This window comes from Zosterops lateralis (assembly GCF_965231275.1).
Source record: "Zosterops lateralis genome assembly, chromosome: Z".
Lineage (NCBI taxonomy): Eukaryota > Metazoa > Chordata > Aves > Passeriformes > Zosteropidae > Zosterops > Zosterops lateralis.
Window position 1 is genome coordinate 4071550 of NC_139800.1, and position 144179 is coordinate 4215728.

Consider the following 144179-nt stretch of genomic DNA (forward strand, 5'->3'; position numbering starts at 1 on the left):
TGTTTTGAATCTGATGATATTGCAGTAAACCCTTTTTTTTTACTAAAATCAAAGCTAAATCAAGGCTACAGGACACAGCTTTGAGAAACCCCAGACAATCCCAATGAAGCAATCATGGGTTTATAAGTGAAAATTAATTTTCTAAGTCTGTTGCTCATCTCACATTGCCAAAGTCTGTGATCCTATCAGAAGTGCAGTGCTTTAGTGACCTGCACAGGGATCACATTTTGTGAAGTTCAGAAATAGACAAAATGCTCTTGGGCCCTCCGCATGGAGTGTATCACACCAGTGAGATGCTGGCTTTGTAATGCACAGGCAAAATGCATTTTGCACCTCAGTGAGGCGTTCACATTAGTATTTCCAGGTATCAATATCTGTACAAAGGCAAAACGCCTTGAGCACAATGAAATGTTGTCTTACCATCACACCATGCCCAGTTTTCAAATACTGTGTTTTGTGAAGAAAAATTAAGCCCACTTCTCCCAAAACATGCTAAATTAGTAACCCTGCCTCGTGTACTGGCATTTAATTGGTGGCACATCTCTGGACTGATGGCTACTGACAGTAATGCCTGCGCTCCTCTGCCCTGTGCACCTGCCCAGCACTACAGGACAACTCACCATGCCACTCCCTGTAGGGACAAAGAAAGTTACATATTCATGGATGTATGGATAGAACTTGGAGCACCTGAAAAGGAAATATCTTCATCCTCTGCTCCTCTCTATATTCTGGTGACAAGAGCTGACACTGTCCACTTCTCAGTGACTGCACTTTCCAAGGCAGTCAGCAATCATCCCTATTGTCAGCTCCCTGACAGCAGATACAAGTCTGCTATGGATTTTCCAGCCCTCCTGCAATCATACTCTTCCTCTCTCTCTGCAGGTGTGTTTCCCTACAGCACCCTGCCCCCAGTTCCCACCCTGTACCTGGCAGGGCCACCCACTGCACCTGGCTGGACACACAGGCTGTGGCTGCACTACATTACTGGCACCTGCTGCAGTGCATTGGTAGGTCTGGGGACCTGCAAAGGCAACCTGAGAGCCCCTCTGGGCATAGATGCACACATTTGCTTCACTCAGAAACCCATGCTTGGCTGAGGGTGTCCGCTTGTACAGCCAGGATGTGGCTGCAGCACACAGCCACACAGGAACTGCAACCAGTCATAGCAACAGTGGGTTTCCTTATTCTGCCTGTTCTAAGCATTTCTCCTTCTGTATCAAAACACTTCTTTGCCACTGGAAAAGATAAAATCCATATACAAATGCTTTTCCTGGTAGAAGAATAATCTCCAGAAGAGCAAGAGCCCAGATACACCCAAGTAAAGAGCAGCATCCTGCAAAGAGGAATAGATACTGCTCTATGAGCAAGGGCTCAGGGCCAATCCAAAATGTGCTGGTGTGAGGCTCGCAAGTGGAAGGGCACAGAGGCTTCCTAATCAGAACCTTCTGTCCCCTTTCTGAACTGCTTTTACACAACAGAGCCAGAGAGAGTCAGTCTGGGTGTTTCCAGCTGCACACACAGAGCACACACCTCCTACCCATGTAAATGGCAAGGTCACAGAGTGATGACAAATGTCAGGAGATCTGTTTTTGCACACTTAGTGAGCTTCAAAATGTGAGGAAAACCAGCTGGTGTCTCCATGTCTTTGGAATATTCAGGAGCCCTTTACCTGCCCCATAAGCTAGTAGCAGTTCAACCCCACATCTGTAAGCCCCAGATTTACTCCACACTCAAAAGCCAAACAAGCTGTCCCCACTGCTTGTTTGCACTCTGATTAAAGCTGCAAGAGCAGCTCAAGAAAAGCAATTAGCCATCCTAGGTAATCACAACTGTCAAGAGACTAAATCCTTCCTCTTCCAAAGAAGTTCAGTTTTAGGTGTGTCTTACCTCTCATCCAACTCTGCAGAACATTGCAATGTATGTAATAAGGTGGGCAGGCAGTGACACTCCAAGTGTAAATAAAAACAGGATTCAGCTGCCACTTCAAACAGCAGTTGTCAAACCTGAGGCAATTCAGGAGTCAGTAGCAAAGAACCTTTACACAACCTTTACTTATCTGGGTTTCCTTCCTTAGAGATTTCATTCAGGCCATCCCTTTGGTGTTGCTCTTAACTTGATCTTTGCACAGAAAAGAGGAAAAAATATCTATAAAGCCCTGTCCTTCTGGCATATTTACATGCAGTCACTGGTCACCAAAACAATCCTGCAGTGGTAAGAAGCCATGCTGCTCACTGGGCACAGTATAAACATGGTATTGACAGTCATGTTTAGCTCCATAGCTTTATTTTTCCTGATGGAGGCATTCTATAGGGACTGAAGACCACTACTACTAATTAATTCTGATACACAGATAGAAGAACTAAGGCATGCAAATGGAAAGATATACAAGAACTTAAGAGTGTGGAATTAGTGATTTAGGAAAAGAAAATAAATTGCTTCTTCATTAATGCTTCTTCAAATTGCATGGATTTTGTCCTACTGAAGTCAGTGAATTTGCTTATAACCAACAAATACTGATAGCTGGGTCCAATACAAGACTTTAGGTTCATGTAGTTTTGTGCTGATTTTTACTAGGGTGGAGTTCATTTTCCTCACAATAGCTGATAAAAACCTATGCTTTAGATTTGTGCTGGTAACTGGATTGATAAAATATGGACATTTAGGTATTGCTGAGTCCATGCACAGTGACAAGGCCTTTTTTGCTCCTCATACCACACTGCCAGCAAGGAGGCTGGGGGTGCACAAGGAATTGAGAGGCAACAAAGACAGATAACCTCAGCTGACCAAAGGGTTATTCTAGACCATATGGCATCACACTCAGCACATGAAAAGGGAAGAAGGAAGAGGGAACATTTGCAGTGATGACATTTGTCTTCCCAAGTCATCATTACGCATTATGGGCCCTGGCTTTCCTGGGATGGCTGAACACCTGCCTGTTCATGGGAAGTGGTGAATTAATTCCTTGGTTTGCTTTGCTTCCCTGCAAGGCTTTTGCTTTCCATATTAAACTGGCTTTGTCTCAATGCACAGGTTTTTCCTTCCACTCCTTCCACTTCCACTCCTCTGATTCTCTCCCCCATCCCAGTGGTGAGTGAGCAAGTGGCTGTATGGGACTAAACCACAACAGGTTGATTAGAGACCAAGAGGTGGGGCATGGACAGCTTGTCTGTCTTCTTCCCTCTATCCTGGCAAAAGAAATAATATCTTACCTTAAAAGACTGTAACAGAAGTGCCAGTCTTTACTTTCTTTTAGGCCTTTTTAAGCATCGGACATAATGCAGAAGATTCAGCTAATTCACTGTGTCAGCATTTGACAGCACATTCAGGAACCTGAGAGTCATCCTACAAGAAGAGAAATTAAAAGCACCAATTAATCATTGCATATGTTGTGCAATATATCTTGTGCTTAAAACTGCTGATGCCTGGTAGAGCCTTGCTGCTGAACAATAAGGAAATTGCCACCAAAAATGAAAGGCTAAGTTATTTTTTGTTTCCAAGGCGAAATGCTCAAGCACATTTTGGCTACAGCACCTTGGGGAGAAAGCATGCATCTTGCAACAGCTGTGTCACCCTGCCCTGCCTTCCCAATTTAAATCTTTGTTCAAACAACAGTCCATGTGAATGCACAGAAACAAAGCTGCAGGCATGTCAGGATGCACCAGCCACACCAGTTACAGAGACACAGCAGTAAATGTGCATAACCTGGATTAGTTTAAACTGGGAAATGCATCAGAAGCCCATGTGAGCAAAGTATTAGCACTTTATAAACTAGGATCTTGATGTATGTGGAAGACACATGGAGGTACTTTATAAACTACAGGAAAAGGAAAAACATTCACAGATGTTTCTTAGCTAATTTTCCTGGACAGGCTTTTTTCAGAATTCCCATCTCACAAGCACTCAACCCATACTGAGTAATGACACTCCAACAGCAGCAGAGTTCATACCTGCACCACTACAGCACACAAGGCAGCTCTCTTCCCCCACAGCAATTCACCAAAGATGTCCCACCACTAAGGTTTAGATACTTGTTTTTCAGCTCCAACCCATTCAGTGTGTTGAATCCTCCAAAAGAGCAAAATTCCCAAAACTAGAGGCACATCAACACACAAACACACACACATGACAGGGTTCCTTGCACAGAGATATCCTGCATCACTCACAGGCAACAGTCCAGGTCAGCTGCATCCTGAGCCACTGCTGATGTGACATTTGACACCTGAGGAGTGACGGGCCAGCTGGAAAACTCATCCTTATCTAGCATGGTTACTCAATAGAATTTTAAAGACTAATTTCAGGTAAAAGATGCTTCTGACCATCTAAGTTGTGAAGTACTTCCCTAAAGTGTTGGTACAAACATGCAAAGTGATCTCTGTCCCAGTTTGTACAAACTACAGAGATGGGGGCTTAATGGAGTGCAAGCAAATCAGACCAGGTAAAAATTACAGAGTTTTTATTAAAAATTGATATATTGTTCTAGTCTTACACTGTTCACAAATCCTTAAAAAAGCCTCCTAAGGGTTCATTACATTCATAAACTAAAATAAAAATTAGCATTTGAAGGGAAATTACAAGAGTCCATGTCTTTGGGAGGAGTGGAGGGGGAAACTAAGTTGGACACCTACATTTGTTAAAAAAATCAGAAACACAAAAGCCTCAAGCTTAGATGAGCCTTAAATTAGTATTCAGTGTTCTTAAATTACTCCAAGGAAATGGCAATTTCCGCCCCCCCGACACTTTCTTAACACATTTACTTTTATTTTTAGCTATTTATGTAAAATATGTCTGTTTTATACAGCAAGATACCTATTCATGATAATGAATATGCCTTAAAAATGCCTTTCTTATAATGGGGGTATGTTCCAAGCTGATTACAAACATCTCCATTTACATAATAATAAAGACTGCAACTGCTTAAGGAAACTTGAGATTATAGGAAACAAATTATATCCTTGGAGCTCTATACTCACAGATTATAGGAAGTACCACAATCATTCCTTTTCTCTATAACCTCCTCCACTACACTTCTTCTGTATAAAGCAGTACAGCACTTTCCAGACGTTCCATCAATAGTTATACACCCTGGGCCACAGTTCAAGGTCACAAAAACCTGACTTTCAAACCCCTGCTGCCATGTGTCTCTCTATACCATGCAGTCAAGATCATTCCAGTGTTTCTCCTGGGTTAATTTTTTCCTAACAGATTTCACATTCTGCTCGTTGTCCCACAGCCAGCATTAACTCCCTACCAGGCAATCTGTATAAATTTATCTGAAGAGAGTTTGTGCCCACACCTGTTCAAAATCAGCCTGAAAACACAGTAACCATCCAACACCAAAGGACAGAACCAGGACAGGGCTTGAGCCCCAAGATGAACTAGTAACAATTTTGGGGAAATTGCTCCTTTTTGTCAAAGAGGACTGATTGAAAGTCAGAAATCCTTTGGGAGCTCAGACTTACCAGGTACCTGACTGTTTTCCACACCAGACAGAAAGAATGCTTCAGTTTCACTTTTTACCCCAAACAAATCGCAGCATGCATGTGTACACAATCATCTGACTCCTACACACCCAATCACGACCAAAACAAAAAACCAGTACACTGTAAACCCATTTTTTTTCCCTTAAGGGGAGAACAAACCACACCTAACAGGTATTAATAAAAACACCAAGCTTTAGAAAACATTCTGTTACAAGGGGTATTTTAAAAAAATGTATGTAACACTAAGCAAAATTTTAATCTGTACAAAATGGATGTAGGCATCTTACATAAAAAAGTAATTGTTCTTCTAAACTGCCTCACAAATGGCAATCTCATTTCATTTCCAGCCAGAAAATTTACTCAGTGATTAGCATAACTGAGTATTAAGCAAAAGGAAAGAAAAGCAGAAATGATAACAAACATAGTCAAACAGCTAAGCAGAGATATTGAATATACAACAGGAGTGCATTTACTGATAAAGCTGCAATTTTTATATGAAGCTTTAACCTTCACAACCTTTTAGATTTAAGCTAAACTTGCTATGCAACAGATATAAAGTCCCAAAGACGTGGTGTCAACCATTTTTAACAAAAGGTCCACATGTTTCACAGCATACTTCACCAGCCTGACAAGTTCCTTTCAGATGGGAATAACACATGTATTCCATCTTCTCCCCTTTTCCATTCTAACACTGTTCAACACCTCCGCCCACACACTCCTCCAACACACAGACTTCCCTCCAGCAGTCAGCAGCCTGATTCACTTATCTGAAGAGGAATTTATGCTGGCCTGAAAAAACACCAGCCCCCTCAAGTGCCCAGGACATGCCTGGATAGTTAATTGAGATATGCCTCAGATGCTGTGTCCAACAAGCAGTGCTAAGTCAGCTGGAGATGTCCTGTGCACCATCAGAGGGGTAGTTACATTCTCAGAGTGAAGGAAGCATTATTTTTAAATAAATCTGAATCTAACATTTTCAGTGGTGAAGGCATTATTTTCTATTCTACATTTTGGGACAGAAAGCCCTTAAGCAGTCAAAAGCACAGTTAAGCCTCGGTACATTTCACTGACATAAGTTCTCATAATGACTAAAGGAAATAGCTAAGGCTATGTCTGGGTGGCACAAAGCTAATTACCCCTTCAGAGACACTAATTAATCTGGGCAGGGCAGCACAGTAACATGACTGCTCTGGCTCAGGAATCTCCCAATGTTGGTGTATTGCCATTTGGATACCCCCCCTCCCATCTCTTTCACATTAAAGAGTCTTACACCAAACATGAGCCCTCCATAGAGGGGTGTTTCCTTTTCAGAAAATAATGTGTTTTATTGAAATCATAATTGAAATTGTGTCTTCAGCACACAATACTGAGCTGCACACTGCACTAACCCTTGACAAACAGTAAAATAATCAAGCAATTCCTGAGCATCCTCAGCTGTTAGGAGGAGGAATGTGAGAAGGTAATACCTACTGAGAGTCTCCTGGGCTCCAGAAGAAAAGGTTCAGGTCAGGATCTCAGAGGAGCAATGTCTAATGATAATGGTGATTGTCTGACAATCAGCTATGGAAATTCGTGCCACATTTTAACAGACACATTAAAACAGACCAAGGAGAAACCCTCTAGCACTAGAGTAAATGTTCTCCACTTAGTAAGCTCCAAACAGAAGGTAATGGTGTGGTTGTTAGCAGGGTAGAAGTTAAATTGTTGCCAAACCGACTTTGATTTCAATTTTCTGGAGATAAAACAGGTCCTGGGCTAAAGCCAGAACATTTTATCTACTGTACCTGATGCCACCTCTTGGTACCAAGACATGCTCTTCACGTACTGCAAATGGACTTTGATCTCCTTTTGACTTGTTAAAACACATTCAATAAGGAATAATGTGCTCAGCAGTAGCTTAAAGCTCCAGTCTCAGTAGGAACTGGTTCTGGAACAACCAGAGAGCAAAACAGGGAAGGGGAACACCAGATACACAATACAACTGGGAGCAGAACACAGCCTCACACCTATCCACAATAAAGAGTGAAAAGACACAGAAGGGTCATTCCCAAAGTCAGGGAAGTGTTTTACTGCCATGCAGAACAGAATTTCAGATTCTGAAGAGCCCCTGTCTAGTTCCCTCTTTCTCCTCCCTGCAAATAGGTATTTTAAAATGGGCCTCTCTCCACAGACACAGACCTTCTGCAAAACACAGTCCCATGAATTCAGGATTTGCTTAAGTGAGGTGGCTCACGTTGCAGGTAAATGGGATACACCAGCTGAGCCAGAAGCTGGTGGGCAAGGCTGGCTTCTCACGTGTCTGTCAGCTCTGCACAGAGGTCAGAGCACAGGGAAGGGCAGCTTCACCTTGGGTTTGCACCACAGTGTTCAGAGGCTGGTGGCTGGTTTCAACACGTAGGCTGTTTTCTTGTAGCAAAAGCACAGGGACAACTGTCTAACAGAGGGCATTGCCTTGAGACGGGGAGAAATCGCATCGATTAAACAGTATCAAGAGTCCTTGAGATTTTCACAGTCTCAGCAGAGAGGACAAGCACTCAAATAAGTCTGCCAGATGCAGTACAGATGAATAAAAAACTATAAACAACCATAATAATTCACTTATGAGGAATTAATTTGCATTTGATAAATAGGTGTTAAAGTAGCAGTCTTCACACAAATACTTCAGCTCATGAAAAACAGAAAGGTTTCATAAAAGACACATTTTCTACCCAACTCATTTCAAAATATTCACAAATGTTGTCAAAACATATGGGGTGTATCTGAGTTTAACACTGGCTAATAAAAGGTGCTTTCCTTCAATTTTTAAATTTTTTTTCTTTTTTTACCCACAAGCTAACTGTGAATTGTACACAGTTAAAATGACAATACAGGTGAACACTTCAGTCTCCAAGCAACAAAAACTGGTCAAGATGGTGACAAAACCCATCAAGCCATACAAACGTGGGCTGAATCTTAATAGCTTTAGTGTCACGTCAGGTGAAGTTAATTCAGCATTCAGTGGACACTCAGAAGTCACATGCATGTTCCACTCCTGCTCTAGAACCTTCCCTACAGAAACTGTGGAGCTCACACTGGGCTTTGTGAGAGAAAACCTTTGCCTTGTAGGACAAACAACACCATGAGACAACCAGCACAGCAATGGAGATCTTCAGCTGGCAGACAGACACCTGAGTCTTAACCAGAAATGGGCAAAGTTCTGAAAAGAAACAGAGTGCACATCCACTCCAACAACCAAGGCTGCTGCCAGAGATGAAGCCTCACTGACAGTGCTGGAATTCACCTTTTTTTCTCCCATCTGCAGGGAGACTGCTCTCTTGGACTTCACCTATATAGGGATTCACACCCAGAGACTGAGGAGATAAAGATTAATACACCCGAGTTTTGTTTTGTGAGGATTTTTTTTCCCCCACACATGCCCATGTGCAGGCAGACATAATTCTTTGTTCTCTGACTGCAAAATTAAGCTACCAAATCTTAGCCCAGATTTAAAAACATTGTGTGTTTTCTATAGCTTCAAAGCAAGATGTGTTTTACAGGGCCAGTCTAGGTGGGATACTTGATGTTAGGAAAGGAATGGAGGGAGAGGAGGGTGTCACAACAGAAGCACTGGTGTGAAGTTGCCTAAAAACATGGTTCAAAAAAGAAAGAAAACTGGAAAGACCCTCAGCTACCTTTCTTCTCCTTTTAACTTTGCTCCCTACACCAATTATATCCTGTACTACATCTCTTACCCAGTTATATCCTTTGCTTGTTTACATCACCATATCATAAAATACTGCTGGTGAGCAACAACAGACATGATGAATCTGTTCTTGCTTCCTTAAGGCAAGCAGAGATTAGGAAAGGGCATGAAGGTATTTCTTTTGTCCTGCAATGAAAAGGAACTGCAAAGGTGGGGGATGAAACTGAAAAGGATCATAAAGCACTATCTTGCTTGCCTTGTTCCCAGGTGAGACACATGAGGAGAGACGCTTACTTTTCTGGTCAAGCAGAGGAAGGGAGGGAAAGGGACCTGGAAGCTTTTAAAAGGCAGAAGATATTTCACTAAATATCTCAACCTTTAAAATTCACTTAAAGATACAGAATTGATAGGTATTATCTCCAGGAGCAGCAGATCTGAAACACTAATAACCTTTATGATTCCCAAAAATGTTTTTTTTTTTTTGCTAGATTTCAAGTGACAAAAGCAAGTATCTCGGCAAAACACCTCTTTGTGCTCTTTCCCCATCCTCAGAGAATATGAAAACATTCCCCAGATGTCAGTCACCACTACACCTCTCCATGGGTGTAACACAGCTGTAGCTAACAATAGGCAGCTGGTCTGCTCTAGAAGCATGCCAAGAACCTGCATCTTAGGGAATTCCTGTCCCTCACTCCTTCATCTCTAGGCCTGAAGGCTGAAGCTCCCTTTACTTAGGGACAGGCAACATCCTGAGTCCTTGAGTCAGAGTGAAAATCAACAACAGAGCTCACATCTTCCTCTGGCACAAAGTCAAACCTGGACCCAGGACCCTGGACCAGGTTACTTCTTTGCAGCTTGAGCTTTCCATGTGCACATTACCTAGCTGTCTTTAGTGATTTTCAAGTGGATCTTATGACCATCTTCCTCATGATATTCTAAAGTTTATATCCCTAAAGGATGGGAATTTTGGAAGGGCTGTGGTAGACCAGCATTCAAAATCCAACACTGTTTAGGAATGATCCTCAATACTGTCCACACACTCCTGGTCATAGCTCTGTGGAAGTTATGAACTAAGATGAGAAATATTTTCGGCCTAAAGCTCTGAAAACACAATGAATTTATGGACTCTAAGCTGCACAATGATTTTGGGTGGCACGCTCCTCACTGCAGCAGACTGCAACAAGAAGGGTCCTCAAAAGTTGCATATTGCTGAGGGCCATTGCCATCGCAATTCTGTCTCCCTTTTCCAAAAAAAAAAACAAACAAAAAAAACCCAACAAAAACAAACCCAAAAAAACCAAAAATAAACCAAACCAACCAACCAACCAACCAAAAACCAACAAAAAACCCAAAAAAAAAAAAAAAAAAAAAAAAAAAAAAAAAAAAAAAAAACACAAAAACAAAACCACAGATATGACAGCTGTCTCATCAGATGTTCTGAATCAATTACTTGAAGAAGAGCTAAAAATAAGGTCATTCTGAATTTACCTCCTGCAAAGCAAACTAATCCAGAATAACTACTGTATGTTCCTATGCCTTCAAGAACACCACGTTCTAGACAAAACAGTAAACCAGACATTTTAAATGAGAAATGGTAGACAAAAAAAAAAAAAAAAAAAAAAAAGCCAACAACAACCAAAAACCCCCAACAACTACCCAAACATTTCCAAGGATTCAATGACCAGGAAAATTAAATAACCAAGTATATGGCCTCCAAGGAAAGGACAGATTATTCCCCAGAGTTCCACCACCAGCCCTCAACAGAACAGCTTTCCCCAATTAAATTTCAAACCCAGTCAGTGTCCCTAAGAAACAAAGCAGTTTGTCCAAGCATGAGCAAGACAAGCAGAGAACAAGCAGGACACAGGCAGTGCTGGTCAGGATGTTCTTCTCTTCTGAAACTTACCTATGGCTTTCATACTCAGCCAATGGCATTGATCAGGAACTCTACTAAAAGCAGCATACACAAATGGCAATATTTTTGGAATCCTAAAATGGTTTGGCTTGGAAAGGACATTAAAGATATCTAGTTCCAACGCCCTCTGCCATGGCCAGGGACACCTTTCACTAGACCATCTTGCTCCAAGCTCCATCCAGGCTGGCCCTGAACATTTCCAGGGATAGGGCACCCAGAACTTTCCTGGGCAATCTGTTCCAGTGTCTCACCACCCTCGCAGTGCAGAATTTTTTCCTAATATCTAATCTAAACCTACCTTCTTTCAGTTTTAATCCACTCCCCCCTGTCCTGTCACTACATGCTCTTGTCACAAGTCCCCCTCCATCTTTCTTGTAGGCTCCCTTCAGGTACTGAAAGGCAGCAATTGGGTCACCCTGAAGCCTTCTCTTTTATTGACTGAACAATCCCAGTTCTTCCAGCTTTTCCTCACAGGACAGGTGCTCCTTCCCTCTAACCACCTTGGTGTCTCTCCCCTGGATTCACTCCAACAGCTCCATGTTCTTCCTGTGTTGGGCCCCCAGAGCTGGTGCAGCCCTGCAGGTGGGGTCTGAGCAGAGCAGAGCAGAGGGGCAGGATCCCCTCCCTGGCCCTGCTGCCCACACTGCTCTGGATGCAGCCCAGGACACGTTTGGCTCTCTGGGCTGTCAGTGCCCATGGCTGGGTCATGTCCAGCCTCTTATCCTGCAATATTCCTGTTCTTTCTGCCAAAAAAATCAGTAGCAAGACTCTCCTTACAATATTAATACACTCTCTCTCCACACACAGAACACCACCACCCCTCTCCAAGACCCTAAACACTAGATTTTCATGCTCCAGCTCACAGACATTAAGGTTGTAGTCTAACAACCATCTTTCAAAGCAGACTGGGGAAAACACTTGTGTGCACAGTGTGATTGTCACTGTGTATTTCTCTTGAACTGCTAAAAAATGTCACCAACATGCAAAAGTTCCACCTGCCCACACGGTGCATAAAACATGAAGGTCACCAAGCAATGTGAACCTCAGAACCCATTCTGCCTGAAAAGCTGCAGGCTCTCATTTGCGAGGGCAGCCGGCAAAAGGCAGGGGAGGGAGAGCACGGAATGGAAATGCAGATGATGAAAAAGTCAGCAACGAGCTTTTGCAACGCTGCTTCATCATCTCAGCCTCCAGGTCACCACGGATGAAAAATCACCAATTTAATTGTCGTCCCACCACTGACTCTGCCGAGCAGAATTTGAGTTGTGTGGGACTGTCCGGGTTGTTGCAGCAGTTTGCAAATAGTTTGTGCACCATAAAGACAAACCGACCAGGCAAACACACACACACACACACACACACAAAACACACTTTAATACTCCTTCGACATTTAAGTGCTGCTATACAAAAACAAATCACCACTTCAAGCCACAAGTACTCTCCCGTTTAGATATATTTTAAATAGATAAATTTTAAATATATTGTAAATCCAAAACCTACACAGTGACACAAACCTGATCTGATTTCGCTATTTCCTGAAAGAGCAATAAAAAAACCCCAAAAAACTCCCAGTATTAAAAACTTACAGGGTTGTTAGTCCACCGTTTCTCTCTGGCACACGGTACATTATTTAACTGCAATGCCTGAAACAGTAACTTGACCTCTCTGGGAAGGTGGGCGGTATTATTCAAGCTGAAACATTAGAAACATGCATAATTACCCCGGGTATTTGCCACACATTCTTTCATCCGTAAACCAATATGAATGGAAAAGTCACACTGACACTCCAGGCTTAGATCATATCCCAACCATCAATTGCAAAGATTTTTTTAAATTTTTTTTTTTTTTTCATGCGGTATCAGGAGAACAAAATTTCTTTGAGAGAAATTTTCTCTGGACTTAACTGTGTGAATGTCACCAAGATAAAATGTCAGTGCTGCCAGCTCAAAGCCAAGACTTCAGCCAGGTTAAACCATGAATTTGAAGCTTTCTGCCCCACCAGTGACAATATTGTAATTTTGTTTTCCTTCAACCCCACAAACCCATTGCACCCATTCAGGAGGCACTTGTGAGGATGCCTGATGTAGCACCAACCACATCCCACCATCCACCTGCAGGGTGATGTCTCACACACCTCTATGGTGCCTCCCCAAGGACCCTGGGCAGCATCAGACCATCCATAGGGCTGGATGGGATAAAAACCCCACTGGAAGGTAAACAGGCAGATGAAGCAGAAAGAAAAGAGACCATGTTTGGTCCTGACTCCAGAGGCACCTGCAGCTCACACCATTGGCTCCCTGTGCTTATGGCAGGTCCCTCTTCACACCAAGCGTATCAAGTGTCCCCTGCATAAAGCCTTGTCCTCCCTTCAAGGATAAAGCAGCATTCAAACCTTTCAAGTTTGGGGCGGCAGAACCACAAGAAAAACGAAAATACAACAAGCCAATATCCACAGCTGGAGCTGCAAAATATACATTTTCAGCACTTTTAAGGCTAACAATACGAAATTTTTTTCTGAAGAGGGAGAAAACACTGTTCACATGACAGAACTGCACACGCAAGTCAAATAACAGTTTTCTCTATCTAAGTTCTCATATTCCTCAAAATCAAGACCCAGCTGCACTCCTGACCAAGTGAGATGCAACAACATCTATAGCTGTCCTGAACCCAACTGCCTCTGAACTTACTTTGATACCAACATCTCTACATGTTGCTGTTCTGGACAACTGACCTGATCAGCCCCTTGCTACAGTGGAACTTCCAGAGTTCTTGATTCAGCCCATTTCATTCTTGGTGCTTGGCACAGATATATGTGGAGTACAAGGTATTAATTTTAGCTAATTCCCCAGGTATTAGGGACAATGCATGCATCTGGAACACTGTTCCAGCAAAGATACATGAATAATTCTAGAATCATTCTTCTGTTTCGTTTTTCAAGCAGTCCAGCTCTCTGCATCCATCTCTAGTTCATCATTACATACTTCTAAAACTTTGGAAATTGTAGCAATGCACACAACTGGAGCAATTCAGTCCAGATTTTGTAGTATCAACAATGTGTCTTCTCTTTATGCAATATAACCATGTGTATCAGGGAATGCAAGTTGCAACAGTAGCCTCATAGAATGTAAAATTTCAAGGCAGTATTTTCCACGAGTATGAAATATCAAGATATGAAAATTGGTCAGTCTTAAGTTATTTTGACCATATAACCAGAACTTGCTGGAGATTTTTTGCTAAGTTTTAAATACGTTTTTGTAAAAAATGGTTTATGCATAGTGTAAAATAATGTACAACCTTAATGTCTGTACTTACTTACACATTTGTGAAAAATGTGGACAGCTTTATTTTGAAGATTCTCTCCCTCCTCCACATAAACTAAAAAAGAATTGAAAGATGGCAGAGCAACCACCTTAAGCCTTACCTAAAATATCTATTCAAAAGGTCTGAGGTATGCAACGAAAATGCTTTAAGTCAAACAAAAGTGGCTTGTTGTAAAGAGAGGAAACAGAATAAAGATCTGAGTTTGCATCAGATGTTGGTTGCAGTCATTTAATTGCCACTGTTTAAGAGCAGGAATTTCTCCAGTCTGTTTTAGTATTTGCTATTCCAGCAAACACAAATAAAGGAAAAAGTCAGTATTATAGTTTAAGATTCCAGTTTTGAAGTAGTTTGGTACAACCTTCCCCAAGTCACTCCCCTGGGAAAGAGCTGCTAGAGAACAGAGCTAATTAGGGCTTGTCAGTTAAGCTCTCTCTCCTGCTTTGTTCAGAAAACCTGGACAAATAGCTTATCCATGGATAGACCTGGGGGCCTTTCACAAATATTTTGTATTCCACAGCAAGCTTAGGCACATTGCATAAACATCTGGAGCACACTAGAAACATGAACACCTCCCTGCTCTGCCCTGCAGCGAGTGTCTTCATGACACTTTCATCAGCAGGGACAGAAATAAACCTGTATTATTGTGGGCTTCCATCCAAAAAAATGTTGTCATGTATAGCCCTGTCTGTATCCACACCAGAATTTGGGGTAAAAGGGAGGAGGGGTAATTCAGGTGCATAAACAAGTGTTCCAGTCTTCCTTCTCAGTAGTTAAGTTCTGAGAGAAAGAAGGAAAGAAAGAGCCTTGTATCATTTTATAAAGGGTGACTATTTCCAGAATGATTGTAGACTAGACTGCTTTGGGGGGAAATGGCAGTGAAAACAGATATGTTCATATTTTCCCTGGAGGTGCAGTCCAGTTTGGAAGTGCTCTTAGCATAGAGAAGTTAAAAAAAAAAAAAGACAAATCATCCTGAAGTGCTCTGGCACCATCCCAGACCAAGAGCACAGAGAAAACCACAGACACTGCATGAAACAGGGGCACCTACAAAACATTCCTGCTCTGCTGACCACACCAGGGCCCAGGATGGATAAACCAGCTGCTCACAACTGAGCAGAAACTTTGATACCACATTTGACAGCATAGCTGTACTGGAGCCAAGAATCTACTTGTTCCAGGAGCCAAGCTATATATAAGGAGGGAAAGGCACACAGTTCTCCATAGCATGCTTTCCCCAGAGTCCTAGGAAAGCAACATCTGTGCCTGCAGTTTCACTGCAATTCTGCAGGCATCTCTGCAGTCTATCAAGCCTAACCACTGAGCAATTTTTTGTGTGTTTATTTTTCAAACCTGTAGAGCTGCATCTTACCGTACATTACAGCAACTGCATAAAGGGTGCAGTTTGGCTACCTCAAAATATTAGCAGGGAAACAAACTCTTTCTCCTCACTGCTACTCCACGTGAGAGTGGAGCACTGAAGGCTTCTGGTAAGAAAGACAAAAGCAGTAGCAAACAACAGTGTGATAAACTACTAGTCACATTTTACTCCAAGGAGCAGTAATTAGTCATTTAAAAATACACAAAATCCACGCATGTGTTAAACATGAAAGAAGCTGTCCTGAGAGCTGGATGCTCTGAGATCACATTTCAAAGCAGAGCAGTATCATCCTGTTAATCTTTTGGGAAAACCAGCATGGATATTCTGCTGCAATGTAATTAAGGCAGGAATTCCAGCCCCTCCATTGTGACCTCTGCAGAAACCCCAGGGGTCAAGAGTAGTAGCCTGTACCCTGCCACAGTGCTAATACAGCTGTACCATAAACAAAAAACCTCCTGCAACAATAGTGCCAACAAGTTTCAGCAAAGAAAAGGAGGGACATGTAGAAACACTCAAAATACACTGCCACAAAACAGCTTCTTACCACAACCATAAGTGAAAAGTTGTTTTTTCTAAAGGTAGCTGCAGAAATTGCATTTTTACCGTGGAAAAAAGGCTGACATGTTTACTTTCATGCTTTATTCTCAACAAATAGCCACGCTTATCAAAACAGCAATTAAAGACTTGTTTTCTTAGAGCAATGTTTAGTGAACAAAATGAAGCCAAGGGAAAGGCAACTTCTTAATAGTGAAGTTCTACACAGAGAGAGGGAGGGTGTCTCGGGTGGGCCAGCATCAAGTCATAGCAAAGAGATAATCAGGTAGGGTTTCTTTTGGTGTTTTTTTTTTTTTTCCTTGTTCTTACCCTTTGCAATCTGAGACCAGTGAAAGAGGACACCACCTAGCAAGAAGGTTGCTAATTAATTCCTCCTCACCCTGCAAAGTACCTGCTCAGCTAGGAATAAGCACTTGGTAGCATTTTAAGAAGGGGCTTCATTTGTTTTGAAAAAAATGCCATGAAAAGGACACTATCATCTCAAGATTTTCTCTTATCAGCAGCGATAAAAAGTGAAAGTAAAGCACCATGGCTCTTGCCTGATTAATTTTCAGGGCACCAGCTTACCCTGCACAGGGAGTTTGGTGGGAGGTCAGCATGCCAAAGGCACAGATGGTTTCAAACGTATAATGAGAAGAGATCTCATATCTCTTAGTTGAACGAGTTTCCCTGAAATAAACTATTTCTGAACAAGTTGCAACAGGGTAGAGATGCCTTGCTGAAAGGGCAGGACCAGAATGCAGTTGCAAGTGACAAGCCAGTTGAAGACATGGGTAGCTAATGCACTTTAAAACCAAGGAAGACTCTGTTGTTTCAAGTGTCAGTTATCTTGAACCAACGGCTAAAAAAAGATGCTTGGATATAGTACTAAAAGAGATGAGTCACACGGAAGAAACAATGGAAAAACACTCCACAAAAAGAGTCCAGCACACTTTTCACACTATGGATCTCAGACATTCTCCAGAGATTTCTCTGTTAGTACTATCACAATACAAATAACAGAAGTTCCAATAGCAAAAGCCAAAACTCTGGGCTGTCATTAGGCAGATACATCCAGAAGTCAAGTATTCTCTGAAACATCTGCATTCAGGTGTACCATTTTGGAGTGGCAGAGGGACACCACAGTCATTAAAAATGTAAATAAAAAAATCCACCTGCCTGAATAAAGACTCAACAATCTTCTGACCTCCACAGAAACCCCAGGGGTCAAGAGTAGTAGCCTGTACCCTGCTACAGTGCTAATATAGCTGTACTATAAACAAAAAACCTCCTGCAAAAATAGTGCCAACAAGTTTCAGCACTATTAACTAACTAAACATACGTTTATTAACTAACCAAACATACGTTTCTCCTTTTCATTCCATTTATGACTGAGATGTCCCTCATTTTAGCTAGGACAAAAGCCATGGAGTATTTAAACTACCATTTTGGGTGTTTGTTCTTTTTTTTAATGAGGAAGGACAAGCTATAAACTCGCACCACACCCAAAGTAGCTCTAATCTCATTGCCCTTTTCCAGTTACATTAGGAGCTCCCTGCACTTCTCCTCATCTTTGCTTTGCCCAGAGTGAAGCAGGAGCACCAAGACCATGTCTTCACAACTGCATGAGCACAACTGGGCAAAGGCCAAATGGACAAACACAGGCAATGGAAACAATCTGTTTTGTGTGTGTGTTATCACCCTCTACATACACAGAGCTCAATGCACTGGAGATGTGCAGCCTACCCAGCTGTGTTTTCTCACACATTTTTCATCCCCTCGTCCCCATCCTTTTCTTTCTATCCACCTACACAGCAATTTCAGCCACCTATTTTCCCCTGAAATATATATATATATATATAGTTTCTGGTCTTAGAGCACACAAATTTCATTGAAATCTGAGAAGCAAGAATGTTCTGCTTTGTTTGAACCTGAAGACACCTGCAGCTCAGTCTCAGGTGAGCAATTCAGAGCCAAGAGTAAGAAAATGAAAATGTCAAGGACCAGATACTACCTTGAAACAAACCAGGCTTTGTCCTGGGCAAACAATAGGAATACTATTTGTTTTGCTTTCTTTCATTTAAAAGCAGAGACCTTCACTGTAAGGTACATAATTCTAGGTTAATGAGTCCCTCTCTTCAAGCTCCCCTCTGACAAACTGACTGGCCTGAAGCCCTTCTTTGGACAAGAAATCAGGAAAAGGTCATTTAAAAGAGCCAGAAGATGCAGCAGGCTGGATCAAGAGCACTGATCCAGAACCCAGGCTGGGAAAGCAGCTGTCCTCTGGTTGATCACCAGGCATTTCACACCAAGGCTATTCCATCTGAAAAACATTACAGAGAATGTAATGTAAAAGGCATAGGGACACACACATTTTCCTACTACATTCTGTTACTTCTTCTCCAAAGCCATAAAATGCTTGTTTTCTGAGTGTGAGAATGAGGGCGAGTCCTTCTGCACTTGGAATAAACACACTTGTGCACATTCCTTCCTTTCATGCTGTGTACATCTCGACTTGGCATTTGCAAGCTGCTGCAAGATGACTCAGCTTGTTACTGATTAACATCTCACTTTATGTCTTTTCTGTGTGCCTCAATCCAACTCTTCTCACATCCATCAGGCATCCTGACACCACCTATTTCTTTCCATTTCGCCCTCAGGTGTACCAGACAAACACAAACTCAATAGCCCAGAGTTCACCATGTACCACCAATTTACTTCTCCCTTCTCCAGAGCACAAACCCTCCTTTCAAGCTACACAGTGCTGCAGCACAAGACTTTCACACCCCCAAGGGCACTGCAGGCAGCAGAACAGGGTTTGCCATCCAAGATTTCCATGCCTTCCTTTGCTTCCTTCCATGTGGAGTCAAGAAGAGGTGTCAGGTCAGGTATCTCCAGATACCTGAGAGATTCTGGTAGCTGAGCCACCATCCAATGCATCATCCATTTTTTTCTGGAGAGCCTGGCCCTTCCTGCCCAGAGAGGGTTTGTGTGCACACACAGGGTGGGTGATTACTTTAGGGTGACTGAGAAACATGGTACGTCAAGTCAGAGAGCAGGGAAAAAACACATACTTTGGTTTGGGGTATGTTTCACCCAAATGCAATTTTTACAGGGAAAACAAAAAAAAAAAACCCAACCCTATCTGTTCCTACATATTGTAGAGAATGTGTCCATCCTTCATAATGGGGCTGCTGTCCAGAATAGTCACCTAGAGCTGTGTGCTAGACAAAAGGAACCACCACCCCTTGCCTCCAAGCTTCTAAAAAATTATGTTACCCAGCCACCACCTCACTGCCTTGCACCCTGACCTCCGACCTCCCACCTTCTCCTCAGGCATCAATACAGCCTTACTCAGCTTTATTTCCCCACAGAACACATTCCCTAGCTGAAGACCACCTCCACCTGTGCCTGCAGCTTGTGCTTCTCCCACCAGCACAGACATGCACACACCTGTCCCAAGAACAGCACCCTACCTGTGTTCCAGGGGACAAAGGAATCCCAGGCACAGGATCTCACTCTACTCCCACAGCATTGGCCTTTCCAATAAAATGTTTGCAAACAGACACACAAGCTGTGAGCTCTGCCAAGTCCTGCCCAGGGGGTCTTACCTCATTGCATTTTTCTGCATGGCACGGTGAGCACCTGCAAACCCTGCAAATTCCCAAAAGCCCTGAGAGCAGAGCACAGGTGAAGTGACATCCCCATAGTGTCACAAAGTCTCCAAAGGCCAGTGCAGGGCCAAGTGATGTGCAACTGCCTTTCAGAAACAGAGGCAAAAGAGAAGGCAAAGAGAGAAGTCACTGTCAACACTGGAAGCTTGTTTGCTGCTGTCAGAATTGTACCAGGAGATGACCTGAGAGATCTTTTGTCACTTGCATGCAATTTACTGGCACATCTGATCTAATTTCCAAATGTGATCTCTTACCAGTCCATGCAGGCTGCTCTGTAAAATGAGCAGTGTCAACCCCAGTTTCATTCAGGTTATAGCCAAAAATCAGTCCTGTGCAAAGACCACTCCGTCCCAGTAAATATCAGACAATATTTACATATGGATCAAACCCACAGTTTGGCAAAGAAAAGTTAATTCACCCAAGAGCGCTTTGATCCTCTGACAAATCATTTCCTGATTAAAGCTGAAACAACAAAAAGGACTTTGGACACCAACCAGCTGTCACACTTGTGTTGTGAGCTGGCACTAAATCCCACAAAGCCTGGGAGGAAAGATTTAGGTGGTGGGAGGGGAGCAAACGGGTCTATTTGCATTCACAGCATGCAAGTTCCTTCTGGAAAGGCAATTCCTTCTCCTACCACCTATCTGAAGCAAGCAATCAGAACAGGGATCCATCAAAAGTCACCAAAAAGAAAGGAACTGCAGGACATTTTGGCAGTACCGAAGTGTTGCAAAACTTATTGGATGTACTACAGCTGGGGTGCTGTATGTTGGAGGAGTGTTTTGTTTTGGTTTTGGTTTTTTTTCCCCTTTGCTTTGCTCTCCAAAGGTTGTTTAGAAACTGAAAAATTTCCAAGTGCAATGACCCATTTGGAACCTTTAGGCCTGAGCTGAGTGAGGGGAAAACAAAAAATGAGCTTAACAAAGGTCTGAGCAGCTGGGAAAAGTGAAGGCAGAGCTGAGGTTTAGTAGTCATCCCCTTTTTTCCTACTAAAATGAAGTATTCACAGTTACTTGTAGCCATAAAAAAAAAAGTCCTGATGCTAGCAGACTTCTTTCAACATTCTTCATCAGATAGTCTCTCAGTTATTAATATTTTCCCGTGCTTCTACTGGCAAATAGAACACTTGGCAATTAAAAAGAAATGCAGCTTGGGGGGATGAAGATTAGAAGCATATTTTGCTACATAGTTCTGGTATGATGAACTCTTAATTGAGAAAAAAAAACCCAACAAAACCCAAACATTATTAATCCAAGGTGCTGAAAGAAACAGTCCACAAAACCAAATAATTTCTTTCAAACTTCAGCCTCATTTTAGCTGATGTGTTTTATTACCAGGCTTTGAGAAATTGGTTCTACAATCTCATTAAATCAACAGACCATGATACACAAAATAAAAAAAGAAGAGACTGACTAACCCTCGAGATGCTCTTGGTACCTTGGTGTTTATTAACTTACTTTTACTAGAAATGTCATAAAACTGAACTCTTGAAATCTCTCCTTGTGACAGACTTGTTACTTTTCTCTTCCTCATCATTAAAACAAGTTTTTTCCGCAGTCAACTCTCAGGTGTGTTGTTTGACCTGCCACCTGCCTACTTCCAGTGAGATCAGTATTTTCAAACTTCACAGCACAAAGGGACCAACCTGATAAAACCCATGCCTGGCACTTTGAACTGCCTAACTCCAGATCCAGAGCTGACATTACTGCAAGCCTTTCACAGGGCTCCGTTGTGATGCAAATAAAGTACAATCCCCAGACACAAAAAAGTCATTAAACCGGAATTAGGAGTTATAAGTAACTGGCAAGCTGAGAGGAAAAAAAAAAAATCTGGGTTAAAAGGAACACTGAGGAAGAAAGTGCAAAGAAAGTGGGAAAGGGCTGTACAATTACACTCCAGCAAACAACAAGGAAACAGGTATTGCCTTCCACATCACCCTTGTGTCCCCATGAGCTGGACAGACTGTGCCATCCTGCCCTGCCCCAGAGCACTGACAGCATTTTCACTTCCCAGCCTTCACTGGCCCAGCAGAGCAGGATAATGCCAGAGACAAGCCAGCTCTGTGTGAGACCTGCAGCCAAAGCCAGCCAAGCTCCATCAGCTGCTGACCAAACAGGGAATTGAGCAAACAGGGCACCAGCAAACACTCACATGCTGTATTAGGTCAGGAGTTAAAATATCTCAATGACCTGCGACTTCCATCATGGGCAAGGGCTGATGAACGCCAGAGCCTTAGTGAATATAAACTCATTTAAAAAAAAACAAAAAAAAAAACAAAAAAAAAAACACACCAACATCCAGGCTCTGATGCAATTTCTGTTGCTTCCAATAGATAGCAAGACAAAAGTAAAGAGGCTTTTCCTCCATTCTGAAAAAAACTCTAAACCCACCAAAAACAAATCCCAAAACCAACCAAACAAAAAACCACCAAGACACAAAAAAACAACCAACAAACAAACAAACAAAAAAACCCAGCAAACAAAAAAAAAAAAAACCCAGAAAACCAAAACCCACCAAAGCCAATCAAAAACCCCACAAAACAAAGCTAAACAAAACCACCATGATGTAAAATGAAATTTTCAAGAAGGGATCAAGGAAATGATCAATCTAATGGAGACTTCCTAGATCAGAGAGAAGCTCAGCAGGTCAGCATAGCAAGACAAATACTTCCCTTTTTTTGCTGGTAAGAAGCCACAAAGCTTTGTAACCTCTTTGAACCTCCAACTTCAGCACTAATCACCTCATCCATCAGCACCATCCAACCTGAGTTCTGACTGGGCCATCTAAGATGAATCTCAAATCTGTCATACAGCACAACAGCCTTCTTTCCACAGTAGCATAACATAATTCATCAGGAATAGCCCCAGCACAGACTGGGGCTATTCCTGACCCAGAAGTTATGCAGTCCTGTAACAGCCAACTGTGAATTAGCATGTTAACAGTGAAAGGAAATCAAGAGATCTTTTAAAAATAATAATAAAAAAAATCACACATAAATCAGCCTAGAAGAGTGTTCACAGCTAAGAAAACACCACATTCCTGCAGGAAGCACGTGCTTTGTGCCACAGGCACAGCTGGTCACAGGAGAGGGCAGTGAGGGGACTAATCCACAGCCCCCACTACCCAGCTGCAAATAGGAATACTCCCTAAAGCAATCAAGGCACTTCAGCATTTGTGCTCTGACCCCTGGCCACTCTGTGCTTCATCCCAGGTTGTGTTCTGCTGAGAAAGACGACCAAAATGCAAGTTCTCAGACACTCAGGGACAAGACAAGGTTATGCCAACATTCCTTGCCAGAAAAAGTTCTCCCTGCAGACTGCCAAGAACTGGTATGTATACCTTTTATTAGCTACACAAACTTTGGTTGCAATGCTGAGCCTTGCACTTGGCACTTGGAGAATTGTCCAGTACATCTCCCTTTTTCCATTTCCAAACTAGAACATTCTGTAAGAGTGCAACTGCCTAAAAAAGTCACCCACTGCTGCTGTGTTACAGTGAGAGGCAGCTGTGTCTTTTCCCCCCCTCTCCACTTCCAATGACAAGAAAAGGAATTGCACTACTGGCTCATTTACTCCTGCTCCTGCAACAGCCCCACGAGACAAAGTTCAAAACTACCAGAAATTTGATGACAGGCTGAAAATGTGAAGCAAAGGACAGTTTCTCAAGAAAAAGTTGTACTTATCAGACTGGACAGAGGAGCCCGAATTCTGTCAGAGACAGCTCTTTCACTTCTCCCTTTTATTTCTTCCATTTTCTTCTTGGTGACCCCCCCTTTTCTGTATTGTCTTGGAGACTTGGATTGAACAGAGCAAGCATTCAGGGGCAGGGTGAAAGAGGAGGAGCAGGCATGACTTGATGGGCACTGAACAAAGTGTGTGCTAGATAGAAAAGTTACAGGAAATAAAAGGAGTCCGGAGAGCTGAGACAGAGGAATAGCAACAGCATGAGAACAGCCAAAATGCTTCACAGACATGTCTGGGCAAACGTTCAAGGCCACGAGGTAAAACTAGCAGAAGCCAGGAGTTACATTATGCTTCTTTGTGCTCCAGTAAAACCTACCCTGAACCATCTCCAGGGAAGGACCCATGGGCAGCACCACAGCTTCCACTCAGTGGTTTACTCAGGGATGGGAGAAACCAGCTGTGTTAGACTTCCAGGGCTCCCCTAATCCCTCTTAATCAATAAGCAGCTGGTAATCAACCTGAGTTAAGATGAGGCAATGGGCACAGATGGGCAATGAACTCACAGGCTCAGTCAAGAGGGTGGCTGGCCAGCAGGGACTAGTCAGAGCTGTGCATTGAATGTATTTAACCTCCAGTATCAAAACCAGTATTTCTAGCAGGGGATATTTTCAGCCTCTTCATATCTTTGCAATGCAGTCAGAAGCTTTCTGGTAACTCTAAGAACTAACCACCTAATTCTCCAAAATCAGCAGGAAGTTGATTTTGATTTTTCTGAGAAGACTGTGCTGAAATCCATTATTGCCAGGAGCTGCACGGTTATCCTGCTCTGGACACTTGATGTTCTCTGTGTGGCAGGCTAAGCAGGTGGGCAGAAGTACCATTTCAGGTATCAGACTTGAATTTACCTCTGTATTCAAATCAAAACCACTTCAGCCACGGTCAGCCTCTTTCTAGCAAAAGCCAGGACAACATACTGCAGTTAAATCCCTACCTGAAAGCCACCACTGCTTTAATTAGATTCAGCCAAATCCAGGTCTTTGTAGTCTAGACATGGTTTAGCAAGTGCTTTTATGTCAGTAATTCATTGAGAGAGAACACATGTTAAGTTCTGGCTGGAGCTTACCTCAGTTTTGGCAAAGAAATAACTGGATTTTGACAGGCCAAATACAGCCCAACCTAACTATCCAAGCATTGGTCCAAAGGAAGATTTTACTTGACAAAGCAAAGAAAATGCTCCTCCTTGGGCCTAATGCCTTTCCAAAGTTTAGCCTGCCACAAAAGGCTTTTCCATTCAGAGCAAGAGCATTAAACAGGATGATTTTGCAACATAGCACAGACATGAATCTTGAGGCAATACAGAACACAGACTGCATCCCTTACTCTGGCCCCTCCTGCAATCTCTGTAATACTCTGGGGTTTAGACAAAAGTCCAGAGATTCATAGAAAGGAGAGAGAAAAAGCACATATGGAGTAACTACTGCTTCTGACCTATGGTAGATATACACTGCTCACACACCTATTTACAGCAGGAATTTTATGCAGGAATGTCAGGGCAGCCTTGTGGCTTGACAACTCCTGCACTGAAATCAAGCTGATGAGATGCTCCGTCTCTAACAAAGCAAATTTGACTGAGCTTTAATATAGATACAAAATTCCTGTTGTCTGACAGAAAATTGTAAGTGCTCCTAGCTGTGTATAAATACATCACTGCTATTTTTTATTTGCTCAAAGAATCTCTGGCTTAGCAGAAGTAAGACATGGGAAAGAGCCCACCCTTTCTGAAGACAGGATGTGCAGGAAAATATTTTCTTTTACTTCAATGTCCAGTTCAATTAACAATGTCCACAATGGCAGTTCAATTAACAGTTGCACTTGAATGCATAAAGCAACCAGTATGCACAAAGCAACCCATAAATCGTCTCATTTTCACTCAGAGCTGAAGACAATTGTTATTTTCTGTAACACAGTAAGGAGACGACCCTGGCTCACTTTTGTGATGCAAATTAGCAAGCTGCTTGGAGGAAGAGGTGGAGAGGAAAAGCCTTTTAACTGAAATGACAATAAAACTTCCTCCCTCCACAATAGTCACAGACACCAACTCCAGTGGTGTCTCCTCCAGGACCCCAACATTCTCCTTCATCCCAAACCTCTGGCTCCTGGCTGCACACTCTCCTCTGCCAAATCACTCCCTTGCAGTCACCAAAGAGACCTTGAACCATCCAAAACAGCCACCAAGTGGGACATAACTGGGGGACATAAACCTCTGCCCTTGCACCAAGATGCAGCTGGACACAAAAGGAAGATTTTTCCACCAAGCAGCAACAGCCTGCAAAAGCAAAACACCATCCCAAATGAAACGTGGCTCAGGAATGCGAGCTATGTGGGCAGGGGGGCTCTGATGGACATAAAGGGAGGACAGGAGCAGGCAGGCTGCTTTCACAACACTGGTTTTGCTCTTGCCAGAGCAGGGGACCAGCTCAGCCTCCTCCCTCATCCCACTGTGCTGCACACAGACCTCGGGAATGTCAGCAATGTGGACCAGGGGCCAGGGGGCTTTGCTGCCCGGGAGAGAGGGATGGGAGGGGGACCAGGGGAACAACACGAGAACACCAAGAGGCAGCTGGGGATGCTGAGGAGTTGCAGGGCTTCTTTTAGGGAGGGGGGTGCAGTTTGTGGAGGGGTCAAAAGGCTGAACTGCAGGTTGCGAACCAACAAAGGTCCCTTCCTGTCCCTGTCACCCTGTGCTTGTGGAAACAAAACTCCAAATGTAGCTTTGCAATAAAACTGTCATTAATCTCTAAAAGCTAAAACAAACTGCAGGCCCTCCTGTCCTGGTTGTTTTTTGGTTGTTTTTTTTTGTTGTTTGTTTGTTTGTTTGTTTTTATTGGCTAGCTGCTGGCATGGAAAATATACCAGCATTACGACCAATAAATCCATGCACTTAACACATCGTGAGCCAGAGGTTTAAAATTCAGCTGCACATGCACAAACTTTCTCTCCACCAGGCTAACAAAAAGAGATGTGCTCCAGGTAACAGCCCTGAAACCCTCTCAAGCCTGCTTCAGCCAAAACCAACGACCCCTTACAATGTGAATAAATATTCTGTCAGGGGCTTTTAACATCCTTGAGGAACTCAATTTTGTTTTCTTGATCCCCACATCCCAGTCCAACCACTCAGTGGCTGAGCAGTGCCTGTCTGGCTGGAGCAGCAGCCTCCCAGGAGGTGCATCTCACTCTCATCTCACTGCCAGGGTGAGCACTGACTGCCTCTCCTTAGCACCCCTCCCGCACAACTCGTGACAGTCATGATGCGTGCACAGACACAAAGAGGGGTTTGTTTTCCTTAAACTTCCTCAGGGAGAAGGCTCCCCTCCCGGCAGCCACTAGTATTTTTTTGTTGTTGTTGTTGATGTGATCCTGCTTAAAAACACGACTTTGGGCACAAGCAGCAGGAATGATGGGATGAAGAACTTGCAAGAAAAAAATAAAAGGAGACAAAGACCCAGTGCTAAATCACAGATGGGATCAGGAGCAACGTCCACTGCATACATCAGGTTTTTTTGTCTACCCAAAAAAACCCGTCTTGCATAAAGCAGCCCATAACACCACAAGAACAAAGTAAGAATCATACATCAAGTTTGCCAGCCTGGTTAAACGATGCTGACAAGATACATAAGCTGCAGGAATCATGACTACATCATTCCCAGCACCTCTTTGTCTCAGAGAGATTTCACCTTGGTCTTGCAGGTGATTATATCCCATCTTTGAATGTTACTGACTTGTTATGCACAGAAAGCTGCCTGAGCAGGCTGCTGGTAAAATGTAAGTTGAGAAAATGGACAGTGATGCCAAGGCAGGAGTAGCATTTATCTGAGGAAAGAAAACTCTTCAAGAGCTTATCACTAGGAAAAGAAAAGGAAAAAAAAGAGAAAAAAAAGGAAAAAAAAAAAAAAGAAAAAAGAAAAAAAAAAGAAAGAAAAAAAAAGAGAAAAGAAAAAAAGAGAAAAAAAGAGAAAAGAAAAGAAAAGAAAAGAAAAGAAAAGAAAAGAAAAGAAAAGAAAAGAAAAGAAAAGAAAAGAAAAGAAAAGAAAAGAAAAGAAAAGAAAAGAAAAGAAAAGAAAAGAAAAGAAAAGAGAAAAGGAGAAAAAGGCAGCAACTTAAAAGTTTAAGAATGAGTTCAGCCCCACATATCAGGAAGGAATGGAACTTAAGCTAAAAATCTCTTCTTGTATTGCATTTTCTAAGTCTTAAGATTAGTCTGGGAAAAAGGCTATTGTTTTAAAAGTGAAGTTATTAATTGAAAAATGTGAAGTGTGGTTTTAAGAAAAAAATACCATAAAGCAGCTTAATTCTAATCACGTTCCTGTAAATCCAGACTGAACACCTGAAAAGAGCCAGATGACTTTCAGTGCCTTAAAAATGGAAAAAAAGAAACAAAACCTGCCTCCCCTGCTCAGGAATTGCAGCATTTTACAGTTTGGTTTGGATTTTCCCCCCTCCCTCTCTATTTTGATTTGTTTGTGCAAAACTAGGTATTATGAACAGAGTTTAGAGCAACTTCAAAATCTGTGTTTCTATTAACTTCATTGTGAAACAGTTTCAAAACTCAGTAGTGACAACTGCTTTTCATTCAGCAAGCCCATTTTCTTTTGCTGGACTCCACAAGACAAAATGCTACTGCCAGACAGACAGCTGAAAAATACAGAGCAGCAAGAGAAGGGCTCTGAAAATCACAGGAGGCTACAGAAATCCTGCTTCAATAAAGCTGTAAAGTCCCACCTTGGCTATGCTGCATGATATTCTGCAACATCCAGTTTTGAGAACTGTCCTCTGCTTTGTTAGGATCTCTCTGGCCGCTCTGTACCCATCTTTTACTTCTGCTCTCTTGTGCACTTACACCACACAGAACAAAAAAAGCTAAGCCTGGCCTGCCAAATTACTTCTGCTTCCTGTCCCTGTTTGCCCCAGAAACCCAATTACAAAGTTAACTCGTGCTAATGGAGCCTGAAGGGACGTGCACTCACACTCAGCTACATGACAGGTCCCAGTGAATGAACAGCCTGATTCTCACCCTGGTTTGCCATCTGAAATGTAAACAATGCACACTGAAGTTATCTGCTGCAGAATGGTAGATACATCTGGGTATATCTGTGGCTAACTGGAGTGAAAAGTCAGATTCCAACATATGAGTCATCACCCACTAAAGCACTCTCCTTAAAAACAAAACAAACAAACAAATCCCCCCCACAGCAGGATTGACTCCGGATAGAAGCACCAGTTTCTGCTCTGAAAAAAGATTCGGCTAAACTAAACATCTTCTCTTAGAAGGTATTTCGTTGTGCCTAGAGGTAAATACATCCTGGGAAGAAAAAAAAAAAAAAAAAAAAAAAAAAAAAAAAAAAAAAAAAAGCAGCAGGGCTCTGCTCTAGTTCAGCCCTCCAAAAACTGAACTGCAGTGAGAAGTAGATTATATCTTAATGTATCAAGTCTACAAACACTGCAAAGGATCCTGAAGAACTGAAACAATACAACCTGTCTAGTAGCCAAATAATAACATTATTATGTGGGTTAATAACAAAGCACTGGTCAGAAAATACCCAGCCTTAAACTGCATTTGCCAAGCTGCAAAACCGAGAAGACTCTTTCAGTCTGACCTCTCTTGTTGAAAGTCTGGAACTTGGGAGAAAAAAATCTGCAATATTGTTTCATTTAATAACTATGCATGAGTCAAGTGTCTCTGCTTTTGCCTCACAATCAGTATCTTGACTGTCCTTTGTTACTTTTCATATTCTACTTTTAAAACACTCAAAAGTGTTTACATAAATAGAGATAGACTCCCTAGTCTGAATCTAAATATTACTTTCCCCAATTACTGCACTTCTTGGCAAATTCCCTCTGGAGAAATACTGAAGAACCACATAAAACACTCATTTATAAATGTCTCTTTCACTATCCAAAGCAGATTAGTTTGGTATAACTCTCTGAGATCCTCTGCATCGAGATATGCTGAGACAGAGATGGAAACAGCGTAATTGGCAGAGAGTTCACTATTGTCTGAGGTCCTTGGGGGCTTTTTGACACAGCTGCTCCAAAACAGCTCAGGAATTAGCACCATCCCTTTCTCATTTAACAGCTCGTGAAGTGAATGAAAACACTGTGATGGAAGCCCCACCATGCACTGCCGTGTTTATGCACCTAAACAAACACATCCAACCTCTGACTTTGTCTCATTTGAGGGAAGACTTCCAGCCGTTAAATGGAAAAACAGTTGTGGTTAACGAGTGAAGGAGAGAGAGAGAAAAGGAAGAAGAGAGAGAGAGAAAAGAGAGAGAGAAAAGAGAGAGAGAAAAGAGAGAAGAGAAAAGAGAAGAGAAAAGACAAGACAAGACAAGACAAGACAAGAGAGAGATAGAGAGAAAGAAAAAGAAAGGAAAAAAAATGTTTTAAACTAAACTCATCATCACTGAGACAAACAGGTTGCAGGATGGTGGCAGGATGGTGATGAGTAGAAAATGCAATGTAAGGAGCTCTCCCAAGTCTCACCCACAAAGCAGGGCTTTGCTTCTGACCACCATCTGCCAAAAAGGTTCTAGTGGAAGTTTAAAACACATCACACGGATTTCCAACTGCTCAGAGGCTCGGGGGGCAACCACAGCACCGTGATTTTGTGGCTATCAATTTCTGACCCATCCCTGTACCACCGCTGAGACTTCCCACCCTCTCATGCTATGCTGGCACAGCCCGTGGGACACTGCACACATCAAACAGCCCGGGGGTGAGGGGAGGGAGGGATTCTGGCACGTCTGTTTCCAGCCAGATCAGTGTTCCAATCTGTTTTGTCCCAGAGCCACATTAATACGAGCACCAGCAGAAGTGCCAGAGGAGAGCTGGCTGCTCTCAGCCAGGCTTGGGTTTTAGTGCCTACCTGCAGCCCCTGTGGCACAGGCAGAGTCAACAGGAAAGAGCCAGGAGGTGTGGGTGCTGGATAAAACAAACATTTCTGGCTCCGCTCAGCAAGTCCTGCTGCAAAAGTCAACCTGGGTAGCGTCCTCCCCATTAATAATGGCACTGCAGAACTGGGAAGGGATTAAAAATACTTAAAAATACTTATAAAGAGGCTTCAAAAAGACAGTTCAGTCAGGTTAAGACAGTTCAGTCTAACCAAACGATGTTATTTGGAAGGGGCTGGTGGATTATGTAAAATAATGAACGGTGCTAAATAAAAGCTAAATCAGTGTTTGTCCTTATGTCAAGTGTTGATCCAGCCATACAATCAGGAGGCTGAAATGTGTGCACACACGCCACAGAACTCATTGTCAGTGCACAGCAGCCATCAAGGCTGTCAGCTCAGTGAGACCATGAGAAGGACCCATCAGGAATATTACTTGAAATAGTAAAAAAGTAGGAAAAAAAAAAAAAAAAGTCCAGGGAGTTAAGGTTTAAAAATCAATGTTAACTAATGACAGGCCCATACAAGACACATAGGATTGATTAGCCCTCACCAGTCTTATTAGATGTATGGGTACCTCACATTTAATAAAAACCTCTGGTACTGAACCTCTCAACCCAAAGCAGCCTTACTAAGGCCAGTGCCTTATGCAATAATCAACATTTTGACTGTTTCCATCTCCTTGGAAACCTCAGCAGCAGTGTAACCCACTCCTGCCAGGGCACTATTGTTTGATATAAATGCACTGGACTCTTTGGGCCCAGAAGATGTTGGAATCTAAAACGTAAGAAAAAATTAAGGTCTCTGGGATGAGGAAGGGTACCTTGGAATAGCAAAGAACTCAACAGTAAAACCTGCTGGATTTCAGCAACTTAGGGCAGGAAGGACATCCTTGACTTCAGAGCACTAGCACATGATGAAACAGACCTAAATACACCACCAGGCCAGCACAGACCACCAATCCATCCCATAAGTGTGGTGTCACAAACATTTGCCCCCACTGCCCTCCTGGACACCAACCACCTCCAGTCACCACAAAAAGCTGTCTGTAGCTCATGGCATACACAGCTGCAGAGAAGATGGACTATTATGTGTGTAGGACACCAGACATATTATGTGTGTAGGAGACTCCTCTCACTGACAGTTCTTTGTCTTGAGCTCTGAGTGTCACACAGCAACATCCCAGAGCTCCAGGACAGCACAGACATCCCTGTGTGAGGAATGGGGCACAGGCATCATCCCTGAGCCCCAAAAAAGGCTGGGACACCTCCAGTGCCCAACATCCTCCCACCAGAACCATCACCTTCACCAGAACATTTTATGGAGATGTCTTGTTTTAGGAAAAGGTATTTACAACCTCCAACCTGTCAGGGCAGACATGTGGGTCTGCTTTTGGCTCCTGTATGCAACAGGGAGCCCATACACCAGAGAAGTATGTGAGCAACAGCTTGGCTTTTTGAAAAGACCAGGCTCAGTTTGACAAGGCTTATCCACAATTAAGTTCCAACTGATCTTGTCAGACTCCTCTGTCTTCAGTCTGCTTACTGAAGAATTAAAGGGACATTGGAAACACACATTCGTGACTCACGTTTAATTGTCAGCTGTCCTTCCTCAGCACAGCTCTAATTAGAAATCAGAAACACATTTTTGAGCTCAGAAAGACACAAAAAATTGGCATTAAGTGACAAGGGAAGCCTGTGGGAGTGCTTTAAGTCCAACAGGATGTCACTTTGTAAGTTATGCTTTAGCCAAACCAGTCATTGGGCTTAATACAGGGTTAAGAGCCCAGAGTCTGTAGCAGCCCAAAAGAGAGATCAGATGCTCTCGCTGCCCCCCCTGAAGCACAATTATTTTTTTCATTACTATCAAAGCTCAGAAAGCATTTCCAGTATTCACTACAGCACATTACGAGCTATTTCCTTTTTTCCTCACCATGCACAAGTGCACCCTTAATGGTGAAAAAGTGACTATCACCACAAACATCTTTCTGCTCTCTGGAGTTTGCCAGGGAACCTTTGGAAAGGACAAATATAAACATGGCCTGAATCACCCTTCAGATTTAACCACAAGTCTCAACACTTACTGCCGTGACTGCAGATCCAGTTTCCCAAAGTAAAAATACATGGGCAGAATTCAGAATTAGAGAACATGCTGGATAGACCTTACAAGTATAATTCACAATACAACACTGCTAGGAAAATATATAAACTTGAAAAAAAAAAAAAAAATCAGTTATGCCAGTTGTTCATCCCAGTCATATATTTATTTCTCTTCAGGTACCAGTCTTTTGACAGCTGGGGACAGTCATATAATTGCAAGTTATTTCCGCTCAATATATAGCCTCTATAATGGGAGCAAGAGACAACTGTGGAGTGTCAGAGTTGACAAGCCTAAATAGTGTCCCTTGAGATGCCTAAATGCCTTTTTACAGCACTGCCAATTATTCAACCATGCAAGCAGATACTATTAAGATACTTAAAATGAATCATTTCCCACTAGATTCAAACACATTATAAACCTCACCATAAATCTCAATCTCTAGTCAAGATGAACTTATTTAATAATGTTCATGAATACTTTTATTTCATAAAGGCTTGTGAAATATGGTTATACACATAAGTTTTATAAAAATACAAGGTAATTTTTAGATATTTTTATATAGTTCAAACAAAAGACTTCTCAAACAAATTCTGTAAAAAATTATAGCTGGCATTTCATCTGTAAACTACATTTTATGCACTTTAAACAAGTTAGGTGGAATCATAATTTTTTGGAAGTAGCTTGTTGCTACTTCTTGTTGCAATTCCACATGAACTCCTCCCTATCATTACTACATGAAAACATAATCACCAGCTTAACACTTGTCATCTTGACACAACCCACAAAAACTCTGGATAAAATTCATACTTGTGCAAATACATGCAAAAAGCTTTCAAGCCATTTTTCCTTGGAAGAGTGTTTCCTTGGAAAAGTACTATATCCTTCTTCCCTTTCTAAAGTGCAGAGGAGAATTTGGATGGATAAACAGCACAAGCAATGACGCCTGAAACACCTCCTCTGGCCCATTAGTCAATTCCATTAGCTAAATGACTAGGAAAAAAACCCTTCTTCTCCATGACCTACCACTCCAACAGGTGCTGACACCAAGAGAAAATCTGCAACTCCCCTCATTAAACAACTGATGTTTTAGCAACTAAAAGCACGATCAGATGCCCATTCCTGACAGTTCCCCACAGCAGCTCTGCATCATTTGCGAAATTGACTCTTCATTTGGACGTTCTCGTTTCACTTTCAGCATCTATTATTTAGACCATGCAGGGCACTGCAGAAATTGAGACGACAAGCTGTACCAGAAGCTCACAAACCTGAGGAAACTGCCAGAGTGAGAAAAGGTAAATAGATGCTTTTGAGGGGGAGTTACTGGACCAATTCAAACTGAAGTCGTTTGTGCTACCTCCATTGCTGGTTCTCCCAAGGAGGTGTGATTTTTAAAGATACACTGAACTGACACCTAAAACCAGTTCACATTCAGTTTTCAATCAAAGCAGGAAGCTTTCTCCAATGTAACTTTAAAGTAAAGCCCAATCTTAAAAAGAAAGCAGGTGTGCAAAAATTTAAAAACTGAGACACCAGGTACTCCAGTGTGGGATGGGGTGCTATAGAATTTGTCACTAAAATACACTTTAAAATATGAATTTCCTTCTTCTAGTTGGATTGCTAGCAATATAAAAAGGGACAAACCACACTGTGATGTCACAGAAATTAAATTAAACCAATGTCAAATGTAGCACCAAATTCCATTAAACGCGTGGCCAGCAAAGACACAGGTTTTAAGGCACACAAAAGCCTATATCCAAAGGTGGATACAGTGCCCATCCAAAGTGAATGCACTTTGCCACAACCTGGGGTTGTCCTGCTGCACACCCTGGCACTGGTGTGACCCACACTCAGCACTGTGTGGAATGCAGAAAGTGTCCACACCCCATCACCTCACACCTGCAGGCACCAGAGCTGCTCAAACCTCCCTCACTCAAAACCAACAGAGGAAGGACACAGACTGTCCCATCATATGACAATATCTCATCTCCTGTTGAGAAGGCAGTTTTGTGGAGGAATCCCATTTCACCTAGTCACTGATACCTGCCAGATGTTCCCAGGCAGAAGAGAGACAAGACTCCAGAGACATTGCTTGCAGCAGGGATTGGGGACTGGGTGCAGCCCTGCTCCTGCCAGGCAGCACCACTGTGCCCACTCCCTTTGGAGAACTGTCACCCTGTTTTCTTGCCTTGTGAGTGTTTGCAATTTTGCAGTGGAGATTCTCACGCAGCTTCATGTAAACTCTGTATATATTTAGAATTATCTCCTCCTCTGGAAGGAGAAATATAATTGATGGCGATGTTCACTTATGAGGTCAAAGAGATGGAAACCTGTGTAGCCAATCTTTTGCCTTCTGTAAAAAGTGTATATAAAAGGAGAAATGGAGTCAAAAATATTAATATAGAACTTTTCTGCCTGACTTTCTGCTGTCTGTCTCATCCTTTGTGTGTCCAACACTGCGACAGAAAACTGACTCTGGACATGAAAATCCCAACCAGCACTTTTAAGGACCTGAAACACCACCTGAACAGAAATGTCAGGGCTTTCTCTGCACACCATGAACGCTCACTAAATTAATTCAGCCTTTCCAAAATTCACATTAACCCGATCAGCCTCCCTCACTTTTCTCATATTTTCATCACAACAGACACCCACACAACCTCTAATAAGACCCAGTCACCCTGACACCCCTGAGAAGGGGTGAAATAAAAGGGTAAGACACAGCCAATATGTTTAATCAGCAAATTGTCACGGTATCTTTTATTCCTTGCCAAGACAGAAGGTTGTCAGCTATGCTACTGAACTGCCAAACGGGCTCTGTGGCTACCTAAATGTTTGAGAGCTTTGATCTAACAAAAAACACACCGTGTCTGACCTTAATATCAGTACAAGAAAAGTTAAACTCGGCTTAGTTTTACGTGCAACTCAGGGACAAAGCAGTCACAAGAAAGTCACTACTATCATTACCGAGGCTTGTAATTACACCTGAATCAATTTTTTGCACGTAAATGTGCACCAAACTATTGGTTCCCACAACAGTGTTTCAGAAAAATTAATTAAGAGTGTTTTCAAACACTGCAGGATGTCTTTAAAAGTGAGTTGGGATTTTTTGTTGGGGTTTTTTTGTTGTTGTGGTGGTTTTTTGGGGTTTTTTTTGGGGTTTTTTTCAGATCCGTGCAGAGCACCCAGAGTTAAGGCACTTCCATGTACTGAGCATCAAAGCCCAAGACCTTCCCCTTTGTCCCATCCCCCCCCCAAAAAAATTCTCTCCCCTTTTGAAGTGCCGGCTCACAAGTTAGTGACGGTCCATCTAAACAAAGCCACGGTGCAGGCGGCTCCGCATGTGCCCCTTCCCGCCCCCTGCTCCTCTCCTCCCGTGCCCAGGTGTTTCCCGGGGGTCGGGAGCGCGCGGGATGCGCGGAACGCGCTCGGCACAATCCAGAGTTTCTACCCAAAACGGGGAGCGACATCATCAGCCTTTCCCCACTCGCTCACGGACCGGGACCTCCGCCTTCCTGCCCAGCGGGTGGATCACCGGCAGATCCCGGCAGATCCAGGCGCTGCCCGGGGAATGCGCTGCTGCTCCTCCCGGCAGAAACTTTGCAGCCCCAGCGCCCGCCTCCAGCCCCATCCCGTTCCCCGCCGCTCACCTCCGGGCTCCGCGTCCCGGCCAGGAGAGGGGTGTGTGTGTGTGTGCGGTGGGAGGTGGTAGGAGCTCCCGTGATCCCGCAAAACTCCGGTCCCGCCTCCCGCCGCGCCGCGAACCCGCTCGGGAGCGCTCCGGCCGCGCTTTGTACCCGGCGGCGGCGGCGGCACTGCGGCTGCGCGCTGCCCAAAAAATCCACCGCCGCGCCTCCGGCCGCACCCCCCACCCCGGACCCGGCCGTGCTCCGGGGCATCCTGCGATCCGCCCCTCCTGGTCTGCCCGGGATGGGCATCCTCCGAGCGATCCGATCCACTCCTCCTGGCCCCCCACGCCCCGGGGCATCCTCCGACCCCTCTTGCCCTTCAGGGCATCTTGCGATCCAAGTTTCCGTGCCCCGGGGCATCCTCCGATCCACTCCTCCTGCCCTTCAGGGCATCCTGTGATCAAACTTTCCATGCCCCGGGGCATCCTCCGATCCACCTCTCCTGCCCTCCCTGAGACGGGCATCCTCCGATACATCCCTCCGGCCCTTCAGGGCATCCTGTGATCCAGCCCTCCGTGTCCCGGGGCAACCTACGATTCTGCTCTCCGTGCCCCGGGGCATCCTCCGATCCACCTCTCCTGCCCTCCCCAGGACGGGCATCCTCCGTTCCAGCCCTCCTGCCCTTCGGGGCATCCTGCGATCCAAACTTCTGTGCCTCGGGGCATCCTCCGAGCCACCCCTTCTGGTGTCCCCGGGACGGGCATCCTCCCATCCAGCCCTCTATTCCTCGGGGCATCCTCTCATCCAGCCCTCCTGCCCTCTCCAGGACGGGCATCCTCCCATCCACCTCTCCTGCCCTTCGGGGCATCCTGCGAGCCAAACTTCTGTGCCCTGTGGCATCCTCTCATCCAGCCCTCTTGGTCTCCCCGGGATGGGCATTCTCCGTTCCAGCCCTCCTGCCCTTCGGAGCATCCTCCGATCCACTCCCCGGGACATCTTCCAATCCTGCCCTCCAGCCCTCCTCGGGATGGGCATCCTCCCATCCAGTCCCCCGTTCCCCGGGGCAATCTACGATCCAGCCCTTCGTGTCCCGGGGCAACCTACAATCCATCCCTCTTGCCTTCCCTAGGACGAGTATCCCATCCAGCCCTCCTGCCCTTTGAGGCATCCTCCAATTCACCCCTCCTGCCCTCCCAGGATGGAGCAGCGCCGTGGCCTCGGCGGGCCGGAGGGCGACCAGAGGCAGCAGAAGAGGGATTTTCTTGCCCCCACCCTGTTTTTAAGAGCCTGGCTCGGCGGTTCCCCGAGATGCGGGAGATCCTTGGCAGGGAGAGAAGGGTGGGTGACCGTCGGGGCTGCGCCTGGAAACGCAGCATCCTTGGGGAAATGTGCCCCAAGGGGAGCCCGCGGGGTGTGCGGCTTGGAGGGGCTGGTTGGGAGCCCACAAAAAGGAGTGTTGGCCCCGGCGGGTCCGATAAATGATGTCACATACCTGTCCCAGGCTGGTGCACAGCCCAGCGCCCAGGGATTGGGATTTCCCAGGGGAGGCTCCCACGTTTCTCATGTTGGAACCCTGGCAAAACGTGCCCTCCGGCTGCTCTGGGCTGGATGGGGTGCTCGGCAGGGCAAAATGGGCAAAAAGAGCACAATCAGCTCCATCTGCACTGTCTTGTGAACCTCAGCTTAGAAACACAGCTTTTAGATTTGTGCCTTGGTTTTTACTGGCCGGAACAGGCCGTATCTGAAGCCTTTTCAGCTGTGAAAGAATACAGCAGCCTCTGTTTTTGTGTGCCTTGGATCTTTTCGCTCGAGGGTTCGAATATTCGGAATGGATTGATGGGTGGTTTCTCTCACTCCTCCCACTCTTATCTCAAGCGCTATCTCCATTGCCCCAGGCCTCCAATAACTCCAGGTGCAAATGATTCAGAAGTTTTGTGGCGCTGCCAGAGTTTCACAGGACATTCCCTCCCAAATACAAATCAGAATCCACGGGGCAGGAGTAAGCAAGATGCAGGAGACTCAGCAAAGCCAGGAGTGTACAGGGAACAATGCCTGGTTTTCTTTTCCAGCTCTGGATATAGGACCCAACAAGGTGATTACTGTGAGCAACTTCACAGAGCAAAAGGACGCAGCTGTGGTGCATCACTCCTTGTTTTTTTCTGGTTTTACATGTAGTGTGCTAGCAAATGTTGGCATCTTCTGATCCCTTCTTATTTCCTTCTTTCTGTGTCGTTCCTCTGCTTTTCTTCTGCCTTTCCCTGGTTAATTCTCCCGAAGCTCTGCATATTTCCAGATTTATTTTTTTTCAGACGCGATATCTGAAGTTAATGAATGGAGACCACCAAAGTTTCTCTCAATGACTATTCCAGAATAGACCAAGGAGCCAAGGAGGATATTAGAGGAAATTTGAAAATATCTCTCTCTCTCTTTTTTTTTTTTTTCTCTTCTTTTTTTTTTCTTTTTTTTTTTTTTTTTTTTTTTCCCTGTGGGCCACATTCAAGTAATGGTAGACGAAAAAAATGTTAGAGTTTTCCCGTTCTATAAAAAGCTAATAGGCTCAGTGACATTTCCATCTACATCACTTCCAGTATTTCTTCTGAAATCTCTGAAGCCATTAAAACATTTTAGAGATTAAATCGCATCAAGCTTTTTTCTAAGTAAAGCTGCTATGACGTTGACGTAAACCACCTCTCAAACCACGGAGCTTTTATTTTTTAAAAAAATGCTTTTTTTGTACATTTTAACTCACACCCACGTATTTTTTGAAATATTGGCAGTCCAAATTTGCAAACAGGCCCTGCAGCTCTTTTAAGATGCTAATAGTTATTAATCCTGACTACTAACTTCCCACCCAGAGGCTATTTTTTTAATGGTTGAATTACCCACTCTAAAAAAAAAAAAAAAAAAAAAAAAAAAAAAAAAAAAAGTACTGATGAAAGAAGTAATCAAGATAACGGTGAGCACCACTTACCTTCTTTTTTATATTACCAACCAAAAAGAAAGTATATTCAGACTAGCAAGCAGCTCCTTACCATCAGCTTATCCATCTGAACAGTTGGATCAGGACCTTGTGGCACCAGAAGCTGTACAAACAGAGTGAAAGCACTCAGACCACGGCAGTGTCTGAGGTAGGACTCTTTCCACCTCTCCCACTTAATCCTTTCTTTCAAGAGCTGCCAGCCCTTGTCAGTTAAAACAAGCGGAATTAAATAAAGAAGCCGATTGTTGAGTTACCTACGTAAGAATGGCAGGAACCGTTCCTTGTGGTCCTGCAGTGGATGGGGCTTTTCCCTTTGATGGTGCAATTAAAACCTGCAGGTCTCGGTTCACCCTCCAGTTCCTTGGGGCTTGTCTGGCCCTGCAGAGTGCCCGGGGCTTTGCCAAATGGGGCAGAGGGGTGTATAGGAGGGCACAAAGGAAGGAGGGGCAGTAAACACCCACCAATCTGCTCCATCCACATGGGGAAGGCTGGGATAGGGGACAGAGACCCCCCCCACCCTGTCGAGCACCAAATGGAGAAACTTGTCTAAATTGACCCAGCCAAAGCCTTCAGGGGGAAAGGGGATGGAGATGTGAGTGTGTTGCTGCTCTTGCACAGGTGTGAGCCCTCCCAGCTGGGCACTGGCTTTGTCACTGTCAGGGATGCCTGTGCAGCTCCCACCTGGGGCTGTGCGACTCAGTGTTTGCCTTGCTCAGCCTGAGCACCAGCAGGTGACACTGGGGTGGAACAGGTGCTTTGGCAGAGCTTTTCTACCTCCTTAGGGTGTTTTTTTTTGGTGTTTTTTTTTTTTTGGTGTTTTTTTTTTTTTTTTTTTTTTTTTTTTTTTTTTTTTTTTTAATCTGGGATATGCTCTGCCCATAACATCCAGGTTGGAAGTCTGGATTATTAAACATTTAGAGAAAAAAAACCCTACCACCCCCAAAGAAGCCCAAACTCACCTATTTCCTTCAAAAAGCCCCATGTGAGTAGGGAATTGTAAGTGCCATGTCTGGAAGCAAAAGCAATACTTGGAAGAGAGAGAGCACGTTACATTGTATTTTTCCATCATCTGGTCCAGATAAATATTATGGTCTGCTTTGACAGACATTTCAAGTTTCTCACAATACAGATTAACCCCGTGCCACGCATAGAGCATGTGTTAAAAACCAGAAAGACTTAAGAGAATTCATCCTGCGCTTCTGCAGTGGGTTGGGCAGAGTGAGCTCTCATGGACTTTCAGGCCTCATCCTTCTGGATTTTAACCCTTCCCATGCCTGAAACCTGTTTTGTGTTGGACATCTCACACTGTTCACTCAGGAGGTGCTGGGTCAGTCACATCAGCATCCTCTGTGCTGCAAGTGCACCTGAGTGCAGGTGACCTGCAGGCTAAATTTAGGGGCAGGTTGCATCCACCCTGCTCCCAACTGTGGCCCGTGGCCTTTCTGACAGTATGGAAAGGAGGGGATCAGGCATTTCCTCTACTGCTGTATTTAGCAGCAATTTTTTGCTTTGCTGCCACTGTAGAGGAGCACAAGAGGCCACAGTTATCTTGGATGGGTTGCCTTAGATCTTCCTCAAACTGCAATGTACATCTATGGCTCCACAGCAAGCAGCTCCCCACCACTCTAACTCATAAATTGCATAATTTGCCTTCTCCCACCTTTCTCCAACCTCAGGAAGTAGGATGCTGTCAGTTTCACAAGGCTCACAGCCCCTTAAGCCTCAGCAAACTTCACCTGATTTGTAGGGGTAGGGGGAAGAGCCCTGACATATTAAAAAAACAATCCCAGGATTTTTTTTTTTTTAATAATAATTCTGATACTGCCAAACAAAACAGAAAGTTGAAATGTTCTTTCCATAGGAAATGGTAATGTTTTCCCATGCTTTATTTTGTCCATTCTAGAAATACCACTTTTCTGAAAAAAACCCCACATATTTATTTTTTATCCAAAAGGAAGATTTGGCTTTGGTGTTCAAGCACCCACCTAAGCATGAGCTGAACAGAGTGACCCTCTCACCTCTGCCCCCTAGTTCCTCCCTGCCTTTGTGGTGTGTCAGACAGAAAGGGGCTAAACAGAGCAGGGCTGTGCTGCTGGAGCATCCCCCATTAAAGGCCCCTGGTGCACCTCTGAAGGACACTTTGATGTGCTGATTATTGCCAAGCAGCTGCCCATGGCAAAGCCAGAGAGCAGCATAAGGAAGAATTAAATAAAACCCTGTTTTAAAAAATACTGAACGTTTGCTGTTGTGGGTATTCTGCACACCACAGTGAAAAGCAGGGGCAGTGCACACACCATTGCACTGGTGTGAATGACCCCATGCAGTGGGCATGGCAGCTGAGAGGCAGAGTAATCCTCTCCACTGCAGGCCTGTAAAACCCCATCTTTTTCTCTCTTGTCCATCTGCTGTCCTGACTTGCTTTTAGAGATGCAGCAGTTTCAGTAGACAAAGAAAAAAAAATAAATCAAATCTGTCTTTCTTGTCTCAGCACAGGACACCGCTGGCAATTCACACTGCATGGCTGGTTCCTGCAGAGCCCCATCTGCAAAGGAAGGGTGTCACACAAACACAAAAGAAGGCAGGGCATTTTTTCCACCCTGGTTCATCAGAGGCAGAAGGGAAAAAATACCACAGGCCTGCCTGAGAGCCCGGAGTGAAATGGAAGAAAGCAGCAGTGCACCTGATTTTCCATCATGAGTTTTCAGTGCTGGAGGATATGTGCTGCTGTTTGCCACACATTGTCTGGGATCTCACCACTGGGCCTGCGGGTATTTGAGACAGAACACTGTTCTTGATTTGTGCATGAATGCACAAGAATGCAACTCCAGAAATCATTTACTGGATGAAATGTAGGCACTTGCCTTTCCCCTTTGGAGAACCAGTGTCAAAATATGCTCCCCAAGGTCTGAGCAACTCTAATACAACAGAGGAAAAAGTTGCCCAGCAAACTTTTGTCCATGAAATATTTTAAAGAATGCTTGATTCCCCAGAGCTCCCAGACCTTTATTTTTGAGCAGGATGAGGAGGCCACTGCAGTTTTAATGGTGTTGTATCATCAGTATAATGAAGTTGTACAACCAAGCTCAATCTCTGCAAAAGGCCTTATTTGGACTTGATGCCTGTCATGGCTCATCTGAGACATTAATAGAATAATTTCCCTCATGGACATGTGCATACAGCAACAGGGGTTTTGAACTACATTGGGGAATCATGCTGAAACCTAAAATTATCACCAAAGGTCTCTTTGGGTGCCTGTGCTGGGAGAGATGAGCACGTCTGCAATGACAGCTCATGAGAGGCAGAGTTGGCCTGAATGAGGTTGGATATTCAGAGGATATTTTGTCTGACCTGCCAGGGCAGGGAGAAATATTTTACAGCGCCCCAGAAGCAAACTTGAGACCTACAGTAAAAGGCAAAACAACAACTGTAGGAAGAAAGCAGGACAGAAAAACCATTGGGAATTTCTTGCTGGAACAAGAAATTTATAAAATCAACTCCCAAAGTTAGACTCACCTGATGCAATCCTAAATTTGTGCATGTTCCATGCCAAGGAATGACAGAATGAGGAAACTAATGATCCCAGCACTTATTTCCCTCATGCATGGGTCATTGGAGGAGTTTCTCCTTCATTGTGGAGATAGGTTAGTTATAGGTAAATCCTGTTCTTTTCTCATAGACAAATTTGTTTACTTTGTACAAATGATGATTTGATTTTATCAAATTCATTAGACAACTGTCCTCTTAGAATGGGGTTTCTCGACAGTTTCGAATTCCTGAGAGGATTTTAACTTAGAGGCATGGTATCTTTTCTTGTGAGAAATATGATTAGATACTGAGGGCCTTAACTGTAAAAAATGCAAGAATAAAACCATGATGTACTTGGGCATTTTGTTAAGAAGGATGGTGGACCCAGCTTCTGTTTTTCTCACCTGCTGACTGACTTAAGTGAGGGCCCATCTGCTGTTCATTTAATGATAATTCTCAACACTAAAGGTGTCATCTTAACTAGAGATCAAGCTGAAGAAGACAATGGGTCTTTTGTTCCTTTTTGGAAGACATCAGTGTGGAGCTGCTTTGAAGAGGCTGGGGATAGTTTATCTGCTCTTCCAATGCATGCCACGCTGATTAAGCTGTGCTTTACAGCACTGGTTGTGGGTGTAGATCCTCATAACTCACAAAGATTTTTCATCCTGAAGCATCAATACTGGGTGTTGCACCAGCAGGGATACAACATGCTTGGTGTTATTATATTTGTGTTTCAATGAACTCATGACTGGCAGTGTAAACCTTCATGTACCTACTGCCAGCACAGCCTGGTACAGACAGTAACTACAGTTTCATCTATTAAACTAAAACATTGCTTTATTTTTGTAGCCAGATGCTTCACCTGGAACCTGGCAGTTGTTTTATGGACACAGGTATCCCCTCACTGCTTCAAGTGTCCTCTCACCATCTCAGACCACCCTGGAACACACATGAAGAGTCCCAGCTTTTAATACACAGTGTGCAGTTCTCCCTGGATGCAGGGAAATGCACTTTGGTACTTTATTAATGAAGAGCACTGCTAAGGATCCAAAAAAAAAAAAAAACCCACAAAAAAAACCAACCCAAACAAACCACCACCACCACCACAACAAACAAACAAACAAACAAACAAAAAACCCCAAACAAACCACAACCAAAAAACAAACATAAAAAACGAAAAAAAAGGCAAAAAAACCAAACCAAAAAACAAACAAACAAACAAAAAAACCCCAAAAAACCCAAACCCAAAACAAAACAAAAACAAAAACAAAAACAGAAACAAAAACAAAAACAACAACAAAAAAACCAAACCACCACAACCCCCCCAAAAAACCTCCCCCCCCAAAAAAAAAAAAAATCCCAAATGCCACATTGAGTTTGGGCACCTTTCTGTCCTCCTTCCAGCAGTGGCATTGAGCAGCTCCATCAGTGTCCTGTGCTGGCGTGTCCTAGCTGTGCTGCAGGGTCCCTGTGGTGTGCTCCTGCAGCTGTGCCTGTGGAGTTGTGAGCCTCTCCAACACTTTTGTGGACACTCCCTTCTACACTGAACTTACTGTCCAACTCAAACCACACACAGGTTCACAGTAGTCAGGTAAAAGGATCTTGGGCAGGGGGTGAGTTACAGAAGAGTCAGAGAGAACAGGGATGGGAACTGTTTGAAAGAAAACTGCTGAAGCTAAAGGGAGGATTAAACAAGTTCTAATTTTGCAGCCACAAGTACCTTATGTTAAAAGGCTTTTCCTTGCCAGGCTGTGGGAATGATCAGCATTGTAGGAAGGCTCAGGTAGCCTTTCTAGGAAGATTTTCTTCACCACGGAAATACTGAGTGCTCTCACAACAGCTGGTGCCACAGGGTGATGGTGCCTGCCTTGTGAGCATCCAGAACTGCAGAACCACTGGGGGTGCATTGCTGGAACCCTGGAGGCTGAGATTTTCAGGCTTTTTGTGCTAAAAGGCACTGGCCCTCAAGTAAATACTACATTTGACCTGAGGCCTTGGAACAGGCTTCCAAAATTGAGTGATAGAACTGGGATTATGGGTGTGTAGTTTGAATAGAAGAGTGTGTTATCACATGGTGGAAAATTTTGACTTTAAAGTTTTAGAATATAGTAATGTATATAAAGCAAGATGGAAGTTTTAGGGAGTAGGCAAAGTCCTTCTTTTTCACCTTATTCTTCATGGGTTTGGGTGGTATTTTGTAACTGGGTAGAAAAATCCACATTGCAGACCACTGGTTGTTGGTTACTGGGTTAAATGTAAAAATAATCTAGGTGTAATTTCATAATTGGACAGTCTGTTCTTAAAAGACCTTGGAAAGAGATAAAGACAGAGATATTTTTCACTTTGTTATCTAGAACTCACAGCTTTTGAGACTGTAACATAGATAAGAATTAATAAACATCTGAATCTGAACATGAACTGTGTCTCCTGAACATTTAATCCTGGCTCTGACAAAAGAAAAGAAGATAACAAACCCACAGCACATTTGAGTGCATCCTCCACCAATTCTGTAGCAATACAAAAAATTACCAAAGTGAACCAAAAGTAGTGGAAATAACAGGACATTCTGCAATGCCCTCTGCTTCCTCAAACTATGCCTGCCTGTGATTTTATTCCAAGCTCTGTAATTTCCATCCACAGCACCCCTTTTGTGCACAGGATGTGGAACCAGTGGTCACTCTTGGTGCCCATTACTGCAGGAGGTGTGCAGGGGTGTGTCACTCCTCTGAAACAGCCTGAAACCTCCCCTGGAAGCAACAATCCCAAGTTTATTTTGCCTCCTTTAAAGGAGGGATGTGAAAGCAGTGTGCCTTTTGTTTGTTGCTTTTGCAGTTTCTCGGTTCTTGGTGTAAACTAGCAAAATCCAGGAAGTCAGCATTTAAAAAAATCAAAGCAAAATGAAACAAAACAAAACACCTATAATCAACAAACAAAGAACTGAACAAACCCAGCCCAGCAAATCCACAAAAGCCCCACAAAAAATAAGGATGTTTTTATTAGAGAAAAAATGTATTTTTAAAAATTTAATTTATTTGTTTAAATATTTTGTGATTACTTTTTGCCTGACAGCTGCCATTAGTGCACAACAGTCCTAGTTTGGTGCTGAGTGCCCCACATGGTCTAGAAAGTGAGATGCATTCAGCAATTTACCCTGCCCTTTAAAAATACTGCTTCTTTTGTTCCCAGCAGTGCTGGTGTTCTGATCTTTTCCTCTCTGACTGCTTATAAATGGATGGATTTCTTTTACTCAGCTGCAGCCTTTGTCCTGGGCTGCAGCAGGTCTTGGGGGTAGTTGGGTTTCCCTACAACCTGAATTGAGCAATCCTTTTTGCACATCCTATATGATCTTTAATCTGCCACAGATTACAAGAGTTTTGCTATTTCTAATTTAACCAATGGTTGAAGCCTCTTACATAATCCACCCTCTTTGAAATATTTTAGACACTGTTGATTTAATGTTATTTTCCCAATGTTAAAAGCTGGCAGTATGAAGTACAGTGAAGATGCCATCCTTCCAAATCTCCAGCCTCTGAGGCAAGTGCTATCAACTTAATTTTTGTAAAGTTGTTCTTGCTCACAGCCCCTTCCCCTTCTTCCTTGCCCTTTCTTTTCTTCCTCTGGGAAAAAATGCCTTCTCAAGGCATCTAATCTAATTAGATTTGAGCCCAGGATTTTATGCCTTAACTCAAAAAGGAAAACACTCCTTTGGAGCACTTCCAACCTTTTTTTGATACCTGAGAAGGGACTGTTCATCTCTCAAAAAGTCGACTTGCATATAAAGGAAGGGATAGGGTTTTGTGCATACTTACTTTCTTGACTATGTATTAAGTCCAGAAACACTTGTTTCCTTAAGGTTCTAAGATATTTTCTGGCACTTTCAATTTCTAGATGTATCAGTAGTGCTAAGCTTGCTTTTGTTTGTTTGCTTGTTTCCACTGAGCTCTTCTTGGGGAAAAGAAATTTGCACAGATGTTCACATTTGGGGAAGTCAGAAATGTGTGATAGGAAATCTTCCCTTCCAGTTGTTTTACACGTGTTTATTAAATGCACAAGACATAGTCCTCTTGCCACCAGCTGAAACAACTTGTCCCTTTGGTTATTTTTCTTTTGTAATCTGTATCCTACCAGTAGTTGCATATTTAGAAATATTCCATGAATAGAGGCTGATAGTGAAAAACCTTATTTCTGTAACAAGACATAGTTCTAAAAGAACATAGAAAAAAGGGTGTGAAATGATTTAGGTATCTTTTAAATTCATTAAGAGAAACGTTAAAAAAAAAGAGTAAAATTCAACTTTTTTTTTTTCTGCAGAGAAAATTTTGTTTTGAAGGGTACAAAGCATTAAATTGCTTAGAACAGAGAAGCAGAACAAAATGTTACAACTTTCAAAGTTTTTTTTAATTATTCTTATAAAAGTTACTATTGAGCATCTTCAGGGGTTTGGTTTGCTTGGTTTGATCAGCTAAACACTTTGTTTGATGTTTTCAGAATCTTTTACTGACCAATATGGAGTGATAACACTGTTTGCAAAAAAACTTAAAGGTTAGTTTTTTAATTCTTGGACAGTTGCAAAACACTCTGGTTTTGAATAAAATAAGTAATTTAAACCAATCCCTCAGTAAGAACATAAAGAGCCATGGAAACATATTCACTATGTGAAGTGCTCAGTGAATGCCAGAATTTACTGTAGCTTTCCAAAACACAAACTGAGCTCCACTGTGAGACTGCATTGTCTTTATTTGTGTAATCAAAAGGGACTTTTGAAGGGCCACAGGGGCCCCTTCTCCTTTCAGTGCACTGATTAGACTGGAGTATTACCCAACCTGAGGTGACTTATTCAAGACCTGTTGATTATTTTTTAATTAGTTTGTTTAACCATTTTAGAAAACGGTTAAAACATGGTCAGCCAAGCAACTCCCCAAACTACCCCTCCTAAATCCAGCACTAATGGCAACACCCTATGAGCACTCCTTGTGTGTGTCTCTCTCTATCAGAAGACATCAGCAGAGTAGTGCAGTAAACCCCAGCAAAACACTGTTATTGTGTGCTTCATTTTCATAACAGGCATTGTTTTGAGAGATTGAAACACCTAAAAGAGTCATAGCTGGCTCTGTGTCAGGCTCTCTGCTAAGCTTTAATTGCCCTTTCTGAAATATTTGACACCATGATACTTCCAACAGACAAAAAGAAAAACAACAAAAAAGATTTTAAATGTTTGCTTTCACTTTTCCAAGCCTTCAGAATTGGTGGGAAACATAACGAGAAAGCATTCAGGAGAGGTCAGGTAACTCACACCTGCCAATTTTAAGTGACAACACTGCTTTTCTCTGTACCTGGCACAAATGTGTGTCTAGCTGGTGCTGAGCTAGAGGATTCCTGTGACAAATTCAGCACCGTGCTCCTTAAAACTGGCAGCAAGTGCAAGGGGTGAGTGAGCTCTGGTGAACTCCCAAATAAATGTCCAGGATGGTGTAATCCTTATCTGCTGGTTCCTCTTTGACAGCCTCAGCAGTTTAGCTCTGGACCCACCCAGTTTGGGCACACAAAACTCTCCCTAGTCTTGAATCATCCAGATGAATTCAGGAATCAGGCACATTTCTGCTCTACAGCTACAGACCAGAGGAACAAAAGAGGGCACCACTGTCACTGAGCTTCCCACTGACATTTTTCACATTCACTGAATGAAAAACAGAAGCCAGGAAGCAACTTGTTGCTTGTACTCCCTGCAACAGGCACAATTTATCCTAAAGACAGGCCAACACACTCTCTGCTCAAATAAATGTAGGTGTTTTTTGTTGTTGTTGGTTTTTTTTTGTTTTTTTTGTTTTTTTTTTCTTCTCTAAATGATGCTTCTACAAGAAAATGTTTATCCTACTGAAATTTTCTTTCCAGCTGTGCTCTGTTGAGGTATAAGATGCAACACAAAGGCACTTCTAAATATGCTGTGTAACAGTCTCTTTATTGCAAAATGAATATTGCAAGATAGAAATTTTGTTTCACATAGTTCGGCTCTTGAAAGAAATGTACAAGCCATGTTCTCTTTGTAGAAGGGACAACATGAAATGCAAACTGAGGGCAAGACTGGCCATCTGACTGGGAGGTTCTCAGCTTGTAAAGTGGGAGAGAAGAGTGCATCAGTATTCATATTATCCTGAGTATTATTTCAGTCCAAGGAACCACTTCATTACTTTTATCTAGTATATTTTACACCTGTTAGGGGGTTTTATTTACCTGAGGTTTCTGTTAGTTAGGCTGTAAAGGAGAAGTACCTTGTAACCAGTGATGTTGAGTTGTGGGTCTGAGAGATGACACTATTCAGACTATTCTCCTCAACTGGCAGTTAAAAATAGATAAAGGGTTAGGGTCTGATAAGCAGAGTTCTCATAGCTTCAAAACATTAGGAAATTAAAAAAATTTCAATCTAGAACTGTTTCAAAGCAACTTGAATATAGAGAAGCCACTCCAACATAGAGACATCCTTCGATGTGAGCTTTTTATATCATTTCCTTATGTGCTTTGGATGTGCTCATTTTAAACTCAGGGAGTTCTTATTCTTGATCATTTCCTTTAACAATACTACGAATGAGGAGGGAAATTATTTTCTTACACTCCAAGTGCTGTGTAACCACCTGTTTCCACACCTCATCTTGTTTGACTATCCATGTGAATCTTCCACAAAGCACAGTCAAAATATGATACAAATGTCAATGAAGTGCCTGGAATATTTCTATTATCAAATGGCAAGGCTGCAGGTGGCTGTAAAAAATCAAAATGTTTCCACTAAAAGCAACAGCCTTAATCTCTCTTACATTTTTGGACTAAAGAGGCCTTGCCTTTAGAAACATATGGCATCAGCTCTGAGAAAGTTCACTGTAATTTTCTAAAATGAAGTACAAAGGAAAAAAAAATTCGACCATTTCCTTGAATTTTAACATTAAATTCTGTGCTTGGGCAAATGGAATTGGTTACTTTAATCAGCATTAAAGTACAATTTCCAAAACGTTGAAGAGGTGCAGGAGAGGAAGAAATATTTAGGAGGCTTTCATGGATCTGTGTTTCAAAATACAAACATTATGTGGCAAGCATAATCACAAAAAAAAATTGTAGCTCTTCCACCACCTCACTAAAGGAGTCCCAAAAGTCCTACTGAGCTCCAAAAGTTCTAAGTGAGTTCCAAAGTCCTAATTTCTCCTCTTTCTTTGCATTTTTATCTGCAAAATTGTAATAACATTTCAATACTTCAGAGAAATGGTGTAAAGATTATTTGGTAAGATATTTGGCTTAGGGCTCAAAAAGCACTAATTATAAATTATGTGCTAATTTCTCTTAAGCTGCAATAAAGCCCAAGTCAAGTGATTTGCAGGAAATCCCCATTGTGAGCTTCTGTAGTTAATTTTAATAAGGTTACCTACATAAGAGCTTTATGTAATAAAGAATCACTCATAGTTTAGCATCTTCTTTTTATACTATTTCTTGTTAGCTCTGCTAAATGTCAGAGATCACTAAGTGCATGTCAAGTCACTAAACTGCATGTACCTATACACAGAAAAAAACCTTTTACAGATCTGAAAGAAGTATTTATTGCTACTACTTGATTTTCATGTTTTGGTTCAGAAAACTTGTGTAGAACTCCCTGACAGAGAATCTGTTCAGAAACTGACTGAGGAAATGATCCTTCCCTAGGGTGCCAGTCCAGCAACACTGAGCAAGTAACCATGTCCCTCCTCATTAAGACAAAATTTAAGCAGAATGTGCTTCATTGCCAAAAGCACATGGATAAATTCTGTCTTGGAAAAGGACCATTTGTTGTTATTCCGTAGATATGTTATTTAGATTTTAGAAACCACACAAAGTTCTATATCCCTTACCTGGTCATGACTGGCTTCATGCCACTGACCACTCTAAGGTCCAGCCCTCTGCATTAGGCCATTATTGTCCAATATATACACAGAAGTATTTAAAAGATCATCCCCTTCCTTTCCAAGCGCTTGTGATATGTGCTTGATTAGGATTTATCCCCTAGTTTTCATTCAGTGATCTCGTGTAAAAGCTTTTCTGCACGCTGTCCAGAAAGTGCACATGCTGTCCTGTGAGAGATTTCTGATTTCATAGGTGTGGAATAAATACTCCATCACTTCTGTCTTGCAGCATGAAGCTCTTCCTTGGCCAAAGCAGATGGTTCTTAGGTGTTTTGGGAAGAAGTCTGGGTGTCATATTTCCTGAAACTGTGGTTACGGAAAGACTCCCTGCAATGAAACAGATTCATAAATAGAGTTGGCAAATGAAAAACAATCAAAGAAATACCTGTTCTTGTGAAAAGGAGCTCAGCTGAAACGTGCTATGTTTTGGCAAGTCAAAGTTGTCATTTCTTCTTCTTCTCCCACCCCAAACTGGGCACAGTGGCTTTGTGAATAAGTATATTGTCATAATCAAAGAACATTAGATTCTTCTGTGTCAGTAACTAAAAAGGATTATGTTTTCTGTAGTGAAAGGATGACTTCGTGCTGCCAAACACCACATGGTGCCATACTTGCTCTATCTCCTTTCTGGCCTCAAAGATTGAAAAAAATCACAAGATGTTTCCAGTAACTTTGTCAGGGTGAGGGGGAAGCCTTATCTACGATGCTTTAAAATTACATAAATCCTCTACCCCCAGAATGCAGAGCTTGAGAAACACAGCTAACACCACAGTCATCTCCAGTGGAAGTCAGCAGATTTCTTTAATCAGTAATGGAGTTGGCAGTGTATATTCTGGCTTGGTTTTAGCTGCCAGTAGAACTCCCTTTCTTCCTTGCAAAAAATGGCATATTTTTGTACAGCCACAACAGATAACCCTGCCTTAACTATACCTTATGCTCTGGACTTTCACGACAGGTTTGTACAGCTCTGGGATCTTCCTCTCAATCATGGGTCTGAGGTTCTCCTTCAGTTTTGTGTAGTTCCTTTTGAGTTCCTGATGATATTCCCGCTGGTCTGCAGTTATAAGGTGCTTGTTTTTCTCCACTGCTTCACCACACCTAGGCAAAAGGAAAGAAAAAAATATATATGATAGATATAATCTACTTCTGTTAAACTCCCTCATTTTGTGTTAGGTAATTTAAATGGACAAGATACAGTTCCTTTAGCCTAGGCATTCCTCTGGTAACTTGTCAAGGCTAAAGTGATAATAAACTAATAAGAAAGCTCTGTTTTTTCCAAGTACATAAATTGAGATGATTTTTTTTTTTAGATATTAGGAAAGCATGAGTGAACAGATAAAAAGCAAATTTAATGACTGCAGAATACTGAGCTAGCTGCCTACTTATTGTATAAACAGATAAAGTGGCAATAGCAATACTCAGGAACTTCATATTTGGCATAAGACTTGTTTTTATTTAACTCAAACTTATCCTTCAGCAAGGAGGATAGTTGGAGTAAGGAGATGAGTATCTTCATATGTGAATATGCTTGTTGAGATTTACACACATGTCTAAAGCACAGGATATGTGTCTGCCACTACCACTGTGTCTGCTTGACAGATGTGGTTTTCTTATGAACAGCTTTCTACACAAGAATGTCATTTTATTAAAAATTAAATCAAGGCAACAATCTGAGATGTTTGATTTCTACAAGATGCTGAAAGATATAACAAATGGAAGATCCTAATTTATACATTATTAGTTTAGAGTGTTAACATTTCTTCCCTTTGAGAATGCAATGCCTTCCTAGGCTTTCGTGTGAAGCAGAAATAACAACTGTGCTCCAAGTGTTTAAAATGTGAGCTGCCAGGATTCATGATGTTAACTTGCATAGATAAGTACTCAATTATATTATCATTGCGTTATTGCTAATATTGAATGTATCGATGCATTTCAGCATCTCAATTTTGTTTTACTCACCTCATTATAAACTCCTTGAAGCACAACCTCAGCTTGTTGTGATGCCGATAAAGTTTGGGGTCTGCTGGAATTTCAGCCAGGAACACTTGTGCTACCTCTAGTGGTCCCTTTTAGAAATAACATAGGAAAATGTCAAACCCACCTGCTTAGACTGGAAACAGGACACACATTTGTTTAAAGCTGTTTGTTATTTCATGAGTGCAATTATGAAGGAAAATAAATCTATGCACAGTTACCATAACAGGATTTTTCCCTTTCCCCCCATGATAAGAGATTCTGCTTTGGCAAGCAGAATTTTTGCCAATCATATATTATCCTCTCCTGTTATTATTCCTCCTCTGGTCTCACAACAAAGGGAACAAATTCTGCTCAGCAGAGAGGAGCTGGGACAGCCCTAGTGACAAGCCTGGCTGTATTAGAGAAACACAGCTCCTCTGTGTGTATTACAAGACCTTCAGGTAATAAGCTCAGTGCCAAAAAAGATCATTCTTTGGAAAGCTTACATCAATACATTATTTCATAATAGATGCTTTGGTTGGTGATGAATCTGGAGGAACTGAAAGTATTTAGGTTTCAGCAAAAAAACCAGAGCTCTGTGAAACTGTGTATAACACCAAGTTTTTGCTTAGCCATGTCTTCATCATTCCATTTTATTTATTTTTTTTTAATTGCCTGGGCTTTTTTAGTGTGCATGTTTATGTTATACCTATGGCATCTCAGCTTTATGTTGGGGCACTCAGATCTTGGCTTCATGTGTTGATTTAATTTCCATGAAACTGAGTTTGTGGGATAATTGTTATTACTATTCCCATTCCCCAAGGGTACATCTGGAATGAGCAAAATAGCTGAAATGGCTAGTATGTTAGAAATGGAAAATCCTTGGATGCACAAGGCTCCTGTGAGTTTTTGCACCTACAGCCAGGACAGCCCTTTCCATGAACACTTCCCCCAAAAGCACAGCTAATGAACAGTACACAGTGACTAAATATCAAGGGACGAAGCTTAAATAACACACAGTGACTAAATGTGCCTGACTAGATGTACTTCTCCCAGTGCAAGAAATAGGAGTGCAAAATGAATGCACAGTGAGAGAAGTACACTTCCTTTGGCTTATTTGGATCCCTTACCTGATTTACAGTGGCTCCAACTGAGCCCTGCAAAACCATCTGGAGCATTTTGGCATCTGGTGGCTCTTGGTTGGTGGCTGCAGTGAGTTCCCGTGTTTTTTTACGCATATCTTCAATGGCAACTTCAATTGGGGTTAAAATAAACTAAGGAAAAAGGAGGAAAAGATGGTTCATTACCTGAATCATGCATGCAGCTGACCTGTTCTAAATACGACAATGTCACTATCATTCTCTTGTTTCAAAAGCAGCAGTTGTGAAACCCAGGAACGCTGTTCAATCTAACTTGGTAGATGGTCATCTTGCTGGATGGTGCATCTGATCCAAAGCTCTTAGACATCTTATCATTTGCTAGAATAGGGTGTGAATCAGACCTCCTGTTTGCATAAATTCATTCTTATTCTAAGTTACTTCATGCCTGAAATGGTGTTGCAGTTTCTACAGTATAAAGCTGTCCTGTCTCTAAACCAGCCCTAAGCCCAATCTAGTTCTCTGACTGTACTCCTATCCTACTTCTGCTTTATCAGCTAGAAGTATAGCTACAAACAGAGCTCCACATATCCTCCTACACAGCATTAAAGCTGGGAGGTCAAAGGAAGAATGTACACTGGCTATTGTCTCTTCTCCACAGTAAATCTCTCTTTTGCTTTGTCTGTCCCTTCTGTGATACTCCTCTTTACAAGAGCAATGTCTGAGAAATTCAGCATTCTTCTTTTTCCTGCCAAGCATAAATTTGGAATTTTTCCCACCCAGAGACTCCTTCAGTCCTTGAGAAATTATATCTGCATGCAAAACACAACATACCTCTTCTCTTTGGACGACATTGATTCTGGTTTTGATGTAGGGGAAAGCATGCATTGTGGTTAGGATGGTGTTCCTCTTGTACTGCTCACAAAGTTCCCCTCTGGGACGCCCATCCATAGTAAAAGGCGTCGTGTACATGAACCGAGAGATGTTGAAGTTCTTTTCAAAGTAGGTAACTCTGTCCTTCATCTCATACTCATCAAAATAGGGCTCCACGAAAGTGATTTGTATGTATGCCTAAGGAAAGACGGAAGAACCATTTACAACTCAAGGAATGTAAAAGGAATGCAGCATGTGAAGTATCTCATAGTACACACTGGCTAGTGATGGTCTGGAAAAGCACAGAGCTGAAAATCCTTCAGGGATCATTATTTTATTATTTAGAGCTAACAAAACTTGCATCCAGGAGGGCACAGCTTAACTCTGGGGATCAGAATCAGGGCAGGGACCAGAGATTAGAACTTTTAATTTCTATACGACTAGAACTACTACTTTCTATAATTTTTAAGCTACCACAGTAAGCCTGTCGCAGAGGCTTTAATACCCCTGGGCATACAGATACCAGAGAGTTGGGTGGTTTCTTTTAGTGCCTTAATGTTTGAGCATAGAAGTTGCAACAAGGACCTTCACCCTTCATTTCTTGTGTGACAAAGCACTCAACCCTTTTGGCAGTACTTTCCCTACCTTATTGGGATCCAGCTTTCTTTTGTCTACAGGAGCAGAGTCCTTAATCACTTCCACAGCATCCTCCCCAAAACACTGGCCATAAAATCCCTGGAAAGGAAATAGAATTATCCCAAAATGTTTGTCATTAATGCAATGCTAATGCAATTCTAGGAGAAAGGAGTGACAACCATGAGGATTTCTGGGCTTTGTACAGTCAGTATATTGCTCCAAAACCCACAGCTGGACAGGGTAAGATCACTGTGAAGTGCTCAGACAATCACAGAAGTTGAGATAAAACAATCAGAAGGGAACATAGCAATTCTATACAAAAAGCTGAAAAGATATCAAACCAAATATCTGGCATGCTCAAAATCACTCTATATATTACAATTATATTGTAAGAGACATAGTCTCAAAATAATGGATCACTTAGATTATTATGCTTTAAAAAGGGATACCGTGGAAAGGCTATGCACTAAGGGAATAATCTGTGGTACAAATCAGTTTGTTACTGATTTTTTTAATATAGCAATAATAATATTAGGACTGTGTGGGCTCATTGAAAAGTATAATATACCGTTTGAGATCATGTTAACATAACTTTTTTTCTTACCTCTAATCTGTGAGAGATCTCAGGGAGTTTTGTAATTGCAGGCTCCTTATAAACAAATTCCTGCTCATCCAAGTCCCCAAATTTGGATCCATAGAAACCAACACGGAAGTAAGTTCCAAACATTCGTTTTTGACCCTAATTGATAAAAACAAGAGGAAATTTACAATTGCTTTATGTAGATATTGTATTATTTGGATGCCTTTTTTTTTTTTCTCCTAGCTGATGTATAAGAAAATCCACTAGTCCTACATTTTCCTCATTTCAAAGCCACTTCTATATATCATCGGTGCTGATGGATTAGAAACACAGGACAGAAAACATACAAACTGAGGGGACATTTGACTGCAATCTAGCTTAAAATTTAAGCTGATCATGAAGGAAGTTTCACAAACCAAAATACCTTATTATTTTTAATTCCTTTGAGTACATGTAACAAAATTAAAATTTTGCAATTTTGCATTGAAAATTGCTAAGAATTTGAAACTGACTAGGCTCAGCAATAAGGCTCTTCTGAAGAAAGAGAAGGGACAGTATGAGTGCTGACAATTTAGACAGGTTTTCTTGTTTCTTCTGTTTTATAACTGAAAGCACAAGTGAATTGGCAATAAAATTATTTTTGTTAAACAGATGTGGACAGGTGCACACAGACATGTTCAGCTAAACCCATTTTATATTCATCTCTGCTTTTTTGGGTTTTTTTTTACACTGTAGGCTATGTAGGCAGATGAATGCAGATGGAAGCTTTTGTTTGGAAAAGGAAATGGAACTCTTTCAAATTCTGGTGGGTTGATCATGGCAGGATGCCAGGTACCCACCAAAGCCACTGCATTATCCCTCCCTGCATCTGGACAGGAGAGACACAGTGAATGGTTCATGAGTTGGCATAAGGATAGGGAGTGATCACAAACTGCTCACCATCATGGGCAAAACACACTGGACTTGGGGAAAAAAATTGAATTTATTACCAGTCAAACTCAGAACAGGATAAATAAGAAGTAAAACAGATTTTAAAAACACCTTTCCCCCTTTCTCCTTAGGCTCTGCACCTTCTCTCCCAGTGGTGCAGGGAGATGGGAAATGGGGGTATGGTCAGCTCATCACAGGTTGTTTCTCCCACTGCTCAGGGAGAGGAGTCCTTCCCCTGCTCCAGCCTGTGGTTCCTCCCTGCTCTAGCGTGAGCTTCACAGGGGGTCACAGCCTTCTTGCAGGCACCCACCTGCTCTGGCATCGGGTTCTGCATGGGCTGTGGATGGATCTCTGCTTCCCCATGAATCCCCATGAGCTGCAGGGGCACAGCTGCCTCACCATGGGCTGCAGGGGCATCTCTGCTCTGGTGCCTGGAGCACCTCCTGCCCCTCCTCCACTGATTTGGTGTCTGCAGAGCTGCTGCTCTCACTTATTTTCCACTTGTCTCTCCTCTGAGCACAATTACATCTGGCCAGTAACTTTTTTCCCTTTTTAAATATATTATCCCAGAGGTGCTGCCACTGTCAGTGATGGGCTCAGCCTCAGCCAGCCTTGGCCAGCAGCTGGCATTGGCTCTGTTGGATATGGATAAAGTTTCTGGCAGCTTCTCATTGGCATCACCCTTTTTACTCTCCCCTTCCACTATCAAAACCTGGCCACACAACCCCAGTGCACACATGAACCATTTTATTAACACCAGTCTTAAACAAACAGTGCAAACCAGCAATGTGTCCTGACAGCAGTGCCTTGCCTCACAAGTACCTTGTTAATAATGCTGTCAAAGGCCTTCTGCAGCTTGCTGTGTGTCAAGGTAAGCTTCCTGAAGTCTCGATGTGCTTCCAGTATGGGGATGACAATTTTGTACACTTCATTCACGGTTTCGTACAAACCTCCCTTTGAATATTTAAAAAGAGGAAGAAAATAAATGAGTCTTCATGCACTCTGAAAAGAAACTATATCTCCATCAATGGTTCAGCTGTAAAGGGGATTGATTTATGGGACTCATCTGTTAATCTGATATGTTGCTTGTTTCGGTGTCCTGAAAATTAGTAATAGTAAATGGGCAGTTCTGAACAGCAAACAATGAACTGGATGTAATTTGGATCTCTGATCTGTTGGGCTCTCAGACTCAAATTCCTGTATAAAACCCTGGATTCTGCCCCAGGGCTACAAGAACTAGAAATGCAGGTTAGCAGCAGGAAATGGATTTGTTTGTCATGTATGGTTCAGGCAACCAGAGCTGTGTCTGGACAAAAGGACCCAAGTGGTACCTTTAGAGATGCTAAATCATGAGTTCTTACATAGCAAGTGTAGATTATGGTTGTATGCTGGGTAAAAGTATAGGAGTAATCTCACATGCCTCCTAAAATATATACTTTATGCAAGATCTTTTTCTTAAATGTGCTATCCCATGATAATACCACTGAAATTCTTGGCTCCTGCCTGAGATAATCACTTTCTGTTGATGTTTCCCATGGTCTGCATCATGATAGAGGTAGATATGTGGCTGAGTTAGGCTGAAAAAGTCTAAGTTAATCAATCTGACTGAGGCAGTACTTGGACAGCCAAAAACGTGTCCTCCTGTTATTTGGAGGGTGGCAGGTCTGTGATGCCTGGTTTAGCAGTACTGCACTGTTTGCTCACATGCAGGAAAGGAAGCTGTGGGTCTGGCTTAGGTAGCCCACTATCCATTCCCTCCTGGTGATCCTGGTCCTCACTCACCGTGCTGAAGAGCTCTGCAGCTTGTTCCAGCAGCCCCACCAGTCCACTTTCTGAGAAATACCTCCCAGAACATATGCCATCTTCATCAGGAGACAAAACATCGTCTGAAACAGCAGATTCCTCCAGCACATTGGATGAAATGTTCTAAAACACATCAGAGCACAGAAATCAAAAGCCTAAACCAACTGTACATCACAAAGATTGAGGAAGAGATTGTTTCAACATATTTACATGATGGGAAGAGGAACGAGTTTTTTCAGGTGCAATCAGGGGACACATAGTTACTTATTTTTTAGAAGTGAAAGTAACGTCATAAATTTCCATAGATGGTAGATCAGGGGTTTTGCTGCAAGAATCATGAATTTTCTTTCTAGGCTCAGGTTTAAAATGCAGATTCCTGTAGGTGTCAAACTGGCTCTGCTCTGGTGGCTGGATTTCCATGGAGCTGCAGTGAGCTCAATACTACCAGGGTCACAAGCAGTGTGCCCTTCCTAGTGCTGGCATTTGGGGTGGGAAATTCCAAACTGCACTCTAGATCTTCTGCCACCTGCTTGAATAAATTGGACTTTCAGGTTTTCATTCACCTTTTCCAAGCAGAGGAGAAGTAGGACACAGATAATATTGACACAATAATTGATTGCTTCTTCTTGGTTCATCCTCTACCATATTACACTTCAATCCTGAGAATTTACTCACTTTCTTGTTAATGCTACGGACCTCATTGTGCATTCAAATAAAACTAGATGAAGTCAACTCTTTTGAGATTCTAGATCATGAAATAACATGTCTACAGTTCTTCCGGACTTCTTTGAATAAATGACACTGGGTGGCATTAACATAAAAAATATAGAAACATGTGCAAAATAACAGTAAAATATGTGTACATATAGTATGGGACTGGCATATGTAACTTTCAGCAGCAGAAGAAAGGCTAAGCTTCGATCTTCTATTAATTAAAAGGAGTTAAATTAGTGTCATAGTGTCTCATTTCAGCAGAAACTGGCAATGACAATCTGTCTGAGTGCAGGATGGATGCCAGCTGGCTAGCTAGCTGAGTCCTTAAAGGCATCTTTATAAAATAACAGAGACACTGAGAGCTGCTACTATTGATCAGATTTCAGATAAAGAATTGGCACCCACACACCACTGGCAGCATTGGGCTTTCCCCCTGGGTTTTACGGATGCGTTCATTTCTCCCTGGGTGAAATTTGCACCAACCATGCTGCCAGCACACTGCCTAGTCTGCACATCATGTCAGTGCCACTGGAAGGGTGAGCACAGCCCCAGAACAGCATTCACAGGAGGTGAATAATCTGAATTTTGGGCAGAGGAAGAGCTACAGCACATTTAGCACACCTACACCACTTTTTACCAATCAGTCTCATTGGAGAGTGACTTCAACCAGACTTAGGTTCACTGGCACATACCTGCAAAAACTCACAAGCCATGCAGATTAATTTCTGGTTTTCTTTTTCTGTAACAGTAGCCATTAAGGACTGTTTTCATGTGACTCTGGTGGCTTTTTTTTTTCCCCTTAATTTTTTTAAATTTTATTGTATTTTCCTTTTGTAGCAAAGAGAAGAGAGTCTAAAGAAGTGATTTACATACAAAAGTAATGAGAAAGTCATGGACACCAATTATTCCTTCTCCACCTTTAAGCCTCTAATAACTAATGTCAGAAATGTAATTCCATGTTTTACAGTCCATGCACTCTAGGAGAAGAGAGCCTGCATAACATATTCCTGGGGATTGCATGATCTTTTGGACATGCCTTACCCAACTTTAGCTTTGATCTACCTTCCATACTGAAGAAATTTACATATCCCTTGTATAATAAAGGCAATACATAAATCATCGTTTATTTTATCAGCAAATATATTGAATTTCCCAAGCCTAGTTTTCATTTAGGAAAAGAAATATTTTTGTAAACTCCAATCCCTCTGTGATCTCCAGCCCTTATCACCATGTTAAATAAAGCCAGGGTAGCCTGCAACCCAGATGCCCAAACAGCCCAGGCAAATTAGGCTGCTGCAGAGCTGTGTACCTCAGCAGGTAGACATACACACAAACTTCTTCCCTGTGTTAATATAAAGGGGCTTTAAAGTTAGTCCCTATGCCCTTCATACTCTCACTAATTCTGCTTTACTGCTTGTGAAGGGGATTTAGTGTAAATATGAATTAAGCTCTAAAGTAATCCCACTGAAAGTTGCCCCACTCTGATTATGAGGGATAGTTTTGATTGCATAGAGGGAAACATTTGGTCTGGTACAGTACAAGGAAAAGTATTACTCTACTGATAGTCAGTTTTCTGGATGCTAACAGACTCACTGCATAAAATCAAAATCAGAACTGATTTGATCCTTTACTGACTCATTTTACTCATCTGTAAAAAGGAGATAATACTTTTGCTCATCTAGAATAATATTTTTATTAACATTATCATCACCCTCAATTCCACAACTAAATGCATATCACCAATATTAGTTGATCTTATATCTGAGTCAAATGAAGAAATGAGCACAGAAAGAGTCAGGGAGAAAGACCTGTAACTACAGGTAAAGCCAAGCCAGTCTGCACAGTATTTTCCTCTTTTAAGAAGGTCATCAGAATAAGATCTTCACAGGTGCTACAAAACATAAACCTTCTTGTAAAGAATGAGAAACCTTTCCTGGAAAGCCTATGCAAAAATGCAAAGGGTTATTATAGTTAATTACTGTTATTGAGTAAACTGAAATTCAAAATTGTGCTGTCAGATAAAGGGTTGTGTAATTGGGTTCTCATCATTAGGGCATTTTATTACCTCTCTCCTATGGGGCAACTGTTTCTTTGGCAAACACATATTTACACAAGCATTTTGATGAAAGAAACTGATTTGCTGCTTTTAAACACCTACGTTTTTGCTTGCCTAGTGCCTTGTACAATAGACTTCAACTCTCTAACATAAATGAAAACATATCCATTTATAGCAATCTGCATAATCTAGGAGTGATGGAGGGAGGAATTGCATCAGGGTCAAGTGTGTGAGCTTACAGGCACTTAGGGCAGCCTGGGAGCAGGATAACATTGGGGAGGGAATGCAGATTTCACTTATATCCAAATGATGATAGTATCTAACAAATAGAGAGAAAAGAAGTAAATAGAAGCAAAGCATGGAAGTTAGAAGTTTGAAGGTATACAAAACTGGGAAGGGATGCAAAATGGCAGAAGTATAAATCCATAGCCAGGAGTTTAGCCATTAAAAAGAGTATATACAACTACCTTGATATTAAATAAAATCAAGAATAAACACTTGTCCATAATCTACTTGCTAAGGTGGAATTGCAAATACTAATGCCCAAAAAACTAAATTCAATGCAAAATGCTAAGTGGCTCAATCGTGTTCACATTTACTATTTTGAAGGGAAAAAAAACCCAGTTGGTACGGTTTTATCAATGCACCATTAGTGCTAGGTATTTCAAACTCACTTTGACAATAAAATGTGCTCCACAACAGATCAAAAAAGCTAAGCAAAAGTGCATTCAAGCAGTGAATCCTGAGCTGACACATGTTTTAGGAAATTGGGGAAGTTCCAGAAGATGAAATATGCTTTGGGAATCATCTATTTCTTTAAAGTGTACAACATGAGCAGATGGTAGTAGGTTTATCAGACTGCACCAGGACAAAATGGTGGAAATGTTGATAAAAAATCATTAAAGAAAACCTTAAAGGTATTGTACCTAGCCCAAATTGAAGCCAGATTACACCTGATACTTCCTAAAAAACAGATTACAAACTAATATAGGTAATAATGTCTAAACAGTAGATGCCTAAATAATATCTAAGGTGACCCTACGAAATATAAATATTTCCACTAATTAGTTGAAATTATTTAAAATTTACTTTATTCATTTCAGCCAACAATTTACTAGTTTCAGAGAATAAAGATAAAAGAGAAACTATCAACACATGGCAATAAATGAAGGGTTTGGCCATTTTTATTTTTAAGAATGTGGAGAAAAGAAGCACTAAAATAATTGAATTTGCATATGAAGTCAGTTCAGGTAAGGGTATCCAAAACTGCATAATCTGATAAACTAAGTATATATACATATATATATATATATATATATATGCATTTTACAGTGTCTAACTTTAACCACAAAGACTTATGCTTTCATCTATGTGATGTAGAAAAGTAAGGCGAAAAGTGAAATTTAAGAAAACTGTCTGGAAAAATCAGTTTATTACTGACTAAAGAGCTCAACAATGCCAAAAGAACCAGTGGAGCCTTCAGAGAGATAATGTGAGTGCTATTGTTCATGCTGAAAGAACTTATGGGACATTTTTACTTGACTTGGATATACTGGACTGACTGCAGTGACTGTGTGATTCATCAATCAAAAGGGTTTGGTTAGTAACTTGAAGGCAAAGGATTGGAGAACACGCCTGAAAGGACTGAGCAGCTCCAATTATCTGGATTATGAGAAAGAAGTTTGAAAGATGCATCTGTCACAGTTGATAAGTAACAGCCCTAGAAAAAGCATGTGATAATAGAGGGGTTCTACTTAGCAAAAAAGAGATTACAGTATCATAGTGCTGGAAATAGAAGCTGTAACTTCCCACTGCAACACCCACCCCATTTGGGCACCTCTGCTTGGCTCAGCACAAGAACAAACACACATAACCAGAACTGCCTCATGCCTTCAGAGCCTTTTACCTGGAAGCTGACACTGCCCACAGGGAGATAGTTCCTATCCTCCAGCATGCTCAGGTACTCTGCCACCAGGGCTGCAGCGTGCACCAGGCACATGGCTGCCTCTGTGTAGCACTTCCTCTTGGTGTGCTTCTCTGCCATGTTCTGCAGCCAGGTCAGCCTCAGGTCTGGAGATGTCTGGTAGCCTTTGGCAATCCTGAAAACACAGGCCAGAAAGCAGGTGTGAGTGGCCACTTCTCAAATAACATAAATGCATTTATCATTCTTCCCCTGGGTTGAATGGAAGAAAACATCTCTGTCTTTATTCTACATGATTCATCAAACAGAAAGCAAAATAAATGGTCAGGCAATGCTGGGCAGGAGACAGAGGGGCTATGAGGAAAATAAAACTGCTGCATCCAAGACTCTTCAGTGTTCCTGACTCTCATCCTTGCCCAAATCTATGTCCACCTCCCAGAGGCTGCACTGCAATGTGCTCACTGCTGCAGCCTGTGACACACCAGCTCTGTTAAAGAGGGAACGTGCACAAACAGAACAGATGGAGAGCTTGTCACAGCCTGTCCCTAAAATGCATAGTTCAGCTCACCCCACTGCAGAATTTTCTCAGTAGCAATTCTAAATGGATTCACCTGTACATGAGGTCCATCAGCATCTCTGGATCTTCCTGAAATTCCCTCATTTTCACCGTGTCTGACAGGATGCTGTTCAGATTACACAGTAGCTCCTCGACCTGAAGCAATGCAAAGATCAATGTGCAATTCTCTGATGTTTTTTTTTCCCTTCTGGAAAAACAACAGCACCTGCACCATATGATGCTACTCTCTTTAAGCCTCTTTTACCCAAGGAAATGTCAGGATGTTTTCTTCAGCTCTGTGCAATGCAGCATGGACTACTGACATAGCAAATCTTACATACACACATTTTAATTAATCAAAATGAGCTGAAATCCTCTGATCTATTTATTGCTGAACGAAAAATATCAAATATGCCAATGAAGTTTAGCTTTAGTTGATCTTTGATCTGAAACCAGATGTTTTTGTAAGTCTTCAGCACAATCTGAATTACTCTAAGAATTTTAAGAAAGTATTTGACAGTTGTCTGAAATGTTTTACATTATTGCTGATAATGAATAATGTTGGCAAAGGGAGAGAAATTTCCCAGATGGTACTTGGCTTAAAACATAATGAATCAAATTCCATTTTGGGAAACCCTTAGAGGGCGTAGGTCCTGCTGGGAACTAGGAGAAAGCTGTACTCAAAATCAAGAGATGATGATTACAACCATCCTGTAATGTGATTTCAGGAGAAATTCTTAAGAGTTTATTTTATGGAATAATATCCACTTCTTCCCCACTTATTGTTGTGCTAGACATAAAATCATGCAATAACCTCTTCATCCTTATTTTCATTGCTTTGGAAGACCAAGATCAAGATCTAGAACTTGCTTCAACCACAGTCCTGTGTGAAAGCCCCCGATAAAACCCACAGATGCCATAAAAGATTTAACCTGAATGGGAAAAGGTGTTGCCTGCATGTCTCTGTCTTCCTCTGCATAGGCCAGGATGGTCCGCAGGGATCGCCGGAGGAATTCCTCATTAAACTCGGGGGATTTTCCAACCAGAGAAGCCAGTGACATGGTCACCTGCATCTTCACTCTTGAAAAATTCTTCCAGGAGAAAAACACAAAGACATCAAAGAGTGATGGCTGCACTGCAGTTCATGTATCTACCTCCTCTATGAAGCAAACTCACCTTCACCTGCCCACACTGAGTGCAGTAGACTCACTGCTCACATAACTGGCCTCTGGTGCATCAAACCTAATTATGTTTTACCCACTTAAGCCAAAGATCCCTAATTCTGACAGGTCTGTACTTGGGTGCTAGAACGTTCCTTGAAATATGCATGCTTGCCTGGGACAGGAGAAAGCCAGAAGCACCCCATTCTTCCTTTGCACAGGGCAGTGGGCATGTGGATCAGACCAGACACAAGAATAGATGAGGATAAATGACTGGAAAAACATTCTGGAAAAATATCTGGGAAGCAAAAGGCCTCTGGGAGCTTCAACTGGTGATACACTACACCCTGATGATCATGGTGTGTCTGCAGTATTCTTTCCTTCTGCAGAGCTTACACTGTTTACATACTCAAGACTTTTAAAGTAATAACTAGTGAAGGAAATTCTGTGCAGGATCAGATGCTATCCAAAATTTTAATGCATATCCTTTTGTGCTAGAACATTATTAATCTACATGCATAATGTGTGTCTTTTGCTCCATGTGTGGTAAAAATCAGAGCCTAGTCCTAAGACCAAGGAGCTGGTGAAGAATTCCCATTAATACAAGTATACAGGGGTTGTAATTGCATTAAAATAGAACTAGACTAGTTCTGACACAGGAATGGAAGAAAAAAGACATCATGAAGAGTATTGTATAGTCTCTGCTGTCACAGGCCTAATGCTGCTCTGTTTGAAGCTGCATTTACAGATATTGTAGGACCAGTCACGTTTCCTGAATCAAAGCAATAAACAATAATTAAAACTACTTTCTCTGCACTTCTCTCAGCTCAAATGTGTGAAACAGCAGACCAGGTGACTGCAGATGCATCCCACTTGCTGCTGCAACTTCAGTCTTTCTTTCAACTGATCACAGAAAAGGTGGCATGCAATATACTGGTGCTCTCAAATTCTTACACTGGTAGAGCTGAAGCTGTATCTCATGAGGAGATAAAGAGTGGCACAGGCTTGAGTCCGTGTGATGTCTATGCTGCTGCTGCAGTGATGGAGAACTCTTTGGCACAGGTCAGCACACTGTTCAACCTCCTCTTCAAACAGCAAATCTCCAAACTAAAGGAAGGAGAAGAAAACTTTTATTACTCTCATTTCTATGCCATTAAAACATCACTGCCTTAGTGCCAGGGTTCAGAAAAGTCACAGGGTTCAGAAAAAGTCTGAAATTTCCAAAAACCTACATTTTATGCTTCTTTTTATTCAGGCTTCTGGTTCCTGTAGATGCTGTAGATTCCATTTTTAAGATTTTCTACAGGAAAGAAGGGTTTGAAAATAGCCTTTGTGTTTTGAAAAAAGAGAAAGGGGAGTATGATGGTTCCAGGAGTTTTGGAAAACATCAAACATGGCAAAATTCACAGAAGCCTGGAGATTTGCTATTTTCAGAATTCACAGCGATTCATGAAACATGTAATTACTTCCTTAAGTATATGGAGCAATTTTTAGTTCTTTGCAGCAACACCCTACCCCTCCCCAGGCCTCCAACGTGCTCTTCCTCCTGTGGTGTGTCACAAAACTCCCACTGCCAAACTTTCGTGCCATATCCTCCTTTAGAGTGTCTTCACAATGCACGTAGTAGGCAATAAACTCAAGGGGCAGGCTGTCTGTCCTTTCTTCAGTCCATTATCTCACTGTTTTGTCTTTAATTTATATTGCAAGCCTGCTGGCACAGGGTTTTATCACTTTTATTTGTAAAATAACATCTATATGCCTACAGTATAATAGAAATAATTGGAATGATTGCTTGATGAAATACAAAACCGAGTCAGCTTAACTACAAGATCTGTTTCAATGAGAATAACAATTGCTTCACAAAATTCATTACTGTAATTGGAAGTTAGCTTTTAAAGATAAAGTAAAATGAAAACATAATTATTAGTTTCATAAGTATTCAGATATCTACCCTGTAATTAGGCTTTGTCAGCCGATCTGCATTTAAGAGCACACAGGCATTAACTGGACAGGAGTATCCAGTTTTTCATTTGTATTTTAGAATAGTTTAGGGAAAATGAGCATTTCATGGATTCCTCCTTAGTGGAGCTGCTTTTCATGGTAGGAAAATGAATTTTTAAAAGATTTTAGAGTCCTTATGAAGCACCCAACCCATTATGACCTCTATTATTAAAAAAAGACTTTGGGTTAATTTCTCTCGTCATATATATTTTGAGGTTTGTGGGATTTTTTTTGTTTTGTTAGGTTTTGTTGTTGTTGTTTTTTCTGATCTGGAGTTTTTTTATTGGTGACATAGAAGTGGAAGAGAGATGAGGATTTGTCATAGTTTTCAGGCAGAACAAAGATGAAAACTATCAATGTCTTAGAATCTGCTTAGAATTTTGAAACCTGTCTTAGAAATAGAGACCTAGAATGATGCCCTCAATGTCTCATGAGTTTTGATTTCTCTCCTGCCCATCTGATTAGAAACTAGTCCTGCTGATACAATAATTTAAATTTGACTTTATGGAGTTCTTGTGCAGTTCCTGGCATTAAGATTCCTAATTAAAATCAGAATGTATTAGAACTAAAGTGTGTGGAATTGCTTATCTTTTTCTTAGTAAATCTTATATGTTTAAGAGTAGACTGTTAAACCCACAAGATAATTCAGATTTAATTATTCCATCTTGTGTGGTCTTGTGAATTAACCTTACAACAGATATAGAAATTCTGCAACAATCCTACAGATAGTAATTTGTATTTAAAAATGCAAAATGTGTTTAATAAATGTCAAAGAAAAGTGAATGCACACAGCCCTGCTCTAGAAATGCCGTTCTATTAATTTGATTGGAAGCATGAAAACAAAAGTATAACAAGAGCATACCTTGGCAATGAGAGCTCTCAGTGTGGCAAAGCAATGAGTCAGGTAAGTGGTGCTCTGATCATAGCCAAGAGAATTTACCAGGACCTTCAAAACTCCTCCCAAGAGATTATCTCTGCATTCTGCTGCAAAGCTGGCCTACATAGGAAGGAGAAAAACAAAAACTGTATGAGGTAATTCAGCAATGAACTGGCACACAGGAATTGAAGTTCTGTTCTCCTGCCCATGAGACATCCAAGAGTTTGGTGTTTCTTCATTTTTAACACCTGCTTCAGAGAAATTTCAAAGCACTTTTGTAGTTACCAAGAAGACAGAGGGGGAAATGTCCCAAACATTTTCCAAGTTCCAAAGACTCTCCAATGCATTTTTAAGCTCAGTAAGTTTCTGCAGTGCTTCTTGAAGCTCTGTTTCTGTTCCTTGCAATCTTTCATGTATACTTTGGGTTGGGTACTGATCCTGTGGTGGGCAAGGACCACCCTTTCCCTTGCATCCTTGATATCCTGAGCATCTGGGCTAAATAGACATGCTGGTCTGTTCTGATTCAAACCCACAATGAAAACAGTGGGGAGACTAGGTGCTGTGAGTGATGTTCAGTACAACAAAAGTCTAGCAGATAAATGCTTTTCTACTAACAGGCTTTCAAGCATGAAGTTTTCTCCTTGCTACTATGAACTTTTTTCTATTCAAGACTATGCAAGTTTACAGAAGATCTCAAAATATTTTGCACTGTCTAAGAAACAAAAAAAAGAAAAAATAATGTTTCCACTGGCTTCTGAGGGAGCAGGGATTGGTACTAAGCCACCTCTATTATTTCTCACCTGAATGATGTTCTCTTGCATATCAAGAATGATCAGGTTAGCTTCAGTTGCCAGGTTTCCACTGATCAGAGCTTCTTGGTCTAGCTCAGCTTTTGTCCTGCAAAAAGGAGTTCTAATTAAAGCAAGCAGAGGGTATCCCAAGAGTTAGATGACCTGCTGTTTAAACAAAGCCAGAATACAAATGCATACCATTCCAAATGATTCCATAAGAGCGGACAATGACAATAATGTTCTTAAAAACTATGGAGTGAAATTAGGAAAGCTGTTGTAGTAGAAGAGCAGTCACAAAGGGGACTTTTGAAAACTAGGCCTCCAGACAATTTGGATGGATGCTTTTCTTCCTTAATAGTCATCTGCATAATGACTAATTAATATCATGTTCACTTCAGTAAACTATGTTCATGTTCAGTAAACTACACTGTAATTTCTGAATGCATTGCCTGTAGCAGGAGACAAAACTCTCAAACGGAATAATGGATAACTGATCTGACAATTCCAAAAAACAAACAAAAAAACACCCCCAAACCTGCCCCCCCCAAAAAAACCCCAAACAAACAAACAAACAAACAAAAAAACCCAACAACAACACCAAAAAAAAACAAAACCAGAAAAACACCAGACTAGCTCAAAGCAGAAATTGCTTCAGTGCCATAGAAGGATTGTTTAATGTAGGCAATTTAAAATGTTGACTCTTGAGACTGTTGACAACAAAAGAGAGCAGGTCCATAAAACAGTGTCCCAGGCCATGTAAGAGAGAACTGAAATATTGATAAAAGACAGGAGACAGTGGTAAGGCAAAATATGATATCATCTTAGCTGACACTTAAGGACAAGGTCTGGGATGCAGCTCCTCTGCAGCTGAATAAGCACAGGAGCAGCTACTAACAAAACTGCTACTAACAAAAATCTCTTCCCTATGCCAGAAAAACAAAGAGGCATTTTTTTCCCCTAAGATACTCAAAAAGGTGCTGTTGCCTGGCTAGAGCTGCTCTCCAGAGCTTGAGACTAGATCCTGTCACTTTGGCCAAAGTTCCTAAGGTGCATTTCTGTGGCAGGAGCAACATCCTTACAATCACTCTTCTGAGTGGCTTCAAAACCTGTAGCTGCTCTGCCACATTCATTTATCCAAAAATAAAACCAGAGGAGCAAAGAGCCATCCTTTCATGCACAAACAGAGAATTCTGAGGGCTGAGGCTAAGAAAGGAAATCAGGGAACTCATATATTTATTAACTACAATGACTCAAAGCAACAAAAACCAAAAGGGACTGCAAAAACTTCAGTGGTATAGTAAGGGCAGAAATCCCAGTAAGAGTAAGAACTGAACAAATTTCGTGAACTTTACAAGTGTTTGGATCATTTCCACTGAGCTTTCTACATTAACCATGTTGACTGGATCTTCTCTGGCGTGGCACAAAACTGCTGCTACAATCCCAAAGCATTATCTTCCCTGACTCCTGCTAACAGAGCTCCTCTATAATAACATAATATGGAGAAAATGTCAAACCTAGCTTAGCTGATTTAATGTGGCAAAACATATACCACAGTATAAACTGAGGAGCCAAAATAATTGTAGCAAGCCTCTGTGGTGTATTTGATATGACTCTATCATTAATGTTTGCCAAACTGTTAATAAGAAGGAAAAAACTGTGTAGACAGCTATTTTAAATTCTCCTTCTAGTATTTGTGACCAGTTTATTGTGTCATAGCAACAGTTGGATATTTCTGCCACATAAACATTTTACTTTTCTTCCTCTTTGACAAAAGAGGGAAAGGATTGACACTACTGATTTTGTAATAAAACATCCTAGGAGCAAGAACAAAACATAAAAACCCCAAGCAGCTTGGTTCTAACAAAAGCAATATGCATTAATTAAATTACTTACTTGTCCTGTCTCTCATTTGCCTGCCGCCACTGCGTCTGCTCCTTCCTCCAGCGCAGATTTTCATTTACCCCTGCTGACCTGTCATTCCCTAAGAGTGCAACAGATGTCAGAGATTAAAACAAAAGGGGACACCTCAAGGCTGATAGCTCACCAAAAAGGAGATATATTTCTGTAGCAGCCTGTCAGAACTAAAACCATTCAACTTACAGGTTCAGGGCTCTAGTAAAAAGACTCATCTTTTTTTTTTTTACTTAGGATTTTTAGAGCATTAACTTGTTTCATGTCTACAAAAACCTAAAAAACCCAACCTTCCATTTATTAAACAGATCTTCCATTTATTAAGTGAAGCAACCTTTTTTGCTATGAACAATTTGTTTTTTAGTGATAGTTTTGATACCATTTCTTGGTTCTTGATTAGACACTAACATAACATTTTAGAACGTCTTGAAATTTCTTTGTTGGCTTCATATTCTTCACAGGAGAAGAGCTCAGTCCTAGATACACCTTGGACAGTTGAAACCTAATGCAAAACCACAAATGGTCTGCAAAAGAATGGACTGTGGTGAAAAGAGGATGAAACGGACAAGGATGAAAATGGATAGTGTGAACAAACCCAACAAACTCATTTATATCTAGAGCCACTTGGGTTCCCTCAAAAGGCACAGGGGGACAAGGGTATGAAGTACCAGCTGGTATTCTGCAGCGCTTCATCATTTCTCCTCTGGCTCCTTCTCCTCTCAGCAAAGCCTCTTCCAATCGAGCTTTCACATCTCGTGACTTCTGGAGTGCTTGGGTGCTAACTTTGTCTGAGCTCTGCTTGCCCTGAAAGCAAAGTTAAAAGCCATCAACACCAATGCCTCCATTTTTAATCATGAAACCAAATTACATCTCCAGAATGAGATACAACAGGAGAGACCTGTTGAAGGGGCAGAAAGCAATGAATATGATTGATTAATACATAAAGTCTAGTGAAAAATGTTGTGAATAAGGAAAGAGGTACAATGTGTGCTGCTAATAGAAACAAAGAAGTAGTTCAGTACTATTTCTATAAAGAAATTAAAGTTCAGAGAGGTTATTTGGTCCGCTTCAGACAGACCCTCTCAGAGAGAAGAGTGCTGACATCAAGTCCCTGCCCTTAACTAAAGAGTCATCCTTAGTGTCCTGTCCAGTATTTACAGCAGCTGTTGGTATAATTCCCTCAAATACCCCGACAAAAGAAAATAATTAAACTACTTAGAACACCATCATAGGACTTCTTCAAAAGTTTCAGCAGCATTTTACTTGAAGGCTGTTGTCAGTTATTTTATCTGAACTAATTTCTCTGGATTAGATAAGTGCTAATTTAACCATTGTCATAACTAATTTCCCATGTACAGCTGGAATTTAAGGAAAAACATTGATCCAAACCAGGACAACAAAACCATGCCTTGTTTCACTTACCTTATACTCAAAGCATGAAACACAAATGAAGAGGAGGTCTAAAATCCTGTTCAGCTGCATGGATGGAAGGTCTGCAACCCATTTCTGTATTAGTTTCTGATCAGCATTTTTCATGATCCAGAGGAAACAGATCAAAAGGTTTCGAGTAGTATCAGGACCTAATGTGGCAGTGTGCCTGTAGGGCTAGGAACACATAAAGTAAATGTCAATTGAAAGAAGAAAAAGGAGAGAAAGGTCACTTGGGTGAAGAAATCTTATTCAAATTTCATTGGAATCAAATCTCAGGACTGGACTTCAGTAAATTTGACCTCTTCCAGGTGAAAGTTATTATAATTTTGACTGTATGTGTAATTAGTGAAAGGACCAGTTGAATGCAAGTGAAAGACTAAGAGAAGCACCAGTTTGCTATATGCTTTTATAATAGATTCATTATAAAAATGTAGAAAAATATTCTGTAACCATTTTCTTTCCTCCTGCCAAGCAGTTGTGTCAGCCAAATTGCATAGAAGGTAAAAATAATAATAATAATAATAATAATAATAATAATAATAATAAATATATATATATATATATATAATATATGAGGAAAGGCCATACATAGAGAAAAAGAAGCATCTGCATCCTAGATCCAACACAGATTCAGCTAAGACTGGAACTGTGGGGCTGCCACAGTGGCATCTGCTGATCTGGAAATATATGGAAATATGTCTAGGTTTGGAAATGGAAATAGGCATGTGGCAGAAAAAGGTGAACAATATATGGTAAAATAACAATTAAATAATAGAAGAGAATAGGAGAAGATGACAGAAGGACTATGAGGAATCTGTTGGAGGGCTGGAGGAAACAAAAATGTAGTTTCCCATGACTGTAGCTATTAGTGGCAAGAAAGGATAAAAGGAGGAAAAAAAGGAATATATAAACAGATAGAACTGGCAAAGCAGTGAACACACCAGTGACATCAGAGGCATTCCAGAGTTCCTGATGTTGAATTGACTGCCTGCAATGGCAATGGCCACATTTTGGTTGATTGCACCTGAAGACTCTTGCTCTTCTTCTGGGTTTCCTGCGCGTCCCTTTCCGCTGCGAATATCTGAAACTAAATTTGAAATATTCCATTGGAACTTCAGGAGCAATCCAGCTGCTTCTGCTCACATGTCACAGTTTTCCACTGGTCTATAACTTGGCAAAATAACTGGCAACTCTATCCCTGAGATTTTTTTTGTCTGGCTGAGGTACCAAGCAGTGAAAGAGGCACAGCATGAGCAAGAGAAATTGCAGCCATCTGCAAAGACTGCCAAATCATTCAAATATATAAAATACATAAAATGTGGTGGCAAACATGAGATTATCTCTGAAGTTCAAAGCCAAGCCAGTGCTTTGTAAGACTTGGAACCAACTAGTTCTAGTGCATGTCAGTCAAGAGGGTAAGAAACAGAGACAGTAGACATGGATTTGTTAATACTTAACAAAGTATGCAAGTCTGCTAAAAGCTGACAGATCCAGTATTGCCTGCTGACTTAAAGACAGATTTTATTTCAGGCACCTAATTGCTTCTATTCCCTGCTAGTTCTCAACATCAATTTCAGCAAAAGAACTTATTTATCCCTAAATTTTGTAAAAATCTTGTGTGATTCTGAGCATCCATATTTTGTGTTTTGCAAGGTCTGTTTCAGAGAAGCTGACTCATCAGCTGGACCCCCTGTGTCGAGAATGGGATCACAGCCTCTTGTGACAGATTCTCCAAGGAAGACACTCTAAAACCTAGACTAGTTGGTACACCTGGGCTTCTTCATAATGATTCTTTTCACCTATGGCATAAGGATAATACTTAGATTAAAAGAATGGTGTAAGATCTAATTAGCCAATGTACAGTAAATGCTTTCACCTTACTCATAAGTGATAAGTAACACTTTCATATTAGTAAGTTTTTTGTCAAGACATTTAAAGGCGAAGTATTTTCAGAACCAGTGACAAAACTATACTCTTTGAAGTTTATACATTTAATTAATTAATGTTAATAGCAGCAAAAAAAGCAATAGAAAAAGAGAATGTAATACAATTTCTACAATTGTGGTGTAACATGATGTCAGTATCACTAGCAGTATTTTCACTACCACTAAGTATTTCTTGCAGACCTTGCAGGTTTTATTTCAAAGGTCATAAAACCTATACTAAGAGATATGCAGGTGTATTTACAAATATATCTCTGGTCTATCACATCCTCATGAAGTGAGGACACTGAAGTTTTTCCTGTCTGTAAAAATCCAGTTTACTCCTAAGTACAGAAATATTCACCCTTACTAGACTAATCTTTTATGTTTGATAAATTATTCAGACAAGTCCCTCTTAGATGTTGAAAAATTCAAAGACAAAAAATTCTTACTTGTAAAATCATGGAGTTGTGGTAGTGAATCCAAAATGATACCAACCAAAGGGAGGTAAAGAGCTGCAATTTTAATCTTCACCTCCTTTTTGGAGCAACGTGGGTCTAGGTCATGGGAACTCAGCAGGCTAAGGATAGCACTGACAGCTTTTCTTTGCACCTTGCTAATCCTGTTAACACAGAAACCATCCATGAGTTCCATTCATGGATCATGCACAAATCATTTATAAATCAAAGATTTAATAAATAGAAAGAAGGTGAAGGAAACAAACAATATGCAATATGCACTTGATGATCTCTTTCATTCTGAGCAGAGATCCATGTTCCCTGCAAACAAAAGGTATCTTGTATCTCCAAGCCACTTTTCCACAAAGACCACTCAAGTCTTTCAAATTTTCCATAAAAATTCATTGTGGCAAAGAGAGAAGGAAAAGAATCAAACTCTGGCCAAAGTTTAGCTAAACACTTAAGTTCAAAGACAGAGGTGTTTCAGAGGGAAGAAAAATGGAAATTGTGTGTTCTCAATTTGTGCATTCAGCCAACACTACCACCATAAATAGCATATTTTCATTCATTGGGAAGAACATATCACAGATAAAACCATGACTGGGTCAGTGCTATGTCACAGAGTGACTCACTGAAAAGAATGGGGGAAGCAGGACTGTCCTGGAGTCAAACTCTGGCATTGCCAAGAGTAACAGTGTGACCTGATCCCGTTTTAAAATCTGCAAATTAGGATACTCACCCCTCGCAGTCTGCATCCAGTGCTGCTGCCAACTCAGTGAAAAGCAAGCCAGTCAGGAAGTGCTGCTGGCGGTATTCGGCTGAGAGGTCAAACATACTTGTGATTTTCTGGTCCTGGAAACTAGAGCAGGAGCTGGAGTTCTACAGAAATATATTAGAAGTGTTAAAGAATACCAATGTTTCTTAAAGAGATCACAGTCACAGTCAATGCAGCCAACAGAAGATCTCTGCCAGAGGAAAACCACAGACTTTGAAAGAAGGTTGGACATTTTGGAGGAAGACATCTGTGTGTGAAATTAAAAGCATCTGATTTCAAATGAGCTACTCACTAGGATGCAATCTCATCCTTTCCATTCTGTGTGAGTAACTAATTTTATACTATTTGAGATATAAAATTCCTACCCTGTATTCATTAGTTTGGACAGGACACAAAGCCAGAAATTTGTCCATTCTTGTTATAGTGTTGCAGGTCAGCCATTAGCTATCATAGAGCAAGAAAGTGCCTCTACATTAATAGGGACTTTGGTGTCAGAATCTGTTCACTGTTTGTTCTTCAATATCCATGATGTCTAGTGTGGAAGTAAGGTCAGGAAAGACATGTGAATAGTGTTTCCTTTTCCCTGGAAATCCTTGGCTGAGCTTGCTGGCAGCTGGCATAATTTAGACCTGCCTTCAAACTGCACTAATTTATGGCTGTGACTGATACATAGCCAGCCCAGGAATGGAAAGTTGCTCCTATATATGTGCTGTGAACTTAAGTTTCTCCAATCATAGGTGTGTGCCACAGGTCACCTGGAATGTTTTTGTCCCTTAGGTGCAAATAAGTCTTAGACTCTACTCCCCACTGCAGTGACTGGGTTTTATGAGTCCAAATTTTGCTTTTAATCTATATTCTTCAGTACTCCTTCCAATATTTATGTCAGTCACCTGGGAATAGTCCCAGAGCCCAAACACGTGAAGTATCAGTATACCACACAGTGGCAGCTATCTTCTGGAATACTGGATGTATATGAACCCCATGTCTCCTAGCAGCTTCATATTTTGGATCTCTTCAAATTAACCCCATGTCTCTTAGCAGCCCCACATTTTGCATCCATACTTAGGCCCACTCCCATTCAACCTCAAACAATCAGACACTGACTGTACTATGTTTGTGTGAAATAATGTCAAAGTGTAGGGCACCCAGTTAAGTGAGTTTGGCTTCCCTCAAAAAACTTCAAAAGATTTATTCACAGGACCATATTTCTACTGCAAGTCTAACTCAAGCTGGGCAGCACTCCTGCAGACAGATCAAAATTACTGCAAGGATGGTCAGCTACTCTATTAAATCATGCAAAGGCCACAAAAGCCTTATTGATTTGCACAGGTTGCACATTGTAGGTTACTCCTAAAGGAGAAAAGAGCTGATGATGTTGCATGAAGGAAAGATTAATTAAACTGGTGTCAGCCAAGCTCTGACTTGCTGGAACTAGTTACAAGAGCTATGTTGATTTTTTTTTGTCCCTGTAAGCAGAAGAGTCATATTTCTAGCTCTTTGGCCTCCAGGATTAGTATTAACAATTAGTATTGTGACATCTGCCTCTAAGACTGTGACACTTTGCTTTTAGGACCAGGAAAAACTTCAGGAAAATATTCTTTACTATTATGAACCTGTGACAACCCTTATTAAGGTATGAGATGCAGCACATCTTAGCATCCAACCAATTATTTGGCAATGACATTCAAAAAAGAAACCATGAGTTTTAACTGCTTCATTATTGAGACTGTTTTTGTACCTCCCATCATTTTTAGTTTCAATTTCACCCCCTTGCCTCCAAGCATTGTGGCAATTATGGAGCATTTCACTGAAATGCTTCAACTCAATCCTGACCTCTGCAAGATCACTGAGGTGGAAAACAGACTTGTGAACAGCCTTCAATAGGGGGTTTGTCCCATTGTAGAAAAGCAAGAAACCATCTCCATAGAATGCAGAGGAGAAGAGCACAAGATTGGCAAAACACTGTGTCATGTGCCAACCAACAATTTCTTTCTTTTTTTTTTTTTTTTTTTTTTTAATGTGTTTGTGAATTCTGTAGTCAGGAAGGTCATGGGAGGTCCTGACATTAAGGAAGTCTAGATCTGTGTCAGTATTAGACCAAGTCTGAAAAAATTTCTGGAGATAAGAGATATGATGAAGATTGCTTGGTCTACTCAGGATACTTGAGTGTTTCCGCACAGAAAATCATAAAGTTCAAATAAAAAGGAGAACATTGTTCAGAAAACCACAAAGAAATCATGGACAAAGATATAGCATGATCTGTAGTAGTGTAGTGGGGAGAAGCCCAGAAGAAAGAACATTGTTACTGGAAAAAAAAAAAAAAAAAGCATGATAATCCTATTTTAAGCAACATGAAGGCTCAACAAAAATTCACTATTCCAGGATATTGAAAATTGCAGTGTATGAGTCCCTAACTTAGATAGTGGCACCATCTACTTCCACCTGGGAAGTAAGAAGTTCCATTAGAAGGCAAACACACATAAAGCATACACTGCTGCATGCCATAATTCTCCAAAACAGATATTGAAATCCATATTTGTGTTTGTATGCAGAGGGATAAAGTGTGCCTGTAAACTGGCTTTCAGAGCTGTGCTACTTTTAGACTTTGTGTGTCTACCCCAACAGTCATTTTCTGTGTGTATGTTTCCAGGGGAGTGTCTGTGTCACACTGAAGATGCAGTTTTGCAGTAATACTCCTGTAGCCTTTCTTCTTATGTGCCTTTTTATCAAGTGAGAATTTTTTCTCCCTCATCCAACAGTGGCTGATTTTAACTTAAGTATTTGAATACAGAGCAATGTAAGTATTTTTCTACGTGTGCTTCCTGTGATGTTCATGCAATACCCATCTAATGGACAATCACCTGGGAGGACAAGGAGGGAGAGGGAGATGCTGGAGCAGATGCAGGTGTCATGAAGAAGAGGTTCAGATTGAGGTAATGCTCATGGCTGCAGAGAATTCTCAGGAACTCAAGCCTCATGGAAATCAGGGTGGAGAGTGAATTCAGCTTGTTGGAAAGCTAGGAAAAACAAACAAATAAAGTGTCAAGTGATGGGCTAGAATTATTTGAATTACCATGTAGTGAAATATCCTTTTCCTTGAAAAGGACATAGACACATAGCCCTGTGTGCATTAAAATGCTCACTGTACCTAACTAGTTTCCATACATTAGCTATTCTTTTTTTTGACAGTGATGATGTCTCTCTCCCTGCTCCCCAGGTGACTTATCAACTTCTGAAGAGATAACAAATGGTTTCTTTTTTCTTTTCTCCCAAAACAAAAATGTACAAAATTTTTGTCTTTTGCATAAGACAAAAATTAAAAACAAATCGAACTTTTCTGACTCTGTGGCAAACTCATAAAATGTCCTGCTAAGCAACACAGGACATCAGTGATCTCTTTATCAACAATAATCTCAGTGAAGGAATTCCTGGAGATATCTGACAGACCTGCACACATACAGGTCACAAAACATATGGAAAATGTTCCCTGTCAAATACAACAAATAATTTCATAACAACATCCTGCATCACCATTTATTTTTAATTTTCAGAGATGTGTAAAGCAAGAAGACATGTATCTTTTTGAGTGACTCCTCGAAATCTAAATACTATCCTCACAGCACTCAGCAAGAGGAGTCAGAAATTTGATCTGTATTATATGCTAAGGGAAGTAAAAAAGTAAAGGAAGAAAAGTGGTTCCATGGATGTCTTGCAGCAGTGCAAGCTATGACATTTCTAAAAGAGTCTTTGCCTCCACTCAATTTTTTTCCTGCAGATCACAAATCAAAAGAGATTTTAAAATCATTGCATATGCAATAGGAAATAGGAAATTTACCCAGACCTTTAACACAACTCAAAGCATCTTGATGGATAAACTAATCAAATAGAACAAAACACATAAGCCAAATGCAATCCCAATCATGCATAGTGCCTACCTGATTACAGTAATGTTTGATGAGATTAAACACAAATCCTCGATCCATTAAAGAAAGAAGATCATACAAGAAAAATGCCAGGCTGATATTAATTTTTTCTGCTTGCTCACTTTCCTTAAAAAAAAAGAAAAAAACACCAGTTATGATGTATAAAACTTACATAAAGATGGAAGACACTTTAGAATCATGAAAAAAGGGCAGGGGTCAGCTCCCAGAAACATCTCAGGGAAAATACAGGATAAGATTGTTTCAGTTCTCCAGTTCACATGATTTTGTTAAAATTGCACAGAATCACTTCTGTAAATTATTCCAACTGTTTCACAGAGAAATGACACAGGATGAATGAACAGGTCATTTGTGCACCCCTTTGGGCTGACAACAATGAAACAGAATTTGAGACCTGTTCTAAATTGCCTACTGGCTGCATGATTTTTTTTTTCCTATTGAACATCAGAGAATGCTGGTTTAGGACTTAAAACACATAAAATATTAAGAAAAACCTGCACTGACTTTGCTGACGGAATGGCAAGTAAATTTTGTTTAGAAATTTTAAGTGTAAAACTGACAGTAACAGAACACTAGCAAGATAAAATCTGTGGGGTTCACCATCCAGCAGCTAATCTCTTTTATGCCTGGAATTGATCTGATTACCAGAGACACACAGCCTCTAGCAAGAAGCACAAAAAACTTCATGTACCCTCCAAAATGAGGCTACAGTTACTTCAAACCAAGCATACCAAAGAATTTAAATCATGAACTCTCAGTAGCCTATGTAGTTCACTGAGAGGAATTAGTGAAGGTGCTTGAGGGATCTGCACACATTCAATGTTCAAAACTGACAGAGGAGATGACTGAGAAAAATATTGCCTGTACTGGCACCTCTGATTAGTGAGAACAGGTGTGCAGCACCTCAGGGTGGCTACAACTCACTTTTTCATTTTTCAAGCTTTTTGTTTCTGTTTAGGAATATATATATCCCCTGCAATCTGAAATTTGCACAGGAAAACATTTTTCTACAGTGAAAAAAAGCTAGTTTTCCACCACCTTATAGAGCAGGCAAGCTCTATACCAAATACCAGATGTATCACTGTAAAAATTCAGGGCAATCTGACATGCTTAACTATATATTGAAACATCAATTATCACTTTGCAGATTTAAAAATCAGACACACATTGCCTACTACTCTATATACCTAACCAGTGGCCCTAATTCCAAAAACACTACAGTGGAATTTTCACACACAATCAGGTTCTATACGCTGATTCTATCAAAACGAGAATTAAATTAACAACACACAAAACCCTGTGTATTTCTTGCGAGGAAGCCATAAATACTAGTTTCTTTGCAAAGCCTACAATGCTGTTAAAGCGTCTTTATTTCACAGAAGTTCAAAAAAAAAGTCAATGATTGCTTAGGTGAACATCTCTGTGGAAATTATTTCTTTGCATGTGGCTATCACAGAAGCACCCCAGTGGATTGAGCTTCAAGGTGAAGCTTCAAGAACAACCTTTTTGTGGACAGTGACAATCCCTTCTGTCATTCTCTGCCCCAGTTTGTCTGGTCTTAGGCTTTCCCAGTTTCTGACCCTCAATAGCACTTGGAGAAGTAGGTTAGGAATCTGAGCTTGTTGAAAAGTGACCAGCAGGCAGCTGGTCCTGGCTGCTCTGCTGGGCTACCACAGTGCATTTGGCAGCTCTGAGCCATGAAAACAAGTTGGTTGCAACAACTGAATGAACAACAGTCACTCATTGCCTATCCGTGGCCTTAGTGTTTTTTTGTTTTGTTTTGGTTTGGTTTGGTTTGTTTGTTTGGTTGGTTGGTTTTTGTTTTGTTTTGTTTTGTTTTTTTTGTCAGTCCAAAGGGGTATCAATGATGTAGACTCACATTAGCAACGTTAAAATATAAATTACGATTCGTGATCCTTTCAACTTTATAATCTGTTGTATCAGTGCAATTTGTTAAAAGTAGCAAGAATTTAATGGGACTAAGGGTTTATTTCTTGTCTTCAATTTTCAAGTGGCCAGTGCCTCTTTAAAGAGGTCAAGGGTTAGATCACTTGTGGCTGGCTTGTGCAACACTCACAAGGAGCAATGCCCTCCTCTGCCTTGACTGCTATGGAAAAGTCAAATGAGGAATTAAACACAATGCAGGAGGATAGAGGGTAACTGCAAATGGGGATAAAAGGAAAAAGTCTTGCTGGGGCTGCAGTCTGATGTGCTGGCTAACATGGCATAAAGCATTACTAGAAAATGGATATCCATTCTTTCCTGCCAATAGGAAAGGGAATTCTCTTTCCTTGCACACTGTAGCCACACTGAGAAGCAGGGTGAGGAACTGAATAAAAACAATCTGCCAAGAGAGTGCAAGGATGCCCTTTACACTGCCACAACTCTCGCTTAAGGTCCATGTGAGAATATTGGCTTAATTCTAGTAGCACTGCTGATATTGAAATGAGATTAAGTGTAGCTCAACATAACACAAGATGAGTAGCAAGGATTCATAATTTCATCCACTTACCTTGGGTGGCTTGACTACAAGTGCAGCAATCTCTGAAGTAATCACACTAACTATAGTGGTAATATCATCTTTGAAACGATCGGAGAACCGGCTCCTTCGTGGTTGCTTCTCCGTGTTGTGAACATACTGGGCCATGCTCTTTATCTGCAAAGCAGAAGAAAGAATACTAAAAAAAATGCCCAAACTGGAGGTAAAATACTGCTTTAAGTTTGTTTGTAAGAGTGAGAGTTCCTACTTCTTTTTCCCTGAATTTAATCACTCATTTTCTCAGAGCTGCTGTGATAAATCGTACATGGCAATGACAACAGAGGGTCTAAGACTCAAATACAGACAGACATTGATTCCTGTTCATATTTATGCAGTTGGGCTACTCTCAGTACTTGAAATCACAATCACCCTTGCATCTTGCAGTTCTGACATGCTGCTGCTTGCAACTTTTTGCCCTTCCTGGTGACAGACAGGGAGTGACACTTGTGGAATTCTTAATTCTTGACCTAATGTTGCATTACCTACATGCTGACAGTGGAAATCTGTGTATTTTTTCCACTGACATGCATCACCGCAGGGCTCTGTAGAACTGTGAGTTTGTGGAGCTTTGTCACTGCTCCCAGGTTGATAACAAAATGGAAAAGACAGGAGCAGCTATGCACTGAAAAGGAAGGGCTTGGTTGATGAGTGTCTCTCAGTCTTTTGCAAGCTGTGCACTACTGCTCATGTAGTTCATGCAGAACTTTGCCATTACTGCCATAGTGAGGAAGAAAGGTGAACACCAAAAACTCTTTAGTTTTAGTACTTTCATTATTTGAGACCTCTCCTTTACACAGGGCTGGATAACTGAAGAGGTCACCACCCAACTGAATCTGTGCCTGGAGCACCTACCACACACCACCATTAACTAATTGCAAAATGCCACTGTCGAGTCTTACCAGGAGCTCAAAGAAGAACCAGGCATACTTGAAGACTGCTTCTCTCACCATGCCCGTGCTGACCACCATCTGCAACGCCAGTTCCTCATGGAAATGCTACATAATAAACACAGACTGTTGGAAAAATGCCTTTTCAATCAACTCATCTTTCACTCTCAACATCTTCCCTGTGGGAAACTTCTCCATACTGGAGGGTGAGCAGCCGGATGGGGATGTGTGGGCATCTTTGTAAGATCAGAAGGCAGATTTGACAAAAATGACATCTCAAGAATGCTGTTGCCAAGCATACTTTGAAGCCCATTTTTCTGTGGATCCAGAACTGTAGATAACTGAAGAGAGAAATGCCTTTGGACCATTCTCAGGTCATTATCTACATGCATGATAGGGAGCAGTCATGTTTCCCACTACCTGCTAAGCATTTTTGTTTAACACATCCATGTTTTTTCTGAGAGAAGGCAGAAAAGTAAGGTTGACTCTGTGGTGGAAGAGAAGGACAAAAAAATAACCACAGCAGACCTTGTACAGACATCTGTAGATAGAGAAAATACTTTTTACACTGAGATCTAAACACAAGACACACACAACCCCAATTATCTAAACTTTTAGGAAATTCAAATCTGCACTACAAAAAGTTCTAAAAGCCACAAAAAGGGACAAAGAAAAGAATTCTTCACACAAGGAACAGGAGGCAAATATTTCTGAATGTAATTTACTGTAACATGTAAAGACATGTATCCAAGGGTAAACAGCAGCAGAAAATGACCGAGGCTTTAAGACCTTGAGAAAGAGAGCAAATGGAGGATCCAGACAGGCTGCTACTTGTCTAAATCTGTCCTGGATAAAGAATCTAAAGACTCTGGAGCAGGAGCAAAAGAAGTTTGAGTAACATTTACTCACTGATTCAACATCACTAATTCCTTGTTTGATAAAACTGGCTGATATTTTGTTCCGTTTGCCTCCCTCTCTGCATTCAGAATCACTAATTGCCAGCACTACCTCAAGATGCTCCAGTTTCTGTAAGGAGTTCCCTCATGCACAGCATGTAGCCTACCTTTTTATTGGATGGTCTTGCACTTCCACAGAGGCCTGACATGTCATTTGTTCCTTCAACGTAGTAAGACATCCGACTGGAGCTGTGATCCACAGGCTGAGGGGACACAGACAGAAGAAATACATAATAGTAAATTCATAAGTTACTTAATCTAATTAGGGTTTGGGGTTTTTTTGTTTTTTGTTTTTTGTTTTTTTTTTTGGTTTTTTTTTTTTAAGCATGCACAGGCATTCATCTAAATGCATCTAATTCTTCTCCTTCCTTCTTCCCATCCCTTTTCCCACTCAAGGCTGAAGAGCACCTGAAAGCAGGAGCACAGTAGCAGCAGGGTGCAAATGCCAGCACTGCCATCAGGTGCCCAATGGCAGCACTGCAGCTGCACTTTGGAGTATAAAATTCAGCCTTCAAAAGGTCTAAGTTTATCCCCTGCTCTACATCGAAAATAATTAGCCCCTTCAAGTCTTCCTTCCATTAAAAGTTATGCCAATCTAAGAGGCAGTAACCAGTTGTAAATTGCTACATTTATCGATTTGATGAAGCCGTAATATCAAACATTTTAATTTTGTATTAATTTGGGAAAATGCTTTGAACTCTGGCTTGTTTTTTTTTTTTCCCTAGGACAAAGTACATTAGAGTAAAAGTCATAAACTTCAAATCTACATTATTAAAAATTGCTATGGATGGATATATATGCCTATAAAAACAAATCAAATAAATTGTCAAAGCCTGTGTATCTTACTAGTTCTGGTTTAATTAGCTGAAGATCAGTACCTATTTGTTTTAAATGGAAAGGCATATGCTCATTCAATAGAGAAAAAAAATTTCTAAATAGTTCTGAAAACAACCTACTTGAGAAGCAATACTTTAAATATTTAACACTCAAAGAGAAGTGAGGGGGGATATGGTTCAGACCTCATCAGATGTATTGCTGTAGAGCTCTGCCAGGGCTGCAATGAGCAGCAGGCTCCTTGCACAGGGGAAAAAAAATCCTGCTTTTGCTAGAGACATATCTTCCCAGCTCCACGCTCAGCAGCCAACTCTAAGTTTTAGTTTCCTCAGACAGCTGTGCACAACCATCCTCACAAACCTCTGACATAGGCTGGAATGCTGTAGATCAGCAAGCACCTGGTGCCAATCAGGGAAGCAAAATCCTTCCTCTTGGATGTTGCTGACCTTTTTGTCCTTCAAGCCATTGCTGGCTTATGTAGCAGTGGGTGGGAATACAGAGGAAGTTTGTATTTCACTCTATGGTTGAAGTATTTGGAAAGACCTGAGTGCAAATTATGGACATAGCATTGGCACTGTAGCTGATATAAAGCTATGGGGATGCTGTCATAATACTGACTATCTTATTTTATTTTTTAAAATAGGAAACTATTTAACAATAAACAAAAAAAAGTAAGAAAGGTCTGTGACTGCACTGACTCTGCAACTTGGACCAGACCAGGTCACCAGATGTGAACAGAACTTAAATATCTGGAATAACAGGATAGTGAGGCACATAAAAAACCCACAAATGCCTCTGTGGAGTGTCTAAGCCACATTGGTAAGAAACATCAGAATTTAGCAGTGGGATTTAGCATGTATCTATGCCAAATCAGATAAACAGAAAATGTTTCTGGTGATATATACAGTGGATTTACAAGGAACAACCACAACCCCCAAAGACACAATCTAGATTATTAGGTTTTGGGCCATACCATTCTTCAGATTATTTGCCTTTGTTTTCTTTACCTTGGATGACATGATGCTTTTGACCTCCTCATCATTTGCAGCTTGTGTAACAGTGATGTCAGGATTGCTGCAGCTTTTCACTCTGCTCTGCAGGAGTTTATTTCCAACAGACACTGCAGAAGTTCGCCCAAAGGTGTAATAACGAGACTCTGTCAAAACAGCACTGCTGCCTCCACCTGCCAGGGTGAGATGTTTGAATTAAAACTAAAGGGACATGTATGAGGCTCAAGCCGGTTTTGCTCAGTGGTGCTTGTTATAATATCAGCATTTTGAAAATAATAAAGCTCCTGACAAGCCCACTAGCAACTGCTTCATTAACGATCCACGCAGGCAATGAATGACAAGTTACAGATGTTGCCCCAGTCAACTGCTCACAGGGTGATTGCACAAGCAGGACCAAAAGATTAATAGGGATGGCTAAATAGCAGGACTATTACAACAGTTCTTTCTTCCCATCAGCTCTTTTTAATTCGCTGTAGATTAAGACTATATTCACAGGCCTAAACACAAACCACCAATTTCAACACATATGATTTAATGTGATGTTTGAAGTATCCAAGGAATCGGGGAGCACTTCCATCAGGAATTTCACTACATGATATCTAGCTTTCAGTTTCATTGCATACCTTTGTTTTTCCAGGACAAAGAATTCCTAAGTGTATGTGAGTTCACAGATTTTAGAATATGCCAATATCAGTCTAAAAGTCACTCACGGGGGATTTAAATTAATATTCAAAAGAGAAAAAGGCCTACATACCTTTAGCTCTCACAGCACAGCTGCTTGTGGTAAGTCATTTAATATACAGAAATTAAATGAATCCTATAGGCTTTAGGATAATGGTTGCAACAGAATAAGAGAATGGTTGAGGTTGGAAGGGTCTTCCAAGGCCATGTAGTCCAATCCCTCTTCTCAAGCAGGCTCACCTTGAGTCAGGTGCCTGGGGCTACAACCAGGTGGCTTCCTACTATCTCCAAGGTGACAGGCTCCAAGAATCACCTGCCTAAACCTGCTGGTCATACAGCATTTTATCCTACAATAACATCTTTAATGCAAAGGAGATATTGGGTGAGCTTGGCCCTATACCATCTGACAGTAGGTTACTTTGCATGGAAAGTAACTTACTGATGTACAGGTCAGTAAAAAATTGGCATCTTAAGGCCATTTTAACTCATGAAAGAAATTCTTCTAGAAGAAGTTTCAGTTTAGGTGATCTCTCTTCATTCATCTTCACAAAGCTACAACATTGCTTGTAGCTGTGGAAACCTCTCACCTCAACCCTTCATCTTAAATGAATAACTGAGGGATGGAGATTTTAATGGGCAAGTCCATATTGCTCTTTGCTGACCTACCTCTGAGAAAAACGGTATATCAGAACAGTGTTTAAATGGTATACAGTCTGGGTCTGAGAAGCTGAGTTTGGGATCTTACAGGTCAGTGCTTTAAGTCTGTTTCTGAAAAGCACCATGCTGAATGAATAGCATGTATCAAGAAAAACAAAAAAAACACTTTTGCAACCCCTGCACCATGATTGCAACAATACCTGGTTTGACCACTTCTCTCTGTGCGTCTGGCAGACGAAATACGTAGTACACATAAGATGCCAGGAGGCAGTTCCTCCCATGCTGATCCTTGCTCAGCTCCTTGCTGTTGTGGAGACTATTCACTATTGCAACCACAGACTCAAAGGCAAACTGTGAGAAGTTGGCTGTGAAACAAAGGCAAGAGTTAGAGTCAGCACTGAAGGCTGTAACACAATTAAGTGAGGGCATTATTTGCATCAACAACTAATCTTACAATGTTCAATTCAGAACAAATTCAGAGTTTTAGACAGCAATTGCTCTGCCTGACCAGACCCACAGTCTACTTAGGCCAAACAACACTCTTTAGCAGGCCCACTGACTTTCAGCCTAATCACTGCTATTCTGTCAGTTTGTGGTATATAAAAGCAGACTGTAACTGTTAATTGAGTTTCTAGTAGCCTGCACACATTTCCTATAAAATATCTTCTTGTAGAACACTAAGATTCACTTGTCTCCAGCAACAGACAACTACAAGCTAGCAGGCTTTAGCACAAACATTGTAGTGGATGAAAAGTGTTGATTTTCTAAATTAAACAGAAGATGAACTACACAACTATCTGCAAGAATGCCATTCTTCTGCACTTAACATATGTTATGGGCAACTGGCACCTCAGTAAAACAAAAATTAGACCTTAGTATTGTTGTTTTTGTGCTCATTCAACTCTGTCTAAAGATATTTGGACAGAGGATATGGTGCAGACAGCAGTGTCAGTTGTAGGATAATGATTTTACTGGTGCTGTACTTGCAAAACAACTCAATTCCAAATAATGTTGAACCACATCCCACTTTCTGACCTATATTTTCAGGTAAGTAAATTACTACAGTTTAATGTACCTCCCAGCCAGTGACTAAGAATCCTTATGTAGGGAGAAAGGATAAAAAGCAACAGGTCAGTTAAGCCTGATTAAATTGTGCAGTGAAACTCTGTCTTGAGCACCACAACTTTTTCTGAAGTGTGCTACCCTAGCACACAATCCAAACTGGAATATTTTAGCAACCATTCCCACCACATTTCCAGATTGCTTGAAAAGCCTCCTGAAGACCATGAACCAGTAAATACCTGTCTGGCCAGCTATGACCATAGGCTGCACAGCCAGCTGGAAAAGTTTATCTAGTACCAAATGCAAAAATAAGACAAGAGGTTCGAGGCGTGAAGAATTCAAACAGATAATGCTGAGTTTCAATTCATGCTCCAGTGAAGCCTCTGTAATCTTCTGATCCATCACTCGAATGGGGAATGTCACTTGGCTTTCCAGAGAATGGCACAAGGTGAAGAACTTCTCCAGGTGGTTGTCCTGCAAATACAGTGCACTCACAGTTAACAAAGTCAATATATTTCACGGTACTGCTAGCCAAGGAAAGCCTGATTGTAGCACCTCATGGGTTGAAAGGAAAGATTTTCACCTTTCTGGCTTTCAGTAGTGGCTGCTCTGAGTGATCAACTAGTAAAGCAGCTGTCACAGCACTTTGTTTTATCTTCTTCATCTGGTTCAAATTCAGACTGTTACTCCCTTCACTAAACTGATTGCTTCATTTAATGAAAAGACTTTTTCTTCTATCTGATAAAACTCTGTCATATCATAGGTCTGTAGTCCCTCTGCTACTCACACCTGAGTTCCAGCCACATAGAGGTTATGTGCCATATGAATGTGCCCTATTTTTGTATTTAAAAAACATGCTGCAATGGGGTGATGGACCTACTTCAAACACAGGGCCTTCAGCTGTAAAGGACATATTTACAGGATTTACTAGAATGGGATAAGAAAAACAGCAAGACAAAACAAAACAAAGCCTTCTGCCTCAAAGCAGCACCTCAGTAAAATGGGCAAAAATCCAATTTCCTATGGCATTTAAATGACCAGAATAACTGAGGTCTCACCCAGCCCTAAGCTTGTCTTCCCAAACCACATGGCATTGACAAGTGAGCTGCTTAACCCACACTGGAGGTGGGGAGGTGCTAGGTCTTTGTGGACACACTGTCTGAACTAGCCTTGAAGAACTGCAGAAACTGGCACTGTGCCCTGCCAGCACCTTGCAATCACAGCCTGAGCAGATCCTTGCTGAGCTGAGAGGACACCAGGCCCCCTATTGCTCCATGTGACTTGCTGCCAAGAGTGCTCACTTATTCAATTCTACCAATAGATTTAATTTCACCAAAGGATTTCATTCACAGAGGATATCACATTATTTCCGCAGCTCGTAATTTTTTTAACAATTTTTTTTTTAACTGTATGAGCTTAAATACCTCAGTTTCATAAACCTGATAAATTGGCCTGGCTATCTGAATTTTCTTTGAAAAGAACCTACAACTGTGTGTTACTTCTGGTACATTACCTGGGTGTGAACAGATGATACAGCTTGAACTTCAACAATGAAAACACCCTTGTGTCCTTCAACCCACTTTATAGGTGGTGTCTGAGATGGAATTTTCTGTGATGGAAAAAAAATATGGGAATCATCTTCCTTTTAATGCTCAAACAGAAAGTCTGTTTACATCAGGGTCTGTAATATTCCCACTATTCACTTCAATTTAGACATTCAAATTCAGTGTCAAACAGAGGATGATAGCAAAGCATCTCCTTGTTCTCATAGACATTTGGACAGAAGCTGATGCACTGAACAGGGAAATTCAGAGAATTTCATCTGCATGTCTAGCACAGACCATGTAAATATACATCTTCTGATGGGATATTGTTAAGGCTAAAATTTCCTGGTCAAAGCATTGCCAAAGACATTCTGTGGTGATGTGGTACAGTTTAAACCCTCTGGACAAGTTTCCTACACGCCATATTTACTGAGAGGGCATGGATTTCTGCTCCAGTAACACCACCCGATTCTATTTCTATTCACCCTCCCACAAAGCCACAGAAAAAAAGAACAAATTATCCTATGGAAGAAATTGAATTATTGCCTTGACACTCTCTAAACAAATGTATCCCTGATTAGATAATTTACAAGAATTTGCTTGTATAGCTATCTTCTAAAAAAACAGTATAATGACATAAAATAATAACACCAGTGACAATAACAACAACAACAACAACAACAACAACATTTTCCCCCAGACTTTCTCTTTTCAAAAACAAAAAGGAGGCACTGCCTACCAGCAGACAGCAATGTTAGTTTGTAGAACACTTATGGTGTTCTCCTGCATTAGGAGAATACTACCTTTTAATAATTTTGTTTGTTACCTCAGGAGAGTGAATTGAATAGTGTAAAGGCAGTTTATCCAATGCAACAGGAAGACTATAATGTCCAGTTTGAAGACGATCATTTAACAGAATTGGCAGCCACTGAAACAAATGAAGAGAAAACACAGCAATATTCCTGATGATAAATGATTAGACCTATTTATTTTATTTGTTAGATACAGTCAACAAAACAACAAATGAGATATTGACCCAAGCTTCTCTGCTCCAACCCATTCAACAGTAATTTCTTTGTATTTTAAATTCAAAGATAGCTGTTAGCTACTGTAGAAAAATGTACACGACTGCTTTACAAACCATCTCTTTTGAAGAAAACAAACACAGAGCTTCTCATGTGTGACACACATTTTTCTAATTAATCAGATCAGAAGGATTTAGTGGATCCATGTTTTCATTTAAAAATTCATGTGTCTTGAATACACTCATTCTTGGTATTGATACAAACCAACAGCTAAAGTTTTGCTGAGATTAAAATGAACATCTTCCTTGTGGTCACCATGCCAGACTCACTTGTCATATCCCTGCACTGATATTTGGACACATTTAATTTTTTATTAAAATTATTTTTTAAAATTAAATTTTATTAAATTTTATTAAAGTCTGAAATAGCCTGGGTATTTGAATACCACAGAGCATAAAAATTTTGTATTTAGGTAAACAAAAACTTGGAAATTAAGTCCTCACCTATGCAAAATCTTGGCCCTGAACGAATTTATTTCTTAACAACCCCACAGACATTGGTGAGACTGTAACTGTCCATAAAAGAAAGCCCACTTGAAAGGATTCTCAGTACTGTGGTTAAAAAGCCCCAAAAGCAAGCAAAAAAACAAACAAGCAAACAACCAAAAATACACAAACACAAGGGCCTCCCAAACTTCCTAGCATGAACACATGGAAAGCACTTGTCAGGCTCCGCAGCTCAACTGCTGATCACAGTTCTAGGACATTTTTAAATCTGAAGCATCATTATCTTCAATTCTTTCCTTTTATATTAAAATCTCTCCAGTTAAAAATACTGTTTGATAAAGAAAAAGGTCAGAGACACTATGCTACAACATGTATTTCTTAACCTAAAACACATTAGTCTCAACATGAAGATAAAGAAGGCAAGAGAATTGCAGAGTAGCTTTTAGAGTCCTTCAGGTTTTTAAACCTTTATGTGGATAAAAGACAATTTATAACAGAAATGAAGTGCCATGTAAAATGTAATTGAAAATATTACATTAGCTGTTACCTCATGTATGAACATGGTAACAGTAATAATTGCAATTATGTATGGTTTAGAGGGAGGTTTTTTGCAATAAACAGAATCCAACAGAATGAGATTATGTTCTATAAAGCATTGTTGTTGCAAATATTTAGGTGCATATATCAGTTGAATCAGGATGAGGATGCAACACATCTCAGGCGGCATCTAGATTCTATTAATTCACACTAAGACCTTCCACTGTTTTTGCTGTATTGCCATAACCAGAAATGGAATAAATGACAAAATTCTTGACAAGGAGAGAGTCTGTTTGCATGGGATGCACTTAAACACACACATACACCCACTCACACACACCCACTCTTATGTATCACATGGAACTTACTGAATACCCTATGAGGGTTTCGACAGATGCCCCTTGCTTTGGTTGGCAGCTGATGTGATAGAATGTGAACAGTAGATGGTGTTTCTCTGTGAGTTTTGCTGGCAGCTTAATTTTCACTTCTTCATAAAAGTCAGGGGATCTGTTTAAAAAAAAAAAAAGCCAAGCATGTTCCCAGTGTAAGTACAAGACTGAGCAAGAGGCAAATTTGCCAGCTGGCTTTCAGATGCTATGGTTATAAAACCAGAAAAATACTGAAAACAGAGCTGAGATAAACAAAGTATACATATACATATACACATAATTTTTTATGAATTTGAAATATTTTTATGAATTATGAATCTGAAAGTTGTATTTATGAACAATCTACAGCTTTGAAACAGAAGAAAACAGACAGTATCAACTGGACAGTTTCAGCTTCTACCTATCTCTAGGTTTTAATCTCTGTTTTGGATTCTAAGATAAGTATTCTGCAAATCCTAAATCCCAAGTTCTCATTCATGGGAATTAGAATGTCCCTTCAGCTCTTTTGGATCTATGAATTCATTGAAGTGAATGATCTGAAAAATTGCGCTGCTTCCTGCTCCTGCTACTTAATCTTCATAGTGGGAGTATTCTCAGCTACTAAAAAGCTTCAAACAAGAAAAGCAATGGTTGCTTACACAACAGTCACTTATGCAAATTAATACAGCAATCCAGATTAGATACTATAAACTACACAAAACATAACATATTTAAAATGGCATTCCCTGATGAACTATGTAGGGTAACAATTATTTAAAGAGATCATGATCAATACTTCTCAAGTTGTATGAATTGTAACACTTACTTATTGTGATATGTGATAGCTGTGTATATTTCTTGGACAAATTCTGGACCTGAAGATTTCCCAAAAATTACCTAAATTAAGAAAAATAGAAAAATAACTGCAATCAGGACTACAATATTTATTTGTCATCATCTTGTATAAATTTTAAGACAGTGTCTGAAGATGTAAAATGACTCCACAATTTTATGTTAGCTTGTCAGCATAAATGTATTATTACCAACCACCTTCCCCAGGCTCCATTCCAGGAAAATGGAGCAGAGTTATTTCTAGAGTCACTGACTACCTCACATCACTTTCTTTAGTCAAACACTAAAAACCTAGGAATCACAGGAAAAAAGTTATGGTAAACGACTTACATGTTGTTACACTCTTTATCTAAGTGCTAAAAAGTTAAATAAAAAGTATTTTTAGAAGTTTTGTTTTTCAGTTGTAGGCTGCTTATTCAGGGTGAGATACATTTCACCTTACCTTAGAGGTGCAAAGTCCCTTTAAAATCAAGTAAGAGAAATAGGCATTTCTGCTGCTAGATTTGCTTTCCTGAGACACAGGTCCATGGTAAGGTCTTGAAATCAATAATTTAAAGAAAGCCCTGGGAGATGAGCTTAGACAAGAATCTCTGCACTGTGCAAGTCTATATTTATGTATTGAGAGGAAGGTCACTTACGGTGGAGAGGGAAGACAAACAAACTGTGTCTGTCCTAACCCTTTGTCAAAATCTAATCATAACACAGGCAGAGTTTAAGGAAACCAACAAAACCTTGTGTAAAAGAAGGTGCTATATTAACATGGCACAACTCTAGCTCTGGAAGAAACGTGGCTTGGAAAACACTGCCGATGCTCTGATTTCACATCCAAGGTTATGTGGAGGAAGGCTGTGAAGTATATATTAAACAATGTCAGCACTCTGATAAAGGCTGGTTGGGTGACAGTCCTTGGTCCAACAGATTGTTGGACTGTAAGTTTCCTTAAAATAGTATTTCCACTCATTGTCTTCCTGCTCCAACACATAAAATCACAGAAGGTTTTTCAATGTAATTCTCAAGTACCCAACAACACTGTCTTGAAAATATAAAAAAAATTTCAGGGTTAGAATGCTTCAAACCAAACCTCTGAAGCTTGGTAAAACTGAATAGAGGATCTTACAGTGAGAGATGTTGAATAACCTGGACATAGATAGAACTGTCTGCTCTGCTAGTACTGTACACATATGCCCTAACACACTGTGTGTTTCAAACATGGAAAGCTCTACCTAGGCTGCATGACTGTCCAGGCAATGAAAATCCCAACTTCTACCTTCCAGCATAATACCTGAGCACTTGTGTAAACATAGTGTAGGCAGAGAAGTAATCCTGGAAAACAGACTACATCCTTCTTACAAGGTCTCTGAAGCTCTGTGCATTTTACCTTTAGAAATCCCAGCATGATACTGATGTAATACTATGTCATTCTCCTGAAAATAGGGTAGGAAGATTTAGATAAGAGAGAGCAATATGCCTCTGGTTCCACTAGAATCACAAGTCTTTTTTGTTGTGGGTAATGAGCATGGCCCTGCTTTAGGATGAGAACAAAAGCTTCTCAAGTTCTCTGTGACAGGCTTCCTAAGGCCCCACTAGAAACTCTCGTGATTGGAGTAAATAATGACCTCTTTTCCAAAGGTTTCTCTGGAATGCAGGTAAACAAAAGCCAGCTAAGAAATCCCAGCATTTATTACCGGCATGGCACAGGATGGGTCTTCCCCACACATAAATTGGATCTTGATGGTAATGTTCCTTGCAGAAGCCAGTCGGTTTGCAAAATTCAGCCTCTGAGGGTAAACATAGAGGAGATTTCTGCAAGAAAGATAAGGGAGAATAAAATGGGTGAAATGGCAAGCATTCCTGTTTGAGTATTAGCATCTTGTTCATTCCTCCCCTCCCTGTCTTTCAATTCCACCTACATAGTGAAAGATTTGTCAGAACTCAGTTTCAGAAGTCCGCAGAAAAAAGGTGATTTCTTGGTGTGACACACAGAACATCCTGTGTTTAAGGTTTCACCTGCACTATGCTATGTTCTGTTACACACAAACAATTATCTTTGCTTGATGTAATGAAAAGCAGGAATCTCTCCAGAAAGCAGCTCCTTTCTCAGATATGAATAATCAGATTTTGGGGAAAATCACACAGAGGTACAAGGGAATCAACAACTGAAGTTCATACACTCCCAGCTTATAGCAAAAAAAAAAAAAAGCCATACATCCCTAGGTTATATCCAAAAAGCAGTATCAATGAACCTGTGTAAATACAAATAAGAAAATCTGAAAGACTAATTCTATAAGCTACCTCTTATTAGTAATGAATATGAACAATGCTTTGAAATATAAAATACTTTGGTGTTTAGTAGCTTCTGTACATGAACATATCACTAAACATCAAAAGCATCTTTAATTTCTGTGGGGAATTTGGCAGCACAGGTGGTCTTTTGACATATAATTCCAATAGAAGAGTCAAAATATTGATAGCAAGATTCTTCTCTGTTGAAGATTATGGCAAATTGAGATTTCAGGCAGACCTGGATTATACACAGATTCTGGAATCATGATTATGTCTAATAACTGTCTCGTTTTCCCAGTCTGATACAGGATTCTCACTGTTCGTCCTCTGAATGTAAGGAATAAGATTAGTATTGGAGGAAACATGCTGGCTTTCAGTGAAAAACAATGAGGACTGCACATGACTTTCATGATTTCTTTTTGTCTGTGGCAGTCAAAGGCTGCACAAAGAACTTCACTGTCCTTACCACAGATATCTCCTCATTACCACTGTCAGCTGAAAAAGTCAAGCAGCCTTGGAGTATATTGCCATTAAGTTAGATAAAAGCTGATGTACCCATCCACCTTCCATTTATTGTATCCCAAGACCTGGAAAACTGTGGTTTATTCTCCTGATTTCCACATGTCACAACATGACAGTACTATTCAATTACACAGTCCAAGCTACTCTTTTCAACCAACATGTGCTACATGGCATGTTTTTTTAGTAAAAAAAACTAGCTTGTAACTTGCCTTTCCCTTCATTCAGAATGGTTCTTCCGTCTGTCACACTAATGCACTCTCTTCCTTACTACCTTATGGGCAAGTTTTCCTTTGCCAAATTCTCTCCCAGATGATGTTAAGGAAAGCTAAGTGAAAGAGTGAAATATATTGGTAACCTCTACTGAATTATACCTAGGGGACTGACATATTAAATGAAGGATATTGTCAATACTACATCTGCCAGAAGTGAAGAAATACATGTAGGGAAGGCTGAATAATACAGTCATTGCTTCATTAATCTGCAGCCTAGGACAAGATGTCACAAATCTATATAATGTACCTGAGCATTGGATTTTACTTTTAGATGTGATTTGAGATGAAAGATCTGTAAAAACACAGAGAGCTCTCTGCTGACTACACAACCAGGGAAGCATTATTCCAGCAAGTACTGGACTGAAAAGCTAAAGCTTGTGCCATTTATGCTGAAGCAGTTTTAGGGATCTTGCTTACATGTGTATTAAACCCATCAGCACTGAGAAAGAACAGAGGTAAATGCTGACTCTGGATATCCTGCAGAGATGAAAGTGATGGCTGATGTCTAAAGCAGGAAGGTGAGAAGGTGATCAAAATATGTCCCCTCACACAGGCATGAATTGTAGACCACAATTGTAGACCATTGCTGACCACTGCCTTAGTGTTACTGCCTGCACTCCATCCATACACTCCAAAAGCCTGAGGGGAAGCAAAGACAAGGAGCATTTCTACTTGGCAGTTAGCAGGGGCATTGGGGCAGCAAATATTGTTGTCTTTTAAATAATAGGATAGCTGGGATTCCCATGAGGATGTGGTGGGCTCCAAAAAACATTACATCTCCCTCCAAGTTCTGCACTTAGCAGAACTATTACAGAAACATGTCACAGCAAATACTTCTGGTCAGCGTGATAAATTTCTCCCCTGACTCTCTCTGCAGAAAGGGCAGGACTCTACCTCCAGATACAGTCAGATGTGCTTAAAAAAACAGAAGAGCTATTCAAGGGACAGCTTGAGTCTACAAAAGCCATGGCAGAATACCCAGTGTCACTGAGAGCAGAGTCCTGAGTGAAGCACAGATGTTGACAGCTTCCATGGGTCAGAGAATGACCCAGAAGAGTAAAAAGAGACTATTTTGGAATCAGTCATCTGCTGGGAAAGCTAAAGGTCTCCCTGGCCTGGGGGGGATAATCTGCTGACTTTCCTACCCTTTCGTGAGGCTTGGCAGTGATTTAATCAGTTCCCATGGGCAAAGCAACACAGACCTATCCTCTGCCAAAATAAAATCTATTCAGAATTTCAAGTCTGTGACCACTCTTGCGTTTGTAAATACTGCTTGTGCATATGTGCACATAAAAGAATCATTGTCTTTGCTGGATTACACCTCATGTGAGGTGTCAACGAGTGCATCTCAAACTTTTTATGAATATTAGGCATCCTCATTGATGCCTGTGATGAGAATTCCATACACAGCAAAACTCAACATATGTGCAGGTAGTCCCTACTGATACAAACCAGGAATGCTCTGTAGGTTAGGAGTGATGGATGAGTTAACATTGACATTTAAAACCTATGGTACTGGAAACAAAAGCTGATGTACCCATTAGTTATAATTTCCAATATTTGTTAATTCTTTCACAATTTTGCTGAGGAGTCTTTAGGAAAAAAAAATTGTTAAAAATTAAAAAGGACATCACAAATGCTTTTTAACCAAACATGAAAACCCATTCTAGTCAGCCACTGACTAGAAAAACAGCACAGTGACAGAACCCCAACACATCACATTCAAGAGGATGTGTATGAGTCATATACTCTGTATTTTAGGATAGATAATTCGGGAAGTAATTGGAAAAATTTTTCTCATGTTGCTAAAATTTTGAATCATCTGAAGAGTTGGTGGGAAGATCTAAAACTAGACCAAAGGGCCTGTAGAAGATTCACACATAGCAGAAATGCTCTCTCTGGATTCCACAGGCAGAAAGGAATAAATAACCCTGTGAGAGCAATAACAGGAGTGAGACACTCCTGTTACTCATCAATAACCTTTCCCCACTCAAAACTAGTCAAGGATGGGGTAGAATGATTACCACCAAAGCAGAGGCCTCCAGCTCACACTGCAGACTACAGCAAGTCTCAGAACATTGCTAAGTGGCTTGCAATGAAACCACAAAGATGAGGGGTTTTTTCCCCTTCCTCCAAAAATCCCCTAAGCATTAGGTACTACCCCTATCACAGACAGGATTTCCTGTGCCTGGTTAAGCTGAGTTACTGCTGAAGTGATGTGACACATCCCTCTTTCTCAGCACCAACATTTCATAGTGGCAGTAAACAGCATCATTTTCATTTATATTTAATGAGAAAATAAAATGACAAACAAACTTTAAATTATATGATTTTTCCTATTAAAAATAGAGGGGTATGAAAGGAATAAATCTTGGAATGTTTTGACATTTTCAGGGAAATATTTTTATTAAAGAAATGTAAGTACACAACAAAAAGAAGTGCTCAATTTCACAGTGCACAAAGAAAGTGGGCTGGCTGATCTCTCTGGCATAAATCAGAAATAGCATCATTTAAAATAATGGCATTACACCAGTAAAAAAAAAAGCTTGCAAGACCTGAGTTCAAAGACTATAACAGAAGGCTCCACTTTTCCTATCACAAAGAAAAAAACTATTAAAAGTAAAATAAAATAAAAATCATCCCCCTGAAATACCTTTGACAACTTCCTCCCCCAGTGTCTACATGTGGTGGAAAAAAAAATGTTTTCACTGGTGGAAAAAAAATGTTTTGCAGACTTATATCTGAAAATTAGAAAACATCAAATAACCTTTAAAGCCCTAACAAGCCATGACACACATCTATGACTAAGTGCTATCAAACTGCTTAAATAAGATTAAGCAAAATCCTTAAAAAATGATGATTCTATTTTCCAGGTTGGAAGAGGGGAGAAGAGGAGGCTCAGGGGGTCCTTATCACTCCCTACAACTGCCTGAAAAGAGGTTGTAGTCAGATGAAGGTCTTCTCCGAAGTTGCAAGCAATGGAACAAGAGGAAACAGTCTCCTGTTGCTCCAGGGGAGGTTTAAATTGGATATTAAGAAATATTTCTTCACTAAAAGGCTATTGGCAGGCTATCCAGGGAAGTTGTGAAGTCACATGTAGATGTGCTGGTTAAGGGACATGGTTTAGTGGAGGACTTGGCAGTGCCAAGTTACAGTTGGACTTGGTGTTCATTGGCCTACATCACCTAATTATGCATGTCAAACCATTGATTCACTAATTAAGGCAAAGATTAACAAATACAACTGTTCTTTATAGATGTCTTCATTTTTACAAGTTAGGCTGAACAAATCCTACTTTGTTTTGTTGCCATGACTTTTGCTTAGGGTGAAAATCAAAACAGAGACTTAAAAGAAAAGGTTAAGCATGTGAGGTGTGAACTCTTGCTGAAAGAGTGTGACTGTTGAGCAATAGCAAGCATTTCCTCTAATGTGGATGTATGTATTCAATACAGACACCCTGGCAACATAAGGATAGTGTGGAGACACCCAAATTTGCTTTAGGAGAAGCACAAATTAATTTTTGGCACTGTGGCTTTGATATTCATTATGTCTGGCTGCAGAGGTGAGAACCTGATGAGAACTAAAGACAGAATATTCTCTGCAGACTCAGCTACAGCTCAGAAACACAGCAGTTGCTAATAATTTGTGGTCAAAAGCAAACCTTCAGACACAGTGAGACTGCACATTGGATTTGACACTTACTGGGGCCAGACAATGAACAGGAAAGTTAAAAACTCTGTCGTATTTTTGCATTAAACTAAAAAAAGGCATCTTTGCACACGTTCATTTACATTTCCACTTTCAATTCTATAAAAACTACTTTCCCTAGAGAAACGTCTGCATTTAAATTCTATCACCATCCAATTCTATCTTTGATACACAGAGGAGACGGAAGTACCACGACTCTCTGCATTTCAATGTACAGGTGCTGTGAGCTTCCCTTGAGAGACTGAATACCACTGAATTGTGCCAAAGCCCAAGGAGTAATTCCTCCAAAACTTCTAATAAGGCTACAGCCAAACTGGGCAACTTATTTCCTGCTGACACCACACTGGCAAGTTGTTATTGTAAGATAAGATTTGCCACTTCCTCTTTTTGTTTTCCTTTAAAGCTGAGACACAAAAACACAAATCCAGGTATCACCAACAGCCAAACAGATTTCTAGTTTTTTGTGAAGGTGTGGAGCATCTCCCTGGAATAAATTAGTTTCCCATGGTACAGTTCTGAGTTGTACAGAACCACAAGCCTTGTCCTTCTCTCCTCCTGGGCTGGGTCAGGTGGGCAGGTAGGAGAGCTCACTCTTTGCTAATCTACACTGCAAGAAATTAATAAGCTTTACGTTGCTTTATTCTGTGCCTTCATTCTGTGATTCCTTATTGATAGTCACATTTTTGCCACTAATTCAATACAGTATCTAGCTACTGTTTTAGGAAATTAAGAATTTAGAAATCCCCCTTAGAATAGCATCATCTGCTATTACTGTTAAAAGCATTTATTGCTCCCTTGTCTTGACTGACACAATGGTCAGATGAAAATAATTATTTCAAGTTATTTCTGTATCTGTAATGTTGTAATACACCCTATCAGAATTACTTGTCAGCTATTACTGTAACTACTAGCATTACTACACTCACTAGCAAAGAAATACTGCACAAACATCTTGAAACACATTCTTCTGATGCTGATTTCTTATAGGACATGCAGATGTTCCAGACTACCAAGAAATAAATGATGGGAATTTCTTACTTTCATGCTCACTGAGCACTGTGATCACCTTGAAACAGTCATAACATAACAGATCTAAAGAAATTACATTACATATCTTAGAGTGCTCATTCATAGTTAAAAAGTCCATAGAGCAACACGTTATTTCCTCAGATACTCAGATGACTCAAATTAACAGTAGAAACAACTGAGAATAAACATTTACCAGAAGTGTTAAAAATTATAATAAAATCTACTGGGGGAAAAAAAAAAAAACCCAAACCAAACAAACACAAAGGAGGATAGATAGATAGATAGGTAGACAGATAGATAGATAGATAGATAGATAGATAGATAGATAGATGCCAAGTCAATGACAGTTGTTAAAGGTGTTGTGGTTTTGGTTTTTTTTATGTTATAGAAAATTTTTCAAAAGACAACACAATTAGTAAGCACATTATGGAATATCCTGCAGGTATTTTACCTTGTAATGGCTAGGAATATTAAATCATCAGCCCAACCATTGTCTTTCAGCTTTTTAAAAAGATATTTTTTAGTTTCTATTTATAAAAAAAAAATAAATTAAGACACATTTTTTAAAATAAATGTTAAAAATATATGTTATTTCTTACCTATAAATGGTGTGGGGAACATACACTTCTCTAATTGGGAATTCCAAAATCTCCTTGTGAGGGCGACTACGGTTTTCTGGAAATGGGCTCACTGGGAGTAGTTCTGGTGTCAGACAATAACCAATGTTTTCTGGAGCTGGGGAAATCTCCACTTTAAGTGTTCCTTTGAAATTAAATCACAAAAATCTTAGCAAAAATATGAAAAATGACCAGTGTACAATAAATGAAAAATTAAAACAATATGTAAGGTTAAATAGCAACACTGCAGAAAAAGGAACTGGTTTTGAGCTGCATGAGAAGGAAAGGATAGATACAGAAAGATACAGAGGAAGTAGCCTACACACATCCAACAACAGTTAAAACTGTTTGCAGAGATCAGATTTGTCATTTCTGGCAATCAGCCAGAAAGGAAAAACAGCTTTGCCCTCAGTTCATATTTTTTAAGGTTCCTCCACAACGCAGAAGAGGTTGAACTGTAATTTACTTAAAAAAGAAAAATTAAGCTGCTCAGGTGTTCGACAGTAGCTAAACACTGCCTGCACTTCTCTCCTTTGTGAACTAATGCTGACCCTAATATCAAGCTAAGGTGAAGTGTCTACACATTTTAATTTCTCACTATAAAATAGGAACCATTTCAAAGCATTGCAGAGAAGTAGCAAGGATCCCAGACATTTGCTTTAAAGAACTGTCTTCAAACATTTTGAATAATAACGAAAGATATCCAGTAGGTACACTGTAAATTACAGAGAAAATCAAATAATTAAAAAATATCAAGCTAAATGGAAATCTCCATATTCATTCATGCAGAAAAAAAGAATTCTAAAGCATCTGTATTCAGGTAGACACCAGAAACCCAGAATTTCCCACAAGGGCACACATTATAGGCTTTAAACCCAAGTCAAATATATTTTTGGGTTGGAATTTATAGAACAGTTTAGGGGAGAAAAATACACACAACACCTTCCATCCAAAATTAGGTCTGTACCTGGTAAAGTCTTCGTTCTTCTTTGCAAGGAAGATGATCTTTTGTAATCAGCTAAAAATTTAAACAGATCTTCATCACTGAGCCTGTCTCCTTCCTACCAAGAGAATGACAAAAATCAGTACCTTTGTAACAATACTCCATAACATGGAGAAAAGGTTCAGGACTGAACCTTGTCCTTTGAGGTATCCAAACCAAGTGAGTTACTATTTACTTCACTGCAGCTATCCTCTGTCCCCACACAAATACAATTGGTAGCTTTCCCCAACACAATTCATATTACATAAATTTAAAAAGGTCTTTTAAAATCAGAATTAAAGAGAATCCAGTACCTGTTTATAGAATGTGTTAATGGTCTGGGAGCTTGTTTTGAAGTTTGATGCTGGATAGTTGTCCTCTGAGTTGAAACTTCTCTCAGAAAACCTTCTTGCCTGCAGCAGTGTTGCCCTCTTGTCACTACTGGATCCCTTCCCTTCAAAGGGAAATTAAATGTATTATCATCTTGTCTTTTGCTTTTTGCTGCAGCACAAAGTTTCTCAGACTTCACTAAAAAACCACAGAAACATCTCACCAACATCCAGAGGACAGAGTACCTGAAACATTCTGCTTCTTTCATTTCAGATTATGTGAAATAGTGGAATACTAAGACACTAGTGGAATACTAGGACATATCTACTGAAGTGACATTATTTCTGCTGCAGAGCAAAAGATTATTTAAATTTTTAGTTCATGGGTTATAAAGCACATTGAACAATGGTCCTGCCTACCAAACTGAGATGTTTGGTATCTTGATTGCTCAGTATTGCTAGCTACCTCCATGGGGCAAAGGGAATTTTACTTCTACAAAGCCAGTGCTCAATGAAAATTGGGCCTTAATCATGAAAGAATATTCCGTAGACATAAAAATAAATACGCAGAGACAACACAGTGAGCACAATTAATTTGTAACTGTTTGCAGGACTGAAAAGGAAAGCTGACAAGACATGACTTTGAATATGTAATTCACTTTTGATGCCAGAGTGAATAACATTGTTTCCTATACCCAGTCCCACTGAAGAGTAATTTTGCCTTAGAAAAGTTAGACAAGTACCGTTTAAACCTTCAGTTTCTTGTATTTCTCGTTCAAGTGTAGAAAGGTTGAAGAAATTAGCCAGGCATATGGGAATCCAGGCGAATGGCATTCTGTACTTCCCCAACCTCTGACAAAAGGATTCAGCTTGTGCTTTCAGTTTTTCAATCTTTTCTTTTGTCTGAGACAAAGAAAAATAATGACGGTTTCAAAAGCAATCAGTTACTGAGATGCTGCCATAGACAAAAATGTAACTTACATATTTACAGTTCAGTAAACAATTTGAATTGGTATCCCTCATATTTTCTTGCTACATCACTGACAGAATTGTAGCTGTTTTGATTTGTTCATTCACTTCAATTGCTTTTCAATGAGCTCACTTGCATTACAGAAATGTGGCAGGCCAATCTTTTTGTAGTAATCTTCAAATCCAGAATGAACAATCATCATGAAACATTGGCAGGTTCTACTTCTTTCATCAGATACAGGAAAAGAATCCTATTGAAAGCAATATTCTAAAGGTGAGACATGTGGAAGCCCAGATAACACTGTCAATGTGTTCCAGGGAGGTAAATGACCATGAATTCCTTGAGCAGAATGCACATTATCTATGGACAACAGTACTGGACTGGACAGCTGCACACTACAATAGGCTTTCTGCCCATCCAAATCATTAGCATGTCTCTGAGGCACAAGTATTTCTGCTAATTCTACATTTCAGTAATTTTGTTTGCTCACCTTTACCTGCTTCATGACTCAAGACTCTGTCAGTATCAATTTCCAAATGGGTCACTAACAACAATGGATCTTGTCTTCTCCTGATTTCTTTCTGTCAGACATCAAACTGTTTGCACCATGGATGATCTAACTGGCTTTTCCTCCAGTGTTTTTGGTATTCCATCCTATTCTAAAGGTTCTGCTCTTTCTCTGTTTTTGTTTGTTTGTTTGTTTGTTTGTTTGTTTGTTTTTAGCATGCATTTTTTTGATCTAAATATTCTTTACAGTTATTTACTTACCTTGCCAGCCTCACTTTCTTTAAGAACCATGTAAGGTTCTGCACAGTCTCCGATTTCTCCTTGCTGAAGCACTTTTTCTATCTATAAAAAGCAGCAAAATAAGACAACTAAAGAAAAAAATGTCATCCAAATAGTTTTGTTTTCTAGTTTTCCATATTTGGAAAAACATGTTGTTTTACTAGCAATTTGAAAGAGCTTGCCTAGATATACAGCTGTATATAACATCTTAAAACTGTCTTTATGGAGTAACTGATAATAAACCTCCTAGTCTTCCATCTGTTAGAAAGCAGGAAATATATATGTGACAACACCATCAATCACTTACTACTGCATTTTCACTGAAATCAGGATAATTAACACATTCCAAACTGAGTGGTCCAAGCAAACTAAGTTCCAGAATTAAGCAAACAAAATGATGCAAAGTGCACTAAACCAATGCTAAAAAACCTCCACAGAATGTAAATAAAATTTTTGAAAGTGCCTTATTTCACTATATTTTTAATTTCCTTCAGGCACAGATAGGAAATTCTACATACTTAGTAGAACTGGTATATAGGATATTAATATAACTTCTTAGCCTGAGAACGAGATATATCTCTGGACACCTGCTCACATACTAATTTAAAAACTATGATAATTTATCTAATCTAGACAAAAGCCATGTCTGAACTCAAACAACAGGAACAGCTGGGAACAGGCAGAATGGTGTCAAAGCAGCACTGTAACATACCTTTATTACCAGGTAAATATCTGATGAGGGATAAGTGACAGAAAATATTGCTGATCTTGCCTGAGTAGACAAGTCAATGGAGGGTGTATGAGAACGCAATAATCCTCTTAATGAATCAGAATTGAGGTCACAATGAAAATTTTCTGAGATCTGGAAAAGAAAAAAGGGATTTAAATATATTGTAAAGCAAAAGTGCTTCAAATTTTATTGTAAAACAAGTCAAAAGTTGTGACTACAACTATAAAATAAACAATTGCAAGGATGTGACTGACTGGATAACAAGAATCTTGGATCAGACTGCATATGTAAAAAATTAGCAAGTTTTTAATAAGTTTTTCTAAATTATTACTCTGGAGATAAAAACCCAGGCCAACCGAACAACAATATTGTATACACACTTACCTTTTTTCTTTCTTTTATGTCATAGAGAGCTATGCATGCAAACAAAGGTTCTATCTCTATATCAAACCTGTTAAGGAAAGACACACAAGACACTGAGTGATGCTGGACTCATATGGATATGTACAATTAAAAAAAAAATGGAAGAGTTACATTTTGACTGGCACTTTCATTAAAGAATGCAGAGAAATATTTAGCTCCAGACCTCAGCTCTCTCCAGGTTTTGAGGATTTTTTTATTAGTGCATTATATTAGAGGATTTTAAGAGGAAAAGAAGGGTAGTAAACTGCATGCAATGCATTTTCTAAATTTGACAGAAAGGTAGTCTCAGAGATCAGTTAAGAATTATTGTACGTTGCTTTTTTTTTTCTGTTTATCAAGTTGTTCTGGTTTTAGCAGGAGGGGAATTAATTTTGTTCAGAGTGGGGCTAGCATTGTGGATTTGTGCTGAATGCAGGGTTGATAATATAAAGATGTTTTTGCTGTTGCTGAGCAGGGCTTGCCCAAAACTAAGGCCTTTTCTGCTTTTGGTATCTCTTGCTGGTGAGGAGACTGGAGTGTGTGGAAGATTGGGAGGAGACACAGACAAGTGACCCCAAATGGCCAAAGGGATACTCCAGACCATGTGGCACCATGCTCAGAATATAAATGGGAATGCAAAAGAAGCAAGCAGGGGAAATCTGGAATGATGGTGTTTGTCTTCCCAAGTCACATTACATGTGGACTTGCTGTCCTGGAGATGGATGAACACCTGCCTGCCCTTGGGAACCTGTGAGTTAATTCCTTGTTTTCTTCCCTTTATCTGTGTGTCACTTGCTTTTCCCTATTAAAATTTCTATGTCTCAATCCATGAGTTCTCCTATGAAACTTACTCTTCTGATTCTCTCCCTGGTCTTGTTGGTAGAGGAGTGAGCAAATGTCTGTGTGGGGCCTGGCTGCTGGCTGGTGTTAAACCACAGTAAAAGTCCAGCAGTGTGTAGGACACCAATCACTTTTATTTTTTTTTTAAATATATTATCTGGGTTCACTCTCAATTCCTTTTCATCCTGGCAAGTTAAAGACTTCCGTGCATATGGATAGAAATAATTCTCTGCTACACTAAGAATGAACACTTGAGCAGTGAATGCTGCTGTGGGGGACACCTGTGGTGCTGTAACAAGGAGTGCAGCTCTACACTGTTGTGAACTCAGAAATGGTGAGCAATGCTTGTGAAGGATTACTTACTTCAGAGTCTGCAGCTTCACCAAAATCCTGTGGCCCAGATGTTCCTTTGGGCAATCTGGCACTGGCCGTATCTCCACTGCATCTTCCTGTCATTAAACAGCCACACTCAATTAAAAATACTGTAAAATTACACACTTGAATAAAACATTTATGTGACAAGTAGCCAAGCCACTGCTACAGACTGCCCCCATTAACTGTGGGCAGTTAATGTCTCCATAGATGAAAGAAAATAGATTTATTATTTCTGAATATTTACATCCTTGACACCTATCTGGAGGGAGAGGAGAGGAGAGGAGAGGAGAGGAGAGAAAAGACCAAAATATGCAAAAATTATGTAGGGACATATTAATGAAAAACTGAAACAAATTTTTCTGCTATTGCTGGCATGATAATTTTTTTTAACACTTTACCTTACAAACTTACAGATCAAAAGCCTCAAAAGCTCTTGTTAATGATTCTATCAAATAATTACTAAGCAATTCAAAGACCTTAACAAAATCTGGTATTAAATCAAATCCTGAATATCTGGGATTGTCAAATTGCAAATCCATGTAACTTAATTTAAAATAAATTTAAATAAATAAATAAATACCTGAGGACCTTTCACAGTTCTTGAAGACAACCACTGGCAAAACCACCATTTTGTGTGCGTATCTGTGACTCCTGAGTAAATTCATTATGCTTAAATGCAAGTTAATTTTCACTGGATTTAGTGAATTGATTCACAAATATGACATTAGGAAGAGAATGGGAAAAAAGAAATTGAATTCCACAACAAGTGCACTGACATTACCATGATCATCTAAAAAACCTACAATATCTGGGACATTTATCTCTATGCAGCAGGAATAGCAGGAGTGCCTTTTGTTCACACATTTTTTTTTTTTTCATAGCTCATCTGGACCCTAAATTCCCATTACAGACAGCGAAACTCCCAAGACTGATTTACGAATTAGAAATATATACACATCAAAATTTGATAGACATAACCAAAAAGCCTTTTTTTTTTCATTTTGGACAATTCAGACTTGCAAAGAAATCACCAGAAACAGCAGTGAGGACAGCTCACCTCATCCACGGAGGGGTAGAGGGCCAGGAGCTCGGGGTGCCTGTTGGTGCGCCGTGCCTCTTCGTTCAGCCTCTCAAACTCCTCGGGGCTGAGGTGCCGCAGCAGCTGCTCCAGCCGTGGGTCTGGCTGAAGGCTGCGCAGCTCCAGGTCAGAGCACGCCTGGGGTGTCTTTGAGCTCTCCTCTGGGACAGGCTGGGGCCCCCCGACCTGTTGGGAAACAAGAAAATGTCAAGCTGCGTGGCTTGGGCACCAGGGTGTCACAGAATGGTTGTTGGTGATCTGGCAGAGGGGATTTTAAAGCCTTCTCTGCCGTGAGGGACTAATGGTGAGCTTGGTGCGGTGCTTGGTGCCATCACAGAATCACAGAATCCACTGAGCTGGAAGGGATCCTCTAGGATCACAGAGCACAACTCCCTGGCTCTGCACAACACACTGCAAGAATCACACCATGTGCCAAAAATGCTTCTTGAACTCTGTCAGGCTTGGTGGTGTGACCACTACCATGGAGAGCCTCTACCAGCGCCCAACCACCCTCTGAGTGAAGAACCTTTGCCTGATACTCAACCTAAACCTCTCCTGACACAAATTCAGTCCATTCCCTCAGGTCCTGTCACTGTCAGCACAGAGATGAGATCAGTGCCTGTCCCCCCTCTTCCCTTCAAAAGGAAAATGTAAACTGCAATGAGGTCTCCCCTCAGTCCCCTCTTCTTCAGGCTGAACAGACCAAATTACCTCTGCCACTTCCATAAATCTTCCCCTCAAGTCCCTCCACCATGTGTCCCTTCTTTGGATGCTCTCCAATAGCTTTATAGCTCTCTCGTATTGCAGTGACCAAAAATGGACATAAAACTCAAAATTTCACACAACACTCAACACTCCCCTCCACTCAAGGAGAGGTGACACCACGTGCTTCTTTTGAGGGAAGCTGCCATATTTGATCTCTTTTCCCAAAGTGAAGAAAATGTACCTGAAAAGTTGCATTGCCAGAATCCAACGTTTCTGATGCAAATGTCTGTTTTTGAAGCGTTTTGTGAAAATCTTTTCGGGATCCCTTGTTTTTCAGGCTACAAGTATCTGAATTCCCTTGGTTTCTTTATCCGACAAAGTCAGGATAACGTGATGAGGTGTTAAGGGAAAATAAAACAGAAAAGACAAATTAAGAATTGTTTTAAAAGTGAAAAGATCGTTCTGCAAAAAGCGGTGTAGCACGGCTTTTATGCAAAAATGTGACATTTCACAACTTTAATGTGTTTTAACATACCATTGCAACTCTACAATGTATGTTAAGAATAGTTCAAAAGTAACTCAGATCATTTTTCTATAGAGTATAAGACTGAGACAGCAGGAAAACCTGATCTAGGTACAAAATCTGCTCTTATCTCCTCTCCAGACACGGTGATTATTTCAGTGACCTTAAGAACATGGATCAGGATCACTTATCTCTTGGCTGGCTTCTTCAATTACATACATCAAAGCTCTTATTGCTCTTAATCCTGGACCTAGCTAGCATCCCAGGTTAATCACATGCAACAGCCTACACCTTCCAAAAAAATGCCTGGTTTTGAAGAGGGCTATTTCTATGCCAAATGTAACCCTCCAGGCTGGCAGCTTTGAAAAATTCTCCTGAAATTTCAAGTTATATTTTTGAGGCAGATGGAAAAAAACCCAGCAGGTATCCTGAAAAAAAGGTGTTAAATGCATCCACAGCTGTTTCTTTCAGTTTAGTATGCAATTTTCTAAATCCTGTGACAGTCTTCTTGCAATCAATCTCCGTATTTTACAACATCCTGCTTCATTCATTTTTCTTTCAGTGACACTCCCAAAGAAATGACTGAACATCTGAGTACTTTTATAAAGAAGACACAATAGGCACAATTGATCAGGGAGACACCTTTTTATTACATTTTGGGAGTAACTGAATTATATGCTCTGATGTGTTTTAATTTTAATTGTTTTCATTTTAATTGTTTGCCAGTTCACTGCAATGAAAACTAGTCATAAAAAGACAATCCCAGCTCTCCTTGGATGTGACCTTGTTTTGGAACCATAGTAATCATCCAGAATTGAAGGCAGAAATTCTGCATGACTTTATGACATTTAAGAATCCAAAAGAGGTTGTATAGATTATTTTTTTTCACTACTGCTGGTGGCAAACAAATGATTAATGGACAAATTTATGTACCTGAGTTCACACTTTCCCTGTGGTGTGAAAACTACACTAGAGATGCCTTCCCCCTAAAGTACTCCTGGAAAATTTATTTATATTTTTTATTTATTTTGAAAAGCATTATAGCAATTAAAACTCACCAAGTGGCAAACCATGGTTTTAATACACATGTCAGTTTAACGGGCACACACTGAATTAAGAAAACCAGATGAGGAAAAAGAGCAAAGGACAACTGAAAGGAGAAACAGGCACAGGAACAAGCTTCTTATCCAGCCTCCTGCAAGGCCACATGTACCGCAGCTGTGCCCAGCTTTTCTGCCACATCCCTCTCTACCCTGGAGCCCTCTGCTGTGACACCCACTGGAGACTCCTCAATCTCCTGCTCTGAACCTTCATATTCATGAATGGATCAAAGTCACATGCTTCTCTCACCCATAGCTCACCAGACAATATATTCAGCAACCTGTTCTATAACATCTGTCAAGCAGGCAAGATATAAATATATAATGATATGGTTTTTCCAGCCTTTCTCAAAACAGTGGAAAACCTTCTACAATTATTTTTTTCTCATTTCTCTCTTGATATCTTTTCTTCCTCTCATGCCTTTTTTTGGGAAAAAAAAAAAAAAGTCCAAACATGACATGAGATTCCCAATAACAATCTGTCACTGGTTTATGTGACACTGCAGCATATTTGGTAGTGGCTTTTTGCAATTTTTAATAGCTTGCTTGCATTGTTAGCCACAGCTGCCAAAGCTCAGCTCTCTGGCAGAGTCCACCATCATGTTCACCACAGAGTCAACTGCTCAATAAAGATTTTGAATGCAAATTTACCTCACCTGAAGGAATGAAACAGTAAAACACTCAGCAAAATTTCCCACATACGTGTATTTCTATGGCTCTATTTACATTTGTACTAGCACACATAAACACAAAAATAGCTATGCTCTATTCTTCACCTCACCTACTTTACTGCTCACTATTTTCTCCTGTGTACGTTGGCTCTTTACAACTTGCTCAGAATAGCATTGTGCACAAGAGTTAGTGCCTCTGCTCTGAGTGGTGCAGGAGGAGAGCCCACAAAACCCACTAGCCTACTTTTAGTGAGTTACTCACTGCAGAGCAGTTCTGAGAATTCAATCAATTTCATCAGCAGCCCTAGGGGAAGTCTCTCAATAACCCCCTGCAGCTGCTCCACAGAGGAACAAAAGCTGTTTAAGGTAAACAGTGCAAATTCTTCTACAATCACCACTGTAAACCCATGAGGCACTGGCTGCTGATGTACACCAAGTCAGAAAAACTCAGTAACAAGGGCACAGAGTGAAGGGGCACAGCAGAATGGCAGCAAATGTGTCAGCACTCAATCACCAGCTGCTTCTTCTGCTTTTCAAGAGCTGGGCATGAGTGCAGGAGGGGATGAAGAGGAAGTGCTACAGACAAAAAAGAACTCCAAAAACCTCTTTCTGAAGAACAGGATGAAGTGATGGGGAAGGAGGCAAGTCTTATCTCACAGAACCCCCCTAAGAATCTGGGAACAGACAGCCCTGCAACAGAGAGCACTGACTGAGAGTTCCCTTCACATTTTACATATGAAACAGAATAGGACAAAATAAAATAAAATTAAAATATAATGAACTAAACTAAAGGGAATTAAGCACTTATATAATGACTACAGGCCCAACTCTGTGTGTTGAATAACACCATGCAAAAATAGTTTACTGATGTAAAATAGTAAATTTGGGTATAACACTGATAATCCCATGAATACACTCAATCACTGCTGGGAAAGCCCATAATCCTTGAGTTTTCAGATACATTTGGAAGTCAAATCACGATGAATTTTTAGGGCATGAATAGGAGAAAAGCATGCAAATACAATCTTTATCCCTGTTATCTTTCCTTTTAGTGGGATCAAACAGTACTAGTTTTCCTGATTAAGATAAATCATCATTACAGAGGGTTGATGTGAATGTCTTTCCCTCAACTTCCCATCCATTCCCAGAGTGCCTGATAATTAAGAAGCAGATGCAACAGTATTTTACCATGCACACCATCTCAAACAAAACAGTATTATTTATACTACTAGTTATTCATACTACTAATTTATAAGCAGGTGTAAGTTATTTATACTTACCTGTGAAGTTATTTATACTACTGAAAAGTCAGTTCTTATTTTGAACTGCTGACTAAAATCATTATAATTTAGATTTACTTATAACAGCAAAACTTATCTCCTCTCTCCAAGATGCAATGTATTTTTGATTTCATTTAGTTTTATGTTGCTTACTTTCGATTCACTATCAGCCACTCACGGATGTAAGTCTGAACACAGTCTTTGACATGCGAGTCCAGCTCAACCCTGTGGAAAAAGCAACATATTTCAGCTCCTAAGTCATACTTTCAGGACAAACAAATTTATCTAAACATGCTAGTCAGACAAAGGCCTCTCTGTCAGTCCTCTCCTGTTAGTGTATTTATTTTACTGCTAAACTATTGTTTGAGATTTAAAAAAATCCTCTGTACTGCATGAATTCCCTTATGCAGGTTTTTGGTACCATGCTGATAAACATACAAACATACATTTAACAGAGATAACCACTTGACACACTATCTATTCATAAGTATGAATGAGGTTGCTATAAAACATAGTAAAATTAAATAAACTATACAACATAACCAACCTTGTGACTTTCAAAACTTAATAACAAGTCTCAAGATATAGAAATACTGTTTTAGAGGCCTCAGGTCCTGGACTCTTGCAAATAACCTAGTTTTAATGTATGTGCAATTTTCTCTTTCTAACAGAAACAAAGAAAAATCTAAAAAAGGGACCCTAAGCTTTTAATCAGATAGGATAACATAACGTAGCATAAGATAAAAATTTAAGTTCTAAGAATATGTTATCTTTTAATCCTCTGTCTTTCAAATAAGTCTCCTTTAACAAAGGGGGTTGTAAGAGCTCCTTGATAGACTGGATACTATTTGGAACTGCAAGTCTTTCAGCCAAAGATAATGTCCATGAACTTCACATCATGATGCTGTGGCATAATTCCCCTATCCCTATCCTTAAAATTTTTAAATGACCTGTTCCAAAATAATTTGTAGCATTCTTCAACCCAAATGAGTAAAAGAGTAGGGGAGCCCCTGCCCCTGATGGTTCCTGCCTCTGGTTCAGGTGGGAGGTGTGTTTGCTGGCAGGCAGCACACTAACCCAGTTTGGTTGGTGGTACCTGTTTCCTGCTCTCAGTGCACAGAGACATCAAAGACTGCATTGCCTGCAGGCCAATCCTGGGTGCATGCCCCTTCCCTAACACATCCTGGCACCCTTGACCAGGATTTTCTGTAAAAACACTAGTATCAATGACAGCAATGTGAACGGCTACGTGGCAAGCTGTTCTGTAAAAAAAATCTGCTGAAAGCGTATTTGTTGGTACTGACTATTTGAGCTTTGTCACAGACTCCTTATAAAGCACTTAATAACTTTGTGGTGCAAATTAGGCTTAAAACTGATTGTACAGAATGGGCCTGCATGGTGTCCTACTGGAAAAACAAATAGGTAACTGCTGTTTTAAACATTAGGCATGGTGGGAAGTAACCTCGGAATCAGGTAAGAAATGGCCTTATTTCAGATGTAATTTCAAAAGTTGAAAATTATTTCAATATTTCTGTCCATCATTTAAATCAAACATTACTTCAAGTAAAAAAAAAATAAAAATCATTGTCTCCCATATTCATTCTCTCTCTCTCAAAACCACAGAAAAACAAGAATACCTTGTAAAGATTGGGACTTTTTCTATGAGTAACTTCAACCTTTTGTGCAAATATTAGAAAATCCCTTAGAAGCTTTGTGATTCAAAGAGTTCTCAGGTAACCTTGCATGGCGTCTCATCTCCACTGTCTTTGTTCTCCTGAACTTCTTGAGAGGAGCACTGGGCCAAGAAGAAATTTGCAGACTGAAACTTTGCTTAGAGAGAGGGCTCTAAGCCCACATCTGGCAAAAATCACACAAACTGTGTTTCCTGCTTAGCCTCATTGCATTTGGTACATCAGGCAGAAAACACTGAACAAATACTGCTGTTATTATGCTGCACTGGTCTGAATAGGTGGCTGGTAAAAATTAGAGCAGAGTGTAACAACTTTTGCAGGAACAGAGGGGGATGCAGGTCTACCCCGTGAGCCAAGACACCATAAACTAAGTCTATTTGTCCCTATTTGAACAGCACTGAATACAGCCTGTGCTGTTCATTTTCTGGGTACACTGTAAGGAGTCAGCCCCCCATCCCAAACACATTGTACAGTTACATCTGCAGACAGTTTGGGGCTAAATAGTGCTGACTCCACATTGATCTCACTGTTACTGAGTCTTGCAAAACTCAATAGGCCTTTGGAGCTCTACTTAAAGGTACCTTAAACAGTGAAACAGTCCCCGAAGAGTATTTTGTACAGACTTTCTAATACCACAATGGAAAACTCTCAGACGGATTTTCTAATTCTGAAAAATTCTTTTGCTCATAGCTTGCCTGTTTTTGAAACCAGCTTAAATATTTGCAGGACCATTAAGTACCTGCGTCAGTATGTACTACCTGTTTAAGCTGTTGAAAACAGGGTAATTATTTCGTCAACACGTGACTTCTACACTGGAAATTAACACTCACAGCCCTTCCCAAATCTTGTGAAGTATGAACAGTTTCCTCCTATTTAAGCAAGAAAGATAGAGAGTAAGAGATTCCTAGATATCAGATCGATGCCATGCAACACACAGCTGGCAAAAAACCAAGAAAACCTCAAACCTCAATGCTGTCCCTGTGATATCCGGAATCAATCTTCATCTCTGGTATCACAGCTGCAAAAATTATTTTTCGTACCATCATCCTGTCCCTCTTTACTTTTCTTCCTGGTCAGTGCTTACCTCACTTCTGCTGCTACCAAGCTTAGAAAGTTGTGTAAACACTTGCAGAATTTTAAGTGTGCAAACAAGCCTAACAGAGCCAGTGGCAAAGTTCAAACATTTGAAGTTCAGGAACTGTGTAATGGCTGGAAGGGTGGCAGAGTGATGTTGGATCAACACCTTCAAAACTATTTTTAACTATTCAAAGCTAACTTTAAGTATTTTTGCAGCACTTTGGAGGGACAGAAACTCTCCTTACCCATCTTCTGGCATAGAGGGCTGCAAAGTCCTGCATTCTTTGGGTGTAAAAACAACATCCAGATCATCTTCAGGAAAGTCCCCAAGTTCTTGTGCTAGATCTAAGTCCAAGTTGTTCAGCTGTGTCATCAGGAAGCCTTCAAAGTCTACTGGGTCTACTGCATCATAACAGGGAGGCTAATGAGAAATAAAGAAGCATTTATTTTAGCAACAGGAGGTTCCTCTTGATAGTGTAATTTAGGCTTATTTATTGAACTGTTGTCATTGTCCCCCACATCAGAAACAAATATCTAAACTTCTAACCTAGAAAAAATAAAGGATATAAAGGGGGTCACCAAAATGGCAGTGACAGACAATGCCAATGGGGAGGAGATAGCAGACAAAATACACCAGGAATAATAGGGCCAAGTCTTTGTTTGGAAGTTACTCCAAGTTACAGAGCTAAGGACCCACTGTAGACATCGTGGCTGCTGCCATCATGAAGATGCAGTCATTTGAGGTGCCGTGCCTGAAAGACACCATTAGAAATGCTCGATGCTTTCAAATGCAAACAAAATTGAGGACAATATATATTAAAAATCAGAAAAAAAATACTGTTTTTCATGTCTGAATGCTACTGGGTTTTGTATTATTTGAGTTCTTAATTTATCATATTTATCAAGGATTTGTACAGTGCTTCTGCAAAAGATTACATGGAACTACTAAAATTATTTACTGCAAACCTTAGATATTCCCCATTTCTACAGTGCATGGCATTGCACCTTATTATACAGCAGTTGTATCTTGTAACATTTAATTAGCCATTCTTGAACAGAAGGTCCACTCAGAACAAAGTTAAACAAGCTGTACGATTCATGCATACCATTAAACTGTCTGCTTTTTATCTGTTTAGTGTGAAAAACAGAGACAGACACTTTTGTTTGATTTGATACCTAGAGATGTTCTACACACAAGTATATGTGACTTCATGTATTAAAAGTGCATGTTATTCTATGTATAGACAAAACTGAAAATTATTTTACTTGCTATGTAGCAGATAAAAATACCCTGTATATCTTTAGGAAATACAATATTTGTCCCATTGAGTACAGAGACTAGAATCTCTTATCACTGATTTTCTTGACAAATAAAGGTAGATCTAAAAACCACAGCTTTAGAAAATCCATACTTTATTTTCTGTGTGTTCCAGAAAGGCTGATGACATCTCATTGCTGTAAGAGCAAAGCAAATTAGTTGCAGCATTAGAATAATAGCACTGGAATAACTTATTTACTGTGAGGAAGAATTCTAGCAAAAACCAGATAATAAATCCTCCTTTCAGTATAGCATGAGGGTTGCATCACACTGATTAGCTCAAATATCTTTCTGTCTTCTGAAGCTGCCAGCAAAAAATACTGTCTGTGGTGCTGTTGATGTTTTATGGGGAAGGCACCCAACGCCCCTGGTATCAACACACTTTTATATTCAATGTTATTCTGCTTATTGTGTCATCCAATGTTCTTAAGTTGTCCTCCTTATACTCCAGTGTTCTTCTGCACAGAAAAAAATCTGTGGGTCAAAATCAGCAAGTCTTCCCTCATTAATACTGAGCCCCCTTTATGCAAGGCTTTAATGGAAGTGGACAGGAATTTCACTAGAGCATGAAGAGACACCAGTGCATACCATTGTTATGTCTACAACATTGGGAATTTTAGCCCAATGGGAAATGAGAAATTTCTTCATTTATGAAACACTCATAGAGACTCAACAACGGCAAAGCTCCAGGAACTCTGAACTAAAATGGTTCACACTTAATACGCCACATCAGCCACAGCAGATAAGAAAATGTGTTAAAAACAATTAATAGTAAATAAAAGCTTTGGAATCCTTTTAGAGTTCTGGAAATATAGTTGATGAAGTTTTTCAGATAACAAAAATCCAGACAAATCTTGCAGAAAGTGAAGCATATTTGTAAGAAATGTGCTGGAAACATCTAGGAGAAGCAAACCAATTTAGACCTCTGAAAAAAACCTAGATGTGGTAAATACTCCTGCAAATATTTTAGTGGAGACCTTTGAACTGACTAAGTACCACCCCCTATCCCAGGTTCCCCTTTTATAGGGAAACTATATTGGTTTCTGCACAAACACAGTTTCTGAGCTCACTCCTCTGCCTGTAGATTTAAGCCATCTGCTGAATTACCAACGTCTCTGGGAAAAATCTTTCCCTGTCTTTGCTCTTTTTAGCCAAAGGGAAAACTTAACATTACCAGCAGGTCCATCAAATTATGAGGCAGTCAGCCAAATAAAAATACTCTGCTGGTTTTTAGCTTAAGCACTATCTCTGGTTTTCACACAGTGTAGTGCTGAACACACTGGATCAATAGTTATGAGTAAAGAGTAAACCTTATTTGCTATTGTTTTGTTATTAATTGTCACCAAAATATGGTTGAAGCTCACTTACTGTACTGTCAGTGGGTAAAGCATAGCATGTTAGTATATAGATATGTAAATAGGTCTATATAGAGATTTTTAGATCTAAATATATAGAAAAAATATATAATTAATAATACATAACAATATAACATAATATATACTAATATAACATAATAATACAAAACACATATATTTAGTTCTACTAAAAAAAGCAGTTCTCAGAAGATTAAAGTAAAACATAGCCTAAAGTATAAAAAAGCATACATCTTTTCAGCTGCTGACGACACAATGTTTTACATGCAATAGTTTTGCTGAATACAATCTAATTTTTGATTAAACGTTGCACTTCCTTTCAGAAGTCACACTTTTCCATTCTGATAGGTCATATCCATTGCATTTCATTGTGTCCTCTTTTTCTAGTTCAAGTGTTAACAATAACCTTTAATCACTAGAAACGTGCGCTTTCGACTATTGTAAATTAGACACAAAAGCAATAAAAGATAGTGTAAAAAGTAAATGCAGGTGGAGGGAAATGATCTCCCCAACTTTTCAAAGAAAACACAAAAAATGGCTTAAACAAGAAGCCATTTCCACATATCATAAAAACGTCCAAAACAATTTTCTACAGAAGAACGCCACAAATCGTTACGCAAACATACCTTTTTAAGGATGACGAAATTAGGGACGTGCAGATTTTGACAGCACACCCAAAATGGCAGCAGCAACGGCGTAAATACTTGGTAAATGAAATGCTACTGGGTTTTTTTTGGTAGAACAAGTGGTTTTGGTAGAACAAGAAGGGGGCTGGCCTTGTAAGGCTGAGCAACCACAAGGAACAAGTTTAAGATCACAGAGCTGCAAGATTAAGGAAGCGGGAGGCCCTGACACAGGAAGCAACACTTGCATCTAGATTTTCACAATCACTGGTGCACAAAGACTCTTCCTGCTTCTACTTATGAGGCCTCACAAGAGTCAAACACTAAAAGGGCAGGGACAGGGAGAACACTAAAATCATAGTCTGGTTTATGGCGTAGTATGTTTGCAGAATACTCATCCTCCTGAAAGGCAATAAAGATCTCTGGCATTTTTTCCCTTTGTCATAAGGGCACTGTCATATGATCTGACTTCTTTAGATGGTGATTACACGTGGAAGGCTGAAGATTACTTGGGGACACATAACAGCTGACTCATTTATACCTATGCCAATTGGGATATACTTCAGCACTTCTCACTTAACCTGCATATTCTACAGCTCTGGAAAACAGTCAGCATGTTGCCCCTGCTGCTAGCTCTGGAAACTGTATTAAGTCAAGCTTGTTGAGCCTCTACCTTTCTTTTTTTTCCTCTTTATTCATTCATCTGTGTTGGTTTTGGCACGGATACAGTTGATTTTTCTTCATAGTAAATATTATGGGGCTATGTTTTGGATTTGTACTGGAAACAACGTTGATAATAAAATTTGTTTTCGTTACTGCTGAGCAGTGCTTACAAAGAGCCAAGGCCTTCTCTGCTCCTCATACCACCCCACCAGCAAGGAGACTGGGGATGCACAAGAAGCTGGGAGAGGACACAGCCAGGACAGGTGACCCCAGCTGACCACAGGATATTTCAGATCACATGGAATCATGCTCAGCATGTAAAACTGGGGGGATGAAGAAGGACTACCACACACAGCATTTACTTGAAGAAGCTGAATATTTCTGTCAGGGAAAGAATGTAATATACTCCAACACTTACTAATTAACTTTGATTCATAGTAATATGTAGAGGGACTGTCTATTCCAGGCTCCAATTAATATTCTCATGTTTCTCAAAGGCATCATTTCCTTACCTCACCAGATAGTATTTTTAACAGTTTCAGGTAGAAGCCAGTGGAAAGCAAGACAATTTAGATCATTTAATTTACCCTAAAAACATTAAGCAATGTACATGCCAAACCTGTGTAAAGAAGGTAAATCCAGAACTTACCACTTGAAATGTAGAAAAGCCAGAGGTACTTAAGCTTCGTTGACAGCACTGTGAAAAGCCTGGTTGGAGAGTAAATTGCTTTCTTATTTCTGCAGAGGAGTGCCTTTAATTAAGCAGAGAAAAATCCTTACAATTACAATTATCCCTGTACAAATTCCAATTTCCAGCAATTAGAACACACTAAGAACTGCCCCAGTGCTTAGAAATACATTTTGATAAAGGTCTAGACTCCTCTTGGTTTGTAGTTAATGCAAATCTCATAAAACATTTGCAGTCCTATTTAACTAAGATTCTGTTTCTCTTCCAACAGATTTTTATGTTGCAGCCCTCACAACTGGGAAGTTCTATGAGAGAAAGAATAACCTCAGCCTTAAGTAAAGTGTGACTGCAACCCTCATAGCAACACCTGCAGATTCACTTCTGCAAAGCAAAAATACAATAATAAAAACGAACATCACATAAGCAAGTATTTTAATTAATCAAGGCATAAAAACAAGATGAGACCACTCACTGAACAGTGTAAGCCCAGACTTCCACTACTAATGCAGGTTGCTGTAAAAAGCTCAAGGCAAACCAAAGAATGAATTTAAAAATCTGCCCACTGTATCCACTAAACATTTGAGGATAAAACTTAAGTGCTAATTAACTGATTGCTGTGGAAGCAGTGACAGTCCAGAACTGTATTCTTCAGAAATCCAAGGGTGAGAATAATGTATGCAATCTGAAAACAGCAGAGTAGCGTGGTAATTTTTCATGGAAACTAATCAATTAATGTTTAATATGATTTAGAATAATCACTTTAAGAATAATCAGCCATGAACTGGTAACAAAACACCTACACTATATTTCACCATAAGGGCTCAGGACAAGATTTTAAAACAAGATGCAGTTAAGCAGATTCCAAGTATAAACAGGATAAATCCCACCAGGGCAGTCAAATGGAAGAAAGGAAAATACAGAGGTAAGAAGACTCTCCCTTCCAAATGAGACTCTTTCAACTCCAGCAGGTATTAATAGGCAACTTGGAATTACCAGTTTTGCCCACATATTTTCTCCTTTGTGGCCTCTTGATTCCTGTGACTGCTGTACCTATCCTGTGACACTTACTGCTGCCTTTTTGAGCATGACAAAACCTTGAATTTCACTTAATACATTTCTGTTCATGTGAGGCCACAGGCACCTGACAGAAGGTATTGAAAGTATTAAACGTATTAGGCCCAATTTAGAAAATGAAAGTTGTGTAAATGAGAGTATTTGCTTTTAGGTGAAAAGCCCATGCCAGGTGGGAATGGAATGTTGCTCCCATCTGAGGGCAGCAGCAACCACAGACAGAGCAGAGCCAGAATTACAGAGAAAGTAAAGAGATCCATTTGGAAGAGGATCTCCTAATCATCAGCGGTATTCCAAAAATCAAAACTGAGATCTTCTAAAGGTTATTCAATGATTAATAAGCATGAAGCCATGCAGGGAAATGACAAAGTCTGCACATTCCATAGATTATCTCTGACCTATTTTAGAAAGAAAAGTCGCTTGTGTATTAGTGTTATTGCTACTCAATTTCCCACTGCAAATAATCTCTGATAATGAATGTATGCACAAAACACAAATTATTCAAAATTATTATTTTACTGCAAACTGAGTCAGTTTCTACCCTGAGCAGAAGTATCTGTTACTGATGGAAATAGCAGAGGTAGCAGCAGATGGAAAAACTGTGTTGCAGTCTATTGCAGAAGTTGTTGCTGTAAACAGTAATATAAGACATCTTTAAATTATATCCAATATGGGGTTATCAGATGCTTCAAAGAGGAAATTATATGAATTTTCAACACAAGAGGAAGCACACATATGAATGAAGGGCCAAATTTGCTGTCTGCTAAGCCTGGTCAAATGTAGCTAAGTGAGAGCAAATACAGTTCTCAAGAGTACTGACATCAGTTCCAGTGTGTCAGCCATAAAAACAACTTGCAAACTAAATTATTCCAATGGATGACAAACCTTGTAATCTGTAATGGTAACTTCCAGATAAGAGTAGTTCATTTTACTGACTTCACAGTTTTGCAATGACTATAGGAAGAAAGCACAGTATGAATAACAAAGACAGCAAAATTTGATTGAACCAACTCAATAATTATTGCCTAGATTTGCTAGGATTAAAGGAAAGTCTCAACTGCTAAAAGAACCAAAAAGCACAAGTTAATCACACCAACATGGGGGAAAGGTGGGTATAACACTCAAGAGATCTACATGGAAATTTTTGAAAACTTGAGAACTAAGTTGGAAACAGAGGTCCTGCTAGATGGCTCTTTGATAATGCCAGGATGGCTGTTGTCTGTGACATGCCTGTTTTCTGATTAAAGAGCTGCCTTGGGCACTACTGGTGTACCCTCAGGAAAATGGTAGAACACAGTCATTTAGTGCATGTCATGTCTCAACTTTCATGGAGGCTGCTCTCCATCTATGCCTGGCTCTACTTTACCTTCCTGTACATCTGGCCTGTCTGATTCTGAGAAGAGCTTCACAGTCATACTTTACGGCAGCCATGGTCTATCTGTGTGCCAAGAAGGAAGGAAGGCAAGTGGTTAAGGAGAAATGCAAAGCAGACCCTGAAAAATCTGAGAAAAAGTTCTGTGGTTTCCATTTAGTTGAAGCAAGGGGACCATGAAATTGCACTTGACATTAAAAGGTACATCACCTTAGACATGCCTGTTTATTAACAGTCTGAGGATGAAGTGTATGGTGGGCAACTAGAAAATTTGGACCACAGTAAATTCTGGTCCAAAAAGTTTTGCAATTATTGGTATATTATTGGAAATTATTAGGAGATGATGAACAAACAATATGGATTTGTCTAAGAGCAGTCACATAAAACCAATCTAATGCTTTTCTGTGATAGTTCAATGGGCTCAGTGAGGCTCTTGATACTGTCTGTCATGACATTTCTATAAGCAGAGAGAGTGGCTACATGGAATCATCACAGCTGGTTGCAAAAGAGCTCACAGCTGGTTAATAAAACATATTCAAGGCACAGTCATCATTAGTTCAAAAGAAGTTTGCAAGGAAATTTTACTATGAGAAGCAATTTAATTTTTCCTCAGTCTAATTACATATTTCATTTTACAACATGGATGATTATACAGGTAACGTAGGACTAAAATCTCAGGATTGCATCAACCCAGGAGGAATTGTGAGTATTTTAAAAACAGTACATAAAAAATATTTTAAATTATGAAGTCAGCTAGATTCAATACAGGTGAATGTAAACCTCTAAACTTAGGAAAAAAAACAACTGCAGAGATACAAAAAGTGAAAGTAACTGTCAAAAGAAATAGCTACGTCACAGAATAAAGACTGAGGGAGGATACTGGGACAGTTACCAATAAAAGTACCACAGGTGAGGAGAAACTGATGCTATTTCTGTTAACAGAAGTCAGTGAGACATACTGGGCTGATGTACACACAACAACACAGAGGAAGACGCAATAAATTTTAAAAGGCTTCAAAAGATAGCAGTCAGAAGGCTAAAACTTTGGCAAGGATGACCCAGGAGGAGAGACTGAAAAAAAACAGTTGTGCCACAAAAAGGAAGACTGACAGCAGACAGCAGTTGTCCTTGACTATGTAAAAGATAGCAATATGTAAAGAAAATGGTGAACAGTTCATGTCCCTAGAGGGAAGAAGAACAAGAAATGTCCTCAACTCGAAGCAAGAAAGCTCTAGTAAAGTATTAGGAAGAAAGTTCTCACTGCAACAGCAGCAGGACACTAAAAGTGTCCTGAGGAAGCTGGCTGGTGTTCTGGCCAAGCTTTCATTATATTTGAATGAATTCTCCATTATATTTGAAAAGTCCTAGTGGTCAAGTAAAATCCTCGTTGACTGAAAAAAGGAAAACATTGCTCTCATTTTTAAAAAGGGGAGAAAGAAAGAACACAGAGGCAACTACAGACTGGTGAGCCTCACCTCTGTGCTTGGGAAGATCACAGGGGCAGATCCCAATGGAAGGGGTGTTAAGGCACATGCAAGACAAGGAGGTGATCCAAGGCAGCCAGCACAGCTTTACTGAGGACAAATTGTGCCTGACCAACCTGGTGGCCTTGTATGATGGAGTGTCTGCAATGGTCAACAGCAAAAGACTTACTGATGTCATGTACCTAGGTTTCTGTGACATTATCCCACATGACAGCTTATCTCTAAATTGGAGAGGCTTGGCTGTGAGAGATAGACTGTTCAGGGAAGAACGAATTTGCTGGATGGACACAGCCAATGAGTTGCTGTCAATGGCTCTTGTGGACTCTCCAGGTAAATGATGATGAGGAATGGTGTCCCTCGGGGCTCTGTCTGGGGACTGGTGCCCTTCAGTGTCTTCACCAATGATATCACTAGTGACACTGGGTGCTCCCTCCGCAGGTTTGCAGATGACACAAAGCTGAGCAGTGCAGTTGACACAACAGAAGGAAGGGATGCCATCCAGAGGGACCTGGACAAGCTTAAGCAGTGGGGCCATGGGAATCTCATGAGTCATGGGAATCACATGAGTCTAAGTGTGCACTGCTGCCCCTGGGTCAGGACAGCCCCAGATATGAATAGAGACTGGGAGAACTCATTGAGAGCTGCCCTGTGGAGAAGGGCTTGGGGGTTCTCCTGGATGAAAAGCTGGATGTGACCCAGCAGTGTGTGCTCACAGCATGTCAACTGCATCCTGAGCTGCATCCAAAGAACTTTGGTCAGTAGGCTGAGGGAGGGGGATTTTCCCTCTTTACTCTGCTCTTCTGTGACCTGCTTGGAGTACTGAGTCCAAGTCCAGGGTCCTCAGCACTTATAAACACAGACCTGTTGTAGCAAGTCCAAAGGAGAGTCATGAAGATGATCAGAGGACTGCAGTGTCTCTCCTAAAAAGGCTGAGAGACGTGAAGCTGTTCAGCCAGGAGAAGTTTCTGGAGAGAGCTCATCACACCCTTTTACTACCTAAATGGAACATATCAAAAAGAGGGAGTGTGACTTTTTCTACAGGCAAATAGTGGTAGGACAAAGGGGCAACAGTTGTAAGACTATAGAGGAGAGATTCAGATTAGATGTTAGGAAGAAATCCTTTACACAGAGGGTGGTGAGGTACTGAACAGGTTGCCCAGAGAAGTTGTGGATGCAACACCTCGGGAGTATTCAAGGACACGTTGGATGGGGCTTTGAGCAACCTGGCCTATTGAAAGGTATCCCTGCCCATAAAGGGTTGGATCTAGATGACCTGTAAGGTACTTTCTGGCCCAAATCATTCTGTGATTCTGAGCAGCCATCTTCTGATTGCACAGTGACAAGAGCCCATTCCTAATGTCCCTGAACTACTTGGAAAACAGCATCTTGGCAACTGCAACCCTTTCAAAGACCAATGAGCCTCACCAGTGTTCACAGCTCTACTGATCACTGATACTGACAGCTGTTCCTTTTCACTAGCTGAAGAAAAAGGTGTAGATTTGGTGAAGATTTTTCCACAAAAGTCACTGCTGAATTCACAGTTTGTCAACATTCACATGGCATGTAGAAAGACAGTGTAAACCTGCAGAAAGATGACAGCCTTCTGAGGATTTTCTGGATTTTAGGTCCTTGGCTGAACCACAGTGTCAGAGAAAAATAACATAAATTTGAACTCATTTTCCCACTCTGTGATGTCTTGGCCCCTGAATGATGACGAGACCCTTCTCTGATGCAATTCTTGAAAAAGCTGGAACTCACCAGACTTCCTGACCCACCGAGACAGAGGGTAGCAAAAATAAAAATAACCAACCAAAACAAAACTCAAACCCCAAACGGGTGCTTCTCAATCTCAATTTCACCGGTGTCTGTCCCACAACTAGATATAAACCTCCAGCAACTGCTAGCAAACAGCTGAGACATAGTCTGTGTTTCACAAATACTCTCCAATGCAAAGCATACACTTTGCATAACATATTAACAGTGTAACCAAAGTAACAGACTACACCTGGAGGTTCTTAAAATTAAATTCACCTTGTAGGTCAGATTCTGGAATGTTTCTCAGGACAGAGCTCACTGAAGGATCGTGAGCTTTGAGATTTGGGTTATTAGTTGGGCCCAGATGAGGTATCAGGACAGGAAGATAAAGCAGTCATTTATTTTCTTCCTCTAACATATGTTAGATCTACAGCTGAACGTTGCTGGTTCTATAATTAAAATTATATGAATGTTTATAATGCATAAAGCAGGTTCTGCAGTTTCACTGTAAATTCTGCTCAGTGACATATGTCTTTGATATATGTAATTTAAAAGCAGGCACAATGGGTATTTTGTTATGTATATGATATGAAAATTTAAACAGAGAAAAACAATTTAAAAATAAAAGAGAAAGAGAACAGCTTTAAAACCGAAAATCAGAAACTTCGTAAGAAAAAACCCTGATTTTAAAAGTATGCTTCACATGCCTACTGGATGAAGTTCTCCAAAGTTACTATTGGAGTGGAGGCAGAAAGGGTAATCCTTAACAACTTTACAATCCCTTCCAGCAGACTGAAGTTGCCTTTTGCAAGAGCTGCATATGCAGTTAGATGACAAGGAAATATGAAAATAAATAAATTTTTAAATAAATAAATAAATGAAGTACAAGAACCATCCCCAAAGACAGAAACATTCACATTTATATGTACCTGGATGGCAGAATCACCGCCCCCCCCAAAAAAAAAAAAAAAAAAAAAAAAAAAAAAAAAAAAAAAAAAAAAAGAAAAAAAAAAAAAAAAAGAGAAGTGAAAACTTTTACTTAACAGGTAAAATACTCAGTCTTTGTTACCCTGAGGAGTAATCCCTTTCATCTGACACTGGCAAAGGAAATTCATAACTAGTTTTTGTTCTTTTCTGAGCCTGGGATGAAACTTCTCTAGTTACAACTGAAAACAAGCAACTAAAAAGCTTTTTAGAAGAGAAAAATATAACAATTACCTACCTCTCTCTTTCACTCCCACACGCAAGCACACACAAAGTTTTGGGCAACAATCCAGATCTTTAACTAGCAAATATGGGAATCTCGCTTAGATCTCCTGTTCTCTACTGCCAGTGGAACTGCCTGTTTTTCTTCTAAGTTTCTAATTAGTCCTTAAGGCACCAGAGCTCTTTGTTAGTCACTGGTTACAGCAGTGGTCGATCTGAGCTGCTGCTGTTTCCTTGTTGGCTCAGGTTGGCTGTACCACCCTCTGTCACACACCCACTTTGGGGTCTACCACATTAAGACTCCCTATCAGCTAAAGCAATAAAGATCCCATTCAAGATGATTGGAAATTTAACAGCAATCTTCTTGCAAGGGATGGTGTGGGAACAAAGGAAAAAAATCTAGAAGATGAAGAGTGTTGACTTCATTATGCCGTCAGCTTGTTACAGAGTAAAATGGGCAAGAGCTCAATTTTTATTTCTTTCCAGGTCATGTATGATATTTATTCAGTGAAGATTTTTCTCTGCCTTTCTGTTTTGCTGTTTCTCCCTCGGGAAAACACGTGAGCACTGATAAAAATAATTTTCTAATCCTGGCCATGCAAAGAAACCAAAACCCTATGATTTAGTCCTCCTGAACAATGTTTTTATGCAGTTTTTAATCACTGTATGGAAAATAGGAATAGCTATGATGTAACATTTGAGAAGACAATGTGTATGCATTGTTGACTGCTTGGCTCTTGCAATGAAAGGGATTTAAGGTGTGAGATTTTACATGAGAGTTTAGTGGTACCTCCTGGAAAGCAGAAAGTATAAATCAATGTCATCTGCCATCCTATTATGGGCTTAGACTGGTCATGATAGTTTATATATGCAATAGAAAATTTGTAATTAATATCTCATTTGGTGCTAATTAACGTTAACAGAAGATAAATACACACATAAACACCAGAATTCTTTTGTTATTCCCATTGCCTTAATATCTACCAGCACACAGCAATATATACTTTCATTCTGAATGGATTAACCTCAGTTTATCTAAGGGACAATTTTCTATGTTTAGCTCAGGACACTCTCTGCGTGGAGTACTAAAGGTCACATTGGTGCCTTATTATTTTCTGTTAACTGAGAAGTCTGAAAAAAACTTATTAATAAAGGTGCCCCTACAGCCTCCAGTAGACCACACAGGTCTATATTCCATTGCAAAACTTTGTAGTTAGGGCATAGCTTTCCTTCCTTCCTTCCTTCCTTCCTTCCTTCCTTCCTTCCTTCCTTCCTTCCTTCCTTCCTTCCTTCCTTCCTTCCTTCCTTCCTTCCTTCCTTCCTTCCTTCCTTCCTTCCTTCCTTCCTTCCTTCCTTCCTTCCTTCCTTCCTTCCTTCCTTCCTTCCTTCCTTCCTTCCTTCCTTCCTTCCTTCCTTCCTTCCTTCCTTCCTCTCCCTCCCTCCCTCCCTCCCTCCCTGTTTAGAAGTCTTCCAAAACCTTACATTCTTTACAATAACAATGATAATGGCAATTTCAAGGCCAGTAATGATTGTACGTGCCAACCTCTCTTTATTCGGTGATTTGAAAGTAATAGAATAATAATAGTTTACTCTTCCAGATTTTTGTTTCATCTGCTCTGTTCCACCAATACATAACAAAATGATTATGAAGTAAGTGCAAAGACTTATATTCCAGATAATGTGTATTATCTGAGCATCCAAAAGGCTTCACTAAGAAAATGCTACTGCAATACAGATAATTTTGTAAAACCTATGCTAAGTTCAACAGTTCTTGTGCTTTGTTTTCACATTTATACTAAGAAACAATTATTGATACTAAGTGGAAAAAGTCAGACATTAACAATAATAATAAAGAATATTAAAATAAAGACTATGTACATGTCATTCAAGGGAAATTCTTTTTGCTCCTATAGGGTTGTTTTTAATTTTTTATCAAAGTCAAAGTTGGTATTTTTATCAACCAGCAAAAATGGGGACTGTCAACTTCAAATAAATTCATAATATATTCATCAAAGGGTCTTTAATATTGAGTACATGAAAGGCCAGAGGAGGAAGTAAGGCAAATGGAACAGAATAGGAAAAATAATTTTTGTTAATATTTTGGCCCCTCATTTCCTAAGAACACAGATTTGTGGAGCTTCAGTGCGACTTTTCTGATATGGAAAAACATGAGGGTTTGTTTTTGGGTTTTTTTGGTGGTTTTTTTTTTTTTTTTCTGGTCAGTTCTTAGAACAACTTTTTTTTCTTTAAAGCTATCTTGAACTAGAAAAAGTAGGATCATTGACTAGGACAGTATGCCTAAAAAAAATTTTTGCCCAGTTTTACGCACATGAAGAGGTACTACTATTTTTAGAACAGGGAATTTTGATTGAACTATCTAAGATCTATCTAAATGTATCTAAGATGCATTTGAAAGCTGGATCTTTTGCTCACACTCTTAAAACTAAGAATGTTCACAGAATCTGGCATATATTAAAAACTATTGTTAAAAATAATATATTTTTGTATCTTCTGGTAGTTCTATTCATGTACAAGTTTCAATACTATACACTCTTACAAACATTAGTGGATTATTAATTTTGTATCATCAATTACAAACTGAAATATCTGGAAAAGCTTGAAGAAATGTTACATTTTACAATGCTCTAAAATGAAGTCTTGATACTATTATCTCTGTAAGGCTCAGATCACGTGGCAAATGAAATAATACATGCTCTTATCTAATCCAGTTTGCTTAACTTTAGGGAAAAATAGTAATATTGAGTCCAGGTATGTTGACTCCCTTATAAAAGATCTCCATTATTATCTAAGTTCAGAAAATTGTGATTCATCATGTGCAAGTATAATTCTATAAAACCCACGAGGAAAGATATTAGGGAATATTAAATATTGTATGAACTTGGCCCAAGAGCTTAGGTCTGGGCCTATTTTTCTGTAATTGCATTTAGAATGGCAAACTTTTAGTATAATTGTGTTATCAGATAAGCACATTCACAGACTACACTTCTTCCTTCTGCTACAGACAATGGTAAAGTTTTGTATGGGTTTCTCAAATCAAATTAAAAGCACTAGTCAAGTCAGAATAAAAAAGAACAACTATACAGACTAATGCTCATGAACTGTAATTTTTAATGACCATAAAACCTGAAGATGGTGGAAGGTATAGAATACAACATTAAATATTTCTTTCTTGCTGGTTTTCACTTCATGTTTGAAAATGACAACTGTTTGGAACAATGACTAAGAAATATTCATACACAGGACGTGCTGGACATGTAAAAATGTTTCTTATTTGCATCTACATCTTCCTTTGGTAAGCCTAGGGTTTCCTTGACTATATAAAAAAACCCTCATCATAAATTGTAAGCTAGGCTTCACCATGCACATATATGTCTGAAGTCTGGAGGGACATAAGATCTTAACAAATTATGTTAAAATACTTTTCTGAGCTTTTCTGCTTGGAGCTTAAAGTCTCATTCAATCATCATCATGATCATCAGCAATCATCTCCCAGAGAAAAAGCAAAAATCCCATTACTCTAATCATGGAACAGGGATTATTACACCTGAGTTCAGTGATTGCACAGATATGTAAGTGCTGTATAATACCAAGCCTTAACAACTGTAGTAGAAAATAGATGGTTATATTTTAAACCCTATTTGAGCATGAAGTCTGCAGTTAGAGAACTTCCCAGCTGCCAGAGACATCTGCCTCAACTGTAACAACAGAATTCTGCCTGCATGACCAACTGTTCTCTAAAGACACAGTTTCTACAGCTGCCTTCCAGCTGATAAAGTGTACACTTGTATTATGGAGACTATCTTTCCTGCACTTGTAATTTTTCACAGAGATATAACTGGGTGGGCCTGTGTTTGTCATCAACTCCTACTTAAGTGGCTACTATCACCCTCATTTTATGGCAGGCAGATGACTCCAGAAAGGGCAATCAATAAAAACCAAAAGTAAGTCTCAGTGAATAACCAAAGGCACTAGTACCCTCTGAAAAGTAGTTATGGGGGCATTTTCTTGCTGTTTCTTCTCTACTTCCTAAAAGTTATATATATTTTAGGCATGAAATTTTGTGATTTTTGCAGAGTATTCCAGAGGAAAGGACTTTTAATCTTTGTGATGGACACTGCGATGCCGAATATAGTGAAGGCATCATGCTGAGTAATCTTACCTTTCAAAAATGGGAAGATGCTTACAGGAATTTTTAATTAAAATATCCATTATTACGCTATGACACAATCTAGACATACGATGTTTCTTTCTTCTTCAGCTTTCTCCTGTAACTGATTTACAGTCCACTTCTGCTAGTTTACATCTCTCCCTTGTAGTGGAGGAGTACCTGTAAAAATGTCCCAGAACATGACACACAGGTCAATACACCTAGGAGAAGAGCCACCTGAGCCTTTAAATAACTATTTAGGTGCTGTGAGCACCTGTAACTGATAGAGCAGGGATGAAACCATGGTATTGAGTCTTTTTAATCTTTTCTGCTCCCTCAAACTGCCATGATATCAAACACTGGGCAGGTGGAAGGTAAAGCATCTATGTGCAGAGGCTGCAGTGGGGACTGGTCTTCATGGGTAGCATAAGAATTTGCAGAGCACTCTGTCTTCTCTCCCCTTTCTTCGCCTGCTTTAGAGCCATGTACAATCTATTCCTTATGCTGAATACAAATCCAGAAGACACCAAGACAATGATGCCACAAGCTAGGAAAAACCAGCTTGGAGTAAAGAGTTGAGGTTCTTCACCTGTCTAAAGGAATAATGTTTAAAGCTTAAAGCTGGCGAAGTATGAGCTGCATGAGAGGCAGTGAACTGGACTGAAAACTTCTTGAACAGTTGGTGATGATCAGTGGCAAGAAGTCTAGCTGGAGGGTATAATTAGCATTAAAACTCAGGGGTCAACACTGGATCCAATCCTGATTAACATCTTCATTAATCACCTGGATGACAGGGCAGAATGCACCTTTAGCAGGTTTACTGATGACACAGAAGTGGGAAGAGGGTGCAGCATGACCTTGATGCAGCAGAGTGTCATGCTGCCATTCAGAGGGAACTCAGTGGGGTGCAGAAATGGACTGATGGAAACCTTGTGAAGTCCAACAAGGCAAAGCCCTGCACCTGGATTGTCTCCATGCACCTGTATATGCTGGAAGGCACTTAGCTGGAAAACAGCTTTCCCGGAAAGCATCAGAGGTCTTAGAGGACAATGACTACACTGGTTCTAGGAGACTATGACTTCCACAAAGTTGAACATGAGCCAGCAATATGCTCTGGTTGCAAAAAAAAAGCCAGATGTTATGCCAGGGTGTGCTGGGCAGAGTATTGCCAGCAGGTTGAAGGAGCTAATCCTTGCCCTCTGCTCGATGCTGGTGAGACATCTCTAAGTTCTCTGTCTGGGCTTCTCAGTACAAGAGAGACATGGATATACTGCAGAGAGACCAGCCAAAGGTGACTAAGGTGATGAAGGGACCAGAACATCTCCCCAGTGGGGAAAGACTGAGACAGCTGGGACTGTTCAGCCTGGAGAAGGGAAGGCTCGGGGGTGATCTTATCAATTTATACAAATATCTAAAAGGACAAAAAAATAAAAAAGACAGAGCCAGGTTTTTCTCAGTGGTTCTCAGTGACAGCACAAGAGGCAATGGGCCTGCCCTGAAACTTGGGAGGTTCCATGTGAAACATCTTTTTCCCATGAGGATGACAGAGTCCCGGTTGAGGTTGCTAAAAGAAATTGTGGAGTCTGCCTTCTTGGAGGCCTTCAAAATCCAACTGGACATGATCACAGGCAGCTAGGTCTAAATGGCCCTGCTTGAGCAGAAGGTCTGAACAAGATAACTTCCAGAGGTCCTTTCCAACCTCAAGTATTGTGTGATTCTGTGAAAGAATTGAGTAGATACTTTGGTCAGTTTATAATCTACCCCTGTAAACCAGAAATGGGAGATAAATGCTGTGGACAATTGGAAAGAAACATGTTGTAGTCAGCTGAAGAAATGGAAGAAGTTGAATGAAAGATGAAAAAAGCATAGTGATATTCCTGTATATGCCAGTATTTATTTCCTATAGCCAGATTAAACAGTTTGCAAACAAAAACAGCATCCAGAAACAGTGCTAGTCAGCCTTATCTCAGTGCTTGGTAAGATCATGCCACAGATTATCCTGAAAGCACATGGAATACAGACAGGTGATGAAAGACAACCAACAGGACTTCACCTAGGGCAGATTGTGCTGGACTCATCTAGTGGTCTTCTACAAAGGAGTGACTGCAACAGTGAATATGGGAAGAGAAACTGCTGTTCCTCACCTGAATTTCTGCATGGTGCCCCACAGCTTCCTCACTTCTAAATTGGAGAGGCATGTATTTAATGGATGGAGAAGGAACTAGCCTGACAGCTTCCTTGCCTGATCTGCAGTAAATATGCAATGTCCAAAATGTAATAAGTAATAAGAGGTGTTCCTCAAGGGTAAGTAGAAGGAGCAATACTACTTAATTACTTCATTAATTACATATATGGTAGGACTGAGTGCACCATCAAGCTGAGTACTTCACTTGATTCACTTGATGGAAGGGATCTGTCCAGAGGGAAGGGATCCTGACAGATGTGAGGAGTGAACCTGATGAAGTTCAACAAGGCCAGGTGCGAGGCATTGAACATGTTAAGGACAACCACCAAGACCTGTACAGATTGAGAGATGAAGGAACTGAGAAAGAATTGAGAGTGCTGATGAATGAAAAGCTGGACATGACCCAGTAATGTGTGCTTAAGGTCCAGAGAGCCAAACGTGTCCTGGGCTGCATCCAGAGCAGTGTGGGCAGCAGGGCCAGGGGGGGATTCTGCCCCTCTGCTCTGCTCTGCTGAGACCCCACCTGCAGGGCTGCACCAGCTCTGGGGGCCCAGCACAGGAAGGAAACAGAGCCCCTGGAGTGAGCCCAGAGGAGAGTTGAAGCACTGCTCTGGCAAAGATGGACTGAGAGTTGGATTTGTTCAGCCTGGAGAAGAGAAGGCACTTTTGGGAAGACCCAAAATCAGCCTTCCAAGTACCTAAAGGGGACCTGCAGAACGATGGGAAGGGTTTTTTTTAAAGAGCGTGCAGTGACAGGACAAGGGAGAAAGTGAATCCTCTCACTTTAAAGTGAAAGAGGATAGGTTAAGACTAGATATTAAGAAGACATTCTTTACTGTGAATGTGGTGACACGTTGGAATGGATTGCCCAGAGAAGCTGTGGATTCCCCATCACTGGAAATGGTTAAGGCCCCATTTGTTGGGGCTCTGAAGAACCTGATTTGGTGAAAGATGTCTCTGCCAATAACAGGGGGTTTGGAACTACGTGATCATTGAAGGTCCCTTCCAACGCAAACCCTTTTAGGGATCTAAGAGGCAAACCTAATTTTTATATCCTGTGCACATGAACTCCATGAAATTGTCCCAAGGATTTAAAAGAATAATCTCTTTTACTTTTGTGAAAGTATTAGAAAAATGCCCATTTACATAAACTGTTATCTAACATTGCTATGCCTAACAAATGAAAGACATGCATCTTCCTTTTTTCTCTTTAATCTGTTACATTTAATATTCTGTGTACCAATACAAACCCACTACCATTTCACACACATATGTGTGTATACACTAGGTTTTTATATTTACTCCATAAACCTGTCACTAAAGCACCAGAAACCTATTGTACATACAAAATACTGAGGTCCTCTCTGGAGCTTCTTTTATATATTTCAAGTTTGAAAAGAAAAAATAATGAAAATAAATAGTTTTGTGTATAACATGGAGTCTGCTCAATGCTTTTAAGTAATTAACATCTTATTATATCCATATATCAAGGGTTTAACTGAAATTCAATCCAGAGATTATAGTCTCAGTCCCATAAAGGAGTTGCATTGAACAGAAATCTACTATCAGGGTATATAGGAAACGAAGACAATTTTTGCACTGTACTTGACTCCTCCACAACAGCCTTTGTCATTTAGGGTTAATTTTTGTGAATCTTCAGACCTGACACTCTGTACAATATATTATTTAAGCTGACCTTTTCATTTCAGGTAAAAAAAACCTAATTAAATGTATTTTCATCATTAATGTAAATTGGAATTCCTGGTACAATTGGAGAATTTCATATGAGTATGACTTTTAATATAAGCTTTTACAAATTTGAAATCTTTAGCTAAATGTTTCCTTTAATATTGGCAGTGTGGGTTTGTTATTCTTAAATATAACTCTATGCATGTAAACATCCTTAGGTGCACGTCTTAAGACTGGAACAGGAAAAGCTAAGTTTGTTTCACAACTGGGCAATTTCAGGGACAAGGAAATGAAATTACAGAAATGAATGTTGAAAATTTCTTATGTAATAATTGTGAAATTCATACAACAGTGGTCTGTAGAGGCAGTTGAGGAGTATGCCTATTTGGGAGAGTTTTTAATTGCAAGAGTCAGATGACTGAAAGTGAAGTGATATGTTAGGGACCTGTACTGCTATTCTTGATAACCCTCTGTTTTGTAATTTGTATGTTGAAATGTTTTGGATGTAAAGCATTGGTGACAGGGCCCCAGCAAGGTGCTTGAAGCAAGATTTTCTTCACTTGAAGTCAAAACAAAGAATAACTACTGCAAGACCTATGTGAAAGATAAGACGGCACATTGCACTAGTTAAACAAAAATAATAAAAATAGATTATCTCTTCTGTTAATGTTGTGTATATTCTAACACACTGCCAAGGCAAACTGATTAAAATTCAGTTTTTCTGGTCTTTCAAACTGCTCAGCTGGTACATATTAGGGCCCATATTTCTAGCAGTGGTGAGTTGTTTTCTGCTCAGTGGTTTATAAAACCATTTTTTAACTTCCTTGATTCCTGGGTATGAATACTATGATTGGAAAGTAGACACACACTGCACAGATATCTTATAGTTACTATCTTTAATTAAACTCAGCAAGGATGATCTGGCTTTTTGTGTCCCATGCTGACTTGAGGAACACTAAAAATTTGTTCCTTCACTTCTACATAGGCAATGAACATCATTACTCATAAAACCAATCCTATTAAAGCAGAAGGAACTACTCACATGCATGCATTAAAAACATATGTGCAAGTCTTTGCAGGATTAAAAAAAGGCAGGAAGCAACAGGTTGGGGCAGCAGACACCAGATGGGTGGAAGGAAGAATAAAGTGATAGGAAAACATGGTTATGTGGGCAGGTTGCATACAAGAGTTTGGAGGCATTAGAAGGCCTGTATTTAAAATCTGACCTAGCTCTAAACAAATGTGTTGCTTGTCATGCAATAGCTGCTCCTGAAACATCTGCAACTCCAGTGCTCCTGAACCCACACTAAATTTAAATCATAATGAGACCACTAAGACATTTTGTGTCATGCTATTGCTAATTTTTTACAGAAGAGAGTTAATAGGTTGGTCAGATATCTGTCATGGCTCACCAAACACACCAGGGTACACTTTATGTTTAGGCAGAACAGAGCCTAAAATTCTGCTGGTCCTCATAAGAACGGTATATAGCTTACATAAATCACTGGAAAGAGAAAGAGTGGACAAAAAAAGGCAGAGTTTTGCAAGCAAATTTGTAGTGAATGCAAAGAGATTACAGAGGCAATATACTAACTCCTGAAAATGTTGCCTTGTCTGTAATGTTCAACTTCCACTACAAGTTGCATTTTGAAGAAGTCACAAACTCTGAGGAAGAACAAAATTTTACAGCTGTAAATTAGCCTTTTGTGTACAGTCGAGAAACCTAACACACTGACCTATTATTGCTCTGATTTTGAAAACTTAAAAAAATCCAAACCACCACATTAAAAATGCTTCTTGCAAAGCTTCTGTCAGCAGTACAACCTGCACTGGAGGCATGTAAAAATGTCCTGCTCCTTTTGAATAAAGGGAAACAGAATAGCCTTCTAAAAAAATCTACTATGCTGATAAAAGGGAATAAAGTGTAAGTGTAAAAGAGAATACCCATGCTGACAAAATAAGGACACACTCTTAAATCAAAATCATATTCAGAATATTTTTATAATATATTTCAACACTTAACTTGCTATGAAAAATACCATTTCACTATTGATTCAAAAGAAATAAATTTTTAAAAAAATATAACAGTATTTTAATGTCACAACAGTTCTCACTAGCAAAACTTTTGTGAACCTTTGTGAAATGAAGCTGAACTAATTGTTATGACTCCACTACTTTGTAAGGCTTTAGTCATAGAGATGAACGCTGACCATCACCAAAGCTAGGGAAGGCTGCCAAAAAGCCGACCCTAAAAATAGGAAGAAAGAAAATAACTCCAACTCTGTAAACATCAGCTAGTTATGATTTCTTTTCAAGCAAGCCTCCAAATGATCAGGAATTGTGGCATGATCTGCTCATCTGATGGCTTCCAGATATGGTGTCTCACTCTTGTGAATATCCCACCATAAATTTAAAATAAATTCCCAAAGGATACAGAAAGGTACACAGATGCACATTCTGCCATGAGAAAGGCACAATCACAGAGGAGCTAATTTTATCCTCCCTGACTGCAAACCCCATGTCTTCCAACAAATTGCTGAGGAGGTGGAGTTTCTCTGCATACTTTTCTCTCTGGCACAGAGACTTATCCTCAGTTTATATTACCATTATGCTATTTGCTCTTTTATGTGTCAGCAAACTCAGGTACCTGGTACTTACATCAATACCCTGGAAACACAGTTTTTGTCTCAGACAACAAGACTCTTGAAAAGGAGGCCTGTTTGTTTTGTTTTTTGTTTTTTTTTTTTTTTCCTTTAACCTAGCAATGTGAAAAAAATTGTCTTGGTTTCTCACTGCCACCACAGAGCACAGACTGAGAGTCAGTATTTCCCTAGGAAAAGACAGCAAAGTCTAACAATGTGAAAAAAAAAAAAGTCTTGGTTTCTTGCTGCCACCACAGAGCACAGACTGAGAGTCAGCACTTCCCTAGGAAAAGACAGCAAAGTCTACCAGACAGAAAGTTTAGTCTCAGGAGTATGGTGGTGTTCCAACAGCTGAACTCTAATTATTTGGTTCAGGGAGGGAATCTGGGAGATATATTTTCAGTCATCAGGGGACTTTTCCTTATCACAGATGAAAGAATGAAAAAAAAAAAAATAAATCCCGGAGATGTATGTCATTGCAGCATTGACGCCCTACATAAACTCCTCATTTCCCAGAGCGCTAATCTAGAGGGACCAGGTAATTTTACCACTTCTCGTGAAGGGGAACCCAAATCCCCCCACCCTGTCACCTCCAAAGAACTCAGGACTTCTTCTGATAGAACAGACAGGGAACAAACTCATGGGATGACACTGGACATCACCTCCCTGCCAGAGGACACGGACCCACAGCCGGCTTGGTCCGAGTACCCTCCATCAGAGCCAAGAGCACAAAAGCAGCAGCAGCGCATCCCGGGTCTGTAACCCCGGCAGGAGCAGCGGGGATGGAGCAGCGGTGCCCAGGGAAGGCTGCCCGGCTCAGGACCGGCGGGAAAGGAGGAGCAGTGCCCAGGGAAGGCTCAGGAGCAGCAGGACCAGCCGTGCCCGGGGAAGGCTGCCCGGCTCAGGATCAGCAGAGCAGGAGGAGCAGTGCCCAGGGAAGGCTCAGGAGCAGCAGGACCAGCCGTGCCCGGGGAAGGCTGCCTGGCTCAGGATCAGCAGAGCAGGAGGAGCAGTGCCCAGGGAAGGCTCAGGACCAGCGGGACAGGAGCAGAGGTGCCCAGGGAAAGCTGCCCGGCTCAGGACCAGCGGGGCAGGAGGAGCAGTGCCCAGGGAAGGTTCAGGAGCAGCGGGGCAGGAGCAGCAGTGCCCAGGGAAGGCTCAGGACCGGCGGGACAGGAGCAGCGGTGCCCAGGGAAGGCTGCCCGGCTCAGGACTGGCAGGGAAGGAGGAGCAGTGCCCATGGAAAGCTGCCCGGGCTATCTGCAGCCTGCAGACGGCTCCCCGCCCCGGGGGTCTCCAGGGGAGGAGCTGTCCCGCCCGCTTGTCCTGGATAAATCCCGGCCGGGATATACTTGCCGGGAAGGAGGAAAGCCGCTTACCTGTTGATTTTCAGGGCGAACGCCCTCCTGTCTGCGGCAGGGAGCGTCGCCATCCGGGGCGAGCAGCCGCGGGTGTTCGGCCGCCGACGGGGCACCGAGACCGGCTGCGCGCACCGAGGGCGGCTTTATTTCATTTATTTATTTTCCTTAATCGCCTGCTCCGGGCTAAAAACCCGACGATCCACTGACAGTTCTGGGTGGCAACTTCCGCATTTCACCTTCCTTACCGAAATTGGCCGCAGTGGGAGGGATCTGCCCCAGTGCAGGGAGCAGAGCGCTCACCATGCCTGGTCTGCCCCGCCGCCAGCGCGGCGTTCCCGGCCGTCCTGCGCCCTCCCTGCGGCTCCCACCGGGACAACTTCCAGCTGTCCGCCTCGGCTGGGGCGCTGGGAGAGAGCAGGAACTTCCCTCTTTTACAGAGGCGAACCCCAGCCGCCCGAGGGCATTGAGGAGGGAGGCAGCGGGGAAGGCAAGCGCTTAGACACGGAGAGGAAGGGAAGGCACCGTGTACATCTGAGCGCGCAGAGCGTTCAGACGCGAATATTTACAGATATATACAGATATATAGAGCGTGGATCCATAAGCATCCCTCTCCGACCCTTTTTTCCTTTGGAAACCGCGGTCCGAGTGTGAGACACCTCCTCCCCACCACACCCCGCACACCCATCCATCCATCCCTCCATCCATACACACCCGCCGGGGGTCAGGCGCTGCTCCGCGGGGACGGCCGAGGAAGCGGCGGGCACCACCGCACCGGGACAGCCCCGGGTGCCCAGGATCCAGCCCGTCTTGCCAGGCGGAGCAGGCGCAGCCGCCGGGCAGGGCAGGATCGGGCGGGGCAGGGCTGAATAAGGCTGCTCGGAGCGGGGCAGAACCGCGCCCGCTGCCCCGCAGGCGGCAGAGATAGCCGGGCACCTTCCTGCGGCCCCGCTGTTCGGGCACGTAGGGACAGCAGGTTGTCAGAGGTAAATACATGTCAGCTCTTCACCTGGGACAGCGTTTTGCCAGTACACCTGTGCATCCAGGATCTGTGTTTCTCTTACATCTAAACTGCGTAACAAAATCTCACAAAAAGAAGTTACCAGCTTAGCTTGGCACAAAGCTTGGCACTGCTGTTCTATTCACCAGCACTTACTGCTCAGCTTTTTAAAAAGGCCATTTTTATTAAGTATCTTGTCGTGGTGTTACAAAATTATGTTTCCTTCCTTCCTTCCTTCCTTCCTTCCTTCCTTCCTTCCTTCCTTCCTTCCTTCCTTCCTTCCTTCCTTCCTTCCTTCCTTCCTTCCTTCCTTCCTTCCTTCCTTCCTTCCTTCCTTCCTTCCTTCCTTCCTTCCTTCCTTCCTTCCTTCCTTCCTTCCTTCCTTCCTTCCTTCCTTCCTTCCTTCCTTCCTTCCTTCCTTCCTTCCTTCCTTCCTTCCTTCCTTCCTTCCTTCCTTCCTTCCTTCCTTCCTTCCTTCCTTCCTTCCTTCCTTCCTTCCTTCCTTCCTTCCTTCCTTCCTTCCTTCCTTCCTTCCTTCCTTCCTTCCTTCCTTCCTTCCTTCCTTCCTTCCTTCCTTCCTTCCTTCCTTCCTTCCTTCCTTCCTTCCTTCCTTCCTTCCTTCCTTCCTTCCTTCCTTCCTTCCTTCCTTCCTTCCTTCCTTCCTTCCTTCCTTCCTTCCTTCCTTCCTTCCTTCCTTCCTTCCTTCCTTCCTTCCTTCCTTCCTTCTTCTGCAGATAAGAACTCACCCTTCATTTGAAAGGGGAAACAAAAGCCAAACATAGTTTCTGGAGATGAATTCTGAGGTAGTAGAGGCAATCCAGTTTTAGATTGTCATGTTTTTATTGAATCTGTGCCTTGATGGGAACAGCATTAGGATTCACCCATTGAAAGACAGTCATAGCTTATGTCTCCATTCCCAGTAACCTGGAGGGGATCCAGAGGAAAACAGTGGGATATGAGGCAAGGAACAGAAGATCGTCAAACAGTGAGGGCGTAAAATTGTTCTACTAACAATTATATTTTAATTATCAATTAAAATTGTTCTACTAATAATTTTTATTTTTTCTGCAGGATTCATCATTCTTTAGAGTACTGTTTAGTATGTGTAGTCTCAAACAGGAAGGTTAACCTCTAGATTAAACTCTGGCTAAGGTCTCCTAGTGAAATGTAGATGCCAAAGAGGTTTAAGAAAAAGAAAACAGAGGTAAATAAAAATTCCAAAATTGAAGCAAATATGGGTATGTTTTTTGGGAGAAAACCCACAAGGACCTACAGCAAAATAAGACCTGAAATAGTTCAGAGAAACTTACGAGAGAAAATATTAAAATCTACTATTAATAGGATGTTGTTACCTAACAAGTATTTGCTTTGGGAAGAATAAATTAGACAGTTTATTGCATAGAACTTACCCACCACACCCATCATGTATTTACCTCACTGTCATAAAGCTAAAGCCATTTTACTACATGTAACTTGAACTTAAATATCACTTAGTTACAAATCACTGATATGTTGCTGTGGTCCAACATGTATTGGTGACAAGAAAAACTTTTGAATGCCATATCCTGGGTCTGGCAAGACACTACCTCATTGAAGCTAGAAAAATGAGTCAAGGCTTCCTTTTAATAACACATATGGCATGAAATAGGGACTTTCTTTGATTAATAAATCTCACTGTAGAAATAGAGCTAGCAGAAATGCAGATAACATACCAATGTGCACAAATACATCCATTTATTAATGATACAACTGTTTATTTTGCAGCTTCATTTATTCTTGGTAAGTGTGGACAAAAGGACTGCTCATGCAGGAGCAAAAATGCCTGAGGAGACACACAAAATTAAAGTTTCCAAAACTTCAAAGTTTTGGCTAGTGTATATATATATATATTTATATATTTAAATATATATAATTATATATTTATATATATATATACACACACCTGGCTGTGTCCCCTCACAATTCCATGTGCCCTCCCAGCCTCCTCACAGGTGCTTTGGGGTGAGAGGCAGAAAAGGCCTTGGTGCAATGCAAGTGCAGCTCAGCAACAAGAAGAACATCCCTGTATTATCAACACTTCTTCCAGCACAAATCCAAAACACAGACCCATACTAACTGCCATGAAGAAAATTTATTCTACCAAAACCAAGCCAAACCCAGCACATATATTCAAGCAGATACAGAACAAACACTTAGATAATTTTAAGTTCTCATATTTTTGGATGGACTGATTTATCAGAAGCCTATTTTGGCATAGGAGCAGCAAAACTCATCAAATACTCCTTTTGTCTATTATGTCAGCAGTTACATTGCCTTTTTTGAAGGGGAAAAAAAAAAGAAGAAAAAAAATGAACTTTTATTAAAGTTTACATGGCTTTAACTCATTGAAGCACTACCAGATGAGAAGCTGGTGATTTTTTAAAAGCTATCTTATTCAATTCAATATTGTCAGTATGAGTGCTCCAGTTTTTTGCTAAACAAACAGTATTGTTTGAATTCCTGCAACAAATGAACCTACCAATACAAGGCAATGAAGTCTAAACACTCCTTTAACAACAAGAAGCAGCACAAGATCTTTCCAGTCAGAGGATTAAAAAAATTACATCAAATCAGGTTCCAGTGAAGGCATCAAAAAAACATAATTAAAAAAATAACCAGTGTGATTTGGAACAGAATGTTTTTTCCAAACCTAGCTTGCTTGGATGTCAGTAGCTGCTATTTAGTGTTGTATTAGATACAGTGAAAACCATTCCCCATTCCTTATTCCCATCCTCCTGTCACACACACATGCCTCCTAAATGGTAGTCCTAATCACTGCCTCACCACCTCAGACTTAGAATCAGTCATAAGCCCTTCTTCCCTGTAATTTTTCTTGGGCTTCAAATGCTCTCACCATAACTTGGTCTTCCTCCTGCACCTGAGTGGGAGGTGTTGGGTCCATGGCTGGTTGGATGCTGTACCTGGGCAGGCTGAGGACACAAAGGACAGCTGAGTGCTGGCAGTGTCAGCACAGGTTCTGCAGGGGTGCCTGGGCAGAATGGATGCTGCTGCAAATTGCTTTGAAGGAGTTTGCAGGCTGGGATTTAAGAAACACTGAAGAAACAATGACTGGCATGTCTACATGGCACCTACCAAGGATTTTTTCTTTTTTTTTTCTTTTAAGGCACGCATTTCCAGACATCTTTTTTCTTTTTCACTGGCAGTGGTATCCCTGTTTGGAAAGCTACTGCATGATGGAGTATCAAGGCACCATGAACACTGTAAAGCACAACTTTGAATCCCCCCACAATCATGGCCTGTATCCCAGCAAAGCCCTGCTTAAGTGTCACCTGCATAATTGTAGCAGATATATCTTTGCTGATTGACCAGCAATTGAGTTAGACCCATGGGAGTTTTCTCATTATCTTTTATAATGTTAGGTCTGCACCCTTGGCAAAAAACACCTGTGGTTATGTAACTTCATTAATGAATAAATGTGATTTGATTACCCCATAAGAATATCTGGAGGCTCACACCAAGAGGAAAACTGTGGTGATCTCAGTTTGCAATACCTGCCAGGAACACACAATGCCTGTTAATATTTGCTCATATTCCACCTTCCTACCACATCAGAAGAGTGTAATGTAGCCAGTGCAGCTGGACACTCCTTCCTTAAAGGAAGCTGACATGCCATCAAGCTAAGTGCCTTTTTTTTGGCACAGATCTCAACTGTATCCAGTAAAACCTAAATAATTTAGTTAAAAATGCTTTAAACAAAAAATGTTAGACTAAGCCTCAGAAAAATGAGTGTAATTTTGCACTATTCCTATTAATGTTTTAAATAGATTGGCAAAGAAATACTGAACTCCCTTAAAAAAATTAAAGTCACTCCTTCACTCCTAGGTTTAAGTTTCAATTTTGTGTTGATGAAACAGAAGAAAGGGAAGTTAGATCACTTTGCAACTTCTTTTTTTTTAAATTTTTTTAAAATATATATATAAAACACTTGAGTCTAAAAGAAGAAAAAACAGTCCATGTGAAAGCATAACTTCTTTTTCCACTTGTCTGTGCAAATTCCTCTGGTGGAATACAAATGCTACTGGCCAGATTCACATCAGAGTTTCTCAAACAGAAATGTTTCTTTGTTCACCTTCACAGTGAACAAAACTCTAGCAGAGACGACACTCAAAAATTTCCCTTACTGACATAATTTTCTTACATATGATGAGGCAGCTTGCTAGATGAGGTCTGATATTTAAATTCTAACTGTAAACCATACATTTTTCTATAAGTTTCACATTATAACAGGATATTGAGAACATAAGCCATAAAAAGTAGCCATGTTAAAAAGCAGGTGCACTGGCTGAAGTAAGATCTTCCTCTCTTAAATGACATGTGAATAACTTGCATTCTTCAAAGAAAAATAAGGTCCTGTTGTCAGGAGAAACCGTCAATGCAAGTACAGATAAGAAAATAAAAATAACTTAATATAGGAATAGCTAAACAGATAACAGACAAGAAAGAAGTAAATGGGGAATATGCAAATCATACTGACTGCAGTTATGCATCTGCATACCAGCTTGTATTTTCAAATCACAAAACTGAACTTAATATCCATTTCCTTATTGTTCTGCAGGTTAACTGGTGTCACTGCATGAATTTGCAATTCCTTTCTCTGAGCTGCTGAACTATATTGCACTATACTGACTGCTAGTACCATGCAAGAACCTCCTCAAAAGGATATTGTGAGAAGACTCATATATATGAGACTCATATTCAACGTAATATTGAAATGCCAATGATTTTCTTCTCCTGCTGTTTTGCTCAGATCATGCTCCCCTTGCCACTGTGTCAGGAATTAGCAAGCTGCAATGCTCTCCCTTATTTTTCTGTTTTAGCCTTTTTCTCTAATTCTCCTCTAAAGCCTTAAACTCTAGTCCAACATTAAAATCAGTCTTTGGCCCATCATTAAAACTGCTTTGCTTGCACTGAGATCTTCAGTATTAGGGAAGGGAGTAAGTT

The 144179-nt window shown here is 40.5% G+C and overlaps 2 protein-coding genes across 5 annotated transcripts in view; both read right to left on the reverse strand.

Annotated features, from left to right (window-relative positions):
• The window catches only part of KANK1 (KN motif and ankyrin repeat domains 1), a 133157-nt gene extending 96683 nt beyond the window's left edge, over positions 1 to 36474 (reverse strand). Inside the window, exons 1-3 of one of the 3 annotated variants that reach the window (XM_083883721.1) lie at positions 12664 to 12768; positions 11376 to 11469; positions 3210 to 3342 (exon numbers count right to left, since the gene is read on the reverse strand). The gene's annotated coding sequence lies outside the window, so the exon portion shown is untranslated. Of the gene's footprint in view, positions 1 to 3209; positions 3343 to 11375; positions 11470 to 12663; positions 12771 to 36363 lie in introns of those variants that run through there. The other 2 variants (XM_083883722.1, XM_083883720.1) reach the window with 2 other exon arrangements.
• Positions 36475 to 48343: 11869 nt separating this feature from the next.
• On the reverse strand, positions 48344 to 119256 carry DOCK8 (dedicator of cytokinesis 8). 2 transcript variants are annotated; one of them, XM_083884505.1, is made up of 47 exons: positions 119210 to 119256; positions 114829 to 115004; positions 111969 to 112040; positions 108483 to 108606; positions 107516 to 107722; positions 106447 to 106532; positions 105226 to 105292; positions 104824 to 104973; positions 104094 to 104174; positions 103099 to 103258; positions 102341 to 102480; positions 102012 to 102105; positions 101027 to 101189; positions 94299 to 94416; positions 92588 to 92658; positions 91762 to 91900; positions 90152 to 90253; positions 89295 to 89390; positions 88021 to 88255; positions 86920 to 87084; positions 85379 to 85554; positions 83645 to 83740; positions 82594 to 82689; positions 81668 to 81811; positions 79150 to 79263; positions 78076 to 78231; positions 75179 to 75318; positions 74434 to 74603; positions 73001 to 73146; positions 72051 to 72233; positions 71297 to 71432; positions 70611 to 70698; positions 68727 to 68823; positions 67912 to 68046; positions 66003 to 66155; positions 64821 to 64979; positions 63944 to 64044; positions 63318 to 63510; positions 58621 to 58764; positions 57661 to 57792; positions 55933 to 56067; positions 55338 to 55427; positions 54654 to 54890; positions 53853 to 53996; positions 52726 to 52832; positions 51697 to 51864; positions 48344 to 51093 (listed from the first exon to the last, which is right to left on the reverse strand). In XM_083884505.1, exons 2-47 carry the CDS (start codon positions 114954 to 114956, stop codon positions 51030 to 51032), a joined length of 6102 nt encoding a protein of 2033 aa, XP_083740631.1. In that variant the 5' UTR covers positions 114957 to 115004; positions 119210 to 119256; the 3' UTR covers positions 48344 to 51029. The 2 variants fall into 2 exon arrangements, with proteins under 2 accessions (XP_083740631.1, XP_083740630.1); XM_083884504.1 differs by lacking the exon at positions 119210 to 119256 and adding an exon at positions 117901 to 117989.
• Positions 119257 to 144179: the final 24923 nt, after the last annotated feature.

What these genes read in the sequence shown, in the direction of transcription:
- DOCK8 (XM_083884505.1), bottom strand. Translation starts at nt 114,956, where the DNA reads ATGACACAGCTGAACAACTTGGACTTAGATCTAGCACAAGAACTTGGG. An exon ending in ATATTTACCTGGTAATAAAG is followed by an intron (nt 104,175 to 104,823) that starts GTATGTTACAGT and finishes TGCTTTTTATAG; the next exon opens with ATAGAAAAAGTGCTTCAGCA. An exon ending in CTCCCTCCTTGTCCTCCCAG is followed by an intron (nt 75,319 to 78,075) that starts GTGATTGTCCAT and finishes ATATTTCTGTAG; the next exon opens with AACTCCAGCTCCTGCTCTAG.